At 37.7% G+C, this 143,625-nt stretch overlaps 15 protein-coding genes and 2 long non-coding RNA genes across 26 annotated transcripts in view; 14 read left to right on the top strand and 3 right to left on the bottom strand.

Moving 5' to 3' along the window:
- LOC134813057 (ribosomal protein S6 kinase alpha-3-like) overlaps positions 1–24,390 on the bottom strand; it is a 56,518-nt gene extending 32,128 nt beyond the window's left edge. Inside the window, exons 1-6 of the mRNA XM_063820733.1 lie at positions 24,323–24,390; positions 16,119–16,157; positions 13,717–13,824; positions 13,471–13,552; positions 10,873–10,953; positions 4,192–4,271 (exon numbers count right to left, since the gene is read on the bottom strand). Of these exons, the coding sequence (XP_063676803.1) occupies positions 4,192–4,271; positions 10,873–10,953; positions 13,471–13,552; positions 13,717–13,824; positions 16,119–16,157; positions 24,323–24,382 (450 nt within the window). The 5' untranslated portion in view covers positions 24,383–24,390. The remainder of the gene's footprint in view (positions 1–4,191; positions 4,272–10,872; positions 10,954–13,470; positions 13,553–13,716; positions 13,825–16,118; positions 16,158–24,322) is intronic.
- An 18,096-nt stretch (positions 24,391–42,486) lies between these two features.
- On the top strand, positions 42,487–67,585 carry LOC134812217 (uncharacterized). Of its 7 annotated transcripts, none has more exons than XR_010159907.1 (8): positions 42,487–42,613; positions 42,943–43,028; positions 43,173–43,256; positions 44,763–44,846; positions 60,708–60,765; positions 61,079–61,138; positions 64,973–65,077; positions 65,655–67,585. XR_010159907.1 is itself a non-coding variant. In XM_063819479.1 (6 exons), exon 1 carries the CDS (start codon positions 56,045–56,047, stop codon positions 58,268–58,270), a length of 2,226 nt encoding a protein of 741 aa, XP_063675549.1. In that variant the 5' UTR covers positions 55,968–56,044; the 3' UTR covers positions 58,271–58,497; positions 58,675–59,499; positions 59,636–60,765; positions 61,079–61,138; positions 64,973–65,077; positions 65,655–67,585. The 7 variants fall into 7 exon arrangements, 2 of the variants coding, with proteins under 2 accessions (XP_063675549.1, XP_063675550.1); XR_010159905.1 differs by having other exon boundaries at positions 42,867–43,028; XR_010159906.1 differs by lacking the exon at positions 42,943–43,028.
- Positions 45,261–46,533, bottom strand: LOC134812218 (uncharacterized). The gene is made up of 5 exons (XM_063819481.1): positions 46,510–46,533; positions 46,315–46,377; positions 46,054–46,197; positions 45,786–45,914; positions 45,261–45,609 (listed from the first exon to the last, which is right to left on the bottom strand). Exons 1-5 carry the CDS (start codon positions 46,526–46,528, stop codon positions 45,368–45,370), a joined length of 597 nt encoding a protein of 198 aa, XP_063675551.1. The 5' UTR covers positions 46,529–46,533; the 3' UTR covers positions 45,261–45,367.
- Positions 67,586–71,118: 3,533 nt separating the features above from the next.
- Positions 71,119–72,422, bottom strand: LOC134812163 (uncharacterized). Its single transcript, XR_010159895.1, has 3 exons — positions 72,382–72,422; positions 72,089–72,162; positions 71,119–71,201 (listed from the first exon to the last, which is right to left on the bottom strand). It is a non-coding gene; the product is annotated as an uncharacterized LOC134812163 (long non-coding RNA).
- Positions 72,423–81,340: 8,918 nt separating this feature from the next.
- LOC134813062 (uncharacterized) lies at positions 81,341–84,343 on the top strand. The gene is made up of 4 exons (XR_010159993.1): positions 81,341–81,399; positions 81,997–82,076; positions 83,176–83,327; positions 83,898–84,343. It is a non-coding gene; the product is annotated as an uncharacterized LOC134813062 (long non-coding RNA).
- A 7,350-nt stretch (positions 84,344–91,693) lies between these two features.
- On the top strand, positions 91,694–96,337 carry LOC134812147 (nuclear cap-binding protein subunit 3-like). Its single transcript, XM_063819381.1, has 10 exons — positions 91,694–91,936; positions 92,084–92,345; positions 92,578–92,719; positions 92,843–92,985; positions 93,120–93,239; positions 93,458–93,586; positions 93,709–93,796; positions 93,997–94,225; positions 94,408–94,708; positions 94,872–96,337. Exons 1-10 carry the CDS (start codon positions 91,715–91,717, stop codon positions 95,210–95,212), a joined length of 1,977 nt encoding a protein of 658 aa, XP_063675451.1. The 5' UTR covers positions 91,694–91,714; the 3' UTR covers positions 95,213–96,337.
- A 286-nt stretch (positions 96,338–96,623) lies between these two features.
- Positions 96,624–99,082, top strand: LOC134812184 (uncharacterized). The gene is made up of 7 exons (XM_063819427.1): positions 96,624–96,750; positions 96,934–96,996; positions 97,116–97,224; positions 97,389–97,542; positions 97,702–98,047; positions 98,208–98,390; positions 98,567–99,082. The coding sequence occupies exons 1-7, from the start codon at positions 96,705–96,707 to the stop codon at positions 98,764–98,766; spliced, it is 1,101 nt and encodes a 366-aa protein (XP_063675497.1). The 5' UTR covers positions 96,624–96,704; the 3' UTR covers positions 98,767–99,082.
- Positions 99,083–99,262: 180 nt separating this feature from the next.
- Positions 99,263–102,397, top strand: LOC134812944 (proteasome subunit beta type-5-like). Its single transcript, XM_063820566.1, has 5 exons — positions 99,263–99,421; positions 100,045–100,162; positions 100,345–100,519; positions 101,612–101,761; positions 101,920–102,397. The coding sequence occupies exons 1-5, from the start codon at positions 99,291–99,293 to the stop codon at positions 102,108–102,110; spliced, it is 765 nt and encodes a 254-aa protein (XP_063676636.1). The 5' UTR covers positions 99,263–99,290; the 3' UTR covers positions 102,111–102,397.
- A 169-nt stretch (positions 102,398–102,566) lies between these two features.
- Positions 102,567–105,708, top strand: LOC134813444 (glutathione S-transferase kappa 1-like). Its single transcript, XM_063821222.1, has one exon. It carries the CDS (start codon positions 102,586–102,588, stop codon positions 103,246–103,248), a length of 663 nt encoding a protein of 220 aa, XP_063677292.1. The 5' UTR covers positions 102,567–102,585; the 3' UTR covers positions 103,249–105,708.
- Positions 103,750–105,708, top strand: LOC134813443 (glutathione S-transferase kappa 1-like). Its single transcript, XM_063821221.1, has one exon. The coding sequence runs from the start codon at positions 103,750–103,752 to the stop codon at positions 104,416–104,418; it is 669 nt and encodes a 222-aa protein (XP_063677291.1). The 3' UTR covers positions 104,419–105,708.
- On the top strand, positions 104,696–105,358 carry LOC134813219 (glutathione S-transferase kappa 1-like). The gene has a single exon (XM_063820907.1). It carries the CDS (start codon positions 104,696–104,698, stop codon positions 105,356–105,358), a length of 663 nt encoding a protein of 220 aa, XP_063676977.1.
- A 286-nt stretch (positions 105,709–105,994) lies between the features above and the next one.
- LOC134813442 (proton myo-inositol cotransporter-like) lies at positions 105,995–112,201 on the top strand. Of its 2 annotated transcripts, none has more exons than XM_063821220.1 (7): positions 105,995–106,298; positions 106,433–106,897; positions 107,102–107,189; positions 107,731–107,884; positions 108,158–108,306; positions 108,561–108,708; positions 108,903–112,201. In XM_063821220.1, the coding sequence occupies exons 1-7, from the start codon at positions 106,029–106,031 to the stop codon at positions 109,018–109,020; spliced, it is 1,392 nt and encodes a 463-aa protein (XP_063677290.1). In that variant the 5' UTR covers positions 105,995–106,028; the 3' UTR covers positions 109,021–112,201. The 2 variants fall into 2 exon arrangements, with proteins under 2 accessions (XP_063677290.1, XP_063677288.1); XM_063821218.1 differs by having other exon boundaries at positions 107,102–107,516.
- LOC134813441 (RNA cytosine-C(5)-methyltransferase NSUN2-like) lies at positions 109,749–112,201 on the top strand. The gene has a single exon (XM_063821217.1). The coding sequence runs from the start codon at positions 109,749–109,751 to the stop codon at positions 111,987–111,989; it is 2,241 nt and encodes a 746-aa protein (XP_063677287.1). The 3' UTR covers positions 111,990–112,201.
- Positions 112,202–113,340: 1,139 nt separating this feature from the next.
- On the top strand, positions 113,341–114,561 carry LOC134813218 (uncharacterized). Its single transcript, XM_063820906.1, has one exon. It carries the CDS (start codon positions 113,341–113,343, stop codon positions 114,559–114,561), a length of 1,221 nt encoding a protein of 406 aa, XP_063676976.1.
- A 233-nt stretch (positions 114,562–114,794) lies between these two features.
- Positions 114,795–117,196, top strand: LOC134812891 (cell division cycle 7-related protein kinase-like). Its single transcript, XM_063820494.1, has one exon. It carries the CDS (start codon positions 114,951–114,953, stop codon positions 116,376–116,378), a length of 1,428 nt encoding a protein of 475 aa, XP_063676564.1. The 5' UTR covers positions 114,795–114,950; the 3' UTR covers positions 116,379–117,196.
- Positions 117,197–117,387: 191 nt separating this feature from the next.
- Positions 117,388–138,136, top strand: LOC134812757 (solute carrier family 22 member 15-like). 3 transcript variants are annotated; one of them, XM_063820322.1, is made up of 10 exons: positions 117,388–117,489; positions 117,820–117,891; positions 118,230–118,269; positions 135,644–135,899; positions 136,248–136,343; positions 136,492–136,583; positions 136,864–136,979; positions 137,125–137,251; positions 137,355–137,442; positions 137,552–138,136. In XM_063820322.1, exons 1-10 carry the CDS (start codon positions 117,397–117,399, stop codon positions 137,622–137,624), a joined length of 1,053 nt encoding a protein of 350 aa, XP_063676392.1. In that variant the 5' UTR covers positions 117,388–117,396; the 3' UTR covers positions 137,625–138,136. The 3 variants fall into 3 exon arrangements, with proteins under 3 accessions (XP_063676392.1, XP_063676390.1, XP_063676391.1); XM_063820320.1 differs by lacking the exons at positions 135,644–135,899; positions 136,248–136,343; positions 136,492–136,583; ... (2 more) ...; positions 137,355–137,442; positions 137,552–138,136 and adding an exon at positions 132,379–134,206; XM_063820321.1 differs by lacking the exons at positions 117,388–117,489; positions 117,820–117,891; positions 118,230–118,269; ... (5 more) ...; positions 137,355–137,442; positions 137,552–138,136 and adding exons at positions 131,797–132,186; positions 132,379–134,200.
- LOC134812758 (solute carrier family 22 member 15-like) lies at positions 126,939–129,201 on the top strand. Its single transcript, XM_063820324.1, has 2 exons — positions 126,939–127,327; positions 127,519–129,201. The coding sequence occupies exons 1-2, from the start codon at positions 127,135–127,137 to the stop codon at positions 128,943–128,945; spliced, it is 1,620 nt and encodes a 539-aa protein (XP_063676394.1). The 5' UTR covers positions 126,939–127,134; the 3' UTR covers positions 128,946–129,201.
- Positions 138,137–143,625: the final 5,489 nt, after the last annotated feature.

The following is a 143,625-nucleotide window of genomic DNA, read 5'->3' as shown; positions in this document are numbered from 1 at the left end:
TATGTGGTATGTTTTGTAACTCACCACTAACCACATAAACACACACACAAACATACGCACAAACACACGCACAAACACATGCACAAACACATGCACAAACACACGCACAAACACGTGAATACAGTTTACGGTGGTCCCATTGTCTCATCCCATAAAATACTGATCTAAATATTTTTTAAATATTTGCTGTAAAATATCGTAGGTACTAACTGGATTGTGAGAGAAATAAGTTGTAAAAAAGTAAAAAAGAAGATAATGAGGTGTTGTAAAGAGTTAGACACTAAATATCCACTAATAGGATCGCAGCTCACAACATGACGTTTCCAACAGCTGCTACGGATGTAATAAGGTTTTTTGACGCTGTTGAGACTGACCGGTTGCTCAATACAAATGATCTTTTTAAAAACCCACAAAACTGATGCAATTGCAGTCCTCTTATCTTACTACATCTTACTATCTTACTATATATAAAGCGAGACGATATATATATATATATATATCTGTGCCATTTTACTGACACCACGGCATCAACTTTAACGCGACTTTCCGCAAAAAACCGTAAAAGATATACAACTGGAACTTTTTTGGCTGGGTCAAATGCTTTAATGGCCTCCAAATCAGCATGAAAAAATAAAAAATTGGCCAAGGAATAATGATTTTAGAGCCTAAAATTTGGACCCCCAAGTGGTGTCAAAAACGCCAATTAAATAGGTAATAATTATTTTAGTATTTTGAGTCTTGACACCGTTTAGGGTTATATTATACGGGTTCCTGCTAGTATATATAAAGCGAGACGATATAGGATACAAGGATACAAGGATACAAGGATACAAGGATACAAAAGTGATAATTATTTTATTGAATTCACAATAGTTATAATTCTGAAATAATTTAAGGTTACACAATTCTAGTTATTTACAAATGTGTAGGGATAAAATAGAAATGTTTTATAATGCTATTTTTGAGGTCCTATAGCATTATGCATTGGCCAGTATTTGAGTAGAAATCTGGGCTCTTATAGTAGGCTGTGAAATTTTCGTTCACAGAGAGAATTGAATGGATTGCTCTTGCTGTGGCAGTAAATTTTGTAGGGTCTAGTGTTTTATCGGATAGCAAACCGGCTAGGTCAGTAATATTTTTGGGATGGAAGTTAAATTTTTCTCTAACTGAGGAGTAGAGTAAACAGTCAGTTAGAACATGAATTTCGTCCTCAATAGGCTTAAGCCCCTTGCTGAAAAAGCAAAAAGTGCACCATCGATGTTCTCTTGGTACTAGGGGGGTTTCGTAACGGCCCCTCTCAATGTAAAGATTGTGGCAGCTAATACGAAACCTTGTTAAGCTTTTCCGAGCATCGGGGATCTTAACCACTCCTAAGTATGTTTCTGGTTCAAAATCATGTTTAATTTGATTGTAGAATTCTAATTTAGGTGAGGATGCCTTGGCAGATTTCCAGGTATCCACAAATTCTTCCCTCATGTTGTGACTGATTTGGGTAGAGAGCTTGGATTTTGAAGAGGATGAGTGGGGGAAGTTATATTTGGTGAGAAGATTAGAGATGTTGGTGTACCAAGGAAGGCCCAGCATAATCTGCTCGTGAAATGCAGCGGAGAGAAGTTCATTTTCAGTGCTTTCAAGGCGACTATAGAAATCTATTGCAAGTTTGCAGGCTTCAAAGAAGAGGGGGTGGCGCCCACTTTCACCCCAGCAGCCTATATTTGATGCTTTTGAATGGACAGACAAGGACCACTTGATAAACTTAAGGTGGAATCTTTCATAGTGGTCTTGTGAGATGTACCTGAGAGTATGCTGGGGGTTGGCTTTGCTATCTGTTTTGGAGAGGTATCTCATGGTTTTTGAGTGAGGACATAAGATTTGGCAGCCATAGAGCAGTATCGGTTTTATTAGAGAGTCAAATAGAATGTTTAGGGAACGGTGAGAGAGGGCATCTTTGACGATATTGCCTTTGAGGCCATAGAGAGCACGGAGAGCCTTGGCCCTCAGTTCAGTATTTGCTGCTGTAAAAGATCCATTTCTGTGGAATATAATGCCAAGATAGCAGTATTTTTCGGTGTGTTGGATGGGCTGGCCTCCCAAAATGAATGTTTCATAGGATTGTTTTCTTTTAGGAGGGCAGAATATGAGAATCTTGGTTTTTTTAATGTTTACTTCAAGGCCCATAGAGTTACAGAAGTCGAATAGGATGTTTGTATTGTCTTGCAAGGCCTTGGGACTTAGGGCAAGTAGGACAAGATCGTCAGCCCAGAGCAGATGTGATATTAGGACGTCAGCTAGAATAGGATAATCACCAACAGATTTCAGGAGAGATGACAAGTCGTTGATATAGATTTTAAAAAGGTCCGGTGATAGGGGGTGTCCCTGCTCTGTTCCTTTTCCAATGTCAATATTAGGGGACAAGAGTTTGGAGATTTTTATATGAGCTATTGAGTTTCTATACATATCACTTAGGCAATTGAAGAAGTTTCCAGTTATTCCAAGGCATGTGATTTTGTGCAGAAGGAGGTCCCTACATACAGTGTCAAAGGCCTTTCTTAGATCAACAAAGCATGCATAGAGGCGAGCTTTCTTAACCTTGGTATATTTGTCAATGACTGTCTTAAGGGTAAAAACGTGGTCATTTGTTTGAGCACCCTTCGAGAACCCTAGTTGTTCTTTTGGGTCAGGGCAGTAGAGCTTTTTGAAGTACAGGAGACGCTCAAGTAAGATGCTAGAAAACAGTTTACCCATACAGCTACCAACAGCTATTGCTCTGTAGTTATCCGGGCTGAAAGGGTTGCCAGACTTGTAAATAGGAGTAATGATGCTGGTGTGCCATGGATAGTAACCGGAGACCAGTGAGTGGTTGAAGTTTTTGAGGATGGCTTTGAGACAAAGCGGGGTTACGCTCTGAAGCATCTCGTTGGATATCAAGTCGTTTGAGCAACTTTTACCTTTTTTGAGATTTTTGATGGCAGAGGTCACTTCAGATTCTGACATGAGCTTATTTAGGATATCCAGATCTGGTGGTTCAGGGTAATGTTTGTGATTGTGGTGAGTGAGATCTGGCTCCTGGTCTGGTTTTTTATAAAGGGATGCAAAGAAGTTATGGAAGCTAGCTAAATCAAATTTGTCAAGTAAGGGGCTAGTGTCATGTTCTTGTTTAAGCCGTTTAAATTTTTTCCAGTCGAGTATGTGACCTTCTTCTATAGCTTCATTTAACTTCTTAAGGAAAGCTACTTTCTTACTGTTTACATAATTGCTATGCTTGTTGCGTTGCTTAAAGTATTCTCGTCTGAGGATACTGTTACAGTGCTTACTACCAAGCCGGTTTGCTAGCCTATTTAGGTTCCGCCGCGAGGAGTTGACTTGTGGGTCGAACCATTTCTTACGGGCAGAATTTTTGGGAGGCTTTTTCACTTTTAAGGCTATATCAGCAGCACTGTGGAGACATTATATTATATATATAATCTTACTATATATAAAGCGAGACGATATATATATATCTGTGCCATTTTACTGACACCACGGCATCAACTTTAACGCAACTTTCCGCAAAAACCGTAAAAGATATACAACTGAAACTTTTTTGACTGGGTTAAATGCTTTAATGGCCTTCAAATCAGCATGAAAAAATAAAAAATTGGCCAAGGAATAATAATTTTAGTGCCCAAAATTTGGACTCCCAAGTGGTGTCAAAAACGCGAATTAAATAGGTAATAATTATTTTATATATATATAGTCTCTCGAGTCTTGACACCACTTTAGGGTTAGACGGGTTCCTGCTAGTATATATAATATCCGTACCATTTTACTGACACCACGGCATCAACGTTAACACGACTTTCCGCAAAAACTGTAAAGGATATAATATACAACTTGAACGTTTTTGACTGTTTCAAATGCTTTAATGGCCTTCAAATCAGCATGAAAAAATACAAAATTGGCCAAGGAATAAGAATTTGAGTGCCCAAAATTTAGACGCGAATTAAATAGGTAATAGTCTCTTGAGTCTTGACACCACTTTAGGGTTATACGGGTTCCTGCTAGTAATATCTACAAGTATAAAGAACACCCAGTACAATAAATAATTATTTGAAGACACAACTTTTGAACATAATATTGATAAAACGATCTTAACTTCAACAACATATTGACATTTAATATAAACAAAAGTAAAGTTAACAAAGTTCATACCTCTTTAGACAGTCTGCCGAACAGATCTCCCCCGCGAAGAAACTGTAAGATTAAATACAGCTTGCCCTCTGTTTGGAACGCTGCAAAACAATTTCACTATTGGTTATGTGACATTTCATTGTAATTTCATTATATTATGTTAAATGTGATATTTTATTGTAATTTCATTATATATGTTATGTGATATTTCATTGTAGTTCACTGCCATGTAAATGTGAGGGCAAGTTTCCATAAACGATATTTTATGATCGTCGCCGATAATCGCTTATTGAGCGCTTTTTCGGCGCTTTTTTTTAAAAAAACCGTTTACAATCGCTTTTTTTACGATTATAAACGGTTCAAAAAAAATCGCTTATAATCGACTATAATTGATGTCATAATTCAAAAAAGCGCTTTTTTGAATTTAAAAGCGCTTATAAGCGCTTTTAAGCGCTTACTAGCGTCGCTGAGCGATTTGAAAGCGGTTTTCCAGTAGGATTGGCGCCAAAAACGGGTGGATAAGCGGTTGGCCGGATAAGCGATTCGTAGGCGCTTTTTTGAACCATTTATAAGCGATTATAAGCGCTTATAAGTGGGGTGCAATTTAGCTGTTTGTAAAGGGCAAACAAAGCGCTTATAAGCGCTTTTAAAATTGAGTCAGGAAAACGCTATATTACATCTTATAACCGCTTATAATCGATTATAATCGCTTTTTTAGAAATCGCTTATAACGGCTAATTCATCGCTATTTTACCGCTTTTACCGCTTTTCCTATCATCCATGGCCAGGTGAGCAGGAATTAAAAAGCGCTTATAAGCGCTTTTTTGATGCTGCCCCTAACCTGGTCGGAACGGGGTAGTGCCCGGAATTTAAAAGCGCTTATAAGCGCTTTTTCAATGCTGCCCCTTACCTGGTCGGAACTGGAGAGTGCCTGGAATTAATAAGCGCTTATAAGCGATTTTTCAATTCCCCTTGGTCGGAACTGGAAATCAGAGTGCCCGCTTATAAGTGCTTTTCTGTGCAACCTGGGGTGCACCGGCAGAGTCAGATCAGGATTTAAAAGCGCTTATAGGCGCTTATAAGCGCTTATGATCGCTTTTCTGTCGCTTTTCCCATCACCCATGGGCTGGTTGGCAGGAATTAGAAAGCGCTTATAAGCGCTTTTTCAATGCTGCCCCTAACCTGGTCGGAACGGGGGAGTACCCGAAATTAGAAAGCGCTAACAAGGGAGAGTGCCAGGAATTAGAAAGCGCTTATAAGCTTAACGGCCGGCGATACTCGTAAAATATTTGTTTCAGATATTACGTTGAGTCCAACTCGGCGTGCGTCCTGGTAAGTTATAAACTTACAATTATAAGCACAAATCTGAACATCCGTTCACCTGGAGTGCACGGAATTTAAATGCGCTTATAAGCGCTTTTCTCGATGCCCCTAAACCTGTCATGCACTGGCGGGAGTCAGGATTTGAAAAGCGGTTATAAGCGATTACAATCACTTTTTATTACTGGTTTTTACCGCTTTATCTATCATTTATCAACATGGATTTAAACATAGTTGTTTGACTGGCGATCTAGAAGCCAAGCAAAAAGGCTAAGTGCACGGCGCGGCAAAGTTCTCCGACAATAATTGTCAGAAATTGTAAAGCGCTTGCAAGCGTTTATTTATATGTTGTTAATGGTGGCGGTTGTCCTGGTACGGTGGCGGTCGATGCCCGCTGCGTCATCAGTCATACACACTTCACATTCAGAACTTGCAAAAGAAAAGTATAGTATATGAAATTAAATTATTGCGCTGGGCCACGCTCAGTCTGTCAACGAGTATGACAGGCCTGTTCATGTTATTCCAAGGAATCTCTAGTCGGGCTGAGCGAATCACGACGTCTGAAAAAAGTGCGGTGCTCATTGAAAGTTAGTGTGTGCGTGACCAGCATTTATGATTTAAGTACTTGTTCATAATCAATCGCAAATCGTGGACATAAAAAACACGTGCACGCTGATTGACCATTGTTAATGATCTGGCCCGGCGCGCGCTACTTCGTAGCACTTGCCATCGGGCAAGTGATATTTCGAGAAGAAAGCGGCGCGCGCTACTTCGAAGAAATTTAGACGAGTAACATCCGTCAATGGTCGAGTCAAGCACGCTGAGTACCAATAGGAAAAAAAGTAATGTATACGCTAGAAAAGCCGCGCGCGTGCTGAGATAGCTTGTAAAATCTGGTTATTAGATATATACAGTGGGGTGACATATGTTTTCGTCACTTCTGATAATGACAATACAAACAGCGTTAAACTAACAATTTTCATTAAACCATAACTCCACTTCAATTCCGGACCACCGATTTACAAAATTCAAAAATGGGTGTTTAGAGAAAATTCTGAACTTTTCTCGGACAGTAGAAATTAAGTTCATTCGTGCTTCAGAAGAGACTGGCAGGCCCATAAATAAGAGGTTTGATCACGATAATGATACTATTTATGAAGGAGCACATGTTTTAATAGCAAGCGACGAACTTTTTTCTACTTCAATATTACCATGAAGTTTAAAACGGAATATCTTTGTACTGCATCGTTCGATTTCGATAAAATTGATGAGGTAACAAGCGCTTCTACTAAATCGCTCGCCCAAATTTTAAGAAAATTCTTGTGAAAAGGCCTTTGGGTATGATATCGATATTGATCTGAATCGGTGTATTTTTTGGACGCTGATCCCGAATCACCCGCCATGAAGTAGGGTAAAAATACTTCCCTGGAGAGTTACATGGGCAAAACCGTTTTACTTTTAGTCACGTGCTGCCGTTGCTCTATCCAGATAGGTAGTCCGCCATCGACAGTGAGCCGCGCGTGCCGACTGTATAGTAGTATGGTTTTTAGCGCTAATTTCGGCCAGCACAATTTTCTTCAAACAAAAAGATATTGAGTATCCTTCCCGACCTCCGATTGCAACAAAAATTGGTGAGCTTACTTACTTACTAATAGACTTACAAGGAAAGTGTCCGAAATAATACGACAAAAATCAACGAATTTGGTCAAATTACGCGACTTTTACCAGGTTAAGGGGCATTGAGAAAGCGCTTATAAGCGCTCTTTAATTCCGGGAACTCCCCCGTTCCGACCAGGTTACTGTTAGGGCCTAGGGGCAGCATTGAAAAAGTGCTTATAAGCACTTTTTAATTGCTTATAAGCACTTTCTAATTCCTGCCAACCAGGCTATGGGCAATAGGAAAAGCGGTAGAAAAGCGGTAGAAAAGCGATCATAAGCGCCTTTAAGCGCTTTTAAATCCTGACTCTGCCGGTGACCCCAGATTGCACAGAAAAGCACTTATAAGCGGGCACTCTGATTTCCAGTTCCGACCAGGTTAAGGGTAATTGAGAAATCGCTTATAAGCGCTTTTTAATTCCGGGCACTCCCCCGTTCCGACCGGGTTAGGTGCAGCATTGAAAAAGTGCTTATAAGCGCTTTCTAATTCCTGCCAACCAGGCCATGGGTGATAGGAAAAGCGGTAGAAAAGCGATCATAAGCGCCTATAAGCGCTTTTAAATCCTGATCTGACTCTGCCGGTGCACCCCAGGCCCAGGTTGGACAGAAAAGCACTTATAAGCGGGCACTCTGATTTCCAGTTCCGACCAGGTAAAGCCAAAGGGGAATTGAGAAATCGCTTATAAGCGCTTTTTAATTCCGGGCACTCCCCCGTTCCGACCAGGTAAGGGGCAGCATTGAAAAAGCGCTTATAAGCGCTTTTAAATTCCGGGCACTACCCCGTTCCGACCAGGTTAGGGGCAGCATCAAAAAAGCGCTTATAAGCGCTTTTTAATTCCTGCTCACCTGGCCATGGATGATAGGAAAAGCGGTAAAAGCGGTAAAATAGCGATGAATTAGCCGTTATAAGCGATTTCTAAAAAAGCGATTATAATCGATTATAAGCGGTTATAAGATGTAATATAGCGTTTTCCTGACTCAATTTTAAAAGCGCTTATAAGCGCTTTGTTTGCCCTTTACAAACAGCTAAATTGCACCCCACTTATAAGCGCTTATAATCGCTTATAAATGGTTCAAAAAAGCGCCTACGAATCGCTTATCCGGCCAACCGCTTATCCACCCGTTTTTGGCGCCAATCCTACTGGAAAACCGCTTTCAAATCGCTCAGCGACGCTAGTAAGCGCTTAAAAGCGCTTATAAGCGCTTTTAAATTCAAAAAAGCGCTTTTTTGAATTATGACATCAATTATAGTCGATTATAAGCGATTTTTTTTTAACCGTTTATAATCGTAAAAAAAGCGATTGTAAACGGTTTTTTTTTAAAAAAAGCGCCGAAAAAGCGCTCAATAAGCGATTATCGGCGACGATCATAAAATATCGTTTATGGAAACTTGCCAATGTGACGTGGTTATGAATTTGTCTTTTGGAGCACAAGCGCAACAGTTTTAAAACAGGGCTGCAACAGTGTAAGGGTCCTTATAATTATTGAATACTGATATTGTTAGATGTTGATATTACCACAACATGTACAATAATGAAGTTTTCTATTCAGTATTCAACAAGATGGGACAAGATAGCATGGAACTTTAAACTTAAGTTTCCGTGGAATTATTCAAACTCACAACGTAATTGCTTTTTTCTCCATACTAACATACCATCTCTCTTGGTATGTGTATATTATATAACGCAGGTTTGGGAAAGTTGAAGCCTGGAGCTTTTAATATGAACATTACCAAACTTTACGTTGAATATTTCATAACCAGATAATATCTGACAACCAGATACATATAAAATGAGGGGGGGGGGGGGGGCAGGGGGTGGCAGGCCATGGTACTCGTTTAATAACTAATATGTTTCATTACCAGAATCCAGATACCTCACGACAAGATCATGATGATCAGGAATATGATTGTTGGAGTTGTAACCATCTTAATGCCTCTAATATTTGTATAACCTGCTTCCGTGATATATATTGTTTAACTAGGCTTCTGCCGACTGTATGTTTCATAACCACCTCCAGGCACCAATTGCCATAATTTCGAAGTTTTGATCAAGTATTATATATTATATACACTGTATTAAGTTTCATATTTATTTTTGTTGCTGTCGGAGAGGCGAGTCAACATAAGATTTAGGAGTCTGAATTATTTAACTTAAAAATTCATCACAAGAGCTCCCACCATGGCCTAGGTAATTCGCTAATATATTATGTAAGTAGCCCTTACCATAAAGGCATAAACTCACCGAACAAGTAAGTTTGCTAAAGTAATACTATTACTATGAGATTATCGAGTTTATAAAGTTTATAATGTATAAATGGTTTATAATGTTTATAATGGTTTATAAAGTTTATAATGGTTTGTACCTTCTTAAATAGAGCTTCAGAAGCTTATTATCCCTCATTACTTAAAATAAATACACTAGTCTAAGTTATTTGTGTCTGTCATTTGTTTGGCGTGCAAACTGAGAGATGCTTATTTGGTGTAAGTACACGTTAGTCAGTACAATGACACTAGAATGCACGCCATGAAGGGTCGACGTTGCAGATAAGACTTTATCGCAAAGTGTTATCTTGCTAGTTTCCCAGTAATTTTCAAGGCGTTAAACCCCCGTCAAAACCGCCGATTCGTAACTGATAAGTGTAGTTATTATCCATGATGACCAAATTGCTGTGAGGTAAAAAAACAGGGCGAAGGTGCGTCACCAAGTGGCACTTTACATCTAGCTCTTCTGAGAAATCAACCTATTTATAACTTTATTTGATAGCACAGTGTACCCTGTACTAAGTACTTGTGTGTTCTCACGGATTCTTTTTTGAACTGATAATGATTTTTAACTGATAATGATGGTGTCAATATTCTAAATATTTCATTACGAAATATGGACTTTTATTTATAAATATTCTAATTATATTTAATATCTATCATTATTTTATGGACTTTAGAGTAAGCAAAAACTTGAGCAGTTATTTGTGTACAGTGGAAACTAGAGCAGAGTACTATATCGCTGTATCGCAGGATAGAACATATCGTCACATGCAGACACTCTGAAACCCTGACAATGCAAGTCAAAACTTCACACAACTTTTATACATTAATTGTATACAAAGAATGTGTGCTTACATTTTAGAGACACTCTCCAGTTGTACTACATTCCTGGGCAACGGAGGGCACTTGTACATCATTATACAGATTATTATACTTGCCATATAATTATGTAGATGGTGTGTGAGGCTGACACGTTGTGAGCTTTTTTATTTAGCAAATTCAGCAATTCCGGACTCGTTGGATTACCGTGCAAAACTTACGCAATATTCCCGCAAAGACACTATAAAATGTGCAATGGTGTTGCAATGGCGTTGCAATGAGCTACTCAGTACCGTGATTGAGATTCAACCGCATACAAGAACAATTTATATTTTTCAATAGGAAGGGTATTATAGTACTACAGTATTATATTTACAGTACACTACAATGTAGATGTACAGTCCTACTGAAGGAGTATCCTCCTTATTTAACCCTCAATCACGTTTCCGATCATTCGGCTTAGTCGTCCGAGGAGACATTAAACAGATGTGTAATTTCGCATGGATCCAATGGAACCTTAGCTACTCCCTAGACTATGTGGCACTGGGATTTGAACGCTGGACAACTTCTCCAGAGGTAAATATTACATACCAGAGGTTCCATGGAAAATATTCTGAATGATCCCCTTAATTAGCACTTACCATATTTAAGGTCCACAATAAAGGGGTGTTTTATCTGAGCTAATATGTCACGTTCCATCTTTGTCCGCACTCTGTCTCGTACTGAAAATAATAAGTTATTATAGTACTGAAAATAATAAATTTATATTGTTATTTTTTACATAATAAACAATAAATTTATACATTACATTATGATATGTTATGTTATCATTTAATGGTTCTCCTGGTTCTAGGAGTTAACGAATCAACGAACGTTATTTAAGATGAAACTGAATCGTTGATTGGAAATTGAAAATTGGCTGACTCATTCATACATTCATTTATCTGCCGGCTGCCCTCGCAACAAGAAATGCGGCCGCTTTTTTTGTGGATGGCCTCTCAATTTCCCGATCCGTGATGGCGTATTTTATCATATTCCATACAACCTGGGGACCCCAGTTTTTACTGTTTATAAGCATGCAGATATGGCGGAGTGACAGGCCGAGCGCCACCAAGTTAATATAATTCCATATTGAATTTGAAAATCGTGTATATTTCTATGTAAACATATGCTTATTGTTTATGCAACCTGACACCCGACACGGATCTGTGCAAAATAGTATTAGTAACTCAAAATAATAATAGTATGTTATCAATTAGTGCCTAGTGGGATATGTACATGGTGAAATTAGTAAAGTACTTGGTCCGTTCAGCGCCTCGCGCCAACAATTATTTAATTCAGATTATTGCGCAAAATAACTTTGCGCAGGTAGTCACATGGGCGATAACAGTGCACGAGCTGAGGGCACGTATGTACGCACGCACGCACGCTCGCACGGTCGCAAAGCTACCATATACAAAAAAAACCTCGTTCGCTAACCCTTGTCCTTGACTCTTTTGTGCCTTCGGCACTTTGAGTCATGGATCGGGACAAAATTTCGCAGCGGTTACACCACACACGATACATTTTCCTACCAGACACCACCAATTCCATTTTACCTTATTAGTCCACTAACATATTATAGTATTTAAATTGAAGCTTCGACTCTCAGCGCACTTAATGAGTCGCGTTGACTCTTTGATCGATCAGTCTGTTACTTGCAAAACTTCACACAACTTTTATACATTAATTGTATACAAAGAATGTGTGCTTACATTTTTTAGAGATACTCTCCAGTTGTACTACATTCCTGGGTAACGGAGGGCACTTGCACATTATTATGCAGATTATTATACTTGCCATATAATTATATAGATGGTGTATGAGGCTGACACGTTGAGAGCTTTTTAGCAAATTCATCAATTCCGGATCGTTGGATTACATAATTAACGCAATATTCCCGAAAAGAAAAACCTTATTGTTATGCTTTTATCTAAGTTATCATTTTTATTTAATATTCAATACTCAATAATAAATTTCAAATGTCTGATCCATAATCGAAACTCTTACGACGAACAGCCCTCAATTCATATTCTTAAAAAGCATGCCGAAGCATGGCGTACAAGGTAAGATCTGTCGAAACTCGAAGTAGCTTAACTTGAGCACCGGATAATTCATATAATAATATATGATTTGGAGTTGAATTTTAGTATTTTATTTGTTGAACGACTCTCCAGCAAGCCAATAGAACATCAGTAGATCCTAGGACGTCGGTCAAACTGTTTTAATTTCATAGCAAGCAGGGTGCTAGCGCCGTCTTCTGGTAAGATTGTTAGGTGTAACTAGGGAACACAGTTTTTCTATATCCCAGGAGAAATTGTTTAAAATATCTTGACATACCAGTGGTTTACGGTTCAAAAGAGGGGGGATTCGTTCGCGTTGGTTCACCGTGATTGAACACCTTGATACCAGACGTGACGTGCCACGTGGAACACAAAACTAGCTCCAGTTTAAACACCAAAGGAATCTCAATTAAAGAAAGATTTAGCTCAGCTCTGACCAGTTCCTTTCAGGAACATCCTCCAGGTTTACTCTCATTGTTTTCTTGACTGACTAACAATATGTCTTTCTCATCCTCATATTATAATAGAGTAACAATAATTTTCTTTGTTTCATCATTTTTTGATTACACATTAGCATGTGATTTAGACTTAGATTTAATTCAAGTTAAATTATTTTAAAGTCATACTTCCAAAAGTTAAATCATTTAGAGTTATTAAATGATATGGTTAAAGCTCATAAAGTCATAAGCCTGATTATGATCACGCGACGTTTGTTGGACCAGATTTTAATTTAAAAGCACAATATGGTACCAGAATTCGATCATTCCAGGGATATGCATAGGTGTTTACTTAGACAGGAATATGAGAATTAATTAATTAGTAGGCGAGACTATACCGACAATGAGGAACTTCCACTCGCATTCATAGTTTTTTAATTAATTTGTAGAATTGCATATTTGCAGATCGCGACTATAAAATTGATCCATTGCCGATAGTCAATTCATTTTACAATCTGTTAAAGCCTGTTTGAGTCATATTGTATATAGTGTACAACACTGTTCGCGAACACCTGTTCGTGTACAACTGTTTGTGTACAACTGTTCGTGTACAACTGTTTGTGTACAACTGTTCGGGAACAACTGTTCGCGAACACGTTTCGGGCTATCTGGATACTGTCAAAGCCTGCTCATTCTTTACCTTTTAGAGAAGCCTTTTTTAAAACTTTCATCGCGTAGAGCACCCCATTATCAACTCCACCACGCTTCCTCACTAGAAACACCTGAAAAAAGTTTTCATAACTATTTTCGTTTTTTGTTGTTGTTGTTTTTTTTGTTGTTGTTTTGTTGCGATAGAAAAAAGTTTGGTGAGTTTTTTTACAATTGAATGTTGCCACAAAAAAGACAATATGGAAATTAAAAATCATCTTAAAGTTTAAAAGTTCACCTTGCCAAATGAGCCCTGACCGAGGATGGTCATCAACTCAAAACAGTTAGGTCCGACCCGTTCTCCGTCCGTCCCTGTAACTGGTACTTCCACCACGTCATCCCCATTCTGCCGAGAATTCTTTGTTTAATTCTATACTTAGTTCTGCCGGTAGAACTATTCTTAGTTTTATTTGATACTCGATCTAGAATTGTCAGTTTAAAAAAATCGTCAATAAGTTCAGCAAATTAAGTTACCCATGAAATCCACTGATAACTGATTACTGGACTACGGTCAAAATTGGTTCAGTAGTAGTATGTTCAGTGTTCTTAGCGTTTTGAATGGAAACACTATGAGGCCCTCTATTATTTATTTATCAGAGATTCCAACCGCCAATTCGAAATTGTTCCACTTTAGTTCAAGATTTACTCCCCACGTTTCTCAGTACTCATTTCACTCAAATTTTGCACTTTATTTGACCAGTTGCAGTGAGAGAACAAATTTGCAGCATAATACATATATGAATATGTATATTCAACGGTACAGGGTACCCCATTAACAGTATGATTACTAATAGCCAAACTGCAACAGTGCAATATCAGAGTATTTGGTTTAATTAGCTTTTGTGAGATCTACACTTTTCTTTGGAGTTAAATAGTCGGAGTTGCACTTGCACTCGAATAGTGTCATTAAAATATTGATTATTATAAATATATAGAGTTCAGGTCACTTGAATATTATTAATAAAGAGTTCAGGTCACTTGTGACTTGTGTTATAATTTGAATACCTTACTCGGGAATATTATAGCGGGTTAATTTATGACTGGGAAAATTAATGACCGGGAAAAATATGGCGGACTTTCCCAAAACCCGCCAAATTATCCCGGTCATGTATTTACCGGTGGCCGACCTTTCACGTTTTTTTTTCAGAGGTAAACAAATTTTCAACCGAAATTTCTGTTTTTGTTACTTGTTAAAGAAGTTATTTCAATTTACAGTTATTGATATTACTCAGAAATAGAAAAAAAAACACGTCTATTTAAAGGAAAATAAATCTAAGCAATAATAAGTCAAATCTTCATTAAAGCGTTTTCTCATTATCATTATCGCTAATGTCCCCTCCATTATCATTATTGATATCCACCTGCTGCTGACCGTCAAATTCGAAGTTGTATTGTTGTCTTAACAAGACTTTCATTTTGTCCGCTAATGGGGCTACTGCTCTGAAGGTCAGCCGGAGCTTAAGATATATATTATATATTATTATTATTCTCGTTTTCTTCTATAAGGGGTCGTTCACATATTACGTAATCAATATTTTAGCAATTTTTACCCCCCTCCCCCCTTCCGTAATCAACCGTTATCAAGACCCAACCCCCCCCCCCCCCCCCCCCCCCCCTTGACTTTTTTCCTAGAAAACACTTTTCTCTACGTTTCATGCTACCCTGATCATGCTATCATGATGAGCCGAAATCATTGTTATGATATCCGGCCAAGCACCTTCTAAACTACTTACTATTATAACCGGATATCAGATATTCGATCAATTTCTAAATTTTATCACTATCAGAGTGAAATTGAGTGGAATTTGAATTAAAATATTGTCAAATTGTTATTATTCTCGAGGTAAAAAAGAAAATTTTGATTACGTAATCAACTACCAAACCCCCCCCCCCCCCCCCCCCCCCGTAATCAACCGTAAGCATTTGGAAACCCCCCCTCCCCCCTCGGCTGATTACGTAATATGTGAACGACCCCTAACATATAAACTGTTTTCTTCTCTACGATTCACTGATTCATGGGCAATAGAAGTGAGAATCACGGTCCACCCTGAAATCTGATTTCTATAACCAAATTGTGATTTTTATAACGAAATTATGGTAGCAAACGCCAATAAAGTTACAGCCCTCCATCCACTGCTTCAAAAGTCTTCTCTAGCACATATGAGACTTCAGGTAAAATATGATGATCACCACCCCCTTGGAACCCCATAATCTGAGTCGGCGGGTTTTTTTATGACTGGTAAAATTTTTGACCGGGAAAAATATGGCGGAATCTTCCAAAACCCACCACTTTATCCCGGTTATGATATTCCCGAGTAAGGTATTATAAATATAGAGTTCAAGTCACTTGTGTTATAATTTGAATGTTTTCCACTGGTTTCACTAAAACAAAGTATCACTATCTCTTTATGCAGCACTGGGAATATAAGAGTATAAGACGATTTTCCAACAATTTATAATTTACGGGTTTACGGATGTGGTTCAAAGAGTCCTAATTCTAATTTGTAACAATAACCATAATTATGATTATTAGATATTCCTGATTATTAAATATTCCTGATTATTAAATATTCGGCGAAATATTGCTGATTTATAATTTTATATTCCTGATAATTGAGCAGGATTTTATTAATTGCTTACCTCCTCCTCTTGCTCAATGATGCTATCGTCTTGGTGTTGCTGAAACGGAGGCATGGTTAATTTATTTATTATCTAGTTATTTTCAGTCGGTTAAACTCTAGTGATAATGTGCCCACATAAGTAAATGCCCACAATCAACGGATCTCAAGATAAATAACTCTACTCCTTCAGAAAATGTCTTGCACATCATACCATAGTTCTCAGGAGAAATTATGTAATGTAATATTTGCGTGACTACTTTATTTGACTGTCACGAAGCGTCTACAGCAGCACTTATACTACTGCTATTTATTTCCTGTCTGCTTCGTGTTGGTTTATTAAATTTTACTGTCAAGTTGTACCGTTTAATACCCTAGCTAGACAGTACTTAATGCACTACATGATGCAATATAGAAGTAGAGATAGTGGCTTGACCACGCACTGTTTTTGTTCAATTATTAACTAGAATGTACGCATTTTAAAACAATGAGCTTTCTTATTCACACTCGACATGACGGACATCAATTGAACCTTTTAGAATATTATTCCCATATATCTGCCTTTTTCTGACAAATGTGCTTAAAGACCGTTTTTGAAATTTTGGATTATTTTATCCACATTTCTTATTTTGGTCAAGAACTTTCCTTGAAACCATCGGAAACCATTAGAACTGAAGCATTTAAGTCAGAAAACGGCAGATATATAATATTAACTGTATTTTCAATACAAGCTCGATATCCAATCTTAAATCAAATATCATCCAATACACTTATTATAAGTTCGGGAAAATGGATCTAGATAAGGAATTTGGAAACAAAGTACCGAAAGTAGTTCAGGATTTGAGCGGAAATCTGGAAGCGAAATATTCATTAAAGGGACAGTTAGGGGTAACCACAGAAAATAACGCAACAGAATATAAAGTATCTCCCACTCCAAATGATGATACCATTTTAACGAAGGTTCCAATATCATCTTGTTAATCGTATCTGCTTACTACGTTATCACGATTTACGGAATGTGTATGGAAATGAACAACAAATTGAAATACATACGTTTAGCCATTTACAATTTGTTACAATGAAGTACAACAACATAACCAACTTTTACAAAATTGTCAACTTTTTATCTGAGAGTTTTTAAACATTGTAGTGAAATAAGTGAACATATTCAATAGTTTCTCCGATTTCCAGCAAATAAAAGAAGCTTTGAAAGACATACTCCCCAAGTACATCAAGTGTGACGGATCTACTGAAATAAATGCACTAGATCTCAGCTGTAAGGGCTTGCAGCATCTCACTGATGTTCCGAAACCTGACAAGTTTTTTATCTCAAATGACGATCCCTTAAGCAACAGCCTTTGTCTAATAAGTTCTCTTTTTAAAGGTATAATTTATTGAATCTTTTTAACCTGCGACCTTTTCTTTTACTATGGGAGTCAAATTTCACGCTTTCTTTAAAAATTTAAGTTGACAAATTTCTCACCTCTTTGGAAAACCTTTTGTCAAATTTCTTTCGTGAGTGATTCTGTCAATATCATAAGAACCGATAAAAATATGCCATATATACAACTTTCTTGTCACAAGGAAAAACAGTATCTCCTTATCGCCGAATTAGTTCTCTTAGTTAATATATCATAATGCTTTCTACTCGAGAGGTATCAAATATTTGTTAAAAAGAGGGAAAATAAATTAAAAATGTAAATTATGACTGCTAAATTGCTAATCATCTGATATAAATGAGGAATTAGGTTACACTGTTCAATCAGCTCAATTTCACAGCCATTCGGCTTTTTTCGAAAGTTGCAGCAGAATATGCTGTTGTAAAGTGCATACTATAAACTATTGTTTATTACTAACTGTGAAACTTCGATGATCAGTTCAAGGTTAAGCATTTAAAAAGGTCAAATTTCGAAACTCAGGCCCAAACTATAGACCCCAATGAATTGGCAATAACCAGTTTTTAGTACTATACGTCATGCTAAAAACGATGATTAATCCGTCACCTAAAGAGAGGCACTATATTACAGGGGAGAACATGCTACCAAAGGACCACTGCAACCTCCTGCTCTGCCTCTTTACATTTGATCACGTCACTCTACATCGGTTCACTCTCAATGTCACTCTTGATAAGGTATCCAGGACTCTGAAGCGGGGTGGGGTGTTGGTCACCATGTATTTTGATAGCAAGAAACTTGTGCAGCTTATGGAGAGCAAAGTGGTTGAGAAGTTAAGCTTTATGAACTTTGAGAAAGGATCTGAATGTTCTTCAAAGACATTAGATAGCCACTCCTATGCAGAGATATTGTTGAGACCGATTGACTTCAGCAACAAATCAGGTACAAATAATGGTATGTTCACTCCCTTTTTAAGTGCACTAAGATGCATGTTACAATGCTTTTAAGATAAGTCTGGTATGAACGCATTCATTCTCAGAGGACGACAAAACAATGAAATCACAGAAAACATTGCCACCACTTAGGCAACCGACAGACTTTGGTAAGCCATTACTTTTCTTTAAAAGGATCCGTTTGACGCAAAATCTGTTCAATACCGCATTTTTCTTTTGATTTCAATTTATTATGTACGTTCGTTTTCGTCTGCTTTCTGATCTGTTTCAAATCGTATTTATCGTGTAATGACTAGATTCAGTAGAAAGCAGCGAAGGAATATCACCATTCGGGGGTGGGGCCAGGTGATTGATAGCCGCCGTCTGTTACTGTTAAATAATTACAATGGTGCAGACTGCAGTGGTTATAGTTGTACGAGAACATTTATATCATGCTAGACAATAAACATTTTATACAGTTGTATATTGGATTATTTCTATCTTAGCCCAAGACTCTAGGGTCGAAGTGAAGGCTAACTTTGTTAATAATGTCATTTACAAAAAGTGTCAGTTGTACATTTAAAAAAAACATCACAGAATGAATGAACACGTCATAATGAACAGAGAATGAGCAGTTTTCAAGACAACAAACTCAGCAACTACTTTATCGGAATATCACTGGTATGCATCTTGTTCGCCGGACTACCTGCCAACATCATTGCATTTACCTACTTCATAAGCCGGAAATGCAGGAGACCCAATGGCAACTTCTTCAAAATCACCTACATGATCATTACCGCCATCGACACCTTGATCCTGATAGCTTTAGTACCTGTCATCGAGGCCACTTTCCAGCCTCACCGAGCAGGGAGACTGTTCAATAACAACTGCTTCTGCCAGCTGTGGGGCACCCTTTGGGCCATCTTGCCCAACATGTCCATCTTCATGGTTTGTGTCCTCAGTGTTTCACGGTACATCGTCTTAAGCGACTACACAGTTCGTCTTAACAAGAAGCTGTCCTGGCTTATCCCTCTTTTGTGCCTAGCTGTTATACTACTTATGCTGCTTATCACCTACAGTGCTAAGATCGTCACCATGACTTACAGGCCACAATTATTTATGTGTGGCCCAAAAGGATTCGAGAAGCAAGGTGAGACGGACTCACGGAAAGTTCTCCTGCTTGCAATAATTAGTAGCATTCTCTTTACCTCTATCGCTGGGATGACCTTCATTCCAATTTCCATATCGTTCTGTCTGACTCGCTACAAGCTCAGAAGAATTAGAATTCTATCAAATGGTATAGGGGCCTGTACAAACAGACAGTATCATGCATCCTGCACCGTTATGATCGTCACCTTTATTTATATGATCTTCAACCTTCCCTTCAGCCTGGCCGCCATTGGCTTCTTGGTTAAAACTTGCAGTTTGTACTTTTCTTATGGAGAAGACTGGCAGAGGAGCTATGATTTGTTCAAGGAGGAAGGCTCTCCGGCTATGAATGTAATTGCTGTGCTGTTTTTTCTTGTGCTCATTGCAGCCAATAGTGCTGTAAATCCGTTTCTTTATTTCTTAAGAATGAACAATTTTAGAAGATATATTCAGTTTGTACTGGGTGACAGAACAGCTGTTCTTATGAATTCCATGTAAATAAAATACAGAATTTCCCTGAGGTGATACTGGAGTCCTATAATCGATGTTAGCCAATAATGCAACAAAATCAGGCACTGTATCAGGGAACCTTTATTTTGAATTTGATGTTGCTGCATTGCACTTCACACTCAATTATTGTGAATAACCTTTCGTGTTACGTTGTACATTTTGGGCGATTGTCTATTATATTATATTATGTATATTGCATGTTTATCATACAATCCTATTATCACTATGTACATCTACATATTGTTTTATTGCTAACGTAAAAACAGATTCTTCATGGATAATAAATTTCCACTTCATCCGTCATTATGTAGTGTCCTTATCTTAACAAATTAATAAGATACAATTCTATCTTATCATTACATTTACTGCATGAGCAATTAGTTAAATGTAAATCCTCAGAACACGTGATATAAAATTCGTAAACTATAAAGTAGGATCAAATCATTGTTCATCAATGGCTGTGAAACTAATTCATTATATTTAATACTCTTATCTATGATAGAATGCAATTTTCTTTTGCTATGAATTAAAATTTTCTTGACGACTGAGTACAGTATAATAATTTAACTGAATCTAAAGGATTCGAATGCTTAAAAGACTTTGAGAGCAAAAACTTGTACTGCCCCATTCGTAGGGCAACATAGCAGTTACTTATTATTTTATTCATTTCGTCCAAATTATTTTATGCCTTTTCATCAATAACCTGAGTTTTGTGCACTAACAAGGGCCTTTGTTTTCAGTTTTAGGTAACAAGACGAATGTAAAAAGTAAGGAACTGTTTGAAATAAGCATTGAGGAGGATGCAGAACTACAGTATTGTTTCAAGTATCGTGTTAAAGATCAGTTGATGTGTGGACTAGCTTACCCTGTACTGAAAAAGGAAGTATGTGTGTCACTAATGTAACTTTTGTAATAATGATTGACACTTGACTGTCAAGTGATTTGACAGCCTTTAATAAAGATTTCGAGCAAGATCTTACTACATTAATATCTGGGTACTAATTTAATAAATTATTAGGTCATCGTGTTGGAGTGATATTATTTAATCTGAATATATTAACAAGTGTCATGATTTAACTAAAAACGTCAATTTTTAGCACGCTTTCATTTCAGGTGAGACATGAACTAGTGATGAAGAATGGGCTAGCGCTCCGAGAAAGCTTCAATCTGACGAAATATCTTGGCTCTGGGAAGATGAATAATTCAGAGGATTTCCACGATATTTGCAGATGTATTGTATTAGAAGTTTATGAACGGTGATATATCAATGAAATGAACTATTTACATGCGATAAAGTTAGCCTAAATAATCTTTATACGACAAACAAGTTCTTCATTGCATATCGTGATAAGATATTCTTACATTCCCTAAAATACGTATAAATTAACGTTATAACTTGAAAAGGTGTTTTGCTGCAGACCTGCTATGTGATTGTTATATTTCCTGGTATATTGGCACAGTAAGAAAGGTGCTATTCTTTAACATTTACAAAACAACAACAAAATTTTGAAAAATAAAAGCACTCCCAAACCTGTACGCTTGGAGTCTGAACGCTTGAAGACTTGGAGAAGAGCTTAACAAGAAGCTTAGTGACAACATCAATGGGATAACTACCACTTGCCACAAAAAACAACACTCTAAACAACTTCATGTGCCTTGCAGTTACACACACACACAAATAACAGACCAGGAGAAAGAGATGCATGTGTGTACGGGACACTGGTCAAATTGTGGGTTGAGTAGTGTGTCTTGTAGAGAGGATATGTACACACTCGTATTTTATATGATATTTAGTGAGTCACTGTCAGGGCGGCACTCCCATTTGAACAGATGCTTTTGGGGTCGAGTGGCACGTTGGTAATGAATATTTGGTTTGAGAAGGTAAGCAGGACGCCAGGACTGGTTTTTAAATAATATAAGTGTAGAGTTTCAAACACTTTCTCTTGAAGTTTAATTATAGATTTGATTTACTATTACACATCAAGTTCAATAGTATTTATAAATACTGTGAGTAAATTTACTCACAAATTTATAACTATCTTCAATTGATACGAATAACGGATAACATCCGGTATTTATATATATCTAGATGCAATTTTAGTGATTATACTCTATCATGAAAATATATCAACGATAGTATCATTAAAAGTTGTGCTAGGTACTATAAATAACTTAATTTAAAAGCCCTTGCTTCTAATAATAGAGTTTGTGGAGACAAAATCACCCCAAATAGTGCATCGAAGTATCGAACAAAGCAATGCAATAGTATGGTGAAATGAAATACAAACGTCATGAATAAGTATATAGTAAGTACAAATACGATAAGGACTATCAACAATAGCTCATTATATATTATATAGAGGAATAGTACGTAAAAGGAGTGCATATTTATGTTACGTTTTGCTATGTCCAGATAAGTTGTATCATACTAGAAGGAAGAAGAAGGTTAATATGAGTAGAAAGTTGTGGGACCCACCTAATGTACTCCTGTAAGTTAGCAATTGTAAGTGTGGTTTAAAAGGTTTAATACCGGTGAACACTGAACAGTGAAAACATACGATAAGTTTATCAAGTGGTCTTTGTCTGTCCATTCAAAAGCATCGAATATAGGCTGCTGGGGTGAAAGTGGGCGCCACCCCCTCTTCTTTGAAGCCTGCAAACTTGCAATAGATTTCTATACTCGCCTTGAAAGCACTGAAAATGAACTTCTCTCCGCTGCATTTCACGAGCAGATTATGCTGGGCCTTCCTTGGTACACCAACATCTCTAATCTTCTCACCAAATATAACTTCCCCCACTCATCCTCTTCAAAATCCAAGCTCTCTACCCAAATCAGTCACAACATGAGGGAAGAATTTGTAGATACCTGGAAATCTGCCAAGGCATCCTCACCTAAATTAGAATTCTACAATCAAATTAAACATGATTTTGAACCAGAAACATACTTAGGAGTGGTTAAGATCCCCGATGCTCGGAAAAGCTTAACAAGGTTTCGTATTAGTTGCCACAATCTTTACATTGAGAGGGGCCGTTACGAAACCCCCCTAGTACCAAGAGAACATCGATGGTGCACTTTTTGCTTTTTCAGCAAGGGGCTTAAGCCTATTGAGGACGAAATTCATGTTCTAACTGACTGTTTACTCTACTCCTCAGTTAGAGAAAAATTTAACTTCCATCCCAAAAATATTACTGACCTAGCCGGTTTGCTATCCGATAAAACACTAGACCCTACAAAATTTACTGCCACAGCAAGAGCAATCCATTCAATTCTCTCTGTGAACGAAAATTTTACAGCCTACTATAAGAGCCCAGATTTCCACTCAAATACTGGCCAATGCATAATGCTATAGGACCTCAAAAATAGTATTATAAAACATTTCTATTTTATCCCTACACATCTGTAAATAACTAGAATTGTGTAACCTTAAATTATTTCAGAATTATAACTATTGTGAATTCAATAAAATAATTATCACTTTTGTATCCTTGTATCCTTGTATCCTGTATCCTTGTATCCTACGATAAGCGTTGAGTAATGTCTGTTTTCAAATATCTATCCATTATTTTTTGTTTGTTTTGAAAATTCAATTAATTATCATATATATAAATCAAGCGTTACATTTCAGCCATGCAAAATTACAATGACATATAATTTTGATATACTAATTGATAAATGATACTGCAATATAAGTTGCTTAATGTTTGGCCGGATGACAACTAACTAAAAGAGAAAAATAAACTTGATTACATAATAATTAATTCGGCTGAACCAACACATAGCAAGAGCCACATTAACGTTGGGGCCGTCATAATATTATGTTCATTTTACAGGTTGGCAAGTTCTTAATTCTACCAGCAAACTAGAGCCCTAACATGGTAGAACTACAAATAGAGTCCGGATGTGTGCTCATCAATATAAAACGCCTGGTTAAATGTTTAATTTAAACTTGACAACTTTTGAAGCTTCATGAATCATGAGACATGAATTTTATGTGTGTTTCATGATTATGATTTAAACAAAAAGTTCACAGACACGATTGCTTATATATGGAGATTTAAAGCCAAACCAGTTTCAAACTTTCCACCAATCGGTTCATACTGATGAGCACAAATCTGAGTAACGATTAAAAGTTAAAGTAAAATAGTTCGAAGTTTTACATTAATTCAACTCTAATTATAAATGCAAACATTGTGAAAATTCAGGTTTGAGTCCCAGAAAACACATTACCAATAAGGCTTACCTCGATTATCTTTTCTTCATGTATCTTCTGAAACGGATCTGCTAATTGAGCTAGGGGCATGCTACAATGAAATGGGTTAAGGATCTGCAATATGTACTGCCATTAGTATTTAACTAAAATACAGTTAAAGCTCATAGTAAAAACATATTCTCAATGGAACGATATACATGATATTAAAGTAGAGCATTAGATATGATTTATTTAAGGGCAATTCTAACTGACACTGAGTGTTCAAAAAGATTTTACAACGCAATGAATATGATACTTTAAACCTTTTTCGACGAAACTAGATTTTTCAACAATTTTGGGTGATCAAAAATGGCTCATAATCGGCTACGCCCTTTTCAGAGTCTCACAATTTTTCTTTACTGCAAACTGTTTTTAAAGACCACTGATATACAACTTGTGAAGCAACACATGCCCGAAAATGCTTCCTTTTAGAGTAATTGGCCCACAACTGATTTTGAAACCGATTATGCAAACTTATCATAGAAATATAATGTTGTTCAATGAAACTATCGGACTACGATGAATGGGGACTTGCCACCCCATGTAAGATGCAGACTAACCGATCGCGATTTTGCATATTTATTTATAAGTTGTGCGGAAACATATACCCTAAAACACAGAAAAATTATCCAGCAATTGGTAACTGTCTAACTATATAAGGTTAGACACCTAAAAGAAAACTTCTGTCAATAAATAAATAAATAAAAACGGTATACATTTTTTAAAACCAGGATATAAAATAAAACCCTTTGTAACTTATAAAATGGTCGACTAAAAATAAAATTCACATAACAAAACATGCAGTTCAGGCACTTGCCCCCTAAAACAGTTACCTTTTTGAGATACTAATTCCAGGCACTGAAATTTGCATAAAACTACATTTACACCCAAAGTGTAAGGCAAAATGTCCACAAAAGCTATATTAAATAAATAAATAAATTCTAACATTTATTACACGCTTCGACATTAAAATTTACCCAACAAAGATGTACATTAAAGTCATTCAAGCGAGACTTAGTGTTGAAATAGCAAGATTATGGACTTTTTAAACAGTTCAGATTTTATGAACAAATATTTGTATGAAGTTACCAAAATTATGCACTTTCATATCAGTTCAGACATTATGGACAAATATTAGAAATATTATCAAAAGCTTGTTGGAAATAAAACGTCTTTAGGGCATTTTTAAAACATTCTACAGATGATAATGATCTCACTGAGTAGGGTAATTCATTCCAAATTTTTGGTCCACAAAACATAAATGCAGCATCTGTTCGTCTGAAATGAGGAGCAGGAGGAACTTTCAACAAATAAAAGTCATCATCTAGTCTGGAACTTTGTCTTCGTACTTCCCTTAGATTGACGTGTCCTTGTAAGTACTGAGGGGCTATGTTATTAAGACACTTGAAGACCAGAAGTGATATTTTGAACTTAATTCTGAACCGAACAGGCAGAAAGTGGAGCTTTTTGAGGTAAGGCATGATAGGTTCACGTATCTTTTTTCCGTAAAGACCAAAGATAAATCTAGCAGCATTGTTCTGTATCTTTTGTAGCTTATGAAGATTCTTTTCTGTTATTCCATAATAGACTGAGTTGCAGTAGTCTATGAAACAGAGGATATTGGAGTGAACTAACTGAACTTTTAGGTCATGGGAAAGCTTCGAACCGATTCTTGCTAAGTCCCTTTGATTCAAATAACATACTTTGGAGACAGCATTTATTTGAGAGTCCAGATTCATTTGGTGATCGAAAAGGAATCCCAGGTTCTTGGCTTTGCTAACAGGGCAGATTGAGAGGTCTCCTAAATCCATTGTCTGGATTGGGCTGACATATGGTCCTATATCAATGAACTCTGTTTTTTCGTCATTCAGTTTTAGGAAGTTAACTGTCATCCATTGCTTTATCTCCAGAAAGCAATTTTTCACAGCTGTTAAATCAGGATTAGAACTGTGAACATCAAAAGTAAAGTACACCTGTGTGTCATCTGCATACAAATGTATCGAGAAACCATATTTTGTGACAATTTCTTCAAGATCTCTGGTATACAATATGAACAGTAGCGGTCCTAAAATGGATCCTTGAGGTACACCAATATCCAGATAGCCTTCAGAAGATGTGGCTTTTTTTACTTTAACCTTGAATGTGCGATTATTAAGGTAACATTGTAACCAGCTGAGTGCTAGTTCTGTAATACCATACGCATTCTTGAGTTTCGTAAGAAGGAGGTTATGGTTTATGGTGTCGAAAGCAGCTGATAGATCTAAGAGTAGAAGCACAACATTCGATTTGCTGTCAATCATCATTAGAATATCATTATGTATTTTGGTAACTGCAGTTTCACAACTATGGAATTTTCTATAGCCTGATTGATATGGGGAAAACAGGTTGTTGACATCAGCATATTCATTTAATTGGCAATGAACTACTTTTTCTAGTATTTTGGACAGATAAGTTAGATTGCTAATCGGTCGATAGTTTTTCAGCTCATCAACATCTAAGGTAGGTTTCTTGAGTCCAGGCCTAATAGATGCTTCTTTTAGGGCAGAGGGAAACTTTCCGACTCTTAGTGATTCATTCACGATGTAATGGATGATTGGGAGAAGCTCGGGTAAGCAGTTCTTGAAGAACCACATTGGTATGACATCGAGTACGCTTGATTTATTGGGAAGACTCCTAATTAAGGTTTCAAGGTCTGATAATGAGACTTCCTTAAACTGATTAAGTCTACACTTTGCATTATCTATCGAAGTAGAGTCCTTGGTACCTTGACCGTTTAGGGAAGTGTTTTGAATTTCCTTCTCAATATTAGAGTAAATGGTCTTTACTTTTTGATCGAAGAAAGTCTTGAGTTTGGCAGCCACTTCGATATCTTCACCATTTGGCAATTTGTTGGAGCCATATTCCTTATCTAAAAGTTTATTTATGACTTTATAGGTCCCTTTCGAGTCTCCTTTGCAAGAACTGAGCTGTTTATCATAGTAGCCATCCCTAGCTCGATTGATAGTGATTTCTGCGTCAACACATTTTTCAAAATGAGTAGTTTTAAACTCATCATTCTCTGGATACTTTTTGGCTTTTCGTTTTGCCCTTCTCCTCTCTCTGACAGCAATTTGACATTTATTATCCCAAAAATCAGACTTTTCAGCAGTAAATCGTTTCGTAATAAGTGGGGCATGTTTGTCTAGCACCTGTTCAAGGACATTTTGATAAAGGTTCACAGCCTCGTCTAAGGATTGATATTCAGAAAGGTTAAGCTCTGAACAAAACAGATCTTCCCTGAACTTATCGATGTCAATTTTGCTTAGCTCTCTGACATCTTTTTCTTCATATGTACGAGCTTTATGAAAATCGAATGTGACTGGGACCTGAAAACTTACTAGATAGTGATCAGAGCTGGTTCCAGTGCTTGTCTCTACCATCATATCTGTTACAGACAATGAGTCACTTACACAGCCTAGAGTAAATAACAAGTCCAGTGTCCCGCCGGAGATGTGAGTAGGAGAGTCGACATGCTGAAGGAAGCCTTTGCTCTCACAAAGAGCAATAAAGTTCTGGGCAACATTATTGTATATGTCTTCAACATGGAAATTAAAGTCACCACAAATAATTGGAGATCCAGTTTTAAGCAGAAGATTGTCCAGGTATCCATCAAAGTCATCCATAAACTTAGATATTTTTGTTTCATCATATTTCGCTTTGGCCTGAGTGCTGCGATAAACTACACTATTCATAATTATGTTTCACAAAAATTATGAATATAGCTTTTGTGGACAACCTGTCAATAACACTTTTCACATGATCCATTGACACAGCCTGTGGACAACCTGTCAATAACACTTTTCACATGATCCATTGACACAGCCTGAAGGTGACTGCATAATAATGGGTCAAAGTGGAATCACACGATAATGAGCTTGCAGCTTTTGATGAAAATGTGTTAAATGTTGGTCTCGGCCTGGTATTATGCTTGTATAATTGGTTTTGGATCTCTTGCCTATTGTTTTTTTAAATTGTGTTGGTATTATGAGCTAATATGTACATGTGATATATAAAAGTATGTAGCGAGCATATTTTATAATTATATTGTGTATAGCAAGCAGTTGTAACTTAACTGCTGTATGACAATATAGCTTAAAAATTGAATTTAACTTAAGTGTATCAATATTATCCGATTTTGAATATACTATAATCAATAATGACGAACCCGTCACCACTCTCAGCAGTCAACCAAGGCTTATAAAAGCTTAACGGCGCCTGGGTCCTTTCACCAACTGCAACTGTGATAAAAATGTTAGGGGTGTTTCTTATGAACAGGGTCAACATGTGAACTGTATTAAAACGACAATTATATCATTTTTAACAATCAGTATCTTAAGGCGCAGTTTCAAGTTTATTATTCATTTTATTTATAAAATTGATTGAATACAGGTTAGACAGAAACAATTTAAAGGGCTAGTCCGAAGAGGCAGTAGAACAAGTAATGAACAAAACCTTGATAGCTAGTTAGCCTTATTTTACCCTACCTTAAAAGACGGAAAGGGTAGGTAGAGTCTACCATCGACCTAAAGTATTCTCGTGTAATGTATACCATAAGGTCAAAGGATAGTTTAAGAGGGCAGGGGGGGTCCTCATGGAAATTGTCTCAAAATTGATTTTTTAGTTGTTTCTAATAGAGGGGAGTGATGTCTATCAGATGCTTTTAATCCCATAGAAAAATATTGTTCCTAGCCGAAATTATTGCCGGTCAAAGGTCAGCGCTTGTGTGTAATTGTATTGCACAAGGGACTTTTGATCGCGTCCTGAAAATCGACTCTAAAAATCTATCTTCTCCTACATGTTTTGAGCAATCACTCTGAAACTTTCAGGATATGTTCTAGGGACCATTTAGAAGATATAAGCCGGATGGAATTTTGAGATAGGCCTTTAAAAAATTTTTATTCGATTTTGAAAATCTTGGACCTCGTTTTTTGATGATTTTTCGAGGCTTCTCGTCCAGAGGGCACCCGATACACTAGGCACAATGCTCAAATAATTGATAGGTCGGATACTTCAACTTACATGAGTACCACTGTGCCCGGCCCTGTTCGGATGCCTTTCGAAATAGCTTCTTTCATAGATCTATGCTGAAATGGAATAGTCTACCAGTATGTATCCGGCAGTCAGAGCAGATTTCTACTTTTAAGGCCAATCTGATCAAGTACCTCTGGGCTGCTGATACAGTCTGGCCAGACTAGCTCATCAGTCTTATGAGTCTCAGAAATGTGTTTTTGTTGGTTACAATTCTGTCCGTCCAATTGCTTGTCCTTATTTTTCTTCTATCAGCAGTTGTGACGGAATTGTAATAAACAAAATCCATATATAATTATTGATGATATAAATCAAGAGGCTTGCATATAATGAACATATTGACACGGGTGCAGAGTTGAGTCTGTACGGAACCTAGTAGTTTCAGATCCTTGTTTAACTTGCCGCAGCAAGGTCATCCACTACTTTAGCCCGGCGAGGCACATAACTCCCTCTACAACTCCATGACAAATGTTTCATATATACTAGCCGAGTTCACAAGATATATCCTTGTGTTTGAGAAGAGCTCGTTAGAACTGCTTCTTTTCCCTTCAGTATCCCACAGTCTCTCGAGTTTCGTAACTGCCAGAGAACTCTCTTAAACAATTACTAGACTCGGTGATTATAAATCAAGAGGCTTGCATATAATGAACATATTGACACGGGTGCAGAGTTGAGTCTGTACGGAACCTAGTAGTTTCAGATCCTTGTTTAACTTGCCGTACAGCAAAGTCATCCACTACTTTAGCCCGGCGAGGCACATAACTCCCTCTACAACTCCGTGACAAATGTTTCATATATACTAGCCGAGTTCACAAGATATATCCTTGTGTTTGAGAAGAGCTCGTTAGAACTGCTTCCTTTCCCTTCAGTATCCCACAGTCTCTCGAGTTTCGTAACTGCCACCATACTGCCACTAACAAGTTAGGGGCAAGAGTCCTTGCTGGACTCATTAAACAATCTGTATTTATTAGGTTAAATGGCGGAGAAGACAGAAGAAAACACATCGGCAAAGTCAATGGACGGCTATACAGCAACGTGGCTAGTGGCCCGCCTGCACTGCAGCGGAGGGGACGGAACGGTTAACAGGTATGGTTAATCGTGTTCAAAAGGAAATTTGTAGTCACTGTCTGAAGAATATTGGATTAGGGCTTCCCCTCTTTGAATGTTTTAACTGCAATAGTATTCTCCATGCCAAATGTTTTAATCCTTCCAAAGCGCAAGTTATCAATGACAACTTTTACTGCAACGAGTGTAAACATTCCATATCTAAAAAATATAATCCTTTTAAAGTAATGACCAATCCTGAAGTTAATGACTGTGACCCATGTATCCAAAAGATGTCCGATGCTTTGGAAAACTGTAGATCCTATACAATTAAGGACTTTAACACACATATCAAACCGTGTTTTGCAAGCAACTGCTCCACGATTTTCCAGAACATAGATGGTAATAAAACAAATTTTGATGCCTTTAGCATGGAACTAAACCGATTAGCCGAAAAATTTAAAATTATTGGACTTGCTGAAACCAATATTGGAATAGAGGAAAGCACTGTCTACCATCTAGAGGGGTACAATTGTTTCTATCAGGACAAACATATCAATAAAGCAAAGGGAAGTGGAGTAGCATTGTACTTAAAGGACGAACTTAAACGGAGTTGTAAACGAAGAATTATCATGGGTAACCAAAAATCTTGAAACCCTATTTATTACTATTCAACATGATGAACCTGTACATGTAGGAGTACTGTACCGTCCTCCTAGTGGGGACTCCTCAGAGGCACTAAATGAACTTAGAAAAATTATTGAATCATGCCCAAAAAAGAATGTTTACATACTAGGTGACTTTAACATTAATCTCCATGATGAAAACAGTAAACTTGTTCAAGACTTTGAAAACCTTATTCTAGGTCTAGGTTTATCACCACTTATTTCTACTTCCACGCATCATAAACCAGGATGTAACGAATCATGCATTGACAACATACTCACCAACAACATAGAGAACTCTATCTGCTCTGGAACAATTAGTACCTGCATCAGTCACCACCATGCTGTATTTAACATATTCAACTCACCCCTAGTCAGTACTGAGGTTCATGAACAAAACTATTTCCAGTACTATGACTACTGTGCAAAAAATGTGGACAGATTTGTGGAAGTACTAGACAGTGAATTAACTAGTGATCCACCAGAAGACTTCAGTAATTTTTTTCACTGTATTTAATCATCAACTAGACAGTGCATGTAAACTAAACCAGCCTAAGTGTTCTAAACGTACTGCTAAGAATAATCCATGGATTACATCAGGCCTGATTGCCTCTATAAATAGAAAACATGAGCTTTATGACCTGTGGAAAAAGGCAGTTAAGAAGAAATGCCTCAACGCCTCTTCAACCAACCATGCAGACTGTCTTACCCTTTGTTTTAATTGTACAAATAAAGTAACACGTCATGAAGAATTTAAGGCACACCGGAAGTTATTAAACCACCTTATTAATTCTGCAAACGTAAGTATCATGGTGTTAAGATTACAGAATGCGCTGGAGATAGTAAGAAAACTTGGCAGATAATTAATGAACTGCGTGGTAAGAAGAGACGTGAGATTAAACCTAACTTTGTGATAAATAACGAGCGTGTGATTAATCGGCGTGTAATTGCAAATGAGTTCAATAAATACTTTGCCTCTATTGCAGCTAACTTGAACGAAGCTTACTCTGGTGACTTCTTAAGAATAAATTCCCTGCCGTCATTTACTGATTACCTGCCCACATCAGTTACGTCCAGTATTTTTCTTTGTGATTGTGACTGTATTGAGATTAAAGAGATCATAAACGAACTAAAAAACGGGAAAATCTAGTGACATACCTATTCATGTGATCAAGAAGTCGTGTCAAATTACTGCACCGTACTTAGCTAGATACTTTAATAAATGCATGCAAGAAGGCCACTTTCCCGATGAATTAAAAACTGGGGAGAATCAGCCCCATTTACAAAAAAGAAGATGAACAGCTTTTAGAAAACTATAGACCAGTATCAACTCTACCTGTATTCGGGAAAATTCTAGAAAAGTTAATATATAAGCGGCTCTATAGTTTCCTTACTTCCAAGGGGTATAATACATGAAAACCAGTTCGGCTTAGAAAAGGACACTCCACCAGCCATGCACTGAACTACTCTGTAGAACATATAGAATCGTTAATTAGTAAAAAGCAACATGTCCTAGGGGTCTTTATCGATCTCTCAAAAGCCTTTGACACTCTAGACCACTGTAAACTAACTACAAAGTTAAACAACTATGGCATAAGAGGAAATGCTCTGAATCTTATCTCTAGTTATTTGTCTAATAGGAAACAATTTGTAAACGTTTTGGATACCAAATCTGATGAATTACCGGTTGAATTCGGGGTCCCTCAGGGTAGTGTATTAGGACCTCTACTTTTCCTACTGTACATCAATGACATATGCAATATAACTAAAAAGGGTAAATTTGTCTTATTTGCAGACGATACTAATATATTTGTCGCTGCCGATTCGAGAAATAAAGTATACGAATTGGCTAATGAAGTACTACAGGCCGTAAACAAGTATATGGGAGTTAACCTACTGCACATTAATGTAAAGAAGTGTTGTTACATGTATTTTTCTCCCTCTAAACGTAATAATAACGAATTAGATGCCGATATAAATAGCCAAAACTTGTCCAATAATAACAAAATAATTAAACGTGTAAGTCAGACAAAATTTCTCGGAGTAATCATGGACGATAAATTGAGCTGGAAACCACATATTTCATCCCTCAACAAGAAACTAAGAAGTGCTTGTGGACGTATCTACCGTATTAAGAAATGCTTACCAGAATCACTATATAAGCAAATATATCATTCCCTCTTTGAATCACACCTAGGTTATGCTATTTCTGTCTGGGGAGGTATTCCCAATAATCAGTTAAAACCGCTATTTATTACTCAAAAGAAGTGTATCAGGATTCTATTTGGAGACTATGAAGCTTATGTAGACAAATTCAAGACATGTGCTAGAGCAAGACCAATTAATTCTCAACGTCTAGGATCTGAATTCTATGTTAAAGAGTCCACTAAGCCTCTATTCACAAAACATGAATTACTTGTTACAGAGAACCTGTACCGATACCGTTGTTTAATGGAACTTTTCAAGATCATTAAGTCACGAGTACCAATTTCGTTATACTACTTATTCAACATATCAAATAGGAAAGATAATCTGTTCATTACACCCTCTCCAACTAATCAATTTATTTATAAATCTGCATGGCTTTGGAACGAATTCCGTAAAGTTGGCCCGTTAAATTTCACCTCTACATGCGGATCTGTCAAGAATTTACTTAAACAGTCACTTCTAAGAGCTCAAAACCGGTATGGAACTGATGGTGTGTGACAGAAATTTCACTGAATTCTGATTATGAAGTGATATTCATTTGCCCGTTATTCCCACTTAAGCACTTACTGACTGACAAGCTTATCTATGAATACCATGCTTGAATTTAGGTAAACAACATACAACTCATTCCCAGTTACGCTGAGCGCAACCGCCGAATGACACAGTAATATGGGCACTCGCATAGCATTGCGCGCCGATGCTGTGCGCGTTGTCGCGTCGGCCGAACCTTGGGAAGTTCCCGCTCTAATATTCAGACGACAGTGATGACTCATTAAGAGCACTAATTTCGACCACTTTCCCGGTCGAGCCATACCAAATCAAACTAATTGACCCACGTGTATAGCCAATGTCCTGGCGGTGCTGAGCCGATGTAAAACTCTTCTGTAAACTCTTTTGTCTCTTGTAACTTGTTTATATTTTATATTTAAGTTATACTGTGTACTGTGTACAATAGTTATAGCGTATATATAGTGTGTAGTGTGTATTGGTTATTTTGTTGTGACGTGTCACTTTATATTTTGCTACCAACGTCAGCCTTGACTTACCATTTATTGTAATTGGTACAGCATATATCAAAACTAAAACACTGTTTTCGATCTGACGGGTGATGGGCTCTCTCTGATGGGACACGGTTCTAGGGGGTACCCGGGGTACGAGTTAACGAATAGTGTTCGTGTCCTTCCACAACCCCCTCTCATTGTGTTTTTGACGGAGGAGAAGCCTAGTTCATCCGTCTGCATCGCTTAATCGAGTTGAAAATTTAGCCAATAACAAACTAAATTACATGTTATACTGATAGCAGGTGTAGAGTTTATAACATACAACTTCTAAATTTTTGACGGCTGACGATAGTAAGTCGCTATGTTTAATTCGGGACTTTTATAGTCTTAAGTCTTGGAGCTCAAAATGTCTCGTGCTGTGGGCCGTATAAACGGCGCACACCACCGCCCCGCCTTACTGCTTACATTACTTCATGTTGCAGGGCGGAGCTGGTGCCGTTTGTCTCGGCCTCGAGTGGCGAGTGCTTGCCCATCGAATACACAATTGAAACACTAATTATTTATTGGAATTCTACAGTTTCCAAAACGAAGTACGAGGATATATTAACTTTGAGCTTTGTTTTGGCGACTGCTTCATCGATGGGCGAGTAGGTATTTGTTGTTTAGCAGTGTTGAATATTGGAGCAATTATATAATGCATTGTATATCTCCATCATAATATAGGCTAGTGTAAACATATATAATCAATAATACAAACAAATGGTATTAGTAACTCGCTAGATTATAGATGTTATTTAAACACATATGTTTACGTCAATTATTACTAAAATTAATATTCTTTTTGCTTTAATATAATTACATGTCACATAATGGATTAGTTGAATGAAACGTGTGCTACAAATGTCTACGCCTCACGCAAACTGCGTACCGCTTAGTACTTCATGCTTGAGCGGTACTGCGGTTGACAGTGGCGCGCACTCAATTTAATCACAAATAACGAGCGCGCGGTTTTTTGGAATCTCTCCATTATTATATTAATTAGGTCGCAGTGTTCACGGCCTGTACTGCGTGAACGACAGAAATATCTTTTAAATTATTTGCTTCTGAAATTTTGGCTCTAGAAATTAAGAAATGTGACATGTAATTGTAAGATACGTATTGACATGTATTATAAGATAACAATTAAATAGATCATGTGCGCGGCGCCTACAGCTGACCTACGAATTTCTGAACAATTTTAAATTGTGGCTGTGTGCGCGGCGTACTGTATATGTGTTTGAAATTGAAATTTGAATTTATTTATGAATATAACATTATGTATTGATTGTTTTGTGGTAAATAAAAATTTTTCTTTCCTAAAAAAAATTTTTCTTTCCTATATGTTTGATTTCTTTGTATCATGTTGCGACCCCCACGGTCGTTTCACTATGTCACCCCTTTATCGTTCTGACGATACAGGGGGAGCCGCGCACTTCGTGCGCGGCGGGTCATACAACGTATGACAATGATTTCTTGTTATTGTATGTCATTCAAATTTGGTAGACGGCCCCAACGTTTGGTTGACGATGTCAACCCATCGAGATCGTTGCAGAGCAACGATCGAAGCAGAGCAACGATCAACGATGCGAAGCAAAATTGATTCACGATGTCAATCCTTCGCAGCTCGGTGAGGCACAGTGGTGCATTTCGACGATCTATCGTGGTTGCGAGAAGCATTATTTGATGCTTTTTTTCTCCGATTTCAATAAATTTGGTACCAAAAGTTGTCTAAAAATGTGAATAAAATAAATCCACCGTGTAGCAATTTTTGGAAAAAAAGCTACACGGCGCTTGTTCGCCGCGCGTGCTTTTTTCGCGGAAATTTTTAGTTTTTGGCCTATAACTTTCACATTTTCAATTATTATCACAAGTTATTATGGTATCGTAATCAGCGCATCGAGACGAAGCTTGTAGTACTAATATTTTAAGATTTAAAGGAATTTTTTTCAAAAGTTTTTAATCTGAACATCTGTGTAAAATTGAACAAAATTGAAAAATTTGTTGCTTTAAATATTATAATTTTGGTACCAAAAGTTGCGTCTGACTAAGTTCATTACGATCCTGTAAGAATTATTTCAAAATATTCAATATTTTAGGAGTAATATGCATTTTAAGCAATAAATTAACCATTTTTCGTCCTTTGTACACTTTTGCAATGCACACACCGCTGCGCGCAGTGTCGTGACCGCTCTCCGTCGTATTTCACACATATTTGGACGTTGGCAATTTATTCCATTGATAATTTTAAAGTTTTAACATTTTTACATTAAATTCTTTTTTAATTTAGTTCTAAAACGATTAAGCTTGCTTTCTGTAAAAATTTAATGTATTTTCGTAAAATAATTTTGATGTGGCAGCGATTTGAAAAAGATATTAGTTAAAAATGATACAAAAAAATTGGACATTTTTTGATATTAAAACACGTATAACTTGGGTTACTGGGCCGCGCTCAGCCTGTCATTCCGCCAAATCTTTATTCGGGCTGAGTGATTTACGACCTCCATCGCCTCAGAAAAAATGGCAGTACGCTCATTGGAAGTTGATGTGCGCGTGACCAGCATTCACGTGATCATTTAGAACCAATTGGGGCCTCAGAAAAGACACGTGCACGCAAACTGCCAATTGGAGAAAAGTAACGTATTAGCTAGAGGAGCCGCGCGCTGAGTTAGATTGTAAAATTTGATTATTGGATTGTAAAATCGAGCGATATGAGTGTCATCAGTGATGTGCTGCTCACTGCACCTCGTGTTATAATATTACTGTTATCACACTGCACAGTAACTTCGGTACCTCCTTCATGTTTATGTTGTTCCTGTAGTTAAGATATATTTTGATGACCTTTTCGATTGCTCGAACGACATTTTTAAAAAATCGTCCAGTTGTCTACACTTGTTTATATTTAGCTGCCCGACATTTACTTCGTTTAAAGACCCTAGCGAAAGATGTTAGCTATACTTAATATCAAAGTAACATGGTCCTGTCATGACTACCACTCTGATGAGGGATGGTTTAGTTTGTCAATCAGTTTGCAGTTATCTGAAGATTTTCTTTTATATACTCATGCTATGCATTTGAATTAAATTTCCGAACTAAGATCGTGTTACTTAAATCCAAATCAAGAGGTTCAGGGTTCAGAAGGAACAAAATATGTCAGATTGATGTTGACCATTATACTGTCTGTTTGTAGTTTTTTTTCTTTCGGACTGCCTGTTCGGGCCCGGCTACTTTTTGTCGTTTTCAAAGAAGGCCTGTGATCGAAAGAAATCTCTTAGATGTGATCTATAGATTAGTTCTGCCCTGCACCTTTTTCCTTTACAGTTAGTGTCAAAATTCTGAATTGGATCGTAGAAAAACGCTTTAATGGTCTGATATTCATACTGTACAATCTTTGATGATGGATTAAGATATTTAATCCTAGTTATTACTTATTTAATAGATCGCATTGTGATGGAAATCATGTGTTCTCGTACTCTATATTAGTCACTTTGTCCTTAATCCTAGATGTTGTAAAATATTTAGTTTGTTTTAACATTTTTGCAAGAATAGATTAGTCTCCCTGAATTGAAATCGGGAGTTAATCTATATAAATTAATTAAAAAAAAAAGGAAGCAACTCACGGTATCACTCTCATAAGAGACATGTTTCATCATTTACCGGAGTTGCAACCAAATATACACAATAAGGTTTGGTACTTTATCCGTACCTCCCCTTTCATAGAAATAATAGCAAAAATATACACCTATCTTTAAGAAATCAACATCTGATATAAAACATTCGATGAACCAAAATTAAAACAATTTTCCTGTTAATAATTTATCTATATAATAAATTATCCTTTATTGTGAAATGCTTTGAGAGCGTCATAATTTGCTGTGTCTGATCTTACATATCAGTAGTGTGGATCGAACCAAACGTTTGATTTGTTTCTGTTAGTATCTGTGCTTTGTTTAACCACAGGATACTTTTTTCCCCAAATTTTACAGTCATCCTCCCAGACAATTATATTCTATATTATGTTATCTTTTACAGAGTATTGTATAGCTCATCTAAATGGGCCAAGTTGTGTAAAAATCTCAAATTTAATAAATAACATTTTCTAATTGATGTATAGCCAAGACGAGTTCGTTAGTGTTCTCCTTGGTAATTTCATGTTTAATTCCTCTTTAATTCCTCTTTAATTCCTCTTTAATTCCTCTTTAATTCCTCTTTAATTCCTCTTTAATTCCTCTTTAATTCCTCTTTAATTCCTCTTTAATTCCGTGTGTTATTGTCTGTCTCTCTTGACCCCACCTTAAAGAAACACCGGTTACTGCTAGTGTTAGTAATTTCACACAATGGGAGTCAAGAGGCTTATTTCATCAACCATCTAGTCTGTTAGCACTTGTTTTGGTGAACGGAACAACACAAGTGAAATATGATTCTTTGTTTCTGTTATCAGTGCTTGCTTTTACCTGAGGACCCCAGGCTATTATGTTCATTAATAGAGATTAGGCGGAATGACAGGCTGAGCGCGGCCCAGTTAGTGCGATTCTTTCAATTTTGCCTAGGTCTAACTTCCATATCAGTTCATATCGCCTTTGTGTGTTGTGCACATGTGCCGTTCTTTTATGATATTCAACGATCATTCTGTGGTCTATAGTTCATAATTCGTTCTTTATCTATCCGTCTGCCAATCAAATGTTTTTGTAGTTTGTACAGTGTTGGTGGACAAGTTTTTAGCGTAGGTGTAAAATGATTTGAACGTTTAATATATCTGTTATTGCATCCGGATCACGTATACTTTCAACTTTTACTTTTATGACGAAGCCTCTTGTAGTGAAGGTTTGATCTCAGAGTCAACTAAACCATAAACAGTCTTCTAAGAATAATTATTTAAAATATAGCTTCACTTTACTGGTTCCGGCTATCTCGTGTGTTTTAAGTTTCAAATCCCCGTGTTCTGTTCTCAGGAAGCTGCCGTTAAATATTTTGTCTCGGAATTTAATAAACTTCATCTTTCAGTCGTACAATCCACAATATATTTCGATAGTGATACAGACTCTGAGATATATGCTGAGAGCTCGCATTATTTCTTACTATCTAGTACCTGATTATATATTGATATTTACCTGGGATAGGACAGGCTTATGTGACCACTGACACAATTTATATCGTGTAATATCATAACTTTAGAAATCCTTGTATATCCCCTTGCCTGTTCTTTGTCACAAATTTTAGGCAAACAACTGTTTAATCCAAATTTATTGTTTCGAATTCGAATTTGCCACTCTTGCAACTCCTGTAACTCATAAATTTAATGAGGGACACCTGCCAATTTATCAATATCGATAAAAAAATATAACATTTGTTTGCTCGCATTATTTCTTAAGTTCTTTATCTTACTATCTCATGCCTGATTATAGACTTTGCCACCTAATAGTCCTGTTTTTTACACCTGTTGTTTTTGTACGGCGCCACCGTAAAGTTTTCCACCGTAGAGTCTTACGCCATAGATTCCCAGACCCACTTACATTCACCGTGTAGATCTCCTGTAAGACTAAGACTAAGAGTAAGAACATTTTAAACTCTGTTACCATTGAGACAGTTTCAAGTAGAACGAGTCACCGTGTAAAATAAACCGTACTATTATAGCTGATCATTGGCTGTTTATGAATACTATTCACCGACGTTTTTAGCAAACTGCGATTGTCATGACTACCTCAGTACCTCTCGATCCTCGTTATAATTAACATTATTATCTTGCTATACGTGGTGTTGGCTTTTATTTTCCGTTTCACTTTTGCAATTTCATCTATTTTGTCTTGGTCTAACTAGTGTGCTATCGTATCATGCTATCGTACCATGTTAGTTTACAATGCTTTTAGTCATTAGTGTCGCTCTTTTGTGATATTTAATGATCAATCTGCAGCACTTAGTTCTCTATTCATCCATCTGCGAAGAACATATTAGCTCACTTTTGATTATTTGAACCTTTGGTTATTGGTACATCTGTCAGTGTCAATGCAATCACGTCTACGATTTACTTTATGACGAAGCATCCTTCATCCTAGTTATCATAGACATTAGACATGGAGTAAACTAAACTGACTCTACTAACAATCAGGTAAAATATGACTTTACGTATTTGCACTGGTCCCAGTTATTTCGTGTGTTTTAAGTAGCACATCCCTGTTTTCTGTTCTCTGACCGATAGACTTAATAAATCAATGTGTGATTATTGTTTAAGAAAGTTGCCGGTAAATATCTTTTATCGGAAAGCCTGATCATTACGTTGCACTATATATATAGATAGTGTTACTGATTCTGAGAAAGAATAAGGCATAGAGCTAGCATTATTTCTCATTACCTCATACCTGATTAGGTTGACATTCACCCGGGACCTTAGTCGTGCTCAATGCTCTTTGACACAATTTATATGGTGTCATGTCATGGTGTCATAGGATATTGGTAATTTCTTTATTGAAAGTCTCGCATTGTCGTCCTCATTTTGGCTTCATCTATCCATCTTAAACTGCCAAATATAAAATCATGGAGTTTAACATGCAATTGCGTACACACTTAAAAATTCTCGTTAATCCTCACATCTGTTCTTTTTCTCAAATTCTAGGCGAACAACTGTTTAATTCAAACTACTGTTCAATCGAAATCGAAATTTTAATTTCACATTCTTATTTGCCATTTCATGTTAGATATAATATAAGTAGCAGTGGACGATTTCCGTTACCTCAGCTCTGTAGTCTGTAATGTACTCTGCCAATTGCAACACTTGACTAAATTTATTTTATATAATTATACTGTTTGACACTTTTATATAATTTGCTATTTTAATTCTTGAAACTGTTGTAAATCTTGTTACTTTGTTACCCTTACGTATGCTATTTATGACAATCTTCTACGGTAAAATCGTTATTATCACTCCAAGCCTTACTTGGTAACACTGTCCAACCTTCTTCTTCATATTACTACAAAGCTGTCCTCAATAACATAATATAGTTTTCGTCAGTCTCACTCAGAACATTTTTCTCAGGTACACATTTGTTTACACTCATTCTCAATGTTTGGCCCTTAAATCTTCCCCTGTACATTCAACAAATATATCCCGAATAAGGTGTCCACTATATAGTTACATAATATTATGTTGTGATCAATGATCGCGTTGTTTATCGTGAGTTGGCACTTGATGAATGTATAGTAGTGGGCCAATCAGGTTTATCAGCGTCTTTATCAACGCACTGTTCATTATTATTCTACCCTGATTCCGGATTCGCTATATAAGGATTGAATGGAAAAAAGGCAACCGCCCTGTGTAAACTATTTGAGCTCAATTAAAATGTAATAGCGTGTACATGGTTAATACTTATAGAATGGTGACTGGTGAGTGTGATAGCTCCTTCCGCATAATATAAGATGAATCTGAATATTTCAAACTCTGGTTACCACGGAGACAGTCTCAAGTAGAACATACACGAGTTGCCGTGTCAAATTAACCATAATAATTCAGTACCATTATCATTAGCGGTTTATGACGTAGCTTATATCAGCAGCGATGTTTTTACTGCTAGCTTTATTGTTTTCAGTTGTCTCATTTATTTCAAAGGTACCGTACGCGTACCGGCCTTAACTTGTCTTTAACTATAAATTTAACGATATACGCAGTCATTTTAGATGTAACTGCACATGCTGCCATGCTGGTGAGAGTATAAAGATGTAACTTAAGCTTCGACGGTAAAATCGTTATAATCACTCTAAACCCAGCCCAACTTGGCTATACTGTCTAACCTTCTCCTTCATATTAATATATAACTGCGAAGCTGTCCTCAACAACATGATATAGTTTCCTCTGTCTCACTGAGAAATTTTTCTAGGTAAATTACATAGCCTTCCTTGCTATATGATATAATTTATCGTGAGTTGGTACTTTATACATGTATAGGGTGTAGTGGTCCAAAAGTCAGTGGGTATATGTTGGCCTCAATTGCTCCGCCGTGTTTTACATTTGAGAACTGTAGCTTTGCAGATGTAATGCCATATAACTGTTTTTACCATGGTAAATGGTTCGACGAGATTCCGTCGTCGAAATTTATGGTTTTGCATATTTGCACAGTGACACTATCAGGTTTATTAAGTATCAACGTCTTTATCAACGCAGCTGCGCATAATTATTCTACTTAGTTTAACTCTCTTTCTATTTTAGCTGAATTCCATTCCCTCCCTCTTCGAGATGATTGCTTCCGTCAATTGCGAAGGACTCGCTCAAGGTAAGAAATTTACTCTCACGTATTTTTATAAGTTCAGATTAATCGTTTTAGCGATATAATATAATACTAAGACAAAAGTTCCGATTTTATGCGAATATTCAATTTATTTGTTTAGAGTTTGCCATGAATAAGTATTAAGTATTTGTTAATGTGGCGGCTAGAATAACTAGATTAGCCATCTTGAGCTATGATTTATCATGAAATACTTACAATTTCGACAGTTGCTTTTTAAACCTTAACTCGATAATTTTAGATAGAGAGATAATATTAAGACGAGCGGATCGATAAATCGAAGAATTAATTCATAAACTCGATTGTGTTTCATATAGTTTCATCTGCAAGATGGTAGACTTCCTCACTTCTCAGTTCTCAAAGCTCGACGATCTTCATATTATATTATACTTATAGGATAAAGGTTGTTATTTTATTTTTTAAATTAAGTACATTCATTTAACAATTCACTTTATTTGATAGCTTCTTTTGATTAACCCCTCCAAGCTCGATATTATATTTTATCATTAATATTATCTGCCATTTGTTCAATTAGTTACATTTCCAGGGTCAAATTACAGATAGTAATTGAGAGCGGCTTTAGAAATCAGGGAACGTGACCTATACATAGCATAGATTATCTCTTAATCAGGTAACATGTTAAATTGAGGGTAATTGTTACAATCTCTTAATGTGTACGGCAGATTATATCGTTAGTCATAACAAATATTTGTCCACCTACATGTTTACAATTGGCCCTTACTCACACATATAACCAATACTCCACACTTTCCTGTTACTGGCGACCCCAGGCTATAATTATCATTAACACAGACATTCGGTGAAATGAAAGGCTGGGCGCCACCCAGTCTGAGGGTTACTGTGCCCAGTAACTCCACCGTCTACACGTGCGCGCGGCTCTAACCGTGCTTCAATCGAAGCAATGCTAATTATAGTGGTTACACTCACAGTCACACACACACACACACAGAATAGTAAACCTAAGAGTTCATGAATCCGATATTTTGGAACAGTAAGACAGAATTGAGACAAATTTGGAACAGGCTTTTGGGGCAGTAGTTATGCCTGGACTGACTTAAAATTGATCTGGTATAAGGGGCATGGGAACTAACATGTTCAGTCACTGATCAGAAGTGCCAAATGATCCCCTGGTTCATGAAATGAACGAAATGAACAAAAATGAACTTTCCATAAAATCGCCTGAAATGAGTTGAAATCAATCAGAATCGATTGGTATTGATACTAGGAGTATTCCTGAAAAGCTTGGAGGCTCTAGCATGCTCAGAAAGGGCTCTAAGGGCAATGTCCCATTTTGGTTTCAGAGTAGTTGAGATTTTGGAACTGGATTGAGACAAATTTGGAACAGGCTTTTGGGCAGTAGTTATGCCTGGACTGACTTAAAATTGATCTGTTATGGTAGAGGGGCAATGGGCATGTGAACTAACATGTTCAGTCTCTCAGAAGTGCCAAATAATCCCTTGGTTCATGAAATGAACGAAATGAATAAAAATGAACTTGATCCTAAAATCGTTGTAATCACTCTAACATCTAAACCCAGCCCAACTTGGCAACACTGTCCAACCTTCTCCTTCATATATGATATAATTGCATAATTCTCCTTAGTAACCCGTCCCCGTCGCCATAGTTACAGACGTAAACAGGACATGAGTGGAATATCGTTCATAAAAGGCTATAAGCAAGCATACTAACTAATCCGCTTTACCAAGGTGTGTCATATAATGTACATACAATTATTTACACGCAATATTTGGCGCTTAAATCTGCCCCGTACATTCAACAACTATATTCCGGGCGAATAAGGTGTCCACTTCATAGTTAAATATTGTGATCATTTAGTCGCGTTGTTTATCGTGAGTTGGTACTTGATGAATGTATATAATAAGGGCGGGCCAAACATCAGTTGGTATACGTTGGCCTCAATAGCTCCGCCGTGTTTTACATTTTACTGTAGCTTTGCAGATGGCATATAACTGTATTTACTATGGTTCGACGAGATTCCGTCGTCAAAATGTATGTTTTTGCATATTTGTACAGTGGAACAATCAGGTTTATCAACTATCAACGTCTTTATCAACGCATTATTATTCTACTCAGTTTAACCCTCTTTCTATTTCAGCTGAATTCTGTTCAACGAGTACAGTAGACACAAGACAACCTCAAGAAAGCTTCTAGACTACTCCGCTTACTGTCACAACACTATGTAAGTTCATAATTTTACGAATTTAAGAATTATAACGCATTTCTTTCTTATTTAAATACCTGAACCTTTTTCTATTGAAATCTTCTATATTAATCAATTGTATTATATTTATATAATATACAGTGCAGTATACACTATACATTACACAAATATGTTAACTCAAGGTAGTAATCAAGTTTTAATTTATGGACCGAACTGAAAATGTATCAAAGGTAAACAAAGGATCCATACCCCTGTTGCCAGAAATAGACTTTAATAACACTGTAAAAAACGTACTGTGCAGAATTTGGGCTCAACGTATTTGAGCATACAAGATTTAATATATTATTTGAACTTAATCTGAAATCCTCAATCTAAATAGTTTCTCCAAAATGTCTTGTTTAATTAATTACCATTAAGTAAGTATACATTCAATTTGAACATATGATTTATAATATATCCAAACAAATGTGTAATTCACCGGTTGACTCATGATTAGGTCTCCGCTATTTTGCGATAAACGAAAATTGAGACGAGGTTACTTAAAATATATCGTTAGTTATAACTAGTATGTCCCTCTTCACCCTGTCACTCAGTCCTGGCACGATTCCTTCAATATCTTCCAAATTAAAAATATGTCCGCATTCATTTGTGAGAAGTTTAATGACTCCTTCCGTGAGTTCACAGTCCAGAAAGGGTCTGTTGTCACTATAGGACGTCAGCTGGCATGCTAACGCTTTTGCAAAGAACTCCCTATCTTCTTTCGTCACTGTGCGTCTAGGTTCTGGAAATATTATGACTGATATTGCTGATTCTTCACCACTCGCAGGAGCACAAAGTTAAATTGTTGTTGTTGTTATCATTACTTTTCGATAAAAGCAAAAAAGCACAGTTTAGGCATGAACGTTACAAATATTACATGTGATTTAAAACATTCGGTACTAAGTACTCAGTACTCACGCATGTCTACATCCGACCTCCTCTGCTTGTTATTCCGTTCCCGGAGTCTTTGAATGAGTGGGTCTTGGGAAGGTCTGCAAACATCGCAGCAAGTATCGTTATAAACGTTGTCATGCAGCTTGAGTACCCCTGATGACATTTATGTCATCGCATTGAAATGGCTAAAATTTGTGATTTCAAATGCCGTTGGAGAACTTAAAGTATTTGCCAACTAATAAAGGATATTGAATTACTTTTTCAATTGTAGGACTACGTGGAGCTGTTTTACCTTTAAAGGTACCAGAAAGTATTATCCTACGGCAAGTTCCATTCTGGTCGCGGTACATAAGACACTCTCCGTCCATATCCCTGGTCTTGTTGTGCGTAAATACAATACATATCGCCTTTAGATTTGCACTTCTCCCAGCCCGACCTGAGATTTAAAAGCAACGTTTAAGACAATTAAGCTCGTTAAACCTTTAATAGAGGTATATGTGCAGAGCGCTCTATAAAATTATTACAAATAACTTAATTGTTTCACATTACCCACCAATCATCTGGATGAAATCCTCTGCCGTACGAGCCATTTTCGAATGGATGACGTATTGGATCCCTAAAGAATATACATTTTTATCAAATTTACTATTAACCGTGTTTAACACAGAGAATCCATTTGTTTGAAATAGACTGTTTAAAGGTGTTTAAAATAGTCTTCGATATACTTGGTGCCAAACATAGTACATACCTGCTGCATCAAATCCCATAGATAAGGCACTTGAATTTGATACGCCCATTGATATTCATTAGATCAGCCGCTATTTCTTCCTGTTTACTGTCTGGTATCTGGGAGTGAAATACTTCAACAAGACTAATTTTCCTCGGATCCTTTTTGAGTGCCTGAAATTAAGAAAATGTCACTGGTAATTGGTAAATAATGAGTTCCGTACACAGTTAACTTTAGTTAAGTCGGTAGATGGTTTAAATGCTGATAACCCGGCACAAAAAGAAATTTTTTCCATCCACCATTTTGAAAAAATATAAAGTGGAAGGTTACGAATGGACGTTTTTGCAGAAAAACGTGGATTTTGGGGATTGCGGTAGGTGGGTCAAATATATGTCGTGTTCCTTGCTTCCGTTCGTTACTATGCAACGAAAAAACCGCGCGCGCGCGCAGAAATTTAATCACTTATGAATTGTACTTCCTACAGACGTACTATGGCTCTATGGGTCTACTTGGACTCTCGTGACGTCACGTTAATGCCATTTAATCACCACGCAACATAGTTTAATCTTTCCGCAAATTACACGCCACGTTACGTTTACATTCTTTTTAATTTAAATTATCAAACTTTTCACCGTAATTTAATGAAGTACAAGTTGTTAATCATTTTATTTGTTATGGGATGTTCCACCGACTTAGCACCAGATAAATTAATTAAATATGACATTTGTTTTGACGAGGTAAATGTGGCTGTTACAGGGTTTTTCTTGGATTGTTTTGATATGTTTTGTATGGCATTGTGTTACTTTGGAAACCAAGTACTATTGCCTGCAATAGATTTTACCTCTAGGAGTTTGGTTAATGTGCAATATTACTTTTGTCATAATGTACATATCTGGTTATTATTCAATCGACTGACGTTCGTTTACAAGCACTCTGATTACGGTGTCAGCTCATTCTACACCTTCACGAGAACATTCTTCGTGCGGGGAGCTTTAGCGGCTACTTCTGTCCTGGTTGTGCTGATGTTTGCGTCGTCGATGAACACTGGAGTTCTTGTTGGTTATGGTGAGTTTGTTGAAGGTTGAAATTGCACATCTGCTACGTTTCGTTTCCTTAAGCTTTTATGAGCTCGATTAGATTGTTTGTTGAAGATATCATTGTATAATAAATAGCAATCCTATTTATAGGTCGTCTGCTCTCTTCACCCAATCTGTGGACGGTTATAATGAAACCTCAACAGCTGTTCGTGGTCGCTCTTCAACCACAGAACACCTTGGTTTTGGCTTCAGGAGCTGTGTTGAGTGTTGAATTTTATTTGGAGTTCATTTTTCAAAGTTGTTGCAACCTTAACATCATGTCAACATTAAATTTAATTTATAATCTGGTTTCGGCTCAATTAATTTATTTGACATCAACAGTTAAAGCTGCTAGCGCTCAGTTGCAGTACCTCGAGGATGCTGGCCTATTGCCATCTAGTCCTGCCATCCTGGTTCTTGAACTGCTCGTCAACGCTATGGCTGGTGATTTGTCTTCTTCTGTTGTTTGGTCCAGGATGTGCCTTATACTATCAGGCGATGTGGAAACTAACCCGGGACCCGTACAGTTTAAGTGCAACACCGCCAGCTTCTCTCCTGAGGAGTTCGTCTTTACGGATAAAAACGTGAGTAAATAAAAGTTATGATTTTACTATAATATGTACATGTCTAGCCACATTTTCTAAATTTTTTTACAGTAAACCCCAACAGATGTAGAAGTATTAGTTATTACAACTTACACTCTTACTTCTACTTATGTTTTTACATTACACGATTATTGACAAATCAATTTTGTTCAGGTTGTGGTTCTAGGAGATTCAATGGTTAAATACATTGATTCCGAACGTCCCGAAGAACCTACACGTTTATATCCGAAATCATACCGTGGGCTACATGTTTTTTCTTGCCGTGGTATGGACACCCAGCACGTGGCAGACGAGGTTACCAACATCAATCCTCGGAAACTGCCGCAGATAGATGCTGTCTACGTCATGGTGGGAACTAACAATATAAAAGGTAGGTGTTCGTGTGATAGTGTAACGTTTGCAGAAATGTTTACTGACCTTATAAACTGTGTGCATCATAAGTTTCCGAAGGCTATTGTTTTTGTGAATATTGTTTTGCCTCGTTTTGATTATCCTAATTGTCAAAGGTCACATTTTCTTTCTAAAATTAATGCTTTTAACGCTGAATTGGTTTCTTTACGTAATAAATTTAATTTTGTATTAGTTTCTAACCCTTTTCACATTACTCCTAATGATGCTTTCAATTACATACAGCGTACGGATAATTTACATTTCAGCTACACAGGTAACATTTTGTTTAAAAAGATTGTTAAGGCTAACATTCACTGCTATTTTAATGGTTTTGCTAGTATCCCCACTCATCTCCGTTATCTAGTAGACAGTTCACTGATCCCTGTGTCCCCTTTACCCTCACAATTTTCTGATCGGTCTGATAGCTTGTGGGACTTAACTCCGGATGATTTTCCATCTACTACTTCTCCTGCACCTGTTCTATCTGCTGCACCTACTCTTCCTGCACCTGTTCCATCTGTTTCATCTGCTGCACCTCCACCATCTGCTGCACCTGTTCCATCTGCTGCATCTGATCTTCCTGCACATGTTCCATCTGCTGCACCTCCACCATCTGCTGCTCCTGTTCCATCTGTTCCATCTGCTGCATCTGCTCTTCCTGCACATGTTCCATCTGTTCCATCTGCTGCACCTCCACCATCTGCTGCACCTGTTCCATCTGCTGCACCTGCTTCTCCTGCACCTGTTTCATCTGCTGCACCTCCACCATCTGCTGCACCTGTTCCATCTGTTCCATCTGCTGCACCTTCACCATCTGCTGCACCTGTTCCATCTGCTGCACCTGCTCTTCCAGCACCTGTTCTATCTGCTGCACCTTCACTATCTGCTGCACCTGTTCCATCTGCTGCACCTTTTTCATCTGCTGCACATGCTTCTCCTGCACCTGTTCCATCTGCTCCTGCTACACCTGCTGCACCAAAACCAGCTCATGCTGCACCTGCGCCTGATACGCCTGCATCTACTCCTGCTTCACCCACACCAGTTCATGTTCCAGCTGCACCTGCTCCTGCTGCACCAACACCTGCACCTGCCTCATATATTTCGTCGAAGTGTCCGAAATGGCTTTATACAAGGCTGGCTTATTACAAAGATCTACTCCCTGTGCATATCGCAAAACATATTGAGGAACTTTTACTGTCTAAAGTGAAACAAGGTCTTTTTATTAGACAGGGTATGAACTCATCGCAGGTTCTTCTTTTTGGCAAAGATAGATATGTTTACAACAGGGCTACTAAACATCTAAATCCTATCCCCATTCACTCAGAGCCTATACTACAAAATATTTTGTCCATTGTTAATGTTACATTGTCAGCTAACTTTAACAGCATATTGGTCAACTTTTATAAAGACTCCTCTACCATCTTACCATATCATAAGGACGATGAACGGCACTTGGACAAATCTGCCAAAATAGCGACTCTATCAATTGGTGCTACACGGTACATGGACTTTGCCACGTGTAAAAGGAACCGCCCTTCCTTCAGTCAGCAGCTTCTGTCTAATTCTTTGTTTGTTATGGATCCTGAGTCACAGTTAGCGTACTTCCATCGTATAGCAAACGGAAGTACCTCTGGTGTATGCCAAGGCTACCGTTTCAGTCTTACTTTCAGAACGCTTAAGCCGAGATCTATTGAAGGGATGTCGTCATCCGACCCTGTTTCATTAAAGCCCAAAACCCTCCATCAGACTGAAGGGGTGTCCTCATCCGGCTCTGTTTCTTTAATGCCCACCACCCTCGATAAGACTGAAGGGGTGTCGTCATCCGGCCCTGTTTCATCGAAGCCAACCACCCTCGATAAGACTGAAGGGGTGTCCTCATCCGGCCCTGTTTCATTAAAGCCCACCACCCTCGATAAGACTGAAGGGGTGTCCTCATCCGGCCCTGTTTCATTACAGCCCACCACCCTCGATAAGACTGAAGGGGTGTCGTCATCCGGCCCTGCTTCATTAAAGCCCACCACCCTCGATAAGACTGAAGGGGTGTCGTCATCCGGCCCTGCTTCATTAAAGCCCACCACCCTCGATAAGACTGAAGGGGTGTCACCATCTGATGAGAATAACCGGATACATTTGTCATCATCATCCTCCGTTCTTCAAACACCTATTGTGAGCCACAACCCTATTTCTACTGAGCTTTGTCATCTGCCACTTTTTCTTCGGATCCCTGCACCTTTTATAACACTTACCGGCTGTCACCGTCTGCCACTGCTTCCCTGCATCCCCGATAAGACTGAAGGGACCGGGGTGTCATCATCTCTTCCTCATCCTATGGAACCCTGCACCCCCGATATGACTGACGGGACCGGGGTGTCATTATCTGCCACTCATCCTACGGAACCCCTTATCACTGATATGACTGAGGGGACCGGGGTGTCCTCATCATCTTCTGTATATGCACCATCTATTTCCTACAACGTTAGTAACACCACTATACAATCTCGTTCACTAATGTATGGTGGCGGTCGACATAACAATCCTTTCATCGACAATGAAGCTCAAGATGAAGAAGGTCATGTATCCCAAGAGTCTGACAACTCCCATAATTGTACAGCTTCGCCAGATGATATGGACAATTTCATTGATGACACTGAATTGCACGAATCACAGGAGTATAGACCATATTATGACTGTCACAATGGTAGCTCTGTAGAAAGTCCCACTCTTTTGACCCCATATACCGAAAATGACTCTTATGCTTCAACTGTTAAAAAGAAGAAGGAAACGGATTCCTCTATGAAATGTGACACTCTTTCTAATATGGCTGATAAAGAGCTTCAAAAAGATAAAGATCGATATTCTGCTCGTATTCGAATGCAGCAGCATCGTGCTTTTATGACAAGCCCACAGCGTTCACAACATCTTCAGTATGATTGTCATCGAAAGTCTCAAAAGCGAGCAACTATGACCACCACAGAGCTCACACAACTCCAACAAAAACAACGATCTCAAATGTCTCAAGCTCGGAACTCTATGACCACCACAGAGCTCACAAAACTTCAACAAAAAGAACGATCTCGAAAGTCGTCAACTATGGCATCTATGACAACCCCTGAACGCAATGCAAAAAAAGAGCAAAAGCGTTTAAAGGAAAAGGCCAGGCGCGCAGCAATGACAGATGAACAAAAGAAAATGGCCAAAGAAAAGCGACGCACTCGTATTTCTCTCAATAAAGCTAGGAACAGTAAATCTCAGAAAATTTGCTCTCCTGTTCTCCTTCGTCAACATAGCCCATCCAATATGAGCGGTTACAAAACTCCACCAACCTACTCTGCACTTTTTAATCACAATCATTCACGGTCTCCAGCTACATCACTTAAAACTGCTTATTCACCCCACGACATATCATTTCATACAGTTAGTGTTAATAGAAATAATAAACTTGCATCTCCTTTAAATGAATACAGAACTTCTTCTCAATCTCTACCAAAACTACACTCTACTCCACCGCATGACTCACCGTCATCTTATCGGGCACAGGTATCTACTGAGACTAATATTAATATAACCTGTGCTGCTAAATCCTGTTTAGGTTCACCTTCATCTTCTAATACCTTTTCATGCCAAACACCTCCAAACTACACAGCTCTTAAATCAAAAACTGATTCGCATAATTCTCCAGTACCAACGAGGCTTATTCCTACTTTGGATTGGGACTTTGTTTGTTTTCCTCATGGCTCCAAATTATTAGCTGAAATTGAACTTACATGCGTTGATAAATGCACCTTCTGCCCAGGTTTTATGGAGAACTGCCCATTTTCTCATCTCCAAAGTGTCTCCCTAAATCAACATTTTACTACTTCATCGGAATCATCAGCCTGCCAATCACCCCCCATGGAATATTCTAGCCTGCATAACTTTTTTGTTGAGGACCAGCCCGAGGTACCACAGAGGCCTATTTCTACTTTGGATTGGGATTTTGTTTCTTTTCCTCATGGCTCCAAATTATTAGCTGAAATTGAACTTAACTGCGTTAATAAATGCACCTTCTGCCCAGGTTTTATGGAGAACTGCCCATTTTCTCATCTCCAAACTGTCTCTCCAAATAAACATTTTACTGCTTCATCGGAACCATCTGCTTGCCAGTCACCCCGCATAGAATCTTCTAGCCTGCATAACTTTTCTGTTGAGGACCAGCCCGTGGTGCCACCCAATGCTTCAAAGGCTTCTCCAGTACCCCTTGAGCATCACTCTAAATCACCTACAAAACCCTCATTTGATCCAAAGACTGACAAAATTGTGAAGACTTTCCGTGCTAAAATGCGAGAGTACCCAGAATATGCGTGTTTTAAATGTCACAAGCTTTTCTTCCGTGAAGGTGTTGTTAAGGCAAAGGATACTCTTAAGTTTAAGCTCAATATTCCTTCGGTTACTAAAGCAGATAATGAATGGATTTGTAAACGTTGCAATAGTTATTTAAAGCGTGGCAAGTTCTCCCCTATAGATGTAAATGAAATGTTCCTGGCATCAGGTGATCTCCCATCCTCCCTTCAGCCAAACCCCACCGAATGCCGCTTAGTATCCCAAATCATTCCATTTATGAAAATTTTATCCCTTCCTGCTGGTGGTCAAAGTTGTATTAAAGGCCCTGTTGTAAATGTCCCCATCCAACCTGACAGAAATTGCATGCAGCTCCCTCGTAAACTTTCTGAGTCTGGTATTTTAGCTGTCCGTATAAAACGTAAGGTTGAGTACAAGTCTGTTGTAATGTCTGATGTTGTTAATCCTGATAAATGTATAACATTATTAGTATGGCTTAAGAAAAACAATCCTTTTTATAAGAATGTTGTACTTTCCCATGATTTCATTAAACAAAATTACGATGGTGATAAGCAGTTCTTTGACTCGTACATGAATGATGACCCTGTTGTTGTTTCTATGTCAATATTAGATCTTATTTTATCAAATGTCACTAACGAGGGTACGTACTGTGATATGCCTTTTGAGTCTTGCATCCAAAAATCTGATCCAGCTGAGAACATTGATGACGGTAAAATACCTTTCATGGACTTTGCACCTGGCCAGGGTAGTAAACCTGTTCCTTTCCTTGGTAATGCCGACTACGAAGCCTTGTCATTTCCTGATCTATTTCCTCTGGGTAAGGGTCACTTCAACTGCAGCAAAAGAAATGATCTCATTAAGAAAAAACTTCTCCCTAAACTCTCCTTAAAAGATTACGCTGAAAGCAAATTATACTCTAAGCATAGAAAGTACGCTCAAAACCCCGAGTATATATTTTACATGCAGAACTGGATTGAACGTGATCAGCTACTTAGTTGCATTGCTACTCACATGCGCAAAGGTTCTAGAACTATGGACGGTCAAATCATTACCGCAGGGCTCCTCAGATCTTACCAGTGCAACATGGATCAGCTTCAAAGTAACATTGATGCTTATAAATTTATGAAAAATATGAAGGGTACTCCAGCTTACTTACAGAAGATCAAGAACGATGGTATAGCTATGGTGAATCAGCTAGGTAATTTTACTTGGTTCTTAACATTCTCCTTTAACGACTTGGTCTACTCAGTTCCGGCTATTCTGAAATTAATGGGTCAGGAACCTACGGATGAATTATTAAGTGACATAAGCTGGTTTAGGAAGCACGAGCTAATTAAAATGGACCCTGTCATTGCTGTGCGCATGTTCGACCGCTACGTCCGCAAAATTCTATCTTATCTGATTGAGGATCAGGGTGTCATGGGGGAGGCTTTGGCTCATTTTGGTAGAAATGAGTTTGGGGGCCGTGGATCCCCTCACCTTCACATGCTTCTCAAAGTAGTAGGTGCTCCTATACCAGGTGAGAGTCCCATCGAGGAAGTAATAGAATTTATTGATAAGTATGTTACAACTCATTATCCAACCCTTGAAGAAGATCCCGAGGTTCACAAACTTATCAAGCTTCAGCTGCACTCCCATACAAAAACATGTCAGAAAGGTGGTAAAGACATATGCCGTTTCGGATTTCCCAAAACACTTTCTGAGGTTACACAAATTGTCTTTAAGGAAATCAAGAAAATGATGACAAAAAAGTCAAAAAACAACCAAAAGTCTGCTGACAGTGAACCCAAAGTTGAGGCTCCTAAACTGCGATCTAGAGATGTCATCTACAAACGTAAACCTGGCAGCGAAAATGTAAATACATACAATCGTCTTCTACTCCTTGCTATACAAGGGAACATGGATGTTCAAATTTGTATGAGTCCGTGGGATGTTGTTAATTACGTTATTTCGTATGCCACCAAAAATGAAAAAGAGGTTTGTGACGCTTTGAAAGATGTTATTAAAAATATTGATCAGCCGAGCAATAAGAACTCTAAAGAAGCCCTTAGACAGCTTGGTAATACTTTTTTAAATTCTAGGTCCGTCTCCGTCCAAGAAGCTATTTTTCGATGTCTGCCCCAGTTGAGTCTCTCCCATTTCAAACCTTCGGTTCTTTTCATTCCTTCTGACATGCCAGGGGATAGACATGGCATTGTCAAACCTCGTTCTACCCTACAACAGCTGCCAGATGATTCAGAAGATGTGTTCCATAACTCGCTTCTTGACAAATACCTCAATCGTCCTGATGATTTAGAGTCGATCTGCTGGGCTGAATTTGCTTCCTTATACGTTCGGTTAGACAGAAACGTAACTTCTAAAAACAGACACAAAGTAATTACTCTTAAATCTAATCTTGGCCAGATGATAAGGCGAGACTCGCCTCAAGTTATCAGAAGTAATAAAAAGTCTCGCACAAAGGAGCCTGAAAAGTATTACTATTCGAAACTGTGTTTGTACTTTCCGTGGAGAAAGGAAGCTGATCTTATTGGCTCCTTTGCCACTTATCAAGAGTCATTTGCTGAGAATGTTGATGCCATGAAACCCAACATCAAAAAGTTTGAACAATTTGACGACGACACTCTGCAAAAAATGGAAGCTGAAATAAGACAAGAGATCAAAGATTCACTTCTTGATGAAAATAAAAGGGAAGTTCTTGATGGTAGGCATCTCTTCAATCATCCCTTTGAAGGTATTGATATATCGAAGGAGGAAGAGAAGTCTGTGTTCAACGTCACTTATAAGGAGCCCATTGTCTCTGATGAACAGTACCAGCAAATGGTCACCAGCCTCAATGATAAACAGCGCGAACTCTTCAACATTGTAGATCATCACTCTTCCCGGGTTGCACAGGGTCACAAGGTCAATCAGCTTCTTCATTTTGTTAGTGGTGCTGGCGGAGTAGGTAAAAGTTTCCTCATAAAATGTATGCGCTCCTGCATCTCACGCAAGTTCCCAGACAGTATTATTAAACCAAAAGTTGCTGTTGCAGCTAGCACTGGTGTTGCTGCAGCTCTCATTGACGGTCAAACTGTTCACCAACTCCTTCAGTTAGATTGTCAAGAGGGCGGAAGAATCCAACCTAAACCACTTAATCCAAAAAAGAAGATGCAGATGAGGAGGTTCTTTCAGCATGTAAGGTATATCATTATAGATGAAGTGTCCATGGTGGGTAACACAAACCTCAACCAGATCAATTCACGGTTGAATGAAATATTTGGGGTTCCTCCTGAAACCACAATCTTTGGGGGAATCAACGTTATCTTCAGTGGTGACCTTCATCAGATTCCTGCGGTTCAACAAACTATGGTGTTTGAGACTAAAGGTATCGCTGCTCTTGGGCCTAACATTTGGAAGGATTCAATTACATTTTCTGAGCTAACGGACATAGTTAGAGCAAAGGGTGACAGTCAGTTCACGGAACTCTGTCACAGGCTTAGGGTAGGAGAGCACACCCCAGAGGATATTGAGTTACTGAGTTCAAGGGTTGTGGAAAAGCAGCCTAAACCTGCTGAAATCATGGACTCAATGGTCATTTATCCAACCAATAGGCAGTGCAACAGTCACAATCAGGAGTGCATTCAAGAATTGAGCAAAACCTCTTCAATAGTTAACGTTGTTGCTCAAGACAGATTCTCCAATGAAGTTTTCAACAAATCTTCCAATTTTGGCGACAAAGTTTATGACAAAATGAACAAGAAACCCCAAGATTACACGACTGACGATGTGAACAAAACTGCTGGGTTACCAACTTCATTAAATATTGGTCCAGGAGCTAGGGTCATGGTGCGTGTTAATATCGACACCCCTGACAAAATTGTAAACGGTGTGACTGGGACTGTCCACAGTTTCCAACTCCAAAATGGCAAAACTGTCAAGGACGGTTCATGCAGTGCTAGAGACATTCGGCACGTTAATGTTATGTTCGATGATGTTAACGTCGGCAGAACCATAAAACATCATTGTGACAATTTCTGCGCTAACAATTGCACCAAGGTTGGCACTGTTCCAATAAAGCCCGTGGAAAAGGAATTTATCTCCAAAAAGAATAGTAAAACGTGGCTCAAACGCTATCAAATTCCATTGGTTCTCTCTTGGGCCTGCACTGTTCACAAAGTTCAGGGTTTGACTTTGAACAAAGCATATGTATTCCTCGCTGGAGCATCAAAAGGTCACTCATGGCAGTCAGGCATGGCATACACTGCTATCTCTAGGTTAACATCTCTCCTTGGTCTGCACTTCATATCTTTTGACCCCAGGCAAATTCGCACATCTAAGAAAGTTGTAGATGAGTATGCTCGACTACGTGATGTTCCTAAATTTTGTGTTGTCCTCCAAGGTCATAATGTTCCTGCAGCTACTTGTGAAGAAGTTTTAATAATGAGTCCCATACCATCTGATCCCATCACTCTTCCCTGCAGTAAACCATTTAATGTTTCATCTTCTCCGCACAAGACCATCATCACCTCGCCTGCTGTATTAAAACGCCACATTCCTTTTTCTCCATTAGCGGATCTTACGAAGAAACATTTCAAGTCTACCTCATTATATTCTCCGCTCTCTATGATGTCTCCACAGCCTTCTACTGGTCTCAAACGTCCTTTACCAAACTCTCCTCAAGTTCCAGCAAGTCCACTTCTAAGTAAACATCTCAAAACGACAAAGTCTCTTTCTCCTTTATGCAATGCAGATGTGGTCAACAATCCGGTTATGCAAATTCCTACCAGTTATCCACAAGTTATCTCTGAAACTGTTGGCAGGGCTCATGTCATTGATTTTTTGGGTCATCCTCAATCGGCAGAAACTGCAACATTATTACAATCTTTGGGATTCTCAGTCAATGCCTCCTTTGCTAATATCCAGGTTAATTCCAGTTGTGGTTACATCGCCTCTAGAGTCATTTCTAAACTGAAGTCCTTCCTTTCGACAGGCCAGTCATGGTTTAACGCATCACTATTCGACTGTAACTATTGGGGAGCCTCGGATTTTGAAACAGACATATGTGCACTAGGTAATCATGCTCTTAACATTTCCGGCACAAGTCCCGTATTCCTATCAGAAACTAATTGCCTTGATCTTATTCCTATTTACTCGCTCCATTTTCATAATTTATTATTTATACATAGAAATGATTATCTTTCCAATGTAGAACCTCCCCATAGTAAGTCTACGTTTAAAGCCCGCATCATACACCTTTGGGATAAGTTTAAGTCTAACGCACAGGTCCTTCCCCCAACCTTATTTATAGTTAATACAGACGATGGTCATGGCGTTCATTGGTATACTGTTATTTTAGAAATTGGCTCTGCGCATTCCCCATCTCATGAACTGTAATTTCACCCTCGGCATTGTGAATGTTAGCCCTTGCACTTATAAATAATCTTACACTCTAATTCTTATTTACTGTCACCAATAATTTCTAACAATCACGAACACCACTCACCCCATTCCTATCCTAGAACTTTCACAACACCATACCAGTGCTGTTGTAACGTGACTTCTTGCGGTGTGAACAGTGTAGTCAGCCTTACATTCTTACACTCGAGGTTCTGATTACACAGGTAATACAGTCGCGTTTTTAAAGCAATCATCTTTTTTGTCGCCTATAATAATGCTTCACATTGATAATACTAATTAGTTTCAATTACTTATTCACCGTTATGGTTAAAATTGCCAAAAAAAATCAGTAGTAATATTTCATTGCACCATAGTTCCTCCTAACATTATTCGTTTTTCAGGAAGTTAGACGTACAACAGGACACTGAAGTTTAAGACACAAGCTATAACAACAATTATAACATTACATATTACTACTATTCTACAATTTAACCAACATTATCTTATATAATTATATCTACTTTAATTTATGCTCTCCACAATTAACCAATTTCTATTATCACATAAGCAATAAATGACATGCACATACTACATTTTCCATTTAACTTGCACTCTAACTTTACATTTGTTTTTCTGCAACTATTTAATCGATATACTTTTGTTACCTTATACTTTTCAATATGTCATAAATGTCACGTTATTATCTCATTATATATCTTTAAACCCCTGTAATACCTCAGTTATCAGATAAGATTGGATGCATTATCATATGTTAGCAAAGAGGTTCGTCCGAGCAATTTACCCGTGGGATTGTCACGTGCTAACGGAAACTGAGAAGAGTGGTTAACTGCGTGTGGTTATTGTACCTCATCATCAACTGTTCTCAGGCTAATTACCTCACCTCATTCTCCACATCTACATAAAAGGGAAGGTGTTTTTATACTTTTTCATATAATAATACAATTATTATGTGCATTATGCTAAGTTTTCTCCAGTTTTCATTCCGGATTGCTTCAACACTTCTGATTTAATGTATCTGTAATATTACGCACGACACAATCACAACTTATTTCCTTTTCAGATCAGTTACTTGCTCTTTTCCAGTTTTCACATTCACAACTGTCGACAGTTCCTTGCATGCCAAAGGCTCACTTATAGAAACAAATGCCGTCCTCGAATCAGCCCTCCTTGACAGTTAACTTTATCACATCACAATTCATGAAATGGTTCGTAAATTCAACATTACTCGACAAGACTGTCACCCTATGATCCGAAGTAATATAATATACCTTTTTGAACCTACATTAGTGACATAATCTGTCGATCACATGACCAACTAATTGAATAATCAACTGATTTCAGAGCAGCTGTGAACACAATTTTGTCAGCACCAATTGGAAATATAACGCACACCATCGGCTGCTGATTGAGTGATATTACTTCCTTCTTCACAGATCTACAAATCTTCTACTTTACTCTAACCTAGCAAGACAATGTTATTAACACTCCATCATAATTCATACTGAACTAATTAACATACTGAACAGTGAGATTTGAATTCCAATAATTGGTATCATTGAAGTATGACTATAAAACATTATTCAACCTTGTATAACCGCTAATTTGAAAGTGGAAGAGAGGGACCAGTTCTAAGCACAACATGATAATAATATGTTCTCTTCCTTATTTATCCATTTCTATTTCACCGCAACCTAGATTATATCGTGTATTAATTTTCTCTGGCACAGAGTTGCGCGTTGTTATGGCAACTTTGATCTTAACGTTTGCGGAGGGACAACATTCAAATCTACACGCGATATTTGAGAATACAGCCGCGCGGCTTATCCGTAAAATTAATTAAGTTACCTCCACGCGCGCTGTGACTGGACAACATTCACTTTATTTATTCATATTTTCTTCGATGCACAGATATTTTGATCCCCTAACATCGACAGACATCAGTAAACTAGCGGCAACTCCTAACTTGAGCTAATTAACAATTATATCAAGCTGGTCCGGTCAACTCTACTTCATACATCATACTTTCATTGTGATTGTCTTTTATTTGGGTTTCTGTAACCATACAGTTAGTCAATTAACTTTAAGCCAATTCACGTGACACCAGAAACAAAACAATTAATTGAAGGCCAAGGTATGATAAAATTTTGACATTTGGTACAAGTGGATGGAAATCTAGCGTCCGCCAACAGTCGAACAAACGGGCGCAATTCTTGTTAAACAACAGTTTAACAAGTTTAAGTATGAACAAGTTAAATGGTTATGTCAGTCTTCAATATTTTATATCCCATATAAGCTAAACATGTGGCCATAAAATGAATTATTTAAGTATGTGCACAATCAATCATATTAATTGTATATATGCTGGCAAATAACCATTTTTACCTGCATGAATTCTAAATATCTATATCCGCAGTCAACCAACGAGTTTTCGAAGATTATCACCCTGGGACACTCTTCTGCTTCATTCTCAAGTAAGGACACCAGTGGTACTATGTCTAGCTTTCCCGGGATATTAATTAAAGAAATCCTGCTATTAACAGGATTTTGCGAGATTCTCATCAACTGATGCAACATTACAGAAAGTGTCACATATGCTCTAGTTCTTTCTAAATGTTAAAGCAGAGAAATCTGGCTATATAATATATTTATCAAATAAATGTGTAATAACAACAGATGTATACAATTACTGCAATTCTAAAAAATTTAAGTTTACATTAATGTGCTGATACGATACACTCCAAAATATTCCTAATTTTGTGTTGTTATCATAATCCCATTCCGCAGGGCACAACACCACAACTTCAGAAGATGCAAGGAGCGTGTTCTTAACTCTCCAAAACGAAGGTTGGTGAACAATAGAAAAATTGATATTTTGTTGGTTGGCGTTATCATGGTGAGAAACCAGGGGTATTACGAGATATTATAACGTCCCGAAGGTCATTTTAATTGTAATATTTATCCAATCTAGTACAATAATGTAGACCAAGGAATACCGATAGGGCAGCTAAGTAATTAAGTTTTCAAACTGGGGCGTTTTGAACATTATAGTACCTAACCACAAATGTTTAAAACTTCCGAGAATGGGCAGTATCGAGATAGCCCGACCACTGTCCGCGGACAGTTGTCTGCAGACTGTATAATAACAGTATCCCCTGAATCAAGCAAACAGGTGTTTGTGAATAGTTCAAAATAGATTCAAATGTGGTCTCTCGGATATAATTAGTTACTAATAATATTGATTGCTCAATGAAATAAATGATTACGATTAAAATGTGGTATATAAGTCGTTCGTTTTTGGTGAAGTATTATCAGTTGCCATCATCAACAACAACAACAACTATTCCAATTCCTGACATGGTACTCTTCTGTCTAATGGACGAAATTAATGGACCCACCGCCTCCCTCGAGACTTCCTATTCCAGAAAAACCTCCTCAAGAGCTCCATGTCCTGTTCTGGGTGTAATGCATCTATGTCCCTGGTTCCCTCCTCGTCCTCGAAGTCTCCAGATGGCCTGATATGGCGCTGCTCCCCCTGCAAGAAGTACAAGAATATCAGAACAGACAGCATCCTCTCTGGACAGAAGCTCGCTCTCAAGACCTTCATACAACTGCTGTTCGCAGAGTAGGGCTGAGTTCATCCGTTTCGTTTTCTCTGAGACCATAGTTGTAGTTGTTCAAGAAGGAGTTGATATAGAAATGATTGATGCAGTCTGATAATAGTTATTCTTTATATATTGCATGATGTGAACTGATCTCGTAAGGTTGCTTAATCGTTTAATAAGCCTTGACACCACCGCTGATTGAAATTCGCGTGCGATGATGTGAACCCTGCTTGACTCAGGGGATGATGTGAACCCTGCTTGATTCAGGGGATGATGTGAACCCTGCTCGATTCAATGATTCAGGGGATGATGTGAACCCTGCTTGATTCAGGGGATACTGTTATTATACAGTAATATGATCTGGTAGACAGGTGTCTGCGGACAACTGACCGCGGACAGTTGTCCGCGGACAGTGGTCGGGCTATCTCGATACTGCCCGAGAATGTTGGGTTAATACAGTGGGTGCTTAATATGTTTACGGCATGTCTAAATAAGAGAGTTTGAATGCATGTCACGTGATATAGTTAACAGTCAGTGTAATTACGAGTCAGGGAATGTGTCTAGCTATACAGGGCCCTTTGGTGTATTTGTAATAAATTTTTTAGTGACGTGACACCTCTTAGTAATAAGTAGTGACGATTAACGGGACAAATTATGGTTAATTTTCTAAAAAACTAGCAAATATGTCACCTTTAGATAAAAAAAGGACCCACGCTCAAACATTTTTCGAGGTACGTTAAGCGCGCGCACCGCAGTTCCTTTTAATATGATTATGACGTATCGTCTCGGTTTAACAATCATAACGTGATCACGTACTGTACGTGACGTATAATCTTACTTATTTAGTGAACAAAGAGTGTGAGAGAGTGTGAAAGTAAAAGTACTATACTATACTGCGAAACGGACAAATTGGTTTAGTCAATAAACTGGGATGAACCGCTTTTGGTGTTACGCCTTACGGTCAGATAAATAAACTACTGTATTCTGGTCCCAATAGTTTACTGTGACTTTTGAGTTGAAGATTAGGCGTACATCATAATGTCCCTAGTGTTTTGTTTAGCTCACCAAGGTTTAAGGACTATTTGAAAGTGAGGGATTTTACTAAGAAGAAGCAAACATCGACCAATAGCTCTTATTAATGCTATTTGTTTGTTTAAAAGGCGAAATGTGGGATTCTATTCGCTTTAAATCCGGTTCCATAATGATACTTGACTTAGTGCGGCTTTGATGTCCGAGCAAAGCTATTATAAGTTAAACCTTAGTTTGTTAAAGTTGGCGGTTTTTCAAGAATCTCCGCCATACTGTCCATATCTCAGTTCTCGATAGGCGTAGAATCGTATCATACTGATAACTGATGTTGTGAGCAAAAACAACATAACCCCTCCCGCCTTGAGCCTTCCTGCTCGATATTATAATATTATATAAATTAGTGCTATCCCCAGATGGGTTTAAAGCTAATGGTGCTACTAATAGTTTTGCCTTTGGTATTTGAGACGGGTTTTGAGAAAATCTCTCTAAACAGGCATATTTACATGTTAGTGTGTTACTGAAATCTGTAATCTTTTCGGCAAATGCCAGCTACTGTAATAAACCAGAATTATAGCATATATTCTAAGATGACACTTATACGCAGCTCTGAACATCATACATTCTATTCAACTGTAATTATAGTGTTTAGAATTTGTATAATGTACTGGCACGTCTGCCAGCTTTATTCTGACACAATAGATATAAATCACTCTACACGACACCGGAACTTCGATATGTTCCTAAGTTATAAGTTACGTGAATTTTCAAGTGCATACGGTAAAGTGATCTTTCCTTCAGTTACGCAATTAAATAACTATTCGAAAACTGAAAGACTAGTTGTTCCCCTTGAAGATGTATGTACAGTAAAGCTTTGAACCCCGGCCCAAATTAATATCGCCTCAATCGAAAGTTGCTGGTAACAACTTATAAGTCAGTCTGATATTTCAGTCTCGGTGTAATTTTGTGTCGCCAAGCAAGGATAAATATACAGGGGGGAGGGGGGCAAAAGTCCTAATAGCTCAGTCACTGAGTGCCCAATCGAAATAATTCAATCGCATTACATTTGTCCTGAAAAAAATGAGAATTCTGGTTTCTCATATGACCGAGATATAATACTATAATATCTTCGCCACAGTATGCCATCTGCAAAGCAACAACCCTCTAAAATAAGACACGACGTTGGTATAAGACCCAACTTATGCCCACTGACCAGAGCTGGTCCAGATTCCAGAACTCAGAAGTCGATGGTAACCCTCCTGTTATGAGAGGGGGGGGGGGGCAACGTAGAATTCTACTCTACTTTATTCTACTTTATTCTACTTTATTCTACGTTCCCCCCCCCCCCCCCCCCTATGAGAATATTCTCTAGCTGCTGTACGCTGCTTAGGATTTGTTTTTGTTCAGGGGCAGGCTTGTCACATAGGTCCAGGGCTTCCGGACTTTTGGGCATGGTGCAGGTTGTGGTACACACTCAACTAGGTGGTCTGAGAGTCGGAAAACCTCCAAAAAGAGATGTCATCAGAATGTAAGCCACTACCTGACTAACCTGTGAATAGAGTTTTCTAGACTCAATAATCATGGCAGGTAGTATCTTCGGTGCGTTGCTGAGATACCGATTTAGTGAGTAGTAGGATGGTCATCAAATCAGAAAAGGCAGACCTGAGTTGATAGCACGGTACTTGTAACGGTTTCCTCATTCTGCTCTCAGACTGACTAATGTCTCCACTTTTTTATCTCCTGTTAAGATTATCATTTCTCCGCTGTTAGGATTGTTCAATTATGCTTTTTATTTTGGACACACCATTGAGCCAGATTGTCGCAGCGTATGTCAGAGAAGTTCTGAGTATAAATATTATATAGGCTTATTCTGTCACAAACAATGAATTATTAATCTCATTTGCCCTATCCCCAAGTTCTGATAAGTCTACAAAGAAGATCAGTAAAAAATAACTGGGATATCATTACAGTTATTAAAGTTCCGATCGATGCTATTAGCCCAAATGAATGGGTTTTTATATAGATTCTAAACGAACACTTATTCTTTCAGGAGGGGATCTGCAATAAACAAAGACGATATATTTTTGGCCAGAAATTTGCGGAGTTCCTTCGTCTTGATATCGGTCTTGGCTGCAGTTGTATCTCTCGAAATCAGGTATTCACTATTAAAAGCTATCCTGCCTGGCTTAAATCCTGGTTGTTAAAATTAAAAGCCTTTTTGCATGGTCATCTTTAATTAAAAATAAATCAGCTTTGTTAATAATTTACTGTCGTCTCCTTGGTATTTCCACGGGAGACTTTGGGACCGGAAACTGATCCGGCCCCCAAAGAGGGGTCAGATCACGTCACCAATTAGTGACGTATAATTAGTGATGTGATCCATGGATTGAATTTAATTGACATAGAAATGGGCTAGATCTGGGGTAGAGTTCACATGTCAATTCTATAAATCATAGCTGTACATTAAGAAGTCAACATGATCTGACTTCTCGACTCGTAGATCACATAAAGGACGGGAGCTCTTGCTAAAGGGGGGGGGGGGGGGGGGTTCAATCCATGGATCACATCACTAATTATACGCCACAAGCTTCAAGCTTGCATGTTAATTACTTGATGACGTATATGGTGGATCATATCACTCCGGCCCCAAAGTCTGGCAGCCGGTATTTCATGATAGAAGTTGGACATTTTCTCTCATTTTCACACGTAGAATCTTATTTTCTTTCCCTCAGTGACGGTTTGAGGAGACACTGCATCTCACTGCTCGGTGGAGACACGGGGATATGAAGCTGTTAATCCCTCTTAAAGTCCACTGCACGTTGTCACAGAGCCTCAGTCCGATCAGAGCAAGCAGCAAAGATCAAAGGAGACTTTTCCTCCAATGTCAAACAGATAAATTTCGACAGAAAACTTCTAGCAGACCTCGGATGATTTAGGAAAGTAAACATACTTGCAATCTGTAAGACAAGTGACTCTACAGGAACTAGCAAGAGGCAGAGAAAGTGAAGAAGATTCGACGACCGAAGCCTAGCAGATAAAATAATAGCCGATGAATTTGATACGACATCATAAAATACTGGAGTCCACAAAGGAGCATGTCCTACTTTTCAGCCGCTCCTCAATCGACAGATCCTCTTGATGGCTTGCAGACATCACGTCCTTGAGGCGGATCTTGTAAGAGGATCTGCCTCTAAGCAACTGTTCGGTGACACAACATCACTTGAAGTAACCCTTTTTAAGATCATGAAGACCTCCTGGGAAGATCTCAATCTGCAGAACATTGTCCTTCCTGATATCCCTACTTGCAACAGGAACGGAAGATCTTCTATCCTTCATTACTCAAATCCGTCAACTCAACAACCAGCCCAGGAGAATAAAAGGAATTACTAGAGCTAAACTTATCCATGGAGAAAGCATAGAGATGAAGAAAGGATGCGTCTTCCAGATACAAAGACCTGGAGCTGACCACCATGTCAGATGGATGGCTAAGTCCATATACATTATGAAAATGATTCTACTTCACTAGATACCACTTCACTGGACGAAGAAGAGAGACGTGCAGAAGATGGCTCACGTTGTTGTCTTCGTTTACTTAAGAGCTTGGTTCAACGCTCCTTTCCTTGAATCTGCAGCCTCCGCCGACACCCGTTTGTTACACTTACAGAGTCTTCAGAAGTACAAGAGTGTGGACAGAGTATTAGCCATCATCACGACAGTCCTCAAGACATACCTTTAGAGCGAAGAACTCTCCTTGCAGCAAGAATAGGCCAACAAACTCTTGAAGCAATTCAAGTTGGAACTTGAAAACTTGTGTTCGGTTGTTAATGTTATTGAGCTTTATGAACGTCAAATAAGCCTAATTGATGAAAAATTATTCTGATATGTTTTGGTTTTATGACCAGGGGTTATGACAAATATATAATAAGGATGTTGGTCTAGTTTCTCGTACGGGTTTTCAACATACGCTTTAGTCCTACACTCTAGTTTGGGGTTGGATTTTAAATAGTCACTTGAAGTACGTGTTAAAGTATCCTACGTGTTGGTCGAGTGTTGAGTGATTAAACATCTTGATCGCATGTTTATTGTTTACTGTTTAGTGTAGACCTTGTTCAGTAGAAACTCAGTACGGTGGTCCGCGGTAAATTTCATTCTTTATTATACGAAAATGCATGACCTGCATGAGGTATGTTACCTGGGGACCCCAGGCTATAATGTTCCGCCGAATAGAGATTCGGCGGAATGACAGACTAAGCGCCGCCCAGTAAGAGGTATGATAATACTGGGTTTCGAAATCTTTTAAATATCTATTCGATTGAGTCTTATTACCTGGGGACCCCGTTTTAAATTCTCATAAACGTATCAATTGAATATATTTACTAAAACTCAAGTCTCATATTAAAGTATTAATATGACAACTGTGTTTAAGAACACAAAGCCCGGGGTCCCCGGGTAAATTTAAAGCTAGGAATCATTATATTTATAAGTGAATTGTGTATTTGGTACTGGCCATAGCACTCCCGTCAATCTATTTGTCATGTCAATAGTTTACTGTTTACGAATGAGTCCATCATGTACTGTTCTCTTTGATGTATGTAATCAAATTATTAGATTATTAAAGTTAACATTTTGTGAAATGTCAATCACTTTATTATATTTACCTCAACCTGTAGACCTCTGGCTTTTAACACAATTGATATACCATATATAATATATGGTGGAATTACATCGGTCGCGTTTTTGTGTGGAATGCTAGGCGAGTTGTTATGTGATCATATTCATTAATTAATAATAGTTATATAATCATGAAACCTTTGATCCGTCAAAGTTCGGAATTGCAATTGACCAAAGGACATGAGGAGAACCTTCATGAAGTATCACGCTACTGCACCTAGAACTTACATTTCTCTTGTTGCCACTGTCACGTACTTCTTCAAAAACGTATGAACGGTCTTCAGATATGAGATTATTACATTACAAAACATATATTTTGCGCGCTCAGCATTCCACGCGCAAAAACGCGCCCGTTTAGAGAGACTTGCGCGTATTAGAGGGTTCAGTCTCACCAGGCTATGTTAATGAACATAATAGCCTGGGGTCCTCAGGTAAAACTTGGGCTGTGTTGACAGTAGAAAAATAATTTAACCCTTGTCCGAAAGGTTTACAAAAGTTTTACACGCCGCGCATATTTGCCGCGCAATTTCGCGTGTCAAATCCGTCTAAGAGTGAACATAATTGATGAAGGAGCACTTAAAGCTTAACACCTCGTGCGTTCACTGTTCACGCATTAATTGCGCCCTGTTTAATGTTGCCTTGCCACTCGCGTTAGTCTATCATCCATATTTCTGCTCTTAGTTGCCTTATAATGTGTCAGCAGTAATCAGCCTTGCTGTATTATATATTGCAATTAACGTTACACAATAACAGATAATAGTTTTTAATTAATGCCAGTCGGATAACTAGTAGAGGCTCTTACGGGCAAATATCACGCTTCTTTGCTCGAGCCCTGGGAATTCTTTTAGGGTTCTTATATGATAGAATGGAGTGTACTGAACACTCTGACGGTATCGGGAACCTTCTAGAGCCTTCAGAAGCTGTGTTGTGAGCACTTTACTGCCAAAACTTCGGACATCTACAGACACCGGAATATCGACTAAAAATTTTTTCTGAGTAGTTCCCCTAATTTCTTTTAGGTTGCTTAAGCCCTAGAAAGTGTCAGATCGTCTAAATATTGCTCCATTCCGGTGTTAGGGACCTCGAAAATTTCGACCTCGTAGAACGTGTTGCGCGTCGTATGTAGTGTTTACAATGGAAAAAGTGTACTTAAATCTGATTCGGTTGCGGCGCGTGACGTATCTAGCACGATATTTGCTCGAAAGCGCGTCACTGCGCCAGAAACCTCGTGGTAGTTGGTACCGTAACACTGTAGAAATAGATAATCACAAGAGACACAATAAACGTATCATCACTATGCAAAGTTAATGTTAAAATGATACAATAGCCCTGCTTTAACAGATCAATCCACATAAACACTATATTTCTACAGTCCGATCAGTAAATCGAACATGTTTTTGAAGATAAATCTTCTGATAGAATTCGTTTCTACATTGAAAGATTTCTTTTCTAATCTCCTTTAAGAGTGCTGTCTTTGTCAAAGTGTTATCATCTCTATCCGCATCTATTGTTGCGGCTAAATTAGATACGATCCTGCTGTCGAAACAAACTCGTCTTACCGACATTGTCTTTCTGAAAACTGATGTGATCAGATTAAACATTGCTGGAGTTTGCAGCGTTCTCAGATAAATTAGACGTCACATAGTCATTGTACTTAAGCTTCAGGTCAGACACGAGGTACAGTTCTGGTAAAACATTCTCCTGCTCCAGTTAAAAGGTTCGTGTCAATACCTGCACTCATTAATGCAGCATTGGTGTTGTCGTGCGTGGACACGTGTCTTTCCATTTTAAAACCTGCCTTAGAGACAGGTTTTAAACTTACAGCTTCAGATAATTTACCCTTCAATTGTTTCACCCTCGAGTTGCTGTACCTCAAACGACATGTTTTGTGATATCTACCTAGCTTGCTATAGAGATATTTTCCGAGACTCTCAGGGTTAAGAACAGGGCACTTGTTCATGTGCGAATCAGGATTAACATCGATGTTGCACAGATCCTGACGATTTATGTAGATGTCCACAGATAGTATGTTGCGAAATCGACGAAGAAACTATTATCTTTTCCTTGAATCAGACTATCCTTTTTCGTTTCTAACGTCTAGGGAAATTCGTATTGTTAAAGAAGAATAACCTCTCATACTCTTAAAATTAAATCGAGATAATATGTATAATAATTATATTTGCGAGCAAAAGTTTCACACAAACCTGTTCAACCTGGCATATGAAACACAAGTCTCAGTCCATTTCAAACAAATCAACATCTGGTCCACTTGATTTGGAACTAAATGAAGAAAGTCTCCACATTTTCTTAGTTCTATTCGAGGAGGGTGACAGAGGCGGGACTTTTTCCACTTGGATGGCAATAGCTTCTTCAATCTTCATCACAAGAGGATTCGTCAATTTCAGAAACAGCACTGTACACCTGCAAATATATTATTACTTCCCACATTTATATCAACAGTATCATATCACATAAGTTTGAGATTGTACAAGTGTTATATCATTTTAAAAGTTTGCAAATCCGATAGAAATGGATTAAAAATTACTACTGATCGCTGTCTATTTACCTTTGAATAATAATGTTTTTCAGGAGGTGACCGGGACATGATTTCAGGCCTGACCGGGACCGGGATACAAAATGTGACTTGACCGGGACCGGGACCGGGACCGGGACTGGGATAGCTCAAAATTGAGATTATCAATTTACCGGGACCGGGACCGGGATGAAAAATGTGACTTGACCGGGACCGGGACCGGGATAGCTCAAAATTGCCAATCCCGGTACCGGGATTCCCGGTACCGGGAATTCCGGTCGATTACTGGTTAATTCATGATCATAATTTATTACTCAAACTTGTTAAGCAATTTTAAACATTGTTGTATTTGGCTCAGAGGATGTTTAAAGATGAAATTCACAATGAATGAAAGGAAAAACTTAAAATCACAGTGAATGAAATTATGTAAAAGATCCCGGTCAAAATCCCGGCAAATTTGAGTGATTGACCGAGACCAGGACCGGGACCGGGACCAAGAATCCCGAATTAACCGGGACCGGGACTGGGACCGGGATCATAAATAAATAAATCAGCATTTGACCGGGACCGGGACCGGGATAGCTCAAAATTGCCAATCCCGGTACCGGGAATCCCGGTCACCTCCTGATGTTTTTAAATGTAAACTAAATCGAAGCAGTTGGAATCCATGCACTCCACCGTCAAGACCGCCGTTCAAGACACTGTCCAAGCTGAGATGAAGTCATACAGTCAAGCTGTGACTAAAAATGCACCTGTGCTTGCAGAAGAGAATTTAAAAAAGGTTGTACAGGATGGTGTATCGGAAGAGGATCGCAGTAGGAATGTGCTCATCTTTGGTTTGAAGGAGACTGATGAAGAGGAACTGTGCAATAAAGTTACCGTGATTTTTCAGCAGATTGAAGAAAAACCACGTTTTGAAGCTATCTGGGTTGGGAGAAAATCAGCCAACAAGACTAGACCAGTCAAAGTTTCGCTAGATAATTCTAACTTACCGTTCATCAGATATTAGTAAATGCCAAAAAGCTGAGACTGTGTGAAGATCATAAGACTGTTTTCATCTCTCCAGATCGATCACCTGAAGATCGAGTTATCCATCAGCAGTTGGTCTTGGAAATAAAACAGATAGCCAAAGCAGGCATGGCTCCACCGTGTAGGTTCGGGTGGGTGCGCACCCACCCAAAGGGTGTTGCACCCACCCAAACGATTTGAAAATGTTCACACAAAAATTGTCAAATTTTGTATTTAAAACTAAGGGTCAATTGACTTCTGTAATCAATTGAGACTGTTTTGGAGATATTAAAATATGTTTAGGAGAGTAAAATTCCAAAATTTTCCAGGGGGCTTCACCCCCCCCCCCCCCCCACCGTGCGCCAAGCTGCACCCACCCAAAGATTTTGAGCTGGAGCCATGCCAGAGCCAAAGAAGACACAAAAAAACTTTATTATATCAGAAGTGGTAATATTTGTAGTGAGGACAAGATGTTAGAGAGTGATACATAATAATGAGTGATATACGTCCATAAGTTTTTAATTTTGATTGTTGATATAAGCGTGATAAAAATAATTTATTTCATTTGTATTGGACGGGACATACACAAAGATGCTACGTATGGTGCTGGGTATCTCATGGAAGGACAAGGTCAGCAATATAACTTTGTATGGTAGTCTACCAAGGCTGTCAAACAAGTTACGAAGCAGGAGACTAAAAATGGCGGGACACTGCATCAGACATCCTGAGCTACTTGCCAGTGATTTAGTCTTATGGAAACCTATGCATTGTAGAGCACAGCAAGGCCGACCAAGACAAAGCTACTTGTCTATGTTACTGAAGGAAATTGGGACAAACTCAAAAGAGGAACTGTGAACTCTGATGCGGGACAGGGATATATGGAGGGGGTTATCTGGCGTAGATCGGACTTAGTTCCGACAAAGTAGTAGTATTTCATTTCATTTCATTAATAACCTGCATAGTTGAAAAGTTGATTGATGTAGTTTCGATAAACAGGCGTCGTTCAACTCCACTCATTTCGTTTCAAGCTGGAATGTAGTATTGTTTAGTGTAGGTTTGTTCATGTACCTCTCATCATCAAAAGGTTTCAACTTATACAGCATCGATAACATCATCTAACAAAGCTTTTTGAACAGCTTAAGATTCAGTTAAAATTACATTATTCAGATACATTTTGTGAAATGAAACATTGTCAGCCTGTATTTAATTAATTATAATAATTATGGTAACTTAGCTAAAAATCAAACCATTTGAGTTTTCATTGTTATCAAAATAATGTCGATCTAAATTAGTCTTAATCTGCATGGCTGTGAGCGGATCGAAGTCTTTTAACAAACCACACAAGCTTCTTTCATCAAGAAGATTCTTGAAGTGATTCGCATGTACACAGAGTCTTAGCTGTCTTAGCTAGTTCTGGGTCCATAAACATGTCACCTTCTTTCTAATGGTGATTGTCAAGTTTGTTCAGCAACATAATTCAGAATTGCAGAAATTATTTGAATCTACTAGAGATGAAATGGCTTAAATAACAAGCAATAGATGTAACTAAACAAGTTGTAGTTTGACTACTTCTTTGAAACAATCAAAGAATGGGGGAGCTAAGGGAATGATTGCTCAAAACGAATGATATCTTCATGAATTCAATGCAGCATCTATACATTTATTCGAAATTAGTGATGGATGAGGGGGTTTAAGTCAGGCATTCCTGACATTTACTCTACTACTATTTGTAAATTAAAAATCATGTTAAGAAGATAGCAGCAACTAATCTATATTATTTACAGTGCTCTATTTTATGTGTACCTATTCATTCTGTATATTAATGATTTGCCTGACCTTGTAAAGAATAAGATAAAGTTATTTGCTGATGATCTTAAATTAATTGGTAATGCAGCTAACCACGGTAGTGTTGCTGAAGATATCGAAGAATTAGAAGTTTGGGAAAGTGTTTGGCTTTTACAATTTAATCCTGCCAAGTGCAAAGTAGTGCACATTAATTTTAACAACAATCCTAATTTAAATTATAAGGTAAATGGTATAGAACTTGAAGTATCTGCACAGGAAAAAGATTTGGGGGTTATTACCCATAGCTCCCTGCTTTGGAACGAACAGATCAAAGCATGTATCGCTAAGGCAAATCGTATGATTTGTTGGATTGTAAGGAATTTAGTCATTAGAGAAAAGGTTGTTATGATTGCTATATATAAAGCTTTAATAAGACCTCATCTTGAGTATTGTGTCCAATTGTGGAATCCACCTGCGGCTCATGGAAGTTGGGGGACTGTTTTGGAGCTGGAGAGCGTCCAGAGGCGGTTTACCCGTCTGATTGATGAGGTGGGTACTCTTCCTTACAGCCGTAGACTGGAAATCCTCAATTTGACAACGCTGGCAGAGCGGCGAATACGTGGGGACCTTATTGAAGCTTTTAAGGTTATTAATGGTATGACTGATTATGGTTCAGACTTGTTCAGACCAAGCAGATCAGGTCTTAATCTGGTTTCATCCAATAGATGTAGTAAAAGTGTGACAAAGGTCAAGAATATCCAGAAGTCTTTTCTCCCGGAGCGAGTTATTCCATATTGGAACAAACTCCCTCCGGACGTCAAGAACTCTGTGACAGTTTTAGGTTTTAAAATTAAATTAGAAGGATATAAGATAGATATGATTTCTAAAAGTATTACAAATGATTGCTTTTTTTGGAATGTTTCTAATGAAGTTTTAGTAAGAATTGAGGGAGCCAGTTATGTCAGTAATAAAGAGAAACATAACAATTATCTTTGGTTCCATCCTTATGTGGCAAAGAAGCGTTTTATAAATCTTTATTCCACTGGGAAGTTTTTAAAATAGGATAATGTTTTTGATGAAATTGTTTTTAAATATTGTATTTGATAATTAATTAATGTTGGTGAGGAAATATTTATTATATATTTTTTCACACAGTGCGATGATAGTTTGTAGACATGTGTGATGATGTGATGTCATAAATTTTACTTTACTTTACTTTACTTTGTACTGAAGAGTGCCTTTACAATATTCCACTTTGTGGTGTAGATTTTCTCCATATCCAACAGGCAACACTGATTGAGTGATGGATGAGGGGGTTTAAGTCAGGTGTTCCTGACATGTATTCAAAATTGCATTGAGAAGATAACAGTAACTAATCTATATTATTTACAGTGCTCTATTTATGTACTGAAGGGTACCTTTACAATACTTCAGTTTGTGGTAGGGTTCCTCCACATCCAACAGGTAACACGGAATGAGTGATGGATGAGGGGGTTTAAGTCAGGCATTCCTGTCAAAAGATCTATAATTAATCTTGTAAGGGTACCATACAGTAGACATTTTATTGTTGATTGTGAACCAAAAGTTAATTCATACCCACAATCGATAAATTATAAATCCAAATAGTCATATAAGCAATGCAATACTAAATTGGTGAAATTGTATTGACAAAAGGTAATCAGCCAAGTTTAGTTAAGGTATCTCAACAATATAACATTGAAGTATTAGAAATGGCACTCTACTATTATAAAACACTTTACTGTGCTGTTTTAAACAATATTATATGAAATTAAGGCATGAACTTCAGAAAAGGACAAAACACTACCGGTACAAAAACTTAAATGAGTTTCAGGGAAGGGTTACTAAAATTTTACGGTAGCGCTCGATTTTATTCAAAAAATTTCAAAGTGCTCAGCACCACGAAAAATATAATTTTTTCTTCCGCTTTCAAAACTTGTTTTTACGCTGAAAAACTATCAAATAGTATTATTGGACAGTATTAAAACACTTTGTGAGCAAAAATATTTCATTGTGGGTGTGTAAAGAGCCGAAAAAATTTAGCCCGCGAAAAAACATTTTTTTTGGGAGGTTTTTTAAAATTTTGACCAGGTAAACTCTTGTGTATGCCTATTATATTGGTATTAACTAGTGCGGCAAATAAAAATGTACAAGAACCCAAAATATCTAAGCTTTTCGATTGAATTAACCTGTCGAAATTTCTAAAAAACCTCAAAAAATGGCCATTTTTGGGGCCAAAAATCGGTTTTTTCAAAATAAAACCAGGTAACCCCCATTTTAAACACTTCTAACCACTTTTAATCGATTCTACGGTCAAAAATACGTCTTTTAAGATGGGTCTGGTGATTTTAGTGTATCTAGCAGACAAAGCCCGTAAGAGCCTCTACTAAACTTTTACAAACCGGTAAGTAATTAATTGGTATTTATTATAAATATCTGTTATTTCATATTTGGTTTCGGTTTTATTCGGAATTAAGAATGCGACTAGGAAGCTTCGATTAGTGGAGCCCCAGCAATACAAGCTGGGGGCTCGTGAGTCGTGTTAGTGTTACTAGATCAACATGCTTAGCCAGTCAGTCTTGTTATATTAAACTATTACTTTTGAGCTTGAAAACAGACAAAACTTTGCTTATTTGTTTGTTTATTATTTTGTTTGTTATCAGAGAAAGAAGACAATATTACCTCTCGATTATTTCAGGTGAAGCTAAAACATAAAAGCGCTGAAAGACCAAGAAGCATCTTCTAAAGAGCTGTTGAATCAGCACGCTGAAGAAGTACAGAGACTGGCGAACAAGCTGGGCGCCGATAAACTCAGACAGCAGCAAACACTTCAAGTGAGCTTTGTGACGTTACCGTCGTTGTGACGTCATTGTCGATGTTGATCGAATGAATTTATTTGTATTCTAGAGATTCTATTTTAGCATTTGACAAGTAACAACTTTGGCTCTGTTTACTGTGCTGTAATGCAGTGAACGACCGGGATTCCCGGCGCCGGGGGAGGTGTTTATTCCCGGCCCCGGCCAATTTTGAGTTTTTGGCCGGGAATTATAGATTAAAAAGTCACCTAAGAACATAAAATCTACTGTCTTATTTGACCCACAATTCATACTTACATTTACAACTTATCTTATATTGGTAAGGGATCAATTAGCCGAAGTTAAAATGGAAAGTGCCAATTTTACTTTAAAGTCTGAAGCACTGAAAAAAGAACTAAACAGAAGCAAAATAGACCTTCTGACTAGTGTCCAGAACGATGTTGTCAGCTACTCAAAAGAAGAAATAATCCGCTTCATGGAGTTTACTTGGAATAAACATCTCCTGCTGAACCCAAGAATAAATCAGAGTGAGGGTCAGATACTGGATAACATTGATGAAAGGAGCAAACGATTATTTCCTCGCTACTCAAGCAGAAACACGGATACTAAGGTTATGTCTCTCCTACATGGCCATGACATCACCTTTGCAGCCTTCCAGGCAAGGGTAGCCAACAACTGCGACCCTCAGTGTCCAAATTGTAAGGTATTGGACACCAATTATCACAGACTCTTCTACTGTCCACTGTGCAGCTGCTCTTACAGGGAAACCCTGCAGGACCATTCCTTTAATGACCAACCATCATGGTCTATCTTAAGAGATGATAGTGATAACAGCATCACTGCCTTCCGCTCTCTAGCACAAATTGCCATTGGTGAACTATCATAAAAATGATTATTATAGTGCTCATCTCTTGTGACATTTATTCTTCTTCAGCCTCTACTTCTCACTCTACTGCCTCATCTTCTGAACATCATTATCTTTAGTATAGTTGAGGATTCTCAACACCCACTTTCAAGTTGAGTACTCTTGACCCACTTAGTCCACATGCCTTGCAAACTTACAGCACGGTATTTGTAATGGTCTAAGTTCCTAATACTCGCCAAAGATGGTTCCTCTAGTCAACCGTAGGAAAAGAGAAAGCTCAACAACAAATTAGATGGCTGCATTTTGTTTTCATTTTATTAGGTCCTAGTATTTATTCCTATTGTCTTAAAGTTTTAACTCACCTTAAATTATTTTAATGCAGTCACTCAGATAAGTTTATATCAGGACAATTCAATAAAGACACATACTCTGCCCACAATAAGGGGCCATAATTGTTTCAATTATGTAACTGTATAGAATTATTATTATTATTATTTGAAGCACTGAGCGTGAAAAGTGATAATATGGACTCTAAAAGTGCCTGTTTCTTAATACTATGGTGTTCCGCCTCACTTCTATACTCCTATAATCGAGCACAGGACTTGACAGGCCCACTAAAACAAGTTGTGTAAAAAATACCACCAGTTCACGGCCCAACTACATTGTTTATTTGTACACCCAGTGAATTATTCCTTATACGGCGCGGAACATTCCTGGCCTAACGTGTGTGCCGTGTTTCTCCGCACTATCAGTTGACTACCACTCATGTAGTTGACTGCCACTGTACTCGCATTTATGTGTTACTTGTTTTTACGTGTTAGATTTAAATTGCTCGTGATTAGACACACGTTTGGTGAAAGGGGAGGGGATAGTTTTCATTTGTTAGACAAGGGAAGGGGCAAGGAAACGTGTGATTACTTGATTATTGATTTTTCACGTTTTAAGTGTGTGCTCACGTTTCCCGAGGGGTGTAAATCTCGACACGTGTTCAGTAATTATGTGTTTTATAAATACCCTACTGTTTACACTTTTTAAATCCCTTTAAAGCCAACAATATAATCCACAAAACTGACTCTTGGCACTCATTTCAGGATTTAAAACGGCCAAATAATGTGTTTTATAAATACCCTACTATTTAAACTTTTTAAAACCACTTTAAAGCCAGCAATATAATCCACAAAACTGACTCTTGGCACTCATTTCAGGATCCTAAACGGCCAAATAATGTGTTTTATAAATACCCTACTAAATACTCAGCACACCTACCCAGTGAAAGCAGTATTAATGACATTCTCACTTTTCAGAACTAAGTGCCTAATACAATTAAGATATAACATCTAAACAGTTTTATTCCTGTTCCATATGATCGAGGCTAGTCAGGGCTACAAAACCTGACCAAGTTTAGCTCAATCCAGTACTGCGCGTTTGAGATATGAGGTTAAATATACCAAAAATAGGGGTTTTCTGGTGTGACATCATTGTAAATTTTTTGGAGTATAACCTCAATATCTCACAAACTATCCATTTGTGGTCTTTCTGAGTTACACTATCTGTTTCCTCTGGCAATTTCGGTTCAGAGTCAATTAAGTTTGAAACAAAATCTCAGTATATGTGGAAGGACTGAGGATATCAAGTTTGTAAACGCGCGCGCGCGCACACACATATAATGACCTCATATCTTCCACATTTAATGATTTTTTATAGAAATTCTTTCACCATCCTGTAGCACTCATGTGCTGAGTAGGATAGCATTCAAATCATGTCTTTAAAAGCTTTAGATAGATACTGAGGGAGAAAATTCATGTTTGTAAACGCGCGAGCGCGCATGGCCCACTGCCCAGACTATATCAATGGACGGGAGGATTAAAGTACTTTCATACACACCAGCATGCTCATTGATGCCTTAAAATGAAACTAAGACAGGGTAAGACATACTCCTATCAGATCCACCATAAGTTAGATACCATAATAATCATTAAATGTGTCTAAAATGAGGAAGCTTTGACAAGTGCGAGTGGTTCTGGCAAATTTTGGTATAAAATGGGCCCTGAGATCATATTTTTCTCATTAAAATCACATATATCACGAATATTTATGTGTGTTGGGTGTATCCTCATTGGTATCAACCATTTCAATCATCTAGAGCAGCTTTCCTGATTCTTTATCTCATGAAAATGGGCAAAAAAGCTCATAAATAGTCCAAAATCGGGGGGGGGGGGGGGGGGGGGGGGGGGGGGGGGGCCAACCATATTAAAGTATATTAAAGTATATCCCCGGGTCAAAATCGGAAAAAATCCTACATTTTAATATACTTTAATATACCTACAATTAGTAGATTAGAAGATAAGCAAATTACTGGTCCCCTGAACTCATACTTCATATATTTTGGCTCATAAATTGGTCAAGTATCAATATCTTTGAACAAGACTAACTTTACATGAAAGGTAAATCTAATCTATACATTAAATACAACAAAATTTTTCACATAATTTTTTATAATGTAGGTATATTAAAGTATATTAAAGTATATTAAAGTATATCCCGGGTCAAAATTGGAAAAAAAACCTACATTTTAATATACTTTAATATACCTACAATTAGTAGATTAGAAGATAAGCCAGTTGCTAGTCCCCTGAACTCATAATTCATATATTTTGGCTCATAAATTGGTCGAGTATATGGTAAGTAATATGGATTCAAAATTTTAATAGAGAAAATGTAGGAATATTAAAGTATATTAAAGTACATTAAAGTATATTAAAGTACATTAAAGTATATTAAAGTATATTAAAGTATATTAAAGTATATTAAAGTATATCCCCGGGTCAAAATTGGAAAAAATCCTACATTTTAATATACTTTAATATGGTTGGCCCCCCCCCAAAATCGGTCATTTTCGCCGCTTTAATAACCTCATTCCTGGCACCCAGAACACTTTGGGTACCCAAAACATGATTTTTCGGATACCTCAGACCCCTAACTAGCACATGGAGCCAGAAAGAACAGCATGTAGGGACTTCTAAATTTTCATGGTTGAGAACCCAATGTCACACTATTCGTTCATTAATCCTGCTTTCACTGTACCACATATTGTACTCTTGGATTCGTCCGGATGAATTACTTTTAAGCATTAACAATTAATGTCTCACGATTAAAGAATAACGAAAAGTCTTATTGTGGAATTTATGCATTTCTTATAATGATACTTTCAACTTTTTCAGTTTAGAATTCTACAAAATAAGAAATCTTTCTGAAGTAGCTAGTCCTAGGCCCAGGTCAAGATCCTTAACTATCTAGCCATCTCCAAGCCGACCAATCACACAAGATTGCCCAGTTTGATGTATCAAACTTTTGTTTTTATTAGTTCCATACGACCAATAATTGGTCGTTCACACGCAAATAATTTCCAATTAGCAAATAAATAGTTTTTCTGCCGCGCTAGTTTTTTATGGTCGTATGGCGACTGAACGACCATATTTTAACTATCTAGCAAGTGCCGCGCTTGTTTTTTTTGGTCGTATGGCGACTGAACGACCATATTTTAAATTTGGCGCCAAATCTAGCTAGTTAAAATTGGTCGCCCGATTTGACCAAAATTACTATATAAATCCGCAATTCTGTAAAAACAAGTTCAGTTGTCATGGTGACGACCAAAACTGGGACAAACAATCCCTCTCCAGCTATAGTGTCTGGTGAATGGTGATAATATAAAGCGGTATTTTAAACTTTAGCATTCAAAATTGTATGGATTCAAGTTGGTTCCTTTAGTCTAGATTCATTTAGAAAATTCTCGAAGTTTGAGTGGTACAGTATTATTAGGGTTTGGCTTAAGGAAGCTTCACATCGACCGATTTTCACAAATCAATTTAATATTGTAGCTACAGCTGTCATTATCCTTTACCATAATTACCTTTTAATTCCCAGGATGTGCTCATGAAATCATCTTGAACAGTGCAAGTGGGAGGGAGGTGAGTCCAGCCACATACAGGGAACTCATATGTTCTAGGTGAAGTAAGCTTTGCATCCTAGAATCATCTAAGACCACAGTGCTAGTGTAAACACCAACAGTACTTCATAAGGCCCTCAATCGGTATAACGAGTTGAGGGGCGCATGTTAAAAACATGGTGGTGGACTATATAAACTGCTTGAAAAATATATCCTTGCGTTTCAAATAAATCAAAGAATTATCAGAAATTTTTTATCTAATTTCAAAATTTACAATTTCATACTCATCTGGTAATTATTTCAATGGATACACTAAGCACTGTTATACTCTAGATGATTCTAGGATACGAAGCTTGCTCCCCTGCACGTGGCTAGACTCACCTCCCTCCCGGATCCCTCTGGAGAAACTAATAATACTGACACTTAACCATCGGTATCATATGACATATATCACTTACTATGCCAGTTTATCAAACGCACTCACTGCCTAGTAATAAGTTTCTGAATGTAATAATGTACCATTAGTCGTGAAACTGAAGACATGTCGTCTCATTTCACGACTACTCAATTAACTTGAAGTTTAATTGTTTATGATAGACACACCGAGACTGATATCACTCTCACGAGGCTGAGCCAGCCGAAGGCTGGCGAGGCCGAGATTGAGAATGACTTCACTCTAACGAGGCCGAGCCAGCCGAAGGCTGGCGAGGCCGAGTGTGTAAAAACGACCATCAAAAACGCCATAGGCGACCATTTCAAACTAATCTTGACCTGGGGTCCTAGGTGGACGAAAAGAATTAGGAAGCTTCCAGTATCGAAGATTGCCCTCATCTACGTAAGTTCCGAATTTTATGAACTTCTGGAATAGTCATTTGGTTACCAAGATGTGATTTGGTACAGCTTCGGCTGGTGATACACTTTCTCTGGCACAGGACTAACCCCCCTACAGCATGAGCAAGTATAGTGCCTTGGCACAGTGTGGCTTAGGGTTAATGAAAAGGAGATTAGCACCTCAGGCCATCCCAACGCCGGGAGTGACCTAGCCTCGTATCTTGTTGTTGTATGTACATGAGTAGATTAACGATAAACATCAAACACGTGCCAATTAATTGTCTGTGTACATGAGTGAATATTGAATGTGAAATGTATAATTAGGGTTTGATGACATGCTTTATACCCTCCCCCCCCCCTCTAGTGTGGAAATTATGCAGAGAAAACGTGTGTCAAAACGCATGTCAAAACATATGTCAAAATGTTTGTCTTGGGACTTATTTCATATTTAACATAATTCTGGCAATTATCATACAATTCCGTCCCTAGAGTCACTAAGTCCAAGTCTATTAACTTTATCAGTCACGTAACCTCGGGACACTCCCCATCACGGGTAACTTGTAATGGTAACGTTGTCATGGTAACAGAAATGTGTTTTCAGGCTGAGCAGGAAGCTGTACAACAACCGGTCTGACAAGTTACAAGTGGTGAACCTACATCACCTAGAATCTAGATGTACAGGTTCGTTCATTTACTGATTGATAGCTATTTTAATGAACTTATTTGTTTAGATTTATGACGTGTTTCTCAATTGACAATTTTGTACCCTCGAGATAATGAAAAATGCAAAATTCTATGAAGGATTCCTTTTTTTAATGTTCAATTACATAAATGAAAAACGTAAGTTGACTAAATCGCTGCCTGTATTTGGATTATTTGAAAAAATCAATTTGGTGTGACCACAGTACCATAAGTCGCACTGAGCATAAAACCTGTGAGCGAATCACCATACTTAAAGAGTGTGTGCCAGCTCATGTCCGTCTTCATCTTCTTCCACGGTTTCTTCCATTCTCCAAAACCAATCCCTGCCCTGCTGTACGGCTGGACCATTCCTCTCACCTCTTCACAGACTAAGTCCCTCTCAGCACAATCTAGTTCCTTGTCTGGTCTCCAAACTCTCCCTGACCTGACTTGCGGTTAAATCGCCCTTATCATGCCATCAAAAAACTGCTGGTAGGACTGATGGAGTATCGGACAGGCTGCTGATGGGCAAGGCCACACTAGATGGTTGACTAAATAAGCAGATTTTACTCAGTGTATGGCCTACACCCTGCCACTTCCTCAGAAAACTGTTGGTGTGCTGCCTCTGCTCTAATCCACCGACCCAGGAACTTGATTGGCTTTTCCGCTACGTTTGGAATCACCGCTCCCCCTAGACACAGACTTTCTTCGACGCCTCCACTTCCACTGTTCTCTTCATACCATTCTACTTTTCATATCCTTCATCCGGGCACATGTCAAACAACTGGATGGATGATCACATCATTAATTATACGGCACTAATTGGTGATATAATTTGACCCCCTAATATAAATAATTGGGGTTCCCCTTTGTCGTGCAGCCCTTAAATGGTTCATAACTTGGCTAAATTGTGTAATCAACTTGAAATTTTGGGAATCACTTGAATTGTTATACCAAATGTGTCTGTCAACTTTGGAGTTCCTAGTATAAAGTGTTCTCGCTTTATGGCGACAATAATCAAAACTAAAAGGAGAGGGTGACGTGCCACACCCTCTGAAATCAATGAAATTTGGCCGCTAGACTGAATTTAATATTTCAGTTAACAACTCTACCTCGATTCGATGCAGTGGGAGAGGTTGAAGTTGACGTTCAAGCAGTCACCCTGGCGAACAAGAAATCTTTCAGGCCAAGAGGTTAGGTGACTAGAAACTCAATCACTATATCCGTGAAACTTGTCGGGAGCACTGTCATGTGAGTTATTTTACCTTCTAATTTCCAATGAGCATGAAATTTACCCAGGTTCATGGAATGCACGAAAATGAACAAAAATTAAGAATCTCCTAAAACTAAAAGTGCTCAGAACGGTTGAAAACTGGCCGGAAAGCGTTTAGATTGGTCCTAGGACCACTCAAACCAAGTTTGGGGATCACTGCATGTCCACAACCGATGTAACCAATGTTCCAAAATGTTCCAATTTTGTCCCAATAGTTCGTTCACCAGCATGCGCTGTGACCATCATGGTCACGGCGCAAGATGCGCGCATTTTAAAATGGCGGGAACACATTTTAATTGCCACTGTACATTGTAGCTCTGCATAATGGGGTGTGTGGTCTGATACTTGATAGTAGACAGAGGTTATATTTAAAACATTCCCGGTGCCTTCAACTGTTCTTTACTGTGCATGCACTGACTATTTGATTGCTTAAAGTTAAACGAAAAGGCGAGCCTTCAAAAACATTAGTTTCAATCTTTTCATAGTTTTATGATGCAAATATAATTTGTCCATTTACATAACTGATAATACCCCCAATATCTTTTCAGTTGTGGAGGTCGGACCGAGACTGTAATCAGACACTAAACATTGACGAGGACCAATTACTCTACTCCTTCAATGATTAATAAAGATCGCTGATTGCTTTTACCAATGTATAACTAGTGTTAAAATGAAAGAGAACTTGTTGAGACGAAAGAGAAAAATGCACTCATTTATTTATAGTTTTATGTCTTGACAATGATATTCGAAAGCTAATTTTAAACACTGGCTCTGAACCCTTGCTAAATGATTTAGGAAGGTGTACGGGATAAATATGCCTGTAGACATCATTTTCAGTGGGTTTTATAAAGTTTATGATTAGGGTATATTTTGGGACTGAAATAAGCGCAAGACCTTCGACGTTTCTATTGCTACTGTTTTTTTAATTTAGCAAATATACAAACAAATTTTATACTGTCGTAAAGATAAAATATTTAGTTATCTGATAGAGACTTGAAAATTAAGTATTATAATAACCAAGCTAAAATATTCAATGTTTAACTCAAAAATTTTCACGCGTTTATGAAAAAATATTTAGTTCTGCGCGTAGTTTTTTTGGTCACATCTACTCGGCAAATTTTCGCCAATTTTGTTCATAATTTCAAAATGTTATTTAGTAGACAAATTACTTTCGGACTACATCCATATTGTTTATTTAAGTCTAAAAGAAACCACATTTATTTGACTTCAAAATTGTTCAATCTGAATACGAGCTAATTATTACGACGAAGGGAGGTCACAACACTGCGCGCAGGAGTGGCACAGGAGGCCCACATACATTTTGACGTTATCGTGCTACACAGTGAATTTTCATTACTCACAGTTAAAGCAACTTTTGGTAACAAATTTATCAAAACCAGAGACAAAAAATTCTGTGCCAACTCATGGCGCTTATTACGTAGACTAATAACATTTGTCAATACTTGACGAGTCCAACTCGGCGCGCGTCTTGGTAGGTTATAAACTTTAGTAGCAGTGAGCAGCAGTGAGCAGCAGTTGACAGCAGTCAGCAGCAGTTAGCAGCAGTTTCTTTGCACTTTGACCCTCCTGTGCCGCGCGCGCATCCAGCGTTTTGTGAATCCAAAATTATTAGTGATTGAATTAACGATATATTTACTAATATATAATATGTATTAATTATACATGGGCAATTCCACGATAACGGTAACCAGTAACAAAATAATAAAGTTTGGAGGTGGTTTGGGAGAGATAGAAAATCTTTAAGATATTTGACCATATTTTCAGGGGCAAAAAACCGTTTGTTGATATCTAGCCTAGTTTAAAAACTGTAGCGCGTCAAAGTTGGCTTAAATTTAGTGTATCTTTAGTGTGAATATCCAGTTATTTTCCGAAAGATTTTAGGGAGCTTTATTAATCGTAGAATTCAATATTTTATCCTGTATATCAACCTAGTGGGCTTCAGATAGAAGGCCAGCCTAATTTTGAGGGCCAAATTTCTTTACTTTTTGAGTGTCTTATGATCAAATTTTTCCTCTTCGCGTGTGAATAACGCTACCAAATAGTGAAAAATGTTTTACTGTGGCTACACTATAAGTCTGTTTGATTCGTAACTCTCTCTCTAACGGCAACTTTAGTCATCTATAAAGGTCAGAAAATTTCATTCGTTTTGTCACACTGGAAGTGCAAAAAGTAGGGGTAGTGTGATTCACAGGTAGCGTAATTCACAGCTTGGTAGTGTAATTTACACAGCGGAAAATTAATAAAACAAGTGGTTTAAATGCTTTGTTGTGAAATAAATTGTACTTTCAATACTTCCAGGGCAATTCCAGGGACCTATTTTCAACAACTGCCTGAAAGTGTTGGTAATTTAATCGAAATTAGGGTTCCGCCAGGGCAAAATGTGCCACTTTTAGACCTTAAATCGCAAAAATAATGATTTTTAAATGGATTAGGACATCAAAATTGATTTGAAAGTGTTTTATAGTCATTGTTAGGTCTGGGAACACTTATTTGAGTAATTTAAAGGCTTATTTTCAGAAAATATCAGCAATTTGGGGCTAAAATTACCTTATTTTCTTGTCATGTAACTAAATTTTGCTCAAAAGAGCAGTGTTTTTGCCCCAAAAAATTCTAATTTTTATCAAAAACCATGTATAGAGGTATCAAATTAAAGCTCTTGATGACCTCTTCACATTAAAAACACAAAGAAGTAGTTTAGAATTGATATAAGTGATAAAATGGTCTAAAAATGGATTCAAAAAGTTATAAATTTCGCCCAATTTCTGTCTAATCATGAACCTTTGAGAGCTCATAAAAAAATCATGCCACAATATTACACTGTTCATTTTTCTAGGATTACTCTAAATGTCCTATACTTACAGATAGATCAACTTATAGATGCTTACCAAAGTTAACTTGCAACTTATTTTTGTAGTTTGTCCTAAAAAATGGCAAAAAATTGCCAAAAAATGCAATTTTTAACAAAATATGAGGTAAAATTAATATTTGAGGTCAAATATCCATTTAATCACTATCAAAACCTTTTTAAACGTTATTTTGGGGCAAGATACCCCTAGAACACATGTTTTGTGGTATATCATACCCCTTAGTCATGCCTATATCTTATGTCTACCTCGCATGGGCGCCCGACCACTGTGGTATGGCAGTAGGGTGTAATCTACACCATTACCAGTATCTAATTGGACCGATTAGTAGTCAATTTAATTTAAAATCAGTAATAGTCAGTCTACTTCACCATTTTACAATAGCAGCAACCAAATCAAGAACAAGCAAACATCAATACAACGCACAAACAGAGCAACTGGGCAGAGTGTGAGTTACACTACGTCCAAATGTGAATAACGTTTACTTCCTATATTGTCCCTGTACTACACACATTCCACAAATTTATGTTAGGAAGGACATAGGAAGTTGAAAAAATGTGTACTTTATTGTGATCAAGCCTTATTGTAACTTCTGCTATTACACTGGGGCACGAATTGCAATTTTAAGGCAAGATTTCTAAAACACCAAATTATGCCTGTGAATAACGCCTACTTTTTAAAATGCTGCTCACATAAAAAGTATAAGAGATAGACATTAAACTTTTGTTGCCACATCATCACAAACGTTTAAACTTCATTCTGACTTTATATTATCACTAGTGTAACCCGGCCTACGGCCGGGATTTCACTGCCGCAGTTAAAAAGGGTAGGAGTAATTACCCGCTGAGTCAAAACCCGCATTAGGTGACCCAATAGTTTCTTAAACAATAATCTCATAATCAGTTATTTCTTGTGGATAATTAAATCATTATTAGCCATGAGGCACCACATTCCATCATCATAAGGTCTGAACACCGAGTATTACACCTCATCACTCTCGTCCTGAACCGCTTTCTATTTTTATTTAAATCGTTATAGAAATTAACCCTTGTTAACTCCGCACCACACCCGCATATTATATTTGAAAACACGCATAACATTGTCGTATGAACTCTCTCTCTCTCTCTCTCTCTCTCTGCAGTCCAAACAGACCCCAAACACTAACAGTCCTCCCTCCCCTAATAAGCTTAAGGTATAACATTACAGCAAATCTTCCGGGCTAATCCAATTATGACGCTACTTAAATGCAGCTATAACATATTACACAGTAATGAGAGAGAGAGAGAGCAAGCCCCGTAACTCTTGCCGTTCTGCTCAAGCAATTTTATGTAACATTTGTGGTACAAAACCATCAATTAAACCACTTACCACCGGCCGATTTTAAAAAAAAATTCCTATGGGCTTCATCAGAGTTTTGTCGGCACTATACCGAAAAAACCAGTCCCGTAACTATTACCGTTTTTTTTGTATAACCGTTCGGAAATTACACACAGACAGACAGACAGACAGACACACAGACACACACACATTCTGGTGTTATTAAGTTGATGCTGCTAATGTTAGCCTACAATTAGCATGCAATTAAAAGCTAAATTTTGTGCAAAGTGTGAATTACACTACGTGGAATTGCCCACATATGACTTTAGCTTCATGTTTATGAATACAACCGATAAAAAGTGCATTGGAATGAAAAACTTCACCCCCTGGCCCTCATCTTCCTCAAAATCTAAGCTCTCCACCCAAATCAGTCATAACACGAGGGAAGAATTCGTGAATACCTGGAAAGCTGCCAAGGCCTCCCCGCTAAAACTAGAATTCTATAACTTAATTAAACATGATTTCGAACCAGAGGCATATCTACGAATTATCAAAATACCTGAGTCCTGATGTTCGAAAAAGTCTGACAAGGTTCCGTATCAGCTGCCACAACCTCTGTGAACGAACAATATACAGCCTATTATAAGAGCCCAGATTTCTACTCAAATACTGGCAAGTGTATAATGCTATAGGACCTTAAAATAAAATTGAACCATACAAACTCGATTTATTTATTTTTCTAAAACTAGCATTATATAACATTTCTAAATTATCCCTACACATTTGTAAATAATTAGAATTGTGTAACTTAAATTATTTCAGAATTACAACTATAGTGTACTCAATACAGTAATTATCACTTTTGTATCCTTGTATCCTTGTATCCTTGTATCCTTGTATCCTTGTATCCTTGTATCCTTGTATCCTTGTATCCTTGTATCCTATTGACAGAAGTTTACTTTTGGGTGTCAACCTATTATTGTTATAGTATTAACAGGTGTTTCTGAACACTTCATCAAAACTTCATCATTTATAGTATGCATTTGCAAACATAGAGCAACAGAAGAATGGATGAAAGTACACATTCAATATCTCTTCCTAATCAAAAGAATATTACTAGGTTCTTCAAGTCTTTTGATGTTGCTCAGATTGTTCTTATCAGAGTAAATCAAACAAATTTTTTAGTAAATTCTGTCTTGCTTGTGCTACATAGCCCAGTTTTCGAGGAACTAATATATTCAGGAGCAGAAGAAATCTTATTGGACAATAGTTTGCAGTTCCCTGGGTCTGAGAATATCCTTCGTGAATGTTTGCTTTATTTGCATGGCGATACTATGAATATGGATCTAGGTACAATTTATTACTTTTATCATTTTGCATCTTTTTACAAGATCTCATCAATGCAAGAACAGTGTGAAGGAGCCTTTATGAAACTCATATCAAGTGTTGAAACATACATAAGATGTGTGTCAGAGTGGTTTTCAAATGAAAAAGTTCATTTGTACCAGGGTCTTATCACAAAGAATGGCAGGGAAATAATCAAGCTTTTGACACAGTCAAAAAATGTTCCAACCATTTTGAAGATAATGTGGTCAGAACGTGACACCAAAGATTGGTTGATCCCAGCAATTTTGCCGAATCAAGTTATGCTTGACATGTTTTTTACTGAAATGACAAAAAGTATTACAGAACCGTCAGACATACTTCAGCTGAAAGTAATCAAGGATAAGTATTTTTGTGATTCTGTCTCCTTATCAACAAATATAGATAATGAAAATGCTTACCATGAATCTATTGTAAAAGAGATGGTAAAAGTTAAAGCAGAGAGCAAGAGTAAACCGGCAAGCAGTATTTGTATTGTGGCCAAAGACATAGATTCTACTTCCTTAAAGTAGAAAACAAGTCTGAGAAAGACACAACCTCTTTATGTTTCAATGGAAAAAAATCCAAAGTGAAAGACGTATCAAAGTTTGTTCATGACAAAAAATTATTGAAATCTCTTCTATTTGCTGATGTAATGAATATTGCAAAGACCATTGAACAAGATAGTGTTCAAAATTACTTGAAAATAGACTTGATTTTTACATGGATATTTCTCAAGAAGCAACAGATGAATAGCAGCAGCTTTTCTCGGTTGTTTAGTAATTTCAATGATAAAGGCCTTTCAAGGGAGTATCTACTTGATGTGGAAGAAGTACTTTCTACTGCTGAAAAATCAATTCGCGGTGTTGATTTTAAAGACAGTAATGATAACACATTCTTCATATCATCAAAGATTATGTCACGAAGCCACGTTCAGAAATGTATTCAACAGAATGGCTGTATATTCCTTATTGATCCTGATGAAGTTTGCCAGTTTCGATTGTGCAAAATCATAGATCACAAAATCGAACTGTTTGTTTTACTTAAGAAAACAGCAAATGATCCAGTTGAAGCTTTCTCAGTGCCATTCAAATCGAATGATAATATTCATTCTAAAAATCTTGCTCACTTTTACCTACTTGCACTCAATAAAAGGGAGTATGTTGAAAACATTTTTTCTATAAAAATTCACACAAAAGCTGAAATTCTCGAGATAAGCAGCCAGTATCCCAATTTTGTTCTAAAAGTTATATATCAGCCATTAAAACAGAAGTCAAAACCATCTTCAATATCTCATATTAATTGTACTAAAATTACTATCAGTCAAGAAGAGAAACAAGAGAACTTGGTGATGAAGAGTCCATCAGTTTCTATAGTTCCAAGCAAAGAATCCTCTGGTGTTTTCATTAAGAGGAATTGGATAGACTTTACTTTCGAAGATGTGGTGCAGTTTATTTGTACAGGATATGACAAGGAACTTCACTTGAAGCATCAAAATAGTATTGTGAAAACCCGATTAGATTTTGCCTATCTTTGTATTGACCTTGTTTTTACCTGGGTACAAATTAGTAAGTCCCCATTTTTAAACAAATTTCACAAGCCTCTCATGTGTGCATTTGATCTTAATCCGATTTCAGCAATATTTGTCAACGATATTCAGGCTATTTTCAACTCAGTACTACAAAAAGCAGTTCACGTCATTTCAAAATGTGGCAATGAGAACACATTTCTTGTTTCAGCTACTCTTAAAAAAGATTACCTTCTACACCAAATAAATCACAATGGACACATTCAGCCTGAAACTGGAAGTTTATCCAATCTCTGTCATGTTAACAAGTGTCCTATAAAGAATCACAGGTTACAAATGAGAATCTATCTCAACAAATCAGATTGTGGTTTTTCTGTAAAGGTGACTCCTGTGGACATAAATATACATTCATCAAAGTTGTTACATTTTTACCTCTTGGCTTTGGACTTAGACAATCAACCAATTCAGTTGATATCCTTGAAACTTCTCTCTAAATGGGAAGTTTTTGAATTTGTGAAACGCTATCGAAGATTTCAGTTAAGGTTGATTTATTCAAGTAAGTAGCGTTGCAATGACTCGATTTAAGATGATTGATTTTATTGAATCACAATTTATAAAAATTTGCTATGGTGCTTCTTTAAAACTATAAATGCTACAATTTTATATTATTCTATGAAAATTGGTTTATTAACTTAATTAAGGTATAGAGTTAACGTAAAGCTATTTACTGTGATTGAATTATAGGAATATTTGATTTACTCATTTCAATTTGCACACACCACAATTTTCATGGGTATACTATGCATTGCATTTAATTTACCATGCAATTTTGGTTTCCAAATGACACAGCTATCAATTAATATATAATGAGTTGAACTGAATTTTTATTGTATTTATTTTTTATTTGAGATTATGTATGGGTGTGTAATTGATTTTTTATTTCTCAGTTTCAATGTGGATGTTGAATTTTTAAACATTTTTTAACTGGAAAATTTAATAACTTTGAATTAAATTTTTGTTCGTTTTTCATAATTTGTGTTTGAAGCTTTGTATCTTTCGACCTCTACAATCGCTTTAAATTTACTCCAAGTCAGGGGTATTATAGGTAATCGATACCCACCTGTCGGGTCGATTTTCAATGAGAAATATGGCAATTTTAACAAATAACAATAACATTCAAATAACAATAATATTCAAGTCCACTATTTAAAGAAATAAATAACAATGCACCAACTCATCGCATCTAACCTATAGCTAAACTCATTAAGATAGTATGAGTGACATTCAAGACACAGGCCAACAGAAGGATGGGGACAGAGACACAGAAGAGTCCGACTTTGACCCAGACTTTCAGTTAGAGCCACTCCCCCGGGCAGCAGATATCCTGGCAGAGTTACCTGACTATCCTGACTCAGAGGAGGAGGAAGAGGTCCGGAACATCATGCAGATGATATCTGTCAAGGGGGATTCCAACGACACGGACACTGTGGTTATGGTAACACTCATTTCAACTGCTGCTTGTCAACATTTGTAGACCTCAATTTTCTAGATTTTGTTTCGAATTTTTAAGTTTGAGCCTCTCTAATAACGATTCAAACCGGATTTGTCCCATTTTTATTAAAGCTCATTATCAAATGCCTAGGAAAAGAAGAAGAAAAGAAAAAAGAAAGGCATTCAACTAGATGAGAGCGAGCTTGAAGAAAATGTTGTGGCTGTAGAAAATGTGGCGAAAAAGAGAGCGTTGTCACCAATTCAAAGCCCTGTTAAACCAATGGATCCAGTCGAGGCTTTTTCAGTTGAAACAGATTCGACAAGCCCCACCAGAAAATCAAAGAGACAGCGGATTGAGGCCCCTAAAATTGTTGAAGCGAAATTGGAACCGAAAGTTTACCTCAACAAAGCAGGTAAATCTTTAACGATCAAGGCATGTTACCTTGGCCTGGTGTTTTGTATTTATATTGGGTGAAGCTGTCCTATATAATATAATATGTTGGCCCCTTATTGGCTGCACGACTCACTAATCTATTATCTACAAATCATCTTTAACGTGAATCAGTTGGACTTCCAAGAAAGCGCACGTGCATTGTATCGGATTAAAATTAATGATTTTATTGAAAATTGTATTTGACATTTCAGGCGAGTTCGTGACCGGTTTTGACCCTACTTCAAAAGAAGCAAAATACCGCAGACAAATGAGAATGCAGCGTTTTGGAAAACATGAGCGGGTCGAGAAAAGCAGATTAGATGACTCCAAAGTATCTATAGAAGACGAAAATGAGTAAGTTAATACTTCAAATATCCCACTATCCACTAACCTTAGTAACTTATTCCCCTTTCTCGTGTTGTCTGATATGTTACAGTGATACGTTAAAGTAGGCTTACTGAAAAACATAAACCCCAGGGAGGAGAACCAAGGTACAATGTTTGAGAGGAGACCTGACGCAATTCATCTGTACGGAACAGACGACCTCAGTACAGATGATATCCTACACTACTTTGCTGACTATTCTCCCCATCACATAGAATGGATAGACGATACTCATTGTAAGTGGACGGGGCGGGGGAGGGGGGGGGACGTTGTATTATCATGCCTGGTTATCAATTTGAGGAGATGTGTTTGATGACGTGTGTGTTCTCTTGCTTCATGATTATTAGCGTTAACTTAACCGTGTTGTCAGGTAACGTGGTTTGGTCAGATGTGCACAGTGTAAAACGAGCACTAATGAGTCTCAGCAAGAAGTTCACTACGGAGGAGTTAGAGGAGACTAAAGCTGAACTCAGACGGAAAGAAAAGGAAGGTTCGTCCTGAATTCGCTTAGATATCCGATATTTTATTATATATATAATATGGTTACACTGTATGGAAAATGTCGGTTTTTATTTCGATCAGTCTCTGCTCTTTTCTATCAAATCGTATCGCAGATATTATCCCAACAATAAACATCATTCTAATTTATAATATTAATACTCAATTTTATATTTCCAAGCGTGTAACAAATGTTATACTTTCCACCAGAGGACGAGTTTTACCTGATTCCAGGAACTTTAGACAGACCTCCAGATGATGAGTACAAGGGAATCTGGAGACTCGCTTTGAAAGACAATCCTAAAGCTCACCTCCTCTTCATGAGATTTGCAAATACTGGTTTGTATGATCCTGTTTCTTAGATATACATTTTCTTCTGTCTAATGTGATCGATCTCCTAAAAATTGCGTTCAATTAATTAACAATGCACACAATTTGATTGAATATTTTAACTTTTTCAGGGGATGTGAAAAGGAAGGGAGCATATAAGAACAGTAGATACTACAGTATCTACGGCAACCCCAACGCGCCATTCATTACTCAAACTAAGTATGTGTGTTCAACCATGGTTGTAACTTGTATGCTTTAGAGTTTAGGTATTGTTTAGATTAATCATATAATGTAAATCACATTTCTTTGGATTGTAAATTTACTCATTTTACACTATTATTATAACAAATCGTAGATCATTCTAAGGTATTTTACCTCATTTTCACAAATAGCGTTGGGCTAAATATAATTTATCCCAGTAAATACCGGAAGTCGAAGCAGAACCAGCCAGAAGAGCCAGAAGAAAAGAAAACGAACCTGGAAGTGAAGAGAAAGAGCAACGAGAGGAAGCCTCCGGATCTACGGAGACACCTGAACAAAGGAAAGATAGACGTAGATCAGATTAAAGAAGAGTATAAGCTGGGTAAACCTCTGATAGAGACACTGACAATAGAAGTAGATCGCAGTGAGAAGAATGCTGATTTTGAGGCGAGTTTTAAAAAATCTTTTTAGTTGCTGTTATGATTTTATTAGCGGTAGAGGCACAACATGACATGATACTGAAATTTCATGCCAGTATTTTTTGTAGATAATGCCCTTCTCATGAGGGCTTATCTATAATTTGACCTTTAAATGCTGCTATCTGAACTTTATAACTGTGCTGTTTACAGGTGTTGAAAGATAACGACTCATCAGAAAACAGCTCGGAATCAGAAGCCTCATCTAGTGACGTAGAGGAAGAACAAGAGAGAACAGTCGAGAAGAGACCGGTTACAATGGAGAGAAGACCAGTAGAAAGGAGGCCAGTGGATAAGAAATCTCCAAAGAAAGCTGTGATAGTCCACAGTTCGTCATCGGAGGCGTCCTCGGATAGCAGTTCAGGCAGTGACTCAGATTCCAGCAGCAGTGGAAGTTCAAGCAGTTCCAATAGTAGTAGTAGTGGTAGTGATAGCAGTGACTCATCCAGTTCAGGTAGTTTATTGTAGAACTAGTTAGTGCTTTCAAACAATAAAATTATGGGTGCTATAAACGTTATATTAGCGTCGACACACTCCACCATACCAGTTGAAAAAAATTAAATTGTCTTAACGCAACACACGATTACTTGGATTCTAACACAGAATCTCCATTTTAGATTCGAGTGAAGAGAAAACTGAGGTAGTAAAGAAAAGTAAGAAGAAACACTCTAAGAAAAACTCCATCAGTGTCAAACGTCCCCCAGTCAACGTTGAAAGGAGAAAACCCAAGAGTAAATCCGTAGCTGTAGTGCGCCCAATTCGCTCAGCTGGCCCTAAAATCAGTAGTCAGATACAAACTGTAAGCAACAGCTTACAACCATTGAGCAACAGTAACGGTGCCGGAATAAACAGGAAGAAACGGAGAGGAAGGAGCTCACTTTCACCAAATCAAGTCAAGAGACCTAGGGTGCTACCTTCAAATGATCTGAGATCCAAACTAGCTTCAAGAAATAGATAAATTGTGCAGATACAACCGTATTACTGTAACACTCTAACAGCAGACGTTATGATGAAGCAAGCTGACGTTTGAGATTTGTTAAGAAACTTTAATTATTGGTTGGGGGAGGGATGGGGGGCTGGGGAGGGAGGGATGAGGTTCAGTTTACTCATCATGTTATGTCCCTGGCAGTTGGTTTAATCCTTCTGACTTAACTTTCGTACTGTCTTCCCGAAATTCTGTACTTCCCGAATTTTAATACATTTATCATTATTTTCCATGGCTTTATCGAACTAAGTCTGACCATTATAGTTTTCTTTAGTACATTTCGTGTTGATAAAGTTATATGCCCAGAAATGTTACAGATTTGGTCTAGAAACTTTCATTCATAATATCATATTTATATTTATATATTATTCAATAAGTATACACTCATTTTTCTCCTCGTTCTATAACATAACATCTAAATTCTAAAGGCAATAAAAACAGCGGACCTTCGGATAAATATGTACGAATTGTTACTATTATATTTCTTGCAAACTGCACCTGATAGGGTTATTGTAGTTATACTATTTGTTATTTTGCGGTATTAGATTTAGTACAAGAATTTTGAGAATGTTAATGGTTATTAGCTCTCTTTTGTTCGTGACGACTTGTTAATTCATAAATTCTGGAAAATATTTTTAGAGCGAAGGATTTAATTTTAACAGTTTGATATGGCAACTGGAAAAGTGTTAATATTTCTCTTTTTATTGAAGCAGACAATAATTTTTGGCTAGTTTTCCCGGATTATGTAGACATTACACACATCTTCACAATGATGATACCAGGATAAAATTGCTATACTTATAGAGTTATAGTAGAGTTTGTAATTTATTTAATGCGAATGTTAGCTTTCAATATCACTACCAAAGTACCAATCGGTAAATTTAAGGTTCATGCCAGCTTTAATATGTACTATACCTTTTATCCACGGCCACAATGTTCTTGTCACAAATTAGTTATTATATGCGTTCACAACAACTTATTCAGATTTTTCAGAAAATTTAAGATAGTTTAAGTTAAAAGTTGATCATCAATAATAATACAATTAATTATAATTTATAACTTACAGTGCTCTGTTTTGAGATCTTAAGTTCTTTTTACATCAAATTTGTCTTCTTGAGTAATGAACAATGATTTTAATGACCAAGGAAATATTGAGTGTTTGTCTGTGTGTTTGTTAGTCTGTTTGTTTGTTTGTTTGCTTGTCTGTGTATCGGTACAATCGCTCTACCTTAGCTTCGTTGTCGGTGGTGCAAACAATTAATTGCCTTATTCACAACTTAAGATAACAACTTTTAACAAAAACCTTTTACCATACGTCATGTAAGTTTTCTAACTATTAGCTAAACTATACTAAACTATTAACTAAACTAAACTATTCGACTCTAGGAGGAAACACTGGTAATTGTATGATGTGATTCCTGCAGCTGTTTTAAAATATAGTGAGAAACCTTCTGAGGCAGATCCTATGAGTGTGGTAACACGGCGTCTTCTTCTTCAGCCCCTCAAACAATGTAAGTTGCAACTTTACTTCATCATTTAGTTGTTTCTTGTTTCGATTGTCAAGAATCAAGGCAACAGCAAAGTTCATACCTTTTGTAAGACTCCTCAGTCAGTCCAGTAAATTTTATGTTACATAGTTTTGAAATTTGTATAGAGTTAAGTTACAATTTTGCTTAGTTGAGATATTATTTCAGTCCTGAGACCTAGTATAACAGTGAGATGTTTATCTTCTGAACGCGTCTTGTCCACTAATGATGGTAAATATATCTTCAAATCTGTAACATTAATATTTCTACGTTTGTTTAAAGAGTTAAAGGAAGAAATTTATGAAAATGTAATATTTTAGCTAATTTGATATGCAATTTTAATATTTCAGAGAGCGAAGGGCTCACAGAGTTACCTCTAAATGCACGGGATCATCTCGAAGCCTCAGATCATCTCCACACTTCGGAGGAGCATGATATCATAGAGGAAATCCAACCCAGGTAAAGTTTTCATCCGATGATGAATCAATCACCTCTTAGAGAGGGAGGGCCAGGGGATTATTGGATTGTAAGATTTAGAGGTGACCTCTAAATCTTACAATCCACTAATCCCCTGGCCCTCCCTGTTGTCATTTCCAAAATATAACCACCTAAACCTCCCCCAGTGTCATGGACAACTGCAGATCAGAGAGCAGGAGGTTTGTGTTCGAGTTCCCTGGAACTAACATAAGGAATGTAGCGTCCTATCTCCGAGGAGATTACCCTGCTTTGTCACCTAACTTCCTTCCACATCTTGACATCAATGATTGGCAACGCAAGGTATTTTATTTCACTGGCGTGAGTGCTTGGAAATTGAGTTAGGGAGATTTTGGTGTCAATATTCTAGACGCTGTTAAATTATTTTTGCACATTCGCTTGATATAACTTGAATATTATATTGAATTTCAAAGCACAACTCTTAAAGGTGCACTCCGCCAGGTAATGTTCGAGAGAGAGTGCGAAAGAGCCATGTTCCTACAAGATCCAGGACAACACGAGATGGAGGAGCTCGGTTTTACCCGCCAGTTTGAGGTCAGAGAAAAGATCATCAAAATAGAAATGCAAAAACCAACAGACTTTGTTCTGTACCACGATCTAAGGGAGATGTGGAAGCGGAGACAAGGCATGGACCTGCCCTTTGTCAATGTTGGCAGTTTTGTGGAGGTCAAGTTGAGGTCCAAGTGGGATTTGACTCGGCCAGTCACGTACGGTGGGCTGGTTATCGAGAAGGAGCACAAAGATCTGGACGCATTCTTCATTATCAGGAAGAACGTAACGAGTTATGGTTAGTGATGATATTTTATCGAGTCATGCTTAGTTGTCAAATCTCCAATCACTGTCATGCTCGTTATAAGTAATTACAACACTTAATTAATTACCCTTGATTACCCTAATTAATTAATTACCCTTAATTTAAGCTGCAGCCTCCTTACCCCGTTACCCAGGTTACGGAGTAGAGAACTACATTCCGATGTACTCGCCGTTACTTGAGTCAGTTAAGGTGATCAGCTACCAAGTCCGGGACGACCCTGATATTTATGGTACGTTACAGTCAGTACGTGACTTAACTCCGGATCAGACTGAACTGCAGGAGCCAGTACCTGAACCTCTTATCGACCCTCAGTCCAGTGAGTCAATTGTGTTTTTAGTTTATAATTCTTTAGTTTTATGGGTGTTTTTGGATTAGTTATAGCAAGTGAGAGCTCGCCTCAAAGCCTATTTAAGTTAATAAACATACATTTAAACTATAAGCTATAATTCAAGTTTTTAAGCTGCGTTGGATCACACTTTACTCCATCCTCAGATCTAGAAATCCCTCACTTTGTGCCACTCCGATTAGAGTACAGAGAAGAAAAACGACAGAAAAGGTTCATGAAGAGCTCCCGTCACCTGCGGCCGAGAAGAAGCGATACGAATAGGTACGAGAAACTGTGGGTCCCCAAATCAGAGCCAGAGAAGCGTTATCAGAGAAAAAGCATATTCGGGAAGAAGTACAAGGAATAGTCTAGCTTCGTTTTAGAATACACCCATGGTGTTTGTTAGCGGTTGTTGTGCGAATTCAGATTTCTGTTCTAGTACGAGATGAATTTTGATAAGTACTACACGGATTGTATCGTGATCGGAGTCCGGACGTGACCTCCGAAATTTTCTGCACAGATCAAGGTTCGATTATATATTAATTATTATGTACGGATTGATCGGCGCGGTGTAACTTGAGGCTCTTGATTAAGTTTAGTTTTATTTTGTTTACATCGTCATTACTGTCTGAGGCTAATTTATATTTTTACACTTCTAATTTATTTATTACCCTAAATCTACACTTGCTGTCTTACTAACTGCTGTTTAGTTACATATCCAATCTAAAGAATCTGATTTGTTGAATAACAAGATCTGAAAAATGTCCATTTTAATCGCTTAGTTCAACGCGTATTCCTCCTGAAGACGATTCTCCCCAATATTGATCAGTACCCACCTCTACTTAACCACAACACAATAGAATGGCAGCATTAGCAGCAGCATACCAGAGCATGGACTGTGGCAGTCTGCTCAGTACTGACACAGGAGTAATGCCGGAGGAGGAGAGTTTCGAGTACCTGCCCCACACTGACCCAGCTACTTTCGTTAATGAGTTCCAGAACACAACATCTGCTGACAACAAGTGAGTGGGTTGTTAACCAATCACGTGGTCAGAAATATAACATGGTAATATAATAATATAATACCACAATACTCTCTGATGATCACTCTTTGTTGCAACCACTAGTTGCAACATACTCTGGATTTGGCAGCTGTTGTACACGACTGGTTGTAGTTACTGTTAATACTTCCTCACAACACATGGCACACATCACATGACACATGTCACATGTCATTAGATATATACTCTTACAAGATCTGACGGTTTTAGATCAGGGTTACTTCACTCTCTACACGTACTGTGTGTACTAATTGTATACCATCTGGCACTACATTGTGTAATGTTTTCTAGGCTGTAAGTGTTACAATGCAATAGAGGCCCGTTTTAAAACGGAGTTTTAGAGGGACTACTCTGGTAGATCAATCCGAGCCCGTCTTAGCATTATTCAATACAAGTAAATATTCAGATATAAAATGTGTTATCTTACTGATAATTCTAAAATTGTACAGATTATTATAACAGTTTCAATATGGTTATTTGGTAATATTACTAGGTTATAACTTGGTTTAGAACGTGAACCAAGACAGTCATGAACACGTGGGAAAGTTAACTTCAGAGATGATTTTTAACGTTAACTCACTCAGGATAAAGTTTCACACTGGTACAACTACATTGGCGTTCAAGTTCAAGCACGGAGTTATCGTCGCTGTGGACTCCAGAGCTACAGCTGGTAGCTACATTGCTTCTCAAACCGTGAAGAAGGTATGCTATTGGAATTTATCACTGTGGATACATTTCCCACAAACTCCATTGTAAAACACTATTATATATTTGAGGTGTCATACCAAATGATATCTATTATGATCACACTTTCAAATCGATGATCACTAGATCATTTTTTACCACACTCGCCACCCAGTTCTTACACTCGACCTCCTCTCCAGGTTATTGAGATAAACCCGTACCTGCTCGGTACAATGGCTGGAGGAGCGGCTGACTGCTCCTTCTGGGAGAGACTCCTGGCGAAGCAGTGTAGGATTTACCAGCTCAGGAACAGAGAGAGGATCAGTGTGGCTGCTGCCAGTAAGATTCTCTCCAACATGGTCTATCAGTACAAAGGTAGGTCAAGTGGGAATGAGTTTGTTTGGTTAATATAATAATACATTATTAAGCTATTTAACCAAACTCAACGTATTATGTTTCCTAATGTAAAGATAGTTGTATAGAGTTGGACTGGTCGGGAAACACTGATTTGTTCAAAAAACTTTCCTTGTTTTGTTCATTATTGATTTCATAATAAATAATAATTTGATTAAAAATCATCTACAATATATAACAGAGTATATACAATAATAATAGAAATGTATCTAACTTTTTCCTCTTTCGCTGCTGCAAGCCATGTTACAAGACATCATGTTACAATTATGTTAAATGCGATATTTATACTTTATCGTTTAAAGATGTTCTCAGTGTCATTTATAAATTAGGTATATTTGTGATAATGTGATCTCTTTCGGTAAATAATTTCTTACTGGTATTAACAAAAACATGGTGCGGAGTATTGATAACCCTGGCTAGACAATTATGTTGATTATTATTATAATAATAACTCGGTAGCTGTAAAATGTAATCTATATTGTAAACTTCTAGATGCTTGCGGTCGATAAAGACGCCGCAGTTATTTTCATTAAAGTAGAGCCTTTAAATTGTAGACATCAATTAGGATTGGGACCCATTCCTAACACTTTACTCAATAAGCACCCTGGATAATACATCCCCTAGAACTCAGATTATTTGTTATAATATATTTGTTAATATTTATTTGTTTTAATACTTTCAACACTACTATATATAATTATATATATAGTAGTGTTAAAAGTATTAAAAGTGTCTCTGTAAATTCATGGCCTCAACCTAAAGTACAATTCCATCAGACGACAGACGTGTAATTTCTGACTTAAACTTGAGAGAATATTTAATACAAGGTCACGCATCACGCGACGGTCTGGGTTCTCATGCATTAGCTTCCTTTTGAGGCGAAAATAAAGTGCTTTTAAAAGTTTCAAGAATGACTTTGAGTTATTGCTGTCTGAAGATGTGACTTGAAGCGCTGAGTCGAGTCTATTTATATGATAAGATCTTTAAAAGCAACCAGTGAACTATGTTCCCTCTAAATTCCTCCCGCCCCCCTTTACATTCCTCCACCCCCAGGTATGGGACTGTCTATGGGAACGATGGTGTGTGGATGGGACAAGAGAGGACCCGGTCTGTACTACGTTGACAGTGACGGCCAGAGAACTACCAACTACATGTTCAGTGTTGGGTCTGGGTCTACCTACGCATACGGTGTTATGGACACTGGTAAGTAGTTACGTCTTTTTGAAGTTGGCGAAAATATGAGAACATTTAATGTACTAAAATCAGTTTATAGCTCTCTATTTACTCATCACATTTTAAAATCTCGATTGCTCAGACTGTTGTTCATTATAGATATATGCTAAGTACACGATATCCCTCAGGTTACAAATACGAGATGTCTGTTGAGGACGCCTGTGACCTGGGACGCAAGGCCATCATGCACGCAGCACATCGTGACGCCATGTCCGGTGGTGTGGTCAACCTTTATCACATGAAACAGGACGGCTGGGTAAAGGTGTCCCAGACAGACGTCAGCCAGATGTACTATCAGAGTTTAGAGGAGAGGAATTAAACTTGTGTTTAGATTTTGCTACAAGTTTACCTGATATATCGGACAAGGAATACCACTTAGTAGAGGGTGCTATTTGTAAAATCTGGGCAATTGAGGCTGGCTCCTTTGTATCATTTTTGGTACGGCTTTTTGTCGGTTATCATTACATTGATGACGTATTATTATAAGGTTACTTATATTTGTACTATGTAGTATGTAACCACGTACTTGTTCCCTTGCCGAATTGTCTATTATCGACTATTATAATTATATATGTACTAGTTGATGTACAAAATATTTGAATAGAATCAATGCGTTTAATTTCTATTATTTCCATCGATAATGTAACATGATTTAATTCTATAATTACTGTACTACACAGCTAAAGCAAATTTAACGCCTTCCAAAAATTATTGGGTTCTATTGAGGTAGGTAATGGTCGCGTTTTTACAGCGTAATGATCACCAACTCATAACATAATATCATCTTGCAGGTTATGGCAGTTCGAACACCTGTTAAGTTTTACTACGATATTCTTTCACCCTATGCTTGGTTCGGGTTCGAAGCTCTTTGTAGGTATAAAAAACCATGGGATCTTGACCTTCAACTAAAACCGATGAACCTGGGAATCATAATGAAGGAGAGTGGGAACACTCCCCCGGGGATGAACCCTTCTAAAGGATCAATGTTAGCTCGTGATGTTCAGAGGGTTTCTGAGATGATGGATCTACCTTACAACCCTCTGGAACATTTTGCTAAGACTGTGTTTATCAGAGGTTCCCTTACCACGCTGAAAACTCTGGCAGCCTGCCAGATAATGTATCCCGACCGCCTAGAAGAGATGACCAGACAGTCGTGGCTGGGTCTGTACTCCAGAGATATTGATATCACTGACAAGGGTAATATTATACAGTTTGCAACGGCAGCAAACATACCGGATGTTGATCAGCTCCTGGCGTTCAGTCTTGGTAACGAGGCTAGACAGCAGCTTATCACCAACACTAACGAAGCTGTTGAATCAAAGTGTTTTGGAGCTCCTTGGTTCACGGTGACTAACCCTAAAACGGGGAGAAGGGAGAAGTTCTTTGGAAGTGACAGGATTGAAATGTTGGGGTGGGTTCTTGGGAAAGAGTACGTGGGACATCATCCTCCACAATAGGAAATAGTGCGAGATTAAAAACAATATTTACTATTGTAAATGCTGCTGTTTTAGAATTTTAAACATCGATTTTTCAATCTGTTTACAGACTATCACTGCGTTGAAGCATGAATTCATATTTTTCTATCTAGCAGTGGCCTTTTTATACCCATGGCATGAGTTATCAAACATTTATAGTACGTGTTAATTTTCAGATGATTAGAAGCTTAAGGCTTATTTAGAAATTTTTAACAGCGATAAATTCATGATGTAATTAACAAATTTTATAAGTGTTTTATGAACCTAATTTATTGGATGAGGCTTTGAAAGTTTTCTTTTAAAAATATCTTCATAACAATATGATTTATAATTATTGATCCGTGTAACTGTTTTGCTCGGTTGTACAATGTACACTGTACAGGCACAAAAGTTCCGACTTTTTGCTTCCCCTTTATAAAAAATCAAGAGAGATTATAGCTACTTAGTAATACCCTCATCTAGCAGCCTGGGGTTAACGTTTTTATGGCTGTTCGAACACAAGTTAAGTTCTACTACGATGTTCTTTCACCCTATGCTTGGTTCGGGTTCGAAGCTCTTTGTAGGTATCAAAAACCATGGGATCTGGATTTGCAACTAAGACCAATCAACCTGGGAAAGATCAAGAAGGAAAGTGGTAACATTTCTCCAGGTCCATGTGCTGATGTTTTTAAAGGATCCTTATTTTTTCCTGATGTTCAAAGAACTTCTGAAATGATGGAGCTTCCATACAAGCCTCTAAAGGACTTTGAGGAAAGCGTGTTTATCAAAGGATCACTGCCAACTCAGAAGACTTTGGCTGCTTGTCAGATCCTCTACCCTGATAACATGGAAGAACTAACTAGACAATCATGGCTTGGTTTATATTCTCACGATATGGATATGACCGACAAGGGTAATATCCTACAGTTCGCGGAGGCAGCACAAATACCAGACGTTGATAAGCTTCTGGAATTCAGTGTTGGTAACGAGGCTAAACAACAGCTTATCAGCAATACTACTGAAGCGCTAGAATCAAAGTGTTTTGGAGCTCCGTGGTTTATGGTAACTAACCCTAAAACGGGGAGAAGGGAGAAATTCTTTGGACAAGATAGAGTTGAAATGTTGGGGTGGGTTCTCGGAAAAGAGTACGTGGGACATCATCCTTCACAATAGAATCGGAAACGAATGAAACAACAGTCCCTGATGTTGATTATAAATTTGAGTCAATCTGCTCTCGATCAGTATACTTGAATTGATATAATTTTTAATAATATGTAAAATTCAGACGATTTTTGTAAAATTAACAGAAGTTTTTCAAGATTTGATTAAAATTTTAATTTCATCGATTTTTTCAAATTCTCATTGCCGCAGTCAGCATTATAGTTATTAAATTTACTGTGTTGCAAAACAACCAACATCGTGAATTAACTCATAAAACCTTTGGACAGTCATGGCAGTTCGTACACAAGTAAAATTCTATTACGATATTCTGTCCCCCTATGCTTGGTTCGGGTTTGAAAATCTCTGCCGGTATCAAAAACCTTGGGACCTCGACCTACAGCTCAGACCCATGAACATTTGGAAAATAATGAGCGAAAGTGGCAACACTGGTCCATGGAGGAATCCCTCCAAATTTTCGTTCATGAACCGCGACACTCAAATGGTGGCGGAGATGTTGGACCTCCCGTATAAACCATCATCTAACTTTGCAGAGGCAGCCGCAGTAAGGGGTTCTTTTCCAACACTGAAAACTCTGGCTGCCTGCCAGATTCTATATCCTGATCATTTGGAAGAGTTGTCAAGGCAGTCGTGGCTTGGCTTGTATTCTAGAGATATCGACATAACTGACGAAGGTAACATACGGCACTTTGCTCGTGCAGCTCAAATACCTGATGTTGACAAACTCATCGAATTCAGTTCTTGTAACGAAGCCAAACAGCAATTAGTTGACAACACTACTGAAGCTTTAGATTCCAAGTGTTTCGGGGCTCCGTGGTACACGGTAACCAACCCTACAACCGGAAAAAGAGAGAAGTTCTTCGGACACGACAGGGTTGAAATGTTGGGATGGGTAATTGGGAAAGAGTATAAGGGACACCATCCTCCACAATAGGAAATATCCTACATATCCTACATCCTCCACAGAGTTCATAAAAACAGAATGCAAAGAGTTTTAGGATGAATGATCACAATAGCTCTCGGATACAATGAAATTGATTTTTTACCTGATTTATCTAATTTATTGTTTGAAATTAAAAGCTTTTTTACTGAATGGAAAAGCTATCTAATAGAAACATTAATCTTTTGTTAATTTTATCATTATGTATGATAATCCGATCATCGGTATGTACCGATCAAGTATTTTTAGACCCAATTTTTCGTGTCATGTACTAAACCGGTGTTCTTTGTATCATTTGAACTGTTTTGATTTGATGATGTTAAGATTTAAACGCTTCAACTTTACCTAGTACAGTGTCACTACAATATGTAAGATAATTATATCTAGACTTGACAATAATTCGTAGTCTCGTCTTAGCTAATATCATTCTTTTGACACATCACACTAGTGTCATCCTCTCATTATCCTGGAAATTCTTCTATCTCCATTTGCATTACCACCGCCAATTATGACAGAAATGTCTAAAAATGAAGTGAAATTGTTCTCACCATTTTCGCTATCTAACTGAGAGGCCGCTAACTCGATACCTCATTAAATTAAACACCCCTTGAGGCTTGACACATCAACAACATTTTCCAGATTAGATGAATACAGGAATGTTACAATGTCCACCCCCTCTCCTGAACCCCTGATTACCACCCCCTCTCCTGAACCCCTGATGACAACCTCCCTCATGGAACCAGAACATCAAAACTCAGATTCTAGCTCGATACAAGCATCCTTCACAGATGAAGCATCTCTACTGAACCCAACCTCCTCCAACAAACCCAAACTAACACTGTTTTTAGTTTTGTTGTGTGGTGTTTCTACTATTGGGGGCTTCTTGTTTGGGTACGATACCGGGGTTGTTAGTGGAGCTCTGATTAAACTCAAGGTTTGTTTAGTGGTAATTATTAGTAATATAAGTTGTAGCCAAAGAATTTTGATTTATAGATTTTTCTCTTTATTAAAAAGATTTTCACGAAAAATTTATCTAAAAATATCCTATTACGAATTGTATACTTTCAGCAAGATTTCAACTTATCACCTGAACAAGAGGAATGGATAGTGGGTATAGCCGTGGCAGCAGCCGCCCTGGGGGCTGGTCTTGGAGGTGCTATTTCCAACACATTGGGCAGAAAACCCACCATCATTCTCTCCTCCATCTTCTTCACCCTGGGTTCAGCCCTGCTGTTCAGCGCTAAAACCTTCACCATGCTCATCATCGGACGGGTAGTCCTCGGACTGGGGGTCGGGCTCGCTTCCATGGTGGTGCCGCCCTACATAGCCGAGTCCTCACCTGCAGCTTACAGAGGAAAACTGGTGACAGCGTTCGGGGCAACAGTCTGTTGGGGACAGTTCACAGCTAGTCTGGTGGATGGAGCTTTCAGTACGGTACACGAGGGATGGAGGTGGATGTTAGGGATAGCAACTGTACCCAGCATCATCATGGGACTGGGAATGTTGTTGCTTCCTGAGAGTGCTAGGTTTCTCGTTAGTCAAAGTATTTACTTAATTTTGTTGCTGTGTTTCTCAAGTTGATTTAGAACATAACTTTATCTGATGGTTGTATCCAGTATCCAAACTTCCAAACACCCTAGCATATTTCTAGCTATCTTTCAAGCCATAAATAGTCCGTCATTTTCGATCTGAGAAAAATCGAATTATTATTCATCACGTCATAGTACACACTTACAGATTCAAAAAGGAAAATTCAAAGAAGCTGAAGCTACTCTGCAGAAGATCTCTGGTTGCGACGACGTATCCGCTGAACTAAAAGAAATAGGTGAGGCTCTGAGCAGGGAGTCTGAGTACAGTAGCAACGGATTCCTTCATACGGTCCGGGAAATATCCCGCAGTGCTCCAGTGAGAAGAGCAATGGCAATCGGCTGTGCATTGCAAGCATTCCAGCAGCTAGGTGGTATAAATACTGTCATGTACTACAGCACGACTATGATAAAAATGGCGGGAATTTCGGATGACTCTCTGGCTATCTGGTTGTCGTGTATTCCATCCTTTGTAAACGCTTTATTTGCTTTTGTGTCGATGGTGATAATAGAGAAGGTGCCAAGGAGAAAGCTGCTTCTTTCAACTCTTTTGGGGACAATAATAGGTTCATATATTGAAATTTCTTTACCTCTTCACTGATAATTATTTGAATTGCTGTAGTAAAGCACAGTTGGTGTAAGATAATCTCGGACAGAAACGTTCCTACCATGACCATAGATTCTTGAAATCTTCGATGAATCCTTAATTTAAATATATTTAATTCTCGCATCCATCCCCCTTTTAATCACCTATAATTTTTTAAATAATTTTTACATAAGGTTTGGCACTTCTGGGTGGAGCGTACTTCAGCATCAGTAAAACAACAGCACTGGTGACCAGTACAAACAGTACCTGCCCAGGGAGTGGCACCGTCATATTGAACTGTGGGGCTTGTGTTTCTAACTCTGACTGTGTCTTCTGTTCGACGGACAAGTGAGTTGATTGTTTGGAGTTGAGGCTTAATTAAGTTAGGTTTAATTAGATATAAATTTGAGATTAAATATATTACTATAATTATATACAACTGTTTTGTCTACATTTTCGCTTTTGAACCTATATCTATTGGACCTATTATATATACGTCAGACAGTGTGGTGTTATTCTAGTGCTCTTTCTCTGTAGAAAATCATACCCAGCGACTGACGGACTGATCATTAATTATTTAGTCACATTTTCCCTCTGTTTTGTAATACATGCCGTATCCAGGAGTTCTGAAGGACGGTGTATTTTGCCGACAGTATCAGATAACTGTACAGAACCAGATATAAAGTACAGGGCGCAAGATGTGTGTTACAGCCCGTATAGCTGGACCATCATCGCCGCTATGGTCTTCTATATCGCCATGTTCGCTACAGGTTCGTTAACATGTTTAACATATCTAACATACTGAATTGTAGTATGCTTTTAATCTCATCTTCTGTGAGATTTTCTTTTTTCTTTTTTTTTCTCATTCTTTTAATTGGTAGGAGGGATATTGCGTGGTCATATAATGTAATTTCGCCAAGATAACTTCAATCTTTTGAAGTCTCAATATTCCTAAACATTTTGTCGTGTCCCACATATAATTGTAACCAGCCACGTGACCAACCACATGACCACTTTCTCCCAGGAATTGGGACCCTAGCGTGGACAATAAACTCGGAGATTTACCCTATGTGGGTGAGAGGCTATGCGCTCTCGATCTCTACTATGACTAACTGGCTCTTCAACCTTCTCATCGCATTTACCTTCCTTGATCTTACCAGGATCCTTACCAAGTATGTGTCCTTTTAATTTCTTAATCAACCATAATAAACATGATATAAACACAAGACAGACGATCCTGAATAAATTTTAAATTAACGTTTTGAAATAGCACGTTGTTTATCAAACCGGAGTTTTTATTGATGCCTACTTGACAAATCACCTTGTAAAACTCATAAAAGCTCACAAAAACTAAAAACACTTTCAGATACGGAGCATTCTGGCTGTACACAGGTATAACAGTGGTAGGCTGGATTATCTTCTACTTCAAACTGCCAGAGACAAGGGGAGTTCCACTCGAACGGGTCGAACAGTTGTTCTCGTAGTTTCTCACATAATATGGTAATGTCGCATAATTGTTAATTTGAACAGTAGATTGCAAGTGCGCAGCCGCAAGGAAAATCCTTATTCAGATTGATTTTTAGTGGTTTTCAGACTTTCTAGTAAGATTTAAATTTGTAAATTATGTAAAAATTAAATCACATTTGAAAACAATTGTTAAAATCACATCTGATTATGTTTTGTAGTTGATTGAATTGAAAGCATCTAATAACATAGCCGATTCTTTTTTGTCACGTTGTATTGTTTTGATACGCATGCTGAAGGTATTCCGAAGATTTTAACATTTTAAACATTTTACCGTACGTGTTTGTTGAGATAATTTGATGTCAAATAATTGTTTTGCCTTTATATTAGAATTTGTTTTGCTTTCTTTGAATTTTGATGAAATTGTATCGGGATTATTGATGTAAATATCAGATCTTTAATGTTGTTATGTGGAGCGATGTGTCGTTATTGAATACCCGCATAATCACTTAATATTGTTTAGTAACTTTAAAATGTAACTGATATTGAATGCTTATCTCTCGATAGCAGTTTAGAATTTACATGGTTCGACTAAGTTAATTTGCCTTATGTTTATTTCTATGCATATAATAATTGAGTCCATAACTAAAATTCTAACATATTTGGCATAAATCTATAAAACATAGGTCTCATATACATTAAATAAATGTGTCTCATCACTCATGTTGCAAAACTCTGCAGGTTGATCATGGCAGACGTAGAACCAGGAAGTAAAAGGGAGGCTCCAACCACCACTCCAGAACAACCTAACAACAGAAGAAACAAGAAAAAGAAGAACAAGTGGAAGAACCGAAAGGAGTTTCTTGATGACAAGAACCGTCCTAACAAAAAACCGAAGGTAGATCCGGCAACAGTTGGTGTTAGAGGAGACTGGGAACCTATCACCAAGTCAAACGAGCAGTTTGAGATGTATTACCAGGCTCTGGGGCTCTTCCCGGGCGACGAATGGGACTCGTTCATGTCAACTATGAGGAGTGATCTGCCAGCTACTTTTAGAGTCGTCAACTCCAAGGGTGACAGTATCCCCTTGAATAACATCATGAAGGAGCAGCACTTCTCCAAACTAAAGGGTGTAATGATAGAAGGAAAACCATGTCCTCTCCCAGAGAACATCTCCTGGTACCCGGGAGGGCTAGCCTGGCAGTTGGATATGTCTCGTCCCATGTTGAGACACAGCGAGGAGCTGTTCTCCCTTCACCAGTTCATTGTCTCTGAGGTGGAGAGAGGGAGTATTGCTAGACAGGAGGCTGTCAGTATGATTCCACCTCTAGTTCTGGATGTGAAGCCTCACCACACTGTTCTGGACATGTGCGCTGCGCCGGGTAGTAAGACTCTACAGCTGTTGGAGGCGCTTCATGCGGACGGTCCTCACCCTTCAGGTCTAGTCATAGCAAATGATGGAGACAATAAGAGATGTTACATGCTGGTTACCCAAACCAAGAGGTTCAACTCTCTGGCATTCATGATAACTAATGAAGACGCAACCAGGTTCCCGAATGTCAAGGTTTTCGATGATAAGGGCAGTCTGGTGAGCTTAAAGTACGATAGAATCCTCTGTGACGTCCCTTGTACAGGAGACGGAACCCTCCGCAAGAACTATGCCATCTGGAAGAAATGGCAGCAAGCTCAAGCAATAGGAATCCACAAGCTACAACGGAGAATCCTGCTCCGAGGAATGGACATGTTGGCGGAGGGAGGACGTATTGTGTACTCAACATGTTCTCTGAATCCAATAGAGAACGAGGCTACTGTTCTCAGTGCTTTGCGAGATAGACCTGATTTTAGGCTGGTACCCTCTGAAGGATTCCTCCCACAGTTGAAGAGACGACCTGGTATCACCACGTGGAAAGTGATGCACAATAACGGTACGTGGTACGAGAAGTTTGAGGACATCACTAATCCCAAACACCTGAAGTCCATCGCACCTACCATGTTCCCGACTGATGCTGAGAAGCACAACTTGCAGCACTGCATGAGGGTGTATCCTCATGATCAGAATACTGGGGGTTTCTTTATCTGTGTCATTGAAAGAAAAGAAACTCCTGCTGAGTCAACTCCTGATGGTGCAGAAATTGCCGCTGATGAAAAGAACGGGGAAGCTAAAGCTCTCGGTCCATTCAGCGATAACTTTCATAAAAATACGAACGTTTTGGTTGATAAAATGACATGGAAAACATATCATGGCTATAAAGAAGACCCATATTTCTTCCTGAATCCAGATGCCGACTGTTTCAAAGTACTCAAGGAATGGTACCAGCTCTCCGATTCGTTTCCTTTTGGCAACATATTTGCTCGTTCAAAGGTTGGGGAAACTGCAAAACAGAGGAATTTATCCGTGGCTTGTTCCAGATTAAGAGACATTATTCAGCAGAACGAAAACAAAATCAAAATCATTAATTGTGGTCTGAGACTGTTTTCATATTGCAAAGAAGCCTTCAGTAAATGCCCTTACAGGCTGTTACAAGAGGGAGCACATTTTACTTCTGATTTCATGGGTGCTAAAATCTTTGAGGTTTCCTTAGAGGACATGATCAAGGTGCTGGGACCGGATACAGGTGTCGCTAAACACACACTTAAACCAGATCTGTTAGAGAAAGTCAACGACCTTCCAACAGGTATTATCTTGTTTTATCTACCTGCCTCTGGCAATGTTCCAGCTATTTATTCATGTGTATACTGTACGGATGGTGGTGTGAAGGCATACATCACAGAGGATGAGAAGAACCATTTCAGACTGATTTTAGGTCAGGAGCCTCTGATGACTAAAAGGGAACTGAAGAAGTTGGAAGCAATGGAGACTCACCGGAAGAAGAAGATTGAGACAGCTGCTAGGATAGCTTTAGAGAAAATAGCTCTGGAGAAAGAGAGTGAAGAGAGCAAAAATGTTGAGGCAACTGAGAAAGAAGCTGAAGCTGCACCAGAGGTTTAAGAAGACGATGTCTGCAAAGAAGTCGCTTAACGCTGATGAAGATGTTATCTTGGAGGCTTATCTTTTTAAGGAGGCTTATCTTTTTATGCATACGTTGAGTACTGATTTAACGTGACTGAGAAGTAATAACAATTTTATGGGTGTTTTTACGTTTAATTTATTTACTGCTTTTATTCAGTTGTTTTAAGTTTTGACCCAGTTTTAACCAAACATTGACCGTCGTTTTATTAATCAATCATTGCCAAACGTACAAAGCTTTAAAAATTAACCATTTCAATTACTATCACCTTGATAATTTAGTTATAAAATCGTAGAATTAACAGTCTAATGACACAAACTCTCTAGTTTCTAGCTACAAATATGAACGCTGAATCTTACGACTCATTTGGTCAGAGTGCATCCGGTACCTCCTCTCTTCACCCGTCAGATGCGATAAAGATGCAGGACGTAATAACCGCTATCGAAACTTCAATTCAACTTGAAAGTCAGATGAACATCGTGAAGTTTATGAATCAAAAGTGTTTCGAACGGTGTATCTATAAGCCAACGTCGTCACCGTTAGGTAAATTATATCACTTTACTCTTAGTTGTTTTAAGTTGTTATTAAACTTCATGAGTATTCTGTAAGTTGAACTTCTAATAAATTGTTTATTTTCATACTCGTAAAATTCTATTCATTGCATAATGTACGTGTTGTGATGATAATATATTCTCAATTCAGGTAACGGCGAAAGACAGTGTATAGCAAAATGTATGGACAGATTTCAAGACGGCCTAAAAGTTGTAAATCAGACAATTATGCAACGAGCCAAAGCCGAGAGCGAAGCTATGAATCATAATGCTGGACTAAGCTATAAATAGAAAACATACTTAACATAACTTAAGAATATTGCGAAAACGAGTTCCTCGTGAGCAGTCGCCAGCATCCCTTCTTTGGAGTCAGAGCTTCTTTTTATTATATGTATCTTTAAGTGATCTTTATTTTGTATTTATAGCCTTATAATAGATTAATTTATTAAGCTTGTAGAGTTCATGATTCATGATTGTATAAACGCTTAGAGTTTTATGTTCGGGCTTTGCGTTTTCATTCATTAAACCATTGGCCCTGGTTATCAGTTATCACTCGCTAGTTTTTCAACTTAAAGCGCAGTATGGTAAAATTAAGAAACATTGATATATTATCAATATTCATATATTTTCATAATCTAAATTAACTGTTAAATCTTGTTCACTGTTAACCTAATCCTACTCTACAGATATGGCGGCACTCTGAATGTTAGCCCGCAGCTTCTCCCGATGTCGGATATTTTCACGGTTATTGTCAGGTGAAATCACTGAAAGTCCGTACACAATGCCGCCCAAAAAACAACCCGGGTACTACGTCGTGACTCACGGCTACACCCCGGGTATCTACAAAGACTACAGCAGGGTCCTGGAACAGATCACCGGATACGCGTACGGAAGGTTCAAGAAGTTCCAATCCTATGACGAGGCGTACTTCTACTACTTCCACGCGCGCCACACGGAGGTAGCTGAACATGAGAAGCGGTCTGAGTTGTTCGAGAAGGTTTTGAAGCAAGCTGTGGCTAAGGAGATGAGGGAAAAGGAGATATCTGCAACAGGAGGAGAGAAAGGAGACGATACTTCAGCTGGAGATACCTGCCTCATGACCAGTGAGAATGATATTGTCACGACCTTTTGTAATCCTTCAAAAGAAGATGTAACTCTGTACCGTGCTCCTAAGCATGTTTCGTCAAATAATATAATAGACGAGACTCCGAGGAAAAGTGCGCGGCTTGAGTCGCAGGAGCAGGTTAAATATTCTGATGATACGGATCTTGATGACGAGTTCTCTTTACAACAATTTGAAGAAGATATTATTAAATCAATCGAATTAGAATCAGAGAAGCTTTCCAAACGGAAACGAAAAATCGGGAAAACTCCTTCTTCACGCAATTCAAGAGGTCGGCCCAAGAAAGAAATTCAAAACAAAGAGACAGGAGAGACGTTCACAAACTCAGGAGTACCAATAGTGTACACTGATGGCTGCTGTATAAACAACATGTTAGCTGAGACCGAGAGAAGGGCAGGATGTGGTGTATTCTGGGGTAGAGACGACCCTAGAAACGTCATAGAGAGACTGTGGGGCTCCCAAACTAACCAGAGAGCTGAACTGTGGGCTATTGTACGAGCCGTGCAGACCGCGCTGCAGTCAGACTACGAGGCTCTGGAGATCAGGACTGACTCTCAGTATGTTATCAGTGGTATGACAGAATGGATACTGAGGTGGAGGAAGAATAACTGGACAACAGCTGGCAATCATGCAGTGAAAAACAGGGACATGTTCGCCTTACTGGACGGGTTGTGTTGTTATATTGATGTGAGGTGGGTTAAGGTTAAGGGACATTCTTCTGTTTATGGAAATGACATGGCAGATTCCCTGGCTAAGTGTGGGGCGCATTTGTTGGAGAGAAAAGTTCCTGTTTTAAATCCACTTTCTGATTCAGAACATTCCACGGGTCATACAAAAGTGGAAGTTAAGGATGAATATGATAATAGCTGTTGTGATTAGATGTTTATACTTTGTAAGTTTTAGTACTTCTAAATTATTCATTAATTATTAAAACTAATGCTTTACTGTCAATTATGTAGGATTTTTAATATTTTGTATTTTCGTTGCGTGGTAAATTATTTTAAAAATACGTTTATTCTTATAGTTTATTTGTTAACATTGTGACGATATGAGATATAAAAAATAAGAACACCCCAGTCGTATCGTTACATTTTAAAAGATATGCATACTGTGACAATAGACATGACCATATTATGTAGATTTACTTGCTTGCACAAAGATCTATTCGATTGACAGTATATACCTCGATGAATTAAAATTAAAATTTGCTATATTGTTACTTTTGCTATTCATTCAGCATTTTTCTAAACCTTCCCAATTCAGGACCAATGTCCTCACGACACAGTGAATCAGCGACGGCGTCAATAGCTCACTCCAAATCAAGTCATGGTCCAGCCCCTGAACCAGAACCGAGCATTGTCACCAAAAAACGGAAACGAAACACCGAACCCAGCGACGATTCTGATAGCTGCATCACCAGTTTCCTCAAGCGAGTCCCAGAAGTTGAGAGAAACTTTGATATTATAGATGTTTTGGGAGACGGAACGTTTAGTTATGTGTTTCATGGCAAGCCTAAAAATATCGCTTCGGAAGCATCATTTGCTTTGAAGTACATCATTCCAACATCGGCTTCTTGGAGGATCACAAATGAGATCAGGTACTTGAAGAGACTGGGAGGGAAGCACCACGTGTGCGATATAAAGTGCATCATCCGGCACCAGGATAATGTGGTGCTGGTTCTGCCCTACTTTAAAGCCACCAAGTTTCTGAAAGTCGTTCAGGATTCAAACCAGTGGGAAATACAAAAATATTTGAAAGCTTTGTTTGAAGCTTTGGCCCATGTTCACAGATTCAACGTTATTCACAGAGACATCAAGCCTAGTAATTTTCTGTATGATAGAGAGAAAGGGGAGTTTCTTCTGGTGGATTTCGGGCTGGCCGAGGACATGGTAGTTGAAGATAAGGAAAATAAACAAAATACCAAACGGAAGCACGATCACAATGTTAAGAATGAATTGACAAACTTTGACAGGAACCAACGATCACAGAGACCCAACATTCTGAGAGACAGGAGTCCCAGAGTGCAGGAAAAGAAGAAGAGTTTCTTCAGCATGTCCAAGAACTCCTCCAAAAACTCAAGCAGTAAAACCTCCAAATCATCAAGTTCCAAATCGTCCAAACGAGAATGTGCCCATGCAGGTAATGAGATCTGTAACACCTGTCTGTTAAAACCAGGCCAGGAAGCATCCCGTGCGGGTACACCAGGCTTCAGATCCCCGGAAATGCTAATGAAACACCCCCAACAGACAACTGCTGTGGATATCTGGGCAGCTGGTGTCATATTCCTTAGTCTCCTGAGTATGAGATACCCCTTCTTTAAAGCTGCTGACGATCTGACCTCGCTATGTCAGATTATCACCCTGCTGGGTAGCGACATGATAATTGCGGCTGCTAAGAGCATTGGCAAGCAGGTGACCCTGTCCAAGTCGGTGACTGGGTGGGAGCTTAAGAAGATGTGTACGAGACTAAGGGAGAGTAGTCACATCTCTAGGTGTGAGAGGTGTGATGCGAACAATGTGGAGGAAGACCGGAGTAAGGCGTGCGCTTTGCAGCCTTTTGAAGATTCTGCATTTGATCTTCTCTCACGCTGCCTTGATCCTAACCCCAACTCAAGAATAACTGCTGAACAAGTTTTGAAGCATGAATTTTTCTCTTGTAATCACCCGCCCCCTCTGCACAGACCGAAATGGCTCTGAATTTTTATCATCATAATATCAGAAATGACACTTAAATTGAGATGGTTCAAGAACGTCATCGTTTGTATATTAACGGTACATTTTTAAATTATACTTTTGTCGCGGACAAAGTTTTAATATGATGATTGAAGAATATAATGTGTGATTGATTGTCAGTTTGAAATTTGTTAAACATTGTGTGTAAATAAATTTTTAATTTTATCTTAAGTATGGTTTGGTTCTCACTTGATATCCCGAGGACCCGCATACTCGAACCTGAGGTTCAAAATGAGATAACAATTAGGAAAGAGATAACAATTAGGAATTTGGATTGAGTACTGTGGAAAAATTAGTCTTATTAAATAGCAATATTATTTGTACAGAGTTATATAATGAGTTTTATGCTAGAAACATCCACTTTCTATCTAAGTTTAAATAGCAATTGATGTAGTGCTCAAATATTCGAATGGGGCACGCCATCTTGTATTAAATGTTTATGAAATGAAAATCATTGGGTCACTTACATGGTCTTTCCTGATTTTGTAATAACGGCTTCAATGAACTTTGAAGTTTTAGGATGTTTGTGTTATCCATTATCCATGATGGCAATGGTTTACCGGAAATTTGGGGGTTCGTTCACAAATTATTGCCTACCGAACATCACGATATTATATCTGTCGTCACTATTTATAAGTGCTTTATGTGTTAGATACGTATCGCTGTTTATAAGATGATGAGCTGTGTGTTAGGTATACTTATAATTTATACATTTAATTTGGCACTGTCAAAGTATTATGTATTGAAATATGAACTCTTCAGAATATTTAATAAACATGTAATACTGTAACATTAGTTTCATTATAGATTATAAATTACTAGAGTATAAGTAGATCAATGACTTTACTTCGTTAAATTAAAATTAAAAAGTCATCACTTTTTCATCCGTCTTAATTTTGCATTAGTATGCAGTATAGAATTATTACAGTAACGTAGTAATAATAACTTTTTTTTGATGAAAACTCTTTTTAAGGATTGTTCCATGTCGGGTTTGGGACTGTTATCCAATTATAACTATGAGAGTGACCCTTCGGATCCAGATGATACAGAAACTCCGAGTGCATCTAAAACACAGGTAATTACATACTTATCATCTGTAGCTTTTTATTAAGGCCATGCAGAAGCGAATTTTGGAATTTAGCTTATAAAATTCGATCAACTTAAAATTGACTTTACTTTAAATTCACGCAAATATTATTTTTATGTTTCGAGCCTATACCAGTCGGTGATATTATTCAAACGATAAATAGATCAAGAGGTAAGCCAGTACTCTCACCATCATTTAGGTAAGCCAATTAAATTTGTTGAATCTTCGCCAAGACAATTTTGTTGACTGATTTTGGCCAAATATTCCAGTTGATATTTTTTAACATAACCTGGTGACTAATCACATTTTTAACTACAGTCGGAGAACGGAAATGAAAAACTACATAAGCTGAGCAAGGAATCTGTTTGTCCTGATAAATCTAAAGAACAAGTGAGCCGAACATAATTTGTTGTTCTTTTGTTATTTGTAATAAAGCGCTTTTTAAAGTTACGTTGCGCACGCATGAATCGGTATTAAATTTATTGGCACTTTTATTCAGTCACAGTTTTGAAGCGCATACGTCGTAACGCGCGGTACATCTTTGTCATCGTACATATCCGACAAAAACAACTCCGACCATGCGCGCACGTATATACGCGACGTCGCATCGATCGATCGTCGATCATGCACGCACGTCGCCGCGTAGACCAATCTTGCACGCAAGTCGCGTCATTTCGATCAGTTGACAACTTCTCGATCTATGATCATTGATAGATGCTCAATTTCAGGAGGACAAACACGCGGATCGAAGCAGTGAAAATTCAGCAGGTATAAATAAGAATTTTATATTTTATTGATATGTGGGGGGGGGGGGGGGGGGGGGGGGGGGGGGCGGGGGGACTGGTATAGTCATTTATACGGGAGTTTCGTTTTTTTAAGTGTCTACAATGGTGAGAATCTACTTGGTGAAATATTTACACCGAGGCAAAATGTATTGTTCACATAATACCATGGTGAATATATTGATATAATTGGGTGCATGTTTTGTCCTTTTTTGGATTTTGTATCCACATTTCCACACATATTGAGCTTCAAACAGCAGAGAATATGTAGTTTATGCTAAATTTTTATTTAACTGGACAAGATGTCGTGGAACGGAGAAAGGACTAAAGGTGCAAATTTTGATATACACGACAGGACTAGACATATTAACTTACTATTAACTATCTAGTAAATAAATAAATCTAGTAAATAAATAAATCATGATATGCAAGTTTTAATTTTAAAGTTGGTTTTCTTAAAAAGAATAAACGATAAAGGTTACGTCATAACTCATAATTTTCAACTCTCATTTTCACTTATGTTAGATAAAATTATATTGTTATGACTTATAATTATAAGTATCTTAAATCATTTTAATACTTTCAACACTACTATATAACAAATAATTTGAGCATGAATAAGAAGTTGTTACTTTGAAACGTCGTTTATCCTAACAGTGCAATATCATTTGTCGCAAATCAGAATAATCAGAAACTATTTGGAAAACCCAAAAACTGTCTATACTTATAATTATGTATCATATGATTTTTGTAAAAATTTGCCGGTGTACCAAAAACCAGTGCGGTCCCCAATCAAAATAAGTATCTTAAATCATCTGACAAATTTACAATTATCATAGAAAAATATGAAAGTGTAAAACCAAAAAAATGAATGTGTTGGTAGAAAATTCTGTCACAATTTAAATTCATTCAATATTTAATACCCGCATATTTTTTGGCAAGTTACAGTGTTACATTCAGTCAGTGGTTTTATAAAATTGCAGATAAGTTAATTGTCATGGTTTAAGTAACAAGTTCTTCTTGTAGATTTAATTGCTTGCGTGTTTTTATTCGATCTGGAGGACGTACAAAGTCCAGAAACATTTTGTAAGGTTCTTCTAGTTTTCGTAGTTCTAACAACACTTCTTTAGTGTGATTTTCGAAGAGGCTCCGGGCAATCTGCTAGTATTGTTAAATCCGTGAAAAATTATAGACTTTATTAAACGAAATTTAATCATGGTATACTGAAAAAGCCTAATCTTACATTCAAACTCATCATTTATATCTTAGATTAATAGATGTGGATACTGGTGGGGAGGTGAAACACATTTGTTTACTTTAATAGTGAGCACATGTTCGGCGGGTTGAGGAGGTGAAACACATTTGTTTACATTTTTAGGGTAAGCACATGTTCGGCGGGTTGAAGAGGTGATACACATTTTGTATTATAGAAGGCTTGTAACACTTGTAACGCTTTCTTGTTACCCCCCTTTGAAGGCCCCGAATTATTTTCTGAACGAAACCTCAAAATTAACCGAGAAATCGACCTTCTTATTAACTCATTTTGATGACTGTTTCTGACCTAAAATTGCACGAAAAATCGATTTAGCTAGGTTTCAGAACCTATAAACACTTCCTTATCCCTCAAAATTGATGTTTTATAGTTGATACGAGCAACAAGCAACATATGTTTTGATCCTTCGGTTCTACTCATGACCTAGGCAGTTAAGCTGAACCCGACAGATCGAGGCAATCCTCACCTTATAACTGATCAAGCTGGTACTAACACAATTTTCAGATATAAATGTTCTTTGCGATACGTTTATTGCAGCTTTGCAACTTGAGTGAAGACCATGCAGAGTACGAAAACACACAGCAGGTAAGCAACTCACTTTTGGTGACTGTTCCTCACGAACATTCTGATCCTGTAACATATGAACAGGGAGATCGTCTCCTTAACAAATCGTACAGGTACTATCACAATTTCCAGAGCACAGCATGATAACAAAGTCAAAAGAAACACAATGAAGGTAGGTTACGAACACCACAATATAACAATCATACTAACAACTGAATTAAATTTATTCTGACGACGGGCAGCCCTGATGTTCTCCGTGATCCTCAACGAGCGACCACTTGTAATAGAGGTGTTATGTCACGTGACACCGATCCGTCCAATTACAAACAGGAAGAGTGAGCAGATCGATATCGTGTGTTTACTTTCCTTATCTTTATTTGACCCTCTGTTCACATTGTTATATCTACCACATCTCGGCTCGGCAAGGTCCGCGTGCAATATCTACACCGCGGTAAACACGCCATGATAAAGTCATGAACTTGAAATAGTGTGATTGTTGTACTTATATAACCGTGCCCATTGCCCACGTACAATACAACAAACTGTTGGGGGGGGGGGGGGGGGGGGGGGGGTTAAGATAAACAACCGATCTTGATAGTGTGTTGGTCGCTCCTCCAACTGACTGTGATGCTAACCGTTCAATCATGAACGGAACATTAACTTTGTTTAGTTATAGCATGTTTCGGTTTAATTGTTCAATTGCGGAGATTAGTATTATTAAAAACATTTATTCTAATATGAGGTCGCGATTATGAACTGAGTGAGATTCCAAATGATGAACTGTGCTTTAAGTTTACACCAACTGGAATCAAAGGAATAATGCATATATCCATGAGTGCTCCTTTGCTTAACTTATGAAAGTCACAGCAAATAAGTTGACACAATATTTCGCTTTGAACGTGACCAGTGAATTGGTGTTCTCTACAGCAGTACAATTACGGCGGGTGCGAATTGTGATGTTCAAAATTTAATTTTGTTATTGCAGCTGTAGTAATTGAAAGTTCCTACAATCCACAGGTCCCAATTGAAGCTCCGTCCAACATTGAGTCGGGCGCCAAATGTTACAGCCATTATAAGTGTAAGTTTTGGGAAACAAAGTTGTGGCGAAGATGTTGCTTTATCTGAGCGACATCGCATTTGTGTGTGCCCAACTTCATTGTCAACTTGAACCCTGTTTTTTTAAGGGAGGTTGACAGTGATTTTTTAAAAATGACCAGGTCTACTTAAATATCTAAAAAAATTATGTTAATATTCTGTTCATGACTGGACGATAAGTTCCTACAATCCCCCCCCCCCCCCCCCCCCCCCCCCCCCCCCCCCCCCCCCCCCAACAGTTTGCATTGTACATGGCCATGGGCTGTGGTCACGGTTACATTATAACGATCACGGATTACACAATTTCTAGTTCTGCATGACGTAATCATGGCGTGTGTACTGAGGTGCAGATAGGAGCACCTTAAAATTTCCAAGCTGTGGTAGAGAAAACAATGTGAACAAAGGGTCAAATACAGATAAGAAAGGTAAACAGAAGATATAATATCCGTCTGCTGACTCGTCCTGTTTGTAATTGGACGGATCGGTGTCACGTGACATAACACCTCTATTACAAGTGGTCGCTCGTTGAGGATCACGGAGAACATCAGGGCTGCCCGTCGTCAGAATAAATTTAATTCAGTTGTTAGTATGATTGTTATATTGTGGTGTTCGTAACCTACCTTCATTGTGTTTCTTTTGACTTTGTTATCATGCTGTGCTCTGGAAATTGTGATAGTACCTGTACGATTTGTTAAGGAGACGATCTCCCTGTTCATATGTTACAGGATCAGAATGTTCGTGAGGAACAGTCACCAAAAGTGAGTTGCTTACCTGCTGTGTGTTTTCGTACTCTGCATGGTCTTCACTCAAGTTGCAAAGCTGCAATAAACGTATCGCAAAGAACATTTATATCTGAAAATTGTGTTAGTACCAGCTTGATCAGTTATAAGGTGAGGATTGCCTCGATCTGTCGGGTTCAGCTTAACTGCCTAGGTCATGAGTAGAACCGAAGGATCAAAACATATGTTGCTTGTTGCTCGTATCAACTATAAAACATCAATTTTGAGGGATAAGGAAGTGTTTATAGGTTCTGAAACCTAGCTAAATCGATTTTTCGTGCAATTTTAGGTCAGAAACAGTCATCAAAATGAGTTAATAAGAAGGTCGATTTCTCGGTTAATTTTGAGGTTTCGTTCAGAAAATAATTCGGGGCCTTCAAAGGGGGGTAACAAGAAAGCGTTACAAGTGTTACAAGCCTTCTATAATACAAAATGTGTATCACCTCTTCAACCCGCCGAACATGTGCTTACCCTAAAAATGTAAACAAATGTGTTTCACCTCCTCAACCCGCCGAACATGTGCTCACTATTAAAGTAAACAAATGTGTTTCACCTCCCCACCAGTATCCACATCTATTTAACCGTAAATTGAAATAAAAGTCTACATCCTGGATTTAAAAATAACTGAAGACATTTCTAAAACAGACTAGTCCGAATCGGACTTAGAAAGGTGAACTCCCCAATCAATCGTTCAATACCAATTTTTTCATCCTTTCGCGAGATCCGCATTTTCATTTAAATATTTCCAAAGTTTAGAATACAAAATTTTGAGATCAAAATTTTGAAATTTAGATCTCATTATTGCTTTAAATTTGCGATGGAATATATGTCACCTCTCCCTCAAAATACCCACAAATATTTGCAGGTATCGTCGGAAACTTAAATGGTGTTATCAGATAACAATATTTAATAAATTTGCAATTGTAATGGATGATGATTATCACTCTACACTCGACTGTCACGTGACTTTTTTAACCCGTTCTCTAGCTGGCCCTGATCGACTTTTCGAAACCCTTACACTCTAATCTGATCCCAACCCTAACCCAATCTCTAACAAAAGCATGTACCCTAACGAGATATTAGACCAACTTCCTTATACGGTCATATCACGTGATCGAGACAGTTTTTCGCCAATATCTCGCCAGGGGAGCATTTTAACCCTATGTCATGGGGGGTGATTCGGAATGAGCGTCCGAAAATAAATCGATTCAAGTTGGTTCCAACCCTTTTAAAAAATCTCAAATATCGAGTATAGAGTGATTTAGCACGCTCGAATTATAACATATGACGTTGTTGTTCCTTATGAATGAACGTGTTTGGTGTATTTATCTTGTTGATGCATGTCAACTTTAATCTCTGTTCCGGATCATGTTGAGGGAAGATAACAGTTGCATGCATAAAACTAGTTTAAGGGGGCATAGCCCAAATCTGTCCAGACCAAATGACCTCATAGGCAGTTCAGTGACCTTCTAGCGCACCGTTTCCACACCAAAAAAAATGATTTTGAGAATTCCCATTTTTGTAATCGAGCATTTCCTGGTTAAGAGTGCAATTTTCGGAAAAAATTGTTGGTCGAGACGCTATAAGTTAATCATTTCTTGCGGTATCGAGTTGAAATTTTGCTCGCCGTTTATTCACATCTATGTCAAGGTGTGTGTAAAATCTTGATATCGTATCTAAAAAGGCTGGTGTGTTATGAATTTTTAAAGTCAAAAAGCTAAAATTGTCCTTTTTAGGCTTATTTTAACAAAATGTCAGTCAGGGAAGATCGGATTATTTGATGCTTGACATCAAATTGTTCTCTGAATTCTGGCGCAGTTTTTGATGCCCGCAAAAATGTTTTTACTCATTCACCTTCTGATCTATTGGACCTCAAAGCCAATCAACAAATTTAGCCACATTTTTCGTTTTTAATATTTACTGATTTTTCTAAAATTTTGATAGGAATGTGCTAGTGACTTTTTGAAGGGTGCAAAATAACCGCAACTAGCACATTTATCTATGAGTTATGAACAACAAAACACCCTAAAATGCTTCCCTTTGAAGTTATGGGAGAAAATGTGATTTTTTATCTGCAAAGCCAAAAAATCACATTTTCTCTCATAGGCAGACCTCATAGGCAGTTCAGTGACCTTCTAGCGCACCGTTTCCACACCAAAAAAAAATGATTTTGAGAATTCCCATTTTTGTAATCGAGCATTTCCTGGTTAAGAGTGCAATTTTCGGAAAAAATTTTTTTGTGGTTGAGACGCTATAAGTTAATGATTTCTTGCGGTATCGAGTTGAAATTTTGCTCGCCGCTTATTCACATCTATGTCAAGGTGTGTGTAAAATCTTGATATCGTATCTAAAAAGGCTGGTGTGTTATGAATTTTTAAAGTCAAAAAGCTAAAATTGTCCTTTTCAGGCTTATTTTAACAAAAAGTCAGTCAGGGAAGATCGGATTATTTGATGCATGACATCAAATTGTTCTCTGAATTCTGGCGCAGTTTTTGATGCCCTCAAAAATGTTTTTACTCATTCACCTTCTGATCTATTGGACCTCAAAGCCAAACAACAAATTTAGCCACATTTTTCGTTTTTAATATTTACTGATTTTTCTAAAATTTTGATAGGAATGTGCTAGTGACTTTTTGAAGGGTGCAAAATAACCGCAACTAGCACATTTATATATGAGTTATGAACAGCAAAACACCCTAAAATGCTTCCCTTTGAAGTTATGGGAGAAAATGTGATTTTTTATCTGCAAAGCCAAAAAATCACATTTGAGGGCATCAAAAACTGCGCCAGAATTCAGAGAACAATTTGATGTCAAGCATCAAATTATCCGATCTTCCCTGACTGACTTTTTGTTAAAATAAGCCTAAAAAGGACAATTTTAGCTTTTTGACTTTAAAAATTCATAACACACCAGCCATTTTAGATACGATATCAAGATTTTACACACACCTTGACATAGATGTGAATAAACGGCGAGCAAAATTTCAACCCGATACCGCAAGAAATAATTAACTTATAGCGTCTCAACCACAAAATAATTTTTTCCGAAAATTGCACTCTTAACCAGGAAATGCTCGATTACAAAAATGGGAATTCTCAAAATCTTTTTTTTTGGTGTGGAAACGGTGCGCTAGAAGGTCACTGAACTGCCTATGAGGTCATTTGGTCTGGACGGCACAAACCACTGTTTTGGGGTATGCCCTCTTAAGGGGGGGGGGGCCAATGGATATTTTTTTGTGAAACTTGATTTCGAGATAGTAGTTGACCAACAAACTAAGACCAGTGACCGAACTTTTGAGGGGGTCCCGGACCCCAACCGCCAAACGGTGCGCGCAGGGCAGCCACGCCCATATTTGGTCCAAATTAGGCCCAATTTAGCCAAATACCCTGAACATGCCCAAAACCAAGGTTTATGGTGCTCTACTTGTAGCTAGTGGTCTCCTGAACTCGTATATGAAATTTCATCAAGATTGGACGAAAAATGACTGAGTTATGAGCCAAAAACCATATGCCCATATTTGGGCATACGCACCAAATTTGGTAGATTTCGGCCCATAAATTGGTCAAATATCAATATTTTTGAATGAAACTTACTTTATATGAAAGGTAAGCCTAAACTACATATTATCTGTAAGTTATAGCTTTATATCTGTTTAAATGTGGATACTAAGGCGAAAAAGCCACAAAAAATGAATTAAATTGCCCATATCTCGGTTCGCGATATTTGCGGAATTGATCTCATTAAAATTGTAACAACTCAATCAGTTTTCAAAATTTTTGCATGAAATTTTCGAAATCGACTCGAAATTGCATTTCCACCTTATTTTAAATACGGATTTTTGATTTAGGCCTCCAAAAAAATTTGGCGGCCAAATTCCAAAATTATCTCACAAAAATTCAGAATTTGGCCGCCAAATTTTTTTGGAGGCCTAAATCAAAAATCCGTATTTAAAATAAGGTGGAAATGCGATTTCGAGTCGATTCCGAAAATTTCATGCAAAAATTTTGAAAACTGATTGAGTTGTTACAATTTTAATGAGATCAATTCCGCAAATATCGCGAACCGAGATATGGGCAATTTAGTTCATTTTTTGTGGTTTTTTCGCCTTAGTATCCACATTTAAACAGATATAAAGCTATAACTTACAGATAATATGTAGTTTAGGCTTACCTTTCATATAAAGTAAGTTTCATTCAAAAATATTGACATTTGACTAATTTATGGGACGAAATCTACCAAATTTGGTGCGTATGCCCAAATATGGGCATATGGTTTTTGGCTCATAACTCAGTCATTTTTTGTCCAATCTTGATGAAATTTCATATACGAGTTCAGGAGACCACTAGCTACAAGTAGAGCACCATAAACCTTGGTTTTGGGCATGTTCAGGGTATTTGGCTAAATTGGGCCTAATTTGGACCAAATATGGGCGTGGCTGCCCTGCGCGCACCGTTTGGCGGTTGGGGTCCGGGACCCCCTCAAAAGTTCGGTCACTGGTCTTAGTTTGTTGGTCAATTGCTATCTCGAAATCAAGTTTCACAAAAAAATACCCATTGGCCCCCCCCCTTAAGTCACCAATGCACAATCTGAAGTTTGTGAACCTCAACTAAGCCTTTCACTTATTATATATATACTGGGGTCCACATTTTGGGACCTAGTACGGAGTACCCCATTATAGACATTCACCTTTAATATATAAAATTAGAATCAAGTTGGCACAGACTTTATTAGTGACCCTACAAAGTACAAGGCCTACATGAATTTTACTTTTATTCTTCTGACCGTGTTCTGACCCTTGTAACCATTCTGACCCTTGTAACCATTATGCAACATTCAGCAGTGTAAGATGAGCCGTGCTCATTTATAATGTTGTACCTCACTGAATCATATTTCATTTATAATTTATCATGTGACCTTTTCGGTGCTACAAACTCCTCGTTAGATATGTGCTCCTCGTTAAATATCCATTCCTTGTTGAATATTTTGTCATACCAAGTTCGATTTTATTCGTCGTTGTGTATCGTTTCAGTTTTTAAATTGTCCATGTACTGAACAACCTTTGGAGAATTTATTGATCTACGTATATAAGGTTCAGTTACAGAACAGAAAATATCTCAGAAGTTTGAAGTACTTGTGAAGATGATCGTGGAAAATAAGGCTCATTCAACTATAGAATCCAGCCTGCCGGAAGCAGATAAAGGACCGGTCAGTAGTGATGATTTGCTAGAGGAGTTGACCCGAAACCGGAGTTGGAAGTACACAGCTCTGATAATGTCACTGATGTTGGTATGGATGGGAGGGCCTTCTATTCATTATATAACTGCATTCGCAGGTGATTTTTGCAGCTGAAATAACTTGCAAGACTAATCACAGATTATGATGTATCATATAGGTCGAAACGTACAAGATCATAAATTGATAAAAATCGTGCTATGTTTTCTTGTATGCATCACTTTTATTTATTGAACTACTTAAATTTACTGAAGATGATCTAATTTTACTAACTTGCAAATTTTGATCCAGGTATTGATCCAACCCCCGACGACATTTGGAAATGCAAATCCGAAAAGTGCTATAATTTGACAAGAGCCAATCCATCATTAATACACAAATTTCCTTGCAAAATCACCAAAGAAGAAGATGGCAAAGAAGAACTGATTCTTGGACCTTCTGACATAGAATGGAGTCTTGAACATACCTCATTTTCTGCTGATTTTGACTTGTACTGCGATGTTGGATCCCGAAAAGCACGAAAGACCTTGTTAACATCAATTTTCTTCGCTGGAGGATTATCAGGATTAATTCTTGGTGGCTACTTGCCCGATAAAATTGGGAGAAAGAAGACAGCAATGATTGGCATGTTCATCGGGGCCTCCTCACTTTTAATAGGGAAATTTTGTCACAACTACTCCTTACTCTTGGCAATCAGGTACTTCCTTGGCATTGGTAGTCTTTTGTCAACAAATGGCATGTACCTTCTCACAGCAGAGCTTGTTCCATCAAAACATAGGAACATTATAAATGGTTGGGCAGGATGTTTGTGGGCATTTGGTTACCCCATTGCAGTAGGAATCGGCTACTTTATTAAAAGCTGGAACAACATGTTTTTAGCAACGTCCGTGATGTTGGTGCTTATAACATTACAAACCCTTATCTGCCCAGAATCGCCAAGATTCTTTTTGATAAAAAATGATGTAGAAGCAGCCAAGAAAGTCTTGAAAGCTTTGGCAAAATTGAACAAGATGAACCTTGATCTGGAAAACATCGAAATAGCAGATGTCGGAAAGGCTAAAGATAGAGACCATAATGCCAGGCAGCAACTGATCGAATTTATTCGGTACCCAAGTCTTCGTCTCGAAACGATAATTCTGATGTTCCTTTGGCCATCCGTTGCGATGTTCTACTTCGGCTTCAACTTTGGTTGGGGAGAAATACTACCAGATAGATACACAGGGTACATTATGGCTGGTGTGGGAGAACTGATTGCTTATTTTATGTGCGTTTGTTTAATAGGCTGGCTGGGAAGAAGAAGGGCAATGATAGTCATGTTTCTAGGGGCTGCTCTGACTTACCTCATAGCGATTCCAGACGTGGAATTTGGAAGGGGCTGGAATCTGGAGAGCGTCAGCTGTTTGTACGGAATTACATTTGTGTCCGGGGCTTACTCAGGGCTGTTTCTTTGGACTGGAGAAATAGCACCTACAACACATAGGGGTATTGTGTTCAGCAGTTGTTGTGGCATTTCGAGATTTGGCTCCTTCATAGGTCCGTTCATATTCAACAATTTGGCACCCATCACTCACAAAGCGGTACCTCTTGGGGGCCTAGCTTTTATCTCGGTTCTTTGTATGGTGGGATCATTTCTGCTGGTCGAGACTGGAAACGAGCGAATACCTCTCACTGGACAAGATGTCGAGGAAAGAAGAAAGGGCTACAAGTACAAGATTTAAGATTGTACCCTGTATAGTAGACCATGGCAGGACTCCCCCGCAACGACACTCTACCTACCATTATAACGAAGATAACATCATAGAGACCTTCATATTAGGACTGAAAACTGCTTTTAAACCATTTTTAAGCTTTTCTGATTTTGAGAGATAACAGACTCCAGTTTCAAATTATTCGAACGTGAAATTGAGCATGCTGTTATGGTTTTGATAAGAAGAAGAGTTGTATTTTTTAAAACTTTATATTTTCTTCATATGTACATTGTACACTTACCTGCAAAGTCTTCTTCTGATTGGTCGGCGTCGACAGTAAGCCTTCCTTACGGTGGCTTTCACAACACGTCCCCATTTCCCCAACTCCTGCTGCTGGAGAGAGAGACTCCCAAATTATATACCATTTAAAATATATTAAACATAGATATCGACGACAGACTCCGGGAGTCTTGAAGTTCTGTTACCACCGCCCCTGGTGCAACCCCGCCGGGTTAACGACGGAGAGACAGGGACTTTCAGGGGAGGTCATGGCCTTCTATGTACAACTCAGGAGTGTAGGAAGAGGGGGGCACCGGGAAGGTGGGCGACCCCCCCCCCCCTCCCCCCCTCCCCTAAAATCTGGAAAAGGGGCTAAAAGGGGCAAACCTTTTGGCCTCATTTGGCCTATCCTGTCTAACTGCAGTCAAACTGCACGATAGTTGCCGATTTATAAAATTCAGAAAACATTGCTAGTTACGCTTCTGTGTCGTGTTCAGTATCTTCAAGTAAATTAGCAGGACACAATCCAGCTGTGAGCTGGCATGAACCAGAAATCTGATAATTTATATTACATATTCCGATATTACATGTCAGGATTCATCAGAAGTTCAGGAACCTAGCGATTATAAAATTCAGATAACATTGCTAGTTACTCTTCTATGCTGTGTTCAGTATTTTCAAGTAAATTAGCAGGACACAATCCAGCTGGCATGAACCAGAAATCTGTTAATTTATATTACATATTCTGATATTAAACGGGTAGCTGATTTTGATAAAATAACATCGTAATCCGATGAAATAACAGACGTAATATTACTTATTAGGACATCAGTAATTTGATAAAATTTAAAGTTTCGATGTGTGAATTACCCTGAATTAAAGCTTGGTGTCAGGATTCATCAGAAGTTCAGAAGCCTAGCGATTATAAAATTCAGATAACATTACTGATTACTCTTTAATGCCGTGGGATTAAATTAACAGGACACAGTTTGCCCCTTGTAGTCCAAATTTGCATAACATAATTGCTAGAATTCATTCCTTAAAACAAATTTTCCAAAATTTGCTCCAGTTTCTCCCCATTGCATGTTGCACCCTCTTTGAGAGTGAGACCTATTACTATAAGCATATTTTTCAAAACTTGCAGGACTTTTCCTCTCACCATTAAATTGGTACAAAAAAATCTTTCTGGATTTTTCATTTCACATTGCTAGATTTCAATTCTGGAAGCAGTTTTTCGATAGAATGCATTATGCATCCCTTTTCGAACTACAAGTTTATTTCGCAAGAGCTGCTTGCAGGCCCTAACATGCATTTAAAATCGTATCATTTTAATCGTTCTTGAAACTGTGTTTGAAAATGATCTCTATTGCCAAATTGCTTAGCTAGGCCTTTTCACACGGGATCTTCACACCTGGATTTGGGACCGATCAGTTTCCGGTCCCAAAGTCTCCCAGTGGCTCCTCTATCGTTGTTTTGAGTATCCGATACAAAACCAAATCCTAGGGCACGCGAGACGTGGAAGCCTGTGAGCGTGTTAGTTTCCTGGAAGGTATTATTTGCCTGTGGGAAGAGCGGTTATGCTGCGGTTCTAAGTTTAGTAGAGGCTATTAGAGCCTTCCTTTTTTGTAGAGATAGCTAGTTCCTTCCTTTGCATAGGTTAGAAACACCCATGCACCTCCCGTTCGAGCCACCCACCCCACACCGCGTGGAGGTTCGGTGAGGTTTTCGTGGGGCCACCTGCATAGTCAATATTCGATCAGTTTGAACATTAGTTTCATTTGTCAGAACCCCAAATACTTTAAGTGTTTATATCTAAAGATGGTACTTTAACCGTAACCCTAACCCTAACCCTAACCGGCCTAACCCTAACCCTAACCCTAACCTATATAGAGACATGGTTCAGAAAAGGACAGAAAACTGCTTTTAAAATATTTTTAAAGTTTTGGCTGATTTTGAGAGATAACAGACTCCGGTTTCAAATTATTGGAGCGTTTCAAATTATTGGAGCGTGAAAAAAAGCATGCTGTTATGGTTTTGATATGACGGAAGAGTTGTATTTTTTAACTTTATATTTTCTCCATATTATGTACACTCACTACACCTGCAAAGTCAATATTCGAACAGTTAAAACGTTCGTTTCATTTGTCAGAACCGCAAATACTTCAAGAGTTTATATCTAAAGATGGTACTTTGTGCATTGACAGAATTTAATATAACGAAATTAAATTTAATTCCGTTTAATAACGTCTATAATTACTCACATACCATTATCTTACAGTGTGATGATTATATTTAACGTTTTGGCTTAAGATACCATCGGGTATTTCGCTTTAATAAAAACAGGAGTATTCCAGGAAGCTCTTTGTAACACTAATTCTAAACACAGTGAAGCTTTCGAATATCACGTGATCACTTTCAGACCGCCATCTAGTCGGCTGATTTGTGTTTAACTTAATCTTTGCGAAATAATTTTGGTATCATATTGCACCGAATTATATATATTTAAAAGTCAAAGTATGAAGCCTCTATAAGAACTGGTCATGGGGTTTAGTTTGTTTCTAGTCCAACATTCAATTTGAACCAATACGCAGATCTCATTCAGCTGTGCTCATCAATACTCAATAGGTTATTTTGCGATCTCCTTGCCGCTACAAAGCGCACCCTTTTCTTACCAGTTTAGCTTTATTTAAACGTTGCTAGTCGTTGTAGTTTAAATCGTATACGTCTGAATTACCTTTGCATTTTTGAAGATCAGTAAAAAACCAAAGAATAACACAGAAGGTAGCATTAGTTGTGAGGATGATCGTGGAAAATAAGGTTCACTCAACTAATGAATCCAGCCTGCCGGAAGCAGATAAAGGACCGGTCAGTAGTGATGATTTGCTAGAGGAGTTGACCCGAAACCGGAGTTGGAAGTATACAGCTCTGATAATGTCACTGATGTTGATATGGACGGGACAAACCGTAAACATTTATTTAACTGCATTCGCAGGTGATTGGAATAACATAACTTAAAAGCCTGATCGCAGATCATTATGTATGATATAAATCAAAAAGTACAAGATCGGGAAGAAATTCAAAACGTGCTGCAATTTTATGTATTTTCATCTACATTCTAGTACTAAAATGAAGATGGTGTGTATTTATTTTAGCTAATTTTGCTAATTTGCAAATACTTTTTCAGGTATTGACCCAACCCCCGACGATATTTGGAAATGCAAATCCGAAAAGTGTCTTGAATTGACAAGAGTTAATCCATCATTACTTCAAAAATTTCCTTGCAAAATCACGGAAGAAGTAAGTGGCAAAGAAGAGCTAATTTTTGGACCTTCGGACATAGAATGGAGTCTTGAGCATACCTCATTTTCTGTGGAGTTTGATTTGTACTGCGATGTCGGATCCCGAAAGGCACGGAAAACCCTGTTATCGTCAATTTTGTTTGCTGGAGGATTGTTGGGGTTTATTCTAGGTGGTTACTTGTACGATAATATTGGAAGAAAAAAGACAGCCATGATTGGCATCTTCATCGGAGCTTCTTCACATCTATTGGGGACATTTTGTCATGACTACAAATTACTCTTAGCAATTAGGTTTTTCATTGGCGTTGGTAATATTTTAGCTTCCGATGGGATGTACATTCTCACAGCGGAGCTTATTCCATCCAAGCATAGGAACATCACGAACGGTTGGTCAGGGTGTTTGGCTTCATTTGGTTACTTCATTGCAGTAGGAATCGGCTACTTCATAAAAAGCTGGAACAACATGTTTTTAGCAACGTCAATAATGATGTGGCTCATAGCATTACAAATCTTTATCTGCCCAGAATCGCCCAGATTCTTTTTGATAAAAAATGATGTGAACGCAGCCAAGAAAGTCTTCAAAACCTTAGCAAAATTGAACAGCATAGACTTGGATCTAGAAAACATCCAAATTATAGACGTCGGAAAGGCTAAAGATAGAAACCATAATTTCAAGCAGCAACTGACCGAATTTATTCGGTACCCGAGTCTTCGACTTGAAACGATAATACTCATGGCCCTGTGGCCATCTGTTGCTATGTTTTATTGTGGTTTCAGTTTTGGTTGGGGAGAGATATTGCCAGATATATACTCAGGGTACATTATGGCTGGTGTGGGAGAAGCAATATCTTCTTTAACGTGCGTCTCTTTTACAGGCTGGCTGGGAAGAAGAAGGGCCATGGTAGTCATGTTTCTCGGGGCTGCTCTGACTTACCTCATAGCGATTCCAAACGTGGAATTTGGAAGTGGCTGGACAATGGAAAGTGTCAGCTGTTTGATCGGAGTCATATTTGTTACCGGAGCATACGCGGGGCTGTTTCTCTGGACTGGAGAAATAGCACCAACAACACACAGAGGTCTTGTGTTCAGTATTTGTTCTGGTATTTCCAGAGTTGGCTCCTTCATAGGTCCGTTCATATTCAACAATTTGGCACCCATCACTCACAAAGCGGTACCTCTCGGGGGCCTAGCTTTTATTTCGGTCCTTTGTATGCTGGGATCATTTCTGCTGGTCGAGACTGGAAACGAGCGGATACCTCTCACTGGACAAGATGTCGAGGAAAGAAGAAGGGACTACAAGTACAAAATCTAGGATATAATATGTAAATTTTCTACGAGTGTCAAATCTCTCTATGCCGTGCCACTTGACAGGTTATCAGCTGTGAGGCTACAGAGTACAGAATACAGATACGTTTTTCATACCTTGCACTTTTTGCTTCCCCAAGATGCCCGGTGTAAAAAGGTTTCACTAAGTAGAACATGACAGGACTCAACAGTTTTAATTTGGAAAATCATATTCGTTGTCATATTCTGATTCAGAATATTTTTTATAACAACTGACAATTTTAGGTGAACAGCCAGCCACTAAGGAGTTCATTTTAGAATTTTGTATCTTTTAACTGTCAGTACAAACAAAGTATGCATATTATGGTGTTTCTGTAATAATATACTTTATAGTTTATATTACTTATTTGACAATTTCTGTCGCCATTTATTCACTCTTTTTACTTGTGTTCTTAAACAGTGATGAAGCACCCAAACATTAAATTGAAACTCAAGAGTGAAATTGCTCACTTGTTGGGTATAATACCTATAATTTTTAACCTAATTGGACAAAAAAGGCTGAATTTTTATCGAAGAACTGCCCATATTTAAATTTTGGCATACGCATAAAATTTGATAGCTTCTAGGCCATGAATTGGTCAAATATTAATATTTTCGGATGAGACAAACTTTAAATAAAAGAAAATTTGGTGAAGGGTAGACCTAAAACTCCCGACTTTACCAATCATGAATAGAGTCGATAAATTACTGATTAAAACACAACAGTGGAACACTAAATATATCCAAGATCAAAAGCGAGAGTAGAGGTTCAGGTATAACCTTTCAAACAGTAAATTCATACAATGAATGCGACCTTAGAAAGGTAGATTCCCCTAAAATAATGTAACGTATCCTACTCAGCTAATAACTTAGATGTCTGTCAAGAGAAACCTGTATTGGTGAAAAGGCTTAGCTTCAGCACTGAGGTGGTCTCTGAAGTCTTGGTATAATTATGAGACCTTAACTAGACGGTATGTAACGCGTCACTTAATGGATTACACAGGATTACACATGATTAAAATTAAATTATAGATCCATTATCATGGACCGTCGAAATTGTTGACAGAAATTAATGAAAACATTCATCTTTGCTTGAAGTCAGGGCCAGGGTTATCCTTAAATCTTAATTATGACTAATTCGCGAGGTTCTCGCCAAATTGATAGTAAAATTGTTTAAGTTTCGTGCATTTGGATTACGTTGACGCATATCTCGTTGTTGCGTGAGTCTCTGTTATAGCTGGTCGGCACATAGCGCATCTCGTATATAACGCCGAGTACGTGATCTGAAAATCCCATAAATTGTGAAAATATCTTCAACTCTTGCGGGTTGAGTTATATTAAATTCGTGATGTAGGCAAAAAGTTCTCACAAAAGTACAACTTTTCTTCTGGCATCTAATGGCACTCTTCCTCCCACGAGGTTGAGCTCTAAAATTCGCCCTGTCACGCATCTCGTTATTGATCACGTGACGCGTCACGTGCCGTTTAGCTAGGGTCTAGAGGGCATGGATTTTATTCTAAAATTAATCTACTAGGTTAAACAAGAACTCACCTTATTTGGCAATATTCCAATAATTATGTTCCTAACTTCTTCAATTAAATGAGGAGCGTAAACACTAAACATCCACGTTTTTTAGCCTTGAATTATCTCCATCGAATTACTGAAGTTTTAAAAGCTCGTATCTACAATGTTATCTGAAATTTGGTAGCCCTAGAGACGTTATTGTGGAACACAGAGTGATAATTTGTTGATCTCATTATTAATCACGTTTTCTGTGTCCACTGCACTGTCCGTACAATCACTGATTCTACAACATTTTATTCACAGGGAAATCAGACGGTAATTCTGATGAAAAGAACAAAGACAAACACGTCGATAGAACCAGCTCTTCTGATGAATCACGAGCTAATAGGAACCATGGGGTCCGCTCGTCTGACAACTTGTCACGTGACGACAGGAACCGGGGCGACAAGTCAAGAGATGACAAATATAAGAGTGCCAGATCTCGAGACCGGGAAGATAAGAGGAGAATGGACCACACGCACCATAAAAGGGACGATAGATCAGGCCGTGATCACGAGAGGTGAGATTTATACATTTTGGGGAGGGTGTCGCTAACATTGGAGGTTTGAGATGTCTTCTCTGTAATGTCTACTCGTATACAGTTAAATTTACCTATTCAGTATTTACAGTTTCCGTGCCTACCGATCAATGATTTGTCTTATCTTATCCTCAGTCCTTCTGGAGCACAACATAAGCTACAGAAAGCGCATGAGTTATAGGCGGTCCTGTCACGTGTCAGCTCCATGTCGTATTATTATACTAGGCTAGATAATATACTCTAGTAAATCTAGTTATATCCTTACAAAACATGACCAACCCGACCGCATATTATTATTTATGTATGACCTATAAGCAAATTACTTTCCAGATCACGTGACTACAAACGTAGAGACAACCGTGGTGGCAGAGACTTTAGAGGCAGAGGTTACCGCGGTAGAGACCATCGCACAGACTTTAGGCACAGGTGGGTCGCATTATTCCTAGGCTCATTATTCATAAATGCGTGTGATACGATTGAAATGAATTCGTAAAATAGCACTAAAGTATGCTTTCATATTCATTGTAATGGTTGCTGTTATTATATAAATAATAATCAATACTTTATTATATAGGTCGGCCAGCCAGGAGGCAAAAGACCGAGAATTTGAAGAATATAGAAGAAAAAAATATGGGGATAGCAGAGATTGGGGCAAAGTTAGCGCAGGTCAGAACAATATAATGTTCTCCAGATTAATTTTTAGCTTTTCCCCACCTTTAATTATTATTTTACTACAGTCACAAAGTTATTAAAGAATTAATAATGTTGGATTATTATCTGAACCTTGAATCCCTATTTCGATCACAGAATATTTTAAATCATGACTAAAGAAATTAAACGAATATCAAACGGAAATAGTTCAATGATTACTAAATAATAAATTAGTAACTATATTAATTTAAAAATGATCACTCATCGGAGTTTTTGTATGCCTCTATTTTCTCAGAGTCTCTGAAGGATGTTAAGACAGATTCAACTCTTCCAACTTCATTTGACAACACCATCGCAAAGCAGCTGGCCGCTCAACGAGAAAAGAGGAAATTGCTTTGGGGCAAAAAAGAGGTCATTAAAATGATAAGTGGATGGTTTCAAACGTGTTTTTAGATTCAAAATAACGGGAAATGTCGAAATTTAATTTTAAATCAGAGACATGACACTTTGTGTTTTCTTAGATGTGAATCTCATAATTAATAATAATTAAACGTAGGATGGAGAGGGATCAACTTCAAGTCAGAAAGGTGCCTGGGGAACAGGATGCCTTAAAAACGACGAAACAGGGGAGCAAACAGCCAAGTTTCTGAAACTCATGGGAGTTAGGGATGTTACTGCTGACAGTAAGTCTTAGCAATTTAAGGTTTAGATACAATTGTAGATTAAACTCTTGTCGAATTACACTGTGCTGTTTATCTCATATTTCCTATAACATTTTTTTTTCAGATTTAAAGGATTATAAAAAGTCTGATGAGAGCGTGTTACGCTCATCTGAAGCTGTTAATTCTATGGAAAATGAGTATGAGAAAAGCAGGTAAACAGCTAATAGAGCTTTGATAAATAAATGATGCGATGTGATTTATTCTTTATTTTTTATTTTATTTTATTTTATTATAAAATTCCCTGATGATTCACTTTCCCAGATATATGCAACATATTAACAAGGGAGTCGGATTGGGTATGATACAATTCACCAAACCGCCTCCCCCCACCTGAGGACACCTCTTCTTTTTCCAGAACTTACTAATCCGAACATTACCTCCGCAAGACTCTGACGAATTTTATTTGAACCTGTTTTTTAGCATATTACCATTTACTGTTGTATATCACCATTGATTCATTAACATTGAAGAAATGTGGTGATGTCTGATATGGTGATACAACCCTACTGAACAATGTCGAGTGCATAAATTTTTGGGCTGTTTTGAATTTGCTGCGAAATTAAATTGTTTGGGAATTGATATATATTAATATTTAATAGTTGAGAATATAGATGACTATTAGATTTAGACTTCTGTGTTTGTCTTTACGGTTTACTGCTGAATGAACCAGGAATACGTGAAGTGCACCTTTGTTTTCATATGCCTGGTTCATTTTGCATGTTGTTATCTTAACAAATTTGGATTTATTAATTTCTTTTTCATAATGAAATTTAGAGATATGACCTCTTTCATGCCATAATAACGATTGATTGAAGGATAATATGTTACACAGTAAGAAACTGACTCTGTGCCTTGGAATGTGATTTTAAGGGGGCGTACACCAAAACAGTGGTTTGTGCCGTCCAAGCCAAATGACCTCATATGCAGTTCAGTGACCATCTAGCGTACCGTTTCCACACAAAAAAATATTTTGAGAATACCTATTTTTGTAATCAAGCATTTTTCCTGGTACAAATAGATCGACATCGAGAGAGAAAACTAATATAAGCTTTGTGCTTTGATTATAAATTATTAAAAACATCATAACTATAATTGAAATTAAATCTGTACATCATTGATTCGAATTTCTTGTAGTTATGTAATGGCTAATCGAATATTCCTTGGTAATGTTGCCTTTAGTAAATTTCAGAAAGTTTGGATGAAGAGCAAGATTTCAGTCCAAAGGAAGATCAAAATCTACGAGGCACAAGTAGTCTCTATTCTACTCTACAACTGCAACTCCTGGGCTGCACCACTAGCTTCGTTGAATGAACTTGATATTGCTCATCGCAAACACCTCCGAAGAATCCTCAACATCAGATGGCCTACTGGGGTTATTTCTAATGAGGCACTCTATGCTCGTTGTTATGTCACTCCCTTGTCTGTGAGAGTCTCTAAGTTTCGATGGAGAATGTTAGGACATATCTTAAGAGGACAGGAAGACTCACCAGCATACACCTCTATGTTATTTGCTATAAATTCTGATATTTTTATGGAAGGGAGACGGGGTAGACCATGTTTAAACTTATTAGATGTTATTAGAAAAGACTTGACTAGTAGAAATCTTGATATTAGACTTAAGAATTTGACTGATTTCGAAGACCTTAGATTTTTAGCTTTAGATAGGGAGGAGTGGAAGAAGTTAGAAGTTGGTTGATGTTTTTTGTTTTCTTTTTTAAGCGTTTTGATATCTATAAGGTGCCTAGGATGCTCTTTTAAAGAGATATTTCGTACTTTGAAAGATTTACTACTACTATGTAATGGCTACGGCCTACGTTTATTCAAACACATTTTTATGGAAGCTTGACAAACACCCAGAGTTAAAAACATTCTGGTTACTTCATCACTCATGCTGAGGTAATTGTCGCATGACAATTTTTCAGTCATTTTTAATGCGACATTATCAGTGATGAGACCCGCTTTTAGGATGGGATTAGTGCAACTGCAACGCTGAATAACGCAGAACGCTCTCTAAAGAGCGGCAGCTAGATAGTCAGTTTAATAAGCGCCAAGCGCGAGCACAGAACTTTTTTTCTCCGATTTCGATAAATTTGGTACCAAAATTTGTCTAGAAATGTGAATAAAATAAATCCACCGTGTAGCAATTTTCGCTAAAAATGCTGCACGGCGCTTGTTCGCCGCGCGTGCATTTTTCGCGCAAATTTTTAGTTTTTGGCCTATAACTTTCACATTTTCAGTTATCATCACATAATTATTATGGCATCGTAATCAACTCATCGAGACGAAACTTTTAGTACTAATATTTGAAGATTTAAAGGAAAATTATTTTCAAAATTTTTCAATCTGAACACAAGGTCCCGTGTGAAATTTTGAACAAATTTTTGAAAAATTTGGTGCTTCAAATATTATAATTTTGGTACCAAAAGTTGCGTCTGACTAAGCTCATTACGATACTGTAATAATTATTTCAAAATATTCAATATTTTAGGAGTTATAGGCATTTTAACCAATAAATTACCCATTTTTCGTCCTTTGTACATTCTTGTAATGCACAGGAGGCCCACATATAGCTCGACGTTATCGTGCTACACGGTGAATTTTCATTATTCACAGTTAGAAGCAACTTTTGGTACCAAATTTATCAAAATCAGAGACAACAAATTCTGTGCCAACTCATGGCGCTTATTACATAGACTAAGAGCTCATAAAGTCACTTCCAAAGTGCTCATTATCTTTTCCAAACCGTGCAATCGTGAAGAGCATTGAATGAGTAAAAAGTGCCATATTCAGTCAGTTATCGACAGATATGCCTACACAAGGAAATGTTTCTAAAGGTAAAATTTCGAATTCTTCTACCTCCTTATTAAAATTAATATGAATGAAGTTATGAGTTTACATTTCGACTTAGTGAATTATCCTGACATTATATTTATAATAAAAAAGGGATAATATTTGACCAAAACCCATAATCATGGGTAGATATAGAGTGGACCGTTGCCAGTGTCTCTCTTTTCCAAATTCAATAAGCTGTATTACAATTCGTAAGCCGTGAATGAATGCATAATGGGAAAATGGAGCGACCGATTGCATGATTCTCGGTATCAATTTGCATTTGCGGACGGTTATTCAAATTAATATCATTACCTTTTTTTGGAAAAGAGAGACACTGGCAACGCCAACGGTCTACTCTACCCATGATTATGAGTTTTGCCTTTGGTCAAATTGAATAACACAAAAATAATAAAACAACTGACTAACAAAACGGAACATAAAAACTAATATACAGCAGTTTTATCATATCCCAAAACTGAATACGTTGTCAAATTTGTTTTTCTCTTTTTCTTTATTCTGATTTTTTGTTAAATTTTTCTCTTAAACAAATAAAAAAAAGCAAAAACTTAACAGCTGAATAGTATATAAATATCAAATATTGGCAACATAAATATTGAATAACACAATTGATAAAACAACTGACTAACAAAACGGAACATAAAAACTAATAATAATATAATTATACAGCAGCTTTATCATAATCATATCCAAAACTGAGTACGTTGTCAAATTTTTTTCTGATTTTTTATTCAATTTTATATAACTCTCCAGCAAATACAAAATAAAAAGAGCAAAAATTTAACAGTTGAACTTGAATAGTATATAAATATTTACTGGGCGGCGCTCAGTACAGCCTGTCATTCCGCCAAATTTCCATTCGGATTATGAACATAAATATAATAGCCTGGGGTCCCCAGGTTAATAAATATTAGCAACATAATATGTTGAACAACGTATATTCACGCCGCGCAATTAACAAAAAAAACTGACTAACAAAACGGAACATAAAAACTAATATACAGCGTCAGCAGCTTTATCTCATCCCAAAACTACTGAATACGTTGTCAATGACAATTTTTTTCTCATTTTATTTATTCTGATTTTTTGTTAAATTTTATTCTTAAGCAAAAAAAAGAGCAAAAATTTACCAGCTGAATAGTATATAAACATAATCAACATGAATATTGAATAACACATCATTAATAAAACAACTGACTAGTAATAGTGACTAACAAAACGGAACATAAAAACTAATATATGATATACAGCAGTTTTATCATATCCCAAATCTGAATATGTTGTCAAATTTTTTCTCTTTTTCTTTATTCTGATTTTTGTTAAATTTTACTCTTAGTCTTAAGCAAATAAAAAGAAACAAAAATTTAACAGCTGAATAGGTATATAAATATTAGCAGCATGAATATTGAATAACAAACAATTAATTAAACAACTGACTAATGAAATGAAATGAAGTAAAGCATTTTTATCCCGCTTATATCAACAATCCAAATAAAAAATAAAGATAGCCGATGTCAAAGCGGCTGGCCTCGCGATATAATCCAAAACTAGATACTCAATATATGAATATAATACTAGTAACAAATATAAAAACCAAAAGTACTTAACATATAACGGAACATAAAAACTAATATACACCCTCTTGAGCAGATAAAAGGCTCCATAGTGTATACATATCAGCAGCATGAATAGCTCACGATTACTGATGTTATTTAAGGTAAATGTTGATAAAAAACAAGTAACATTTTGTTTATTTTACATTTTACGGTCATTGCGGTTAAATGCTTTTACCTATATTTGTGTCAATAATTCTGACCCATATTATTCATATAATATCTTAATGTTATGAGATATTGACAGATATTCGTCAGCTTTCCTCAGTCTGTTAAATTCATGGCCGATTGATATTGTTCATTTCATACTCTGCTGTTTGGTCAGATGGATTAACTCTTTTGTTAATTCTATTAACAATAGCACTAATAATATATGAACCTTTCTGCTTGACAATTTTATACATATCACTGTAAAATATTGGGTTAAGCAAACTGTTGATGGGCATCACAAACAGGGCGAAAACTTCAAATACATATTCTGGTACAGAACTTCCGTCAGCGCCGATGAAATAGTTAGCGGTTATTATTAGGGACACCCAGCTTACCAGTTGAGATCCGATCATCAAGCAAACCTTGATAAGGAGGTCGTTGTTTTGCTGATGATCTTCCTGGTTGTCGTTTGCAATTGCTGCTGACTTGTTATGCTTCACCACTATTAAAATATATGATACTGAAACTACAGCTAAAAGCACAGATATGGCAGTACAATATCCAATTTTAAAAGCTCGGTAAGATTCCTGATCCTTGAATATATTGCTTATGCAAATTGGCGTGGTCCCATAATACCCAATCATTCTGAAGTCGAAGATCTCAGGCATGCTCGTTATTTGCTTCAAATCATCCAGCATCGTTGTAATGTACTCAGTAGTCCGGTTTGGAAAGAATTTGTTATGCAGATCTGTTATCTTCTGTTCATCAAAGGAGCTCAACATGGGATTTTCGGCAATGTTCTCCATGACGATTTTCGATTTGAAGATGTGTTCAATTAGGGGAAGCTTTACAACTGGAAGTATTGCATGAATCAAGTTGAGGGTGAAAATGATGCAGGAACTTAAAATTATGGCTTTATAAGGAATCCTGATAAATGATACAGTGCACTGAATGCTCCTTACAATACTCATCAAAGAAACTATCAAGAGAGATCCGTGACTTGCAAAAGAGAAGATTACCCCAAAAATATCGCAGTAAACGCTCGACCTCCACCAGTCAGAGCGTACACAATAGCCTCCAGTATATCGGAGAACGAGGGATGCCAGACGCCAGTACGATGAAGCAAAGATAAATTCCCATAATAAAGTCATATGCAAATATTTGTATGCAAAGAAGTCTATCAGTTTTCGCAATAACATTAGTGGCTGTGCGTTTCATTGCTTTATAACCGTTCCTTACATTCAGAATCAAAACAGCTAATCCAAAGATGAGATTTAAACACGAGAGAGCGTTCGATTTTATGAGGGATTTTGGAGAAGCTATGTTACCTAGGTCACAGTCAATATTACACTCATCAATATTATTTGGGCAATCTTTAACTTGATCGCATTTCTTATCCGGTGAAACCGACATTGTCCTTTCGCTTGTGGACACATTTTCAAGGTGGTTATAGCAGTAGAATCTGCCCGGACATCCAACTTCATCTGCACCATTTGTACAGTCTATTTCATTGTCACAAATTGATTCCAGGCTGGGCATAGAAGAACCATCAGGGCTTTGACAAAAAGATAGTGCAGGAATTTGCATAAATTCCGAAATATAGTTAAAGCCTAGGAGCTTGCAAAACTTATACCATTGATCTGATTTTGAAAAATAACTGCTGCAATTATTTTCACAGAACATTATTAATTGCTGGTCTTGGTTAAGGTAACTATAGTTACT

This window comes from Bolinopsis microptera, chromosome 3 (assembly GCF_026151205.1).
Source record: "Bolinopsis microptera isolate Bmic1 chromosome 3, MBARI_Bmic_1.0, whole genome shotgun sequence".
Taxonomy (NCBI): domain Eukaryota; kingdom Metazoa; phylum Ctenophora; class Tentaculata; order Lobata; family Bolinopsidae; genus Bolinopsis; species Bolinopsis microptera.
The sequence above is the reverse complement of the archived record's forward strand: the minus strand, read 5'-3'. Positions and strand labels throughout refer to the sequence as shown.

Bases quoted from the DNA above. Each gene is read 5' to 3' on its own strand.
- LOC134812218 (XM_063819481.1), bottom strand. The intron at 45,915-46,053 runs GTAAAACAGCTC...AAATGTCATCAG, and splicing joins ACTTTCTGGTACCTTTAAAG to GGGTACTCAAGCTGCATGAC. The intron at 45,610-45,785 runs GTGAGTACTGAG...TAATATTTCCAG, and splicing joins GAGGTCGGATGTAGACATGC to AACCTAGACGCACAGTGACG.
- LOC134812217 (XM_063819479.1), top strand. From the start codon at position 56,045: ATGCAGATGAGGAGGTTCTTTCAGCATGTAAGGTATATCATTATAGAT.
- LOC134812147 (XM_063819381.1), top strand. From the start codon at position 91,715: ATGAGTGACATTCAAGACACAGGCCAACAGAAGGATGGGGACAGAGAC. The intron at 92,720-92,842 runs GTAAGTTAATAC...CATAAACCCCAG, and splicing joins TCTATAGAAGACGAAAATGA to GGAGGAGAACCAAGGTACAA. The intron at 94,709-94,871 runs GTAGTTTATTGT...TCTCCATTTTAG, and splicing joins CAGTGACTCATCCAGTTCAG to ATTCGAGTGAAGAGAAAACT.
- LOC134812184 (XM_063819427.1), top strand. From the start codon at position 96,705: ATGAGTGTGGTAACACGGCGTCTTCTTCTTCAGCCCCTCAAACAAT. The intron at 96,751-96,933 runs GTAAGTTGCAAC...ATATTATTTCAG, and splicing joins TCTTCAGCCCCTCAAACAAT to TCCTGAGACCTAGTATAACA. The intron at 98,048-98,207 runs GTTAGTGATGAT...CCCGTTACCCAG, and splicing joins GAAGAACGTAACGAGTTATG to GTTACGGAGTAGAGAACTAC.
- LOC134812944 (XM_063820566.1), top strand. From the start codon at position 99,291: ATGGACTGTGGCAGTCTGCTCAGTACTGACACAGGAGTAATGCCGGAG. The intron at 99,422-100,044 runs GTGAGTGGGTTG...TAACTCACTCAG, and splicing joins ACAACATCTGCTGACAACAA to GATAAAGTTTCACACTGGTA. The intron at 100,163-100,344 runs GTATGCTATTGG...CCTCCTCTCCAG, and splicing joins CTTCTCAAACCGTGAAGAAG to GTTATTGAGATAAACCCGTA.
- LOC134813444 (XM_063821222.1), top strand. From the start codon at position 102,586: ATGGCAGTTCGAACACCTGTTAAGTTTTACTACGATATTCTTTCACCC.
- LOC134813443 (XM_063821221.1), top strand. From the start codon at position 103,750: ATGGCTGTTCGAACACAAGTTAAGTTCTACTACGATGTTCTTTCACCC.
- LOC134813219 (XM_063820907.1), top strand. From the start codon at position 104,696: ATGGCAGTTCGTACACAAGTAAAATTCTATTACGATATTCTGTCCCCC.
- LOC134813442 (XM_063821218.1), top strand. From the start codon at position 106,029: ATGTCCACCCCCTCTCCTGAACCCCTGATTACCACCCCCTCTCCTGAA. The intron at 107,517-107,730 runs GTTCATATATTG...TTTTTACATAAG, and splicing joins TCTTTTGGGGACAATAATAG to GTTTGGCACTTCTGGGTGGA. The intron at 108,307-108,560 runs GTTCGTTAACAT...ACTTTCTCCCAG, and splicing joins TATCGCCATGTTCGCTACAG to GAATTGGGACCCTAGCGTGG.
- LOC134813441 (XM_063821217.1), top strand. From the start codon at position 109,749: ATGGCAGACGTAGAACCAGGAAGTAAAAGGGAGGCTCCAACCACCACT.
- LOC134813218 (XM_063820906.1), top strand. From the start codon at position 113,341: ATGCCGCCCAAAAAACAACCCGGGTACTACGTCGTGACTCACGGCTAC.
- LOC134812891 (XM_063820494.1), top strand. From the start codon at position 114,951: ATGTCCTCACGACACAGTGAATCAGCGACGGCGTCAATAGCTCACTCC.
- LOC134812757 (XM_063820320.1), top strand. From the start codon at position 117,397: ATGTCGGGTTTGGGACTGTTATCCAATTATAACTATGAGAGTGACCCT. The intron at 117,892-118,229 runs GTGAGCCGAACA...GCTCAATTTCAG, and splicing joins CTGATAAATCTAAAGAACAA to GAGGACAAACACGCGGATCG. The intron at 118,270-132,378 runs GTATAAATAAGA...ATACTTTTTCAG, and splicing joins AAGCAGTGAAAATTCAGCAG to GTATTGACCCAACCCCCGAC.
- LOC134812758 (XM_063820324.1), top strand. From the start codon at position 127,135: ATGATCGTGGAAAATAAGGCTCATTCAACTATAGAATCCAGCCTGCCG. The intron at 127,328-127,518 runs GTGATTTTTGCA...ATTTTGATCCAG, and splicing joins TTATATAACTGCATTCGCAG to GTATTGATCCAACCCCCGAC.